Genomic DNA, 144,179 nt, shown 5'->3' with positions numbered 1-144,179 from the left:
GTATGAGTCAACATATGCTGTTTCAAATCACCTTTACGAGAAAATTTCTTTTCACATACTTCACACTGAAAGTCTTTTACTCCGGAATGAGCTAACATATGTGTTTTTACATGATTTTTTCTACCAAATCTTTTGTTGCGTATATCACATTTGAAAAGTTTATCTTTAGTATGAGTAACCATGTGTTGTTTTAAAACCTGCTTATGTGCGAATTCTTTCAAACAAACATAATATTGAAAATCTTTCTTACCACTATGTACCAGCATGTGCTTTGTTAAATTTCCTTGTCCAGCAAAATTTTTATCACAACTATCACACTTAAATAGTTTTTCTCCGGAATGAACTCTTTTGTGTCTGATTTAACTTGATTTATGTTTAAAACTTTTCTCACAAACATCACAAGTAATACTTTTATCATTCAGAATATCTCTTGTAGGTCCATATTTATCCATAGTTAAACTTCTTAGACAAAACCTGTTTAATTTGAAAAATCAATAATAAAAAATAGTATAATGTTCATCAAGTTTGTTATCAATTTTGAAGTAGCTTTTCATAATAAAGTATGCCACACAAATGATAACTAACTATGAAAGGCTCGTAAATCCATATTTTTTTATTCTTCCTAAATACTTAATGATTATAATTAACTTATTAAATTCTATTAGTTTAAGAAACTCTTAATGATTAAATTTGTTAATATAATACAGTTGATTAATAATTACTCTTAGTTTGTTTACAAACGGTTCTTAACTTTTAAAAAAATGGCAAATAAAATTAATAGAAAAATTATCTCAACATACTAGAAAGTATACTTTATAATAGACACAATTTTAATGAAAATTAATTTTGTTTAATAAATGCAATATTAATTCTGTTTTTACTTTGCTAAAGTTTTTATAACAAAACATCACAAACAACTTTTGTGTAAAGTATGTACATAACACGTTTTATTTAATCTTATTAATTTAAAGCGTTTATCAAAATATTGAAAATAAAATTAGCTTTTTTTAACCCACTTATCATAAAAAAAAAAAACAAAGATTAAAACTTAATATAATAATAAGTTAGTCACAGAGTAGGTTAAAAGCTTTAGGATATTAAATAATTGGTTTGAAATAAAATACTTAATCGTAGCTAATTTAGTTCTCAAGATCTGAAGCATATATGAAGTAAAATAAAATGAAATAGTTTAAAATTATATTGGTAGAATCGTTGTAATACCACAGAAAAGTATAAAAGACAGAGGTTGGTATAGAAAAATATTATCTTTAATTTTTAATTACTGTGGAAATTTCAGTGTTCAATAAAACTACTTGAGAGTAAAACCTGTTAAGAACTTAAAAGATACCATTAGAATTTAAAATACATATTTATAGTTTTTGTTAGATATCAACTTTTAGTTATATTAGACTACTTAATCAAGTTAGAAAACTATGCATATTTATGACAACACATGTAATAGCCTAATTAAAAAAAAAATAAACAAGTTTTGAATTAATTTATAAACTAAAACATTTTTCAAACAACTTATAATTTATATTACCTTGTTACACTTCTTGAAAAGTTACCATTTAAAACAGCTTTAATAAAGTATAGAATTGTAACAATAATACCTGTTTAATTTGTATTGAGTAGTAGAATTAAAAAAATATGTTTTATATAAAAGAGCATCATTTACTTTTTTTTTACTTTTAAAATTAATCAACTACAAAAAGTTATCAAGTAAGTAACAAGATTAATTTTAGCACTAAACTAAATTTTATTTTAGTTAGTAAAACTCTAATTAAATCTAAAGTAATCTAAGTTTTTTAACTGTAGTGCAGTGGCGCAGTTATCAAAAGAATTTAAAAGTTATTAGTTAGTTAGTTATAAGTTAATTGTTAGTTAGTTATATTCAAGAGGCTAAAAAAAGTTTGCCAGCTTACAAAAATTGTGTACCACTATTTACTTTTAATTTTAAAAACCATTTATGCTATAATAAAAATAAATTTAAGTTTTTTGTAACCAACTCTATTTAAGTTTTCTCCTATATTGTTTTTATATTTAATTTTATATTACAACTTACTTTTACTATACGCTGAAAAATGTTTAAACAAAGGCTATTCACAAAATAATTTTACTTGTAATATGGTTTGTCAATTTAAATAGTTGTCCTGTTTTATGGTAAATTAGTTAAAACTGCAATAAAACATTTTTTTTTAAATCAATTAAAATCATTCAAATATCTACTTACATTTCTCAACTTATTTTATAAAGGCTATTATTTAGAACTTAAACAAATATAGTTAGGTACTTATAAACTTGTAAACTCCTATTACTTATTTTTTATATCCGGATAACATATAGTAATTTTTTAATTAACAAACGCAAGAAAAATTTTATAGAACACTTCGACGACTTCTGTTTTTATATAAACTATAGATAAACTTCAAATAAGTTAAAACTACAATAAAATATCTTTTCTCCAAAATTATTTAGAAACACTCAAATATCTACTCACATTTCTAAAATAACTATGTAAAAGTTGGTATCTATAGCTATAACATTTATTCCAATGATGTATTAGGTGCTTTATCATTTCTACTTTCTAGTTGTCACATTAACATCACGTTTTTAATAAACTCACTTAATTATAGGAATTATATATGTTAAGTTTGTTACATATTTATAAATTTCTAAATTAAACCTAATGAGTAACGAAAATTCAGTAAAAGCCTTTAGAGCTAAACGTTGAAAGCGTTTAGCACAAAAAAGGGAAATTCCCCCAATTAAAGGTAGTTCCTACCACAGGCCGAGGACTACAAACGGTGACCCTGTGTTAAACATGAGTATGCAACCTTCTAATGCTACTGAAGTAGAAATAACACATAAATTAAATTATATAACTTAATGTTGCTGATTTTATAAAAAGTTTATTTATTAAGAAAACTTAGTTGTTAAAGGCAAAATATTCTTTAGTAAACTTGTTTGTTTTCTTTATTCTTGAAACTAAAAAATTTATATAATTTTTTCGTTGGTTAAGAAAAAAAAATCATCTTAGATATTATATTCAAAATTACCTTACAAAAAATTCATTATGGGATGTATAATGATGTTTTTAAAAAAGCAATACAGTGCGCTTAAAAGGTAACAAGATAACTACTCAAAAAGTTAGTTTTAAAAACGTTTTTTAATTTATTTGAAATGGTCATATCAAAATTTCAACATTTTTAATTTAAATATCATTTAAAAACAAAGCAACAGCAAACATTAAATAGATAGGTATTAAAATTTGAAAAAATATATAATTTTCACATAAAATCTTTGTTAATACTGTTTGGGTAGATAATAATAATCTAACCGTTAAACCAATAATTACTTATTTGTTAATTTTAAATAGATAAACAAGCTTTAAAAAAAAAACTTTATATTAAATAACTAATTAAAAGTTATTTTCGTTTATAATAGTTAACATTAAACCAACAGTCTAAAGACTGAAAAACTTTGAAGAAGATTAGTTTTTAGGATGAACATTAGTATTTATATTAATTTAGAAACTAATTTTATCATAATTTTTTATAGATTATTTACTGTCCGTCAAATCAATGTTAAATTTTTAAGTTATAAGAACAACATTTAATTTGTAAATTCAAAATAAATAACAATTTATATTTTTTCAGATAAATAAATTTAATATATGTTTAATTTTTAATTCAAAAACAATTAACTTCCGTAGTTTACGTATCTTTATTTATAACAAAAAATCGATAAACGAAATTGAAAGTATAAAAATAATTATATAGCTTTTCAATCAGATTTGTTAAAATACAAATAACTCAATCAATAAGGCTTTTCTTTTAGGTTATTTCGAAAACATCAAACTAAAATTTCTTCCAAGCCCGAACTGATAACATTGAGAACATTCTGTAACAATGGTACTCAAGATACGACGTTTACTTGTTACTTTAAGAAGATTTAAAAAAAAATTAGCAGTCTTTTGCGGGGTAGACTTGTTTTAAAAGTTTTGGCAGGCCAGGTAATTTGAAGAGTGTATGCTCTAAATTTGTTCACTTCATTACTTAACTATTTATAAAATAAAACTTTAATATGCAATCATTTTATATTTACGACAATATACAGTGCATAGTAAAAAATTAATCTATGAGTACATTTTGATATGTTTATTAAATAAAAATATTTATTAATGTGTAAAATAAGTTTCAAGGTCAAAATGTTTGTGCAATTGCCTATCTCCATTCTAAACATTTTTTTTTAATTATGGCTTACAAAATATACTTTTAAAAAAGATAGTTTTATGAAAAACAAACATATGTTTTTTAAAATTAAATTTATATGTATAACTCTTATAACAACTATCACAATTAATATTCTTGAATTCGTTTAAACAAATAATTATATTTAAAGTACCGGGTTTGTTTGTTTACCAAATCTGGATGGAACCTAGTTTAAGAAACCTTAACTTGGTTTTGATGCATTCGATTATTGTACAATTAATAAAAATAATATTTTTTCATAAACAAAACTTATTTCAATATAACGATCATACTAAACATGTAATTAGTAGTATGACTCAATTAAAACATAAAAGATAAACAAATTAAGAGAATTACTACAAACTGAAGTTGTCGCACGTTTTAATTTTTAAAATATTTGTAATATATTTTTGTTTGTATAGAAATTACAAAGATTTATATAAAAATCCTAAGTAAATTTTACTTTTATTTTATTTTAATTTTTTATTAATTTATTCTTTTTTAGCATTTGATGTCTTCTATTGGGTTTTTATTTATTATCTTTTTTTTGTTTAATTGAATTTAATGTTCTTAATCGGATATAAAGTTTGTTTATAAACTTTTTAGTCAGACAGTTTTAATTTTGTTATAATTACATTGTGCTTATAACGATTATATGATCGACAATATTGCAATAAAATAAAAAAATTGATTTATTTCTGCTTAAAATATCTAAATCTTAATAAGCTTATTTTACATTAAAATTTAACTGACTAAAATTTAACTATTATTTTATTAAAAATATAATTGAAACTAATGAGAATGTTTATGCGTCCAAACTACAAACAGTTTTTTTAAATAAGCGAAAAAAAATATCGACTTTGTATAGTCTCGTAAACTTTGTTGTACACGTAAATTAAAAATTATAACAAATAAGTTACGGTACAACAGTATATTATGTTTTTATAAAATTTAATACAAGTCACAGCCAATTTGGTAGCATACAATAAAATAAAATATTTTTCTTTAACGTTTTAAACTAATAAACTTTATTTACTTTGAAAAAATATCAAAATCGTATAAAATCGTAATAAAATAGCAAAATCGTTTTGCTTGGATTCATTTCTATAATATTAGTCAAATTTAAACAAACTGTAATATTAGTAAATAAAAACCTTATTAAAATAAAAACACTTACCGAAAAACCTAACTTAAATAATATCAAGCTAAACACTTATTACAACTAATATTAATAAAATTAAAGCTAGTGTAAAAGTGACACTTGTGTATTTGTTACATTTACACCCTTTAAACAACATGTACTCAAATAAAGTCAAGAGAAAATTTCAAATAATTTGTTACAGAAAACATTATTTTTATTTTGTTTTTAACTATTTTATAAATGTTTACAATGTCTTTTAGTACTTTGATAAACATATGGGTTTTTTATCAATCTACACTTTTATGTAAGGACATTAAAATTGTTATTAATTATTTAGTGTGAACTATTAAGCGTTTTTTAATGTCCTAAGTAAAGCTTACTAACAACTATGTTTTTAGAAACATATTGTTTTTAAAGATAGCTTTCATAACTAAAAAGATATGTTACATAATAGATATTTTACATTATAATAATTGTACAAGACATTAAACTTTTGCACTAAGTTTTTTTGCATGGATTCATTTTTGTAGTACAAATCAAAACTAAATAAAGTTGTTATATGATTAAGTAAAATGAAGAAGAAAACAGTTACTGAAAAACTTAACTCAAATAAAATCAAACTTAATACTTAATACAACTAATATAAACTTTATTAAAACTATTTTCAAAATGACCTGGTGTTTTACCCGCTTTGTACAGTATATAGTCAAAAAGAAAATATAGAATTTACTGATAATTACAAACAATGCGTAGCAAGTCAAACTATTTTTGCATTCGAGCGGAATTTAGTCATTGGACCGTACGTTGCACACCCTTATTAAAAACTAGTTATAAAAGTTATTTTTTAATGTTTGCAATGACTTTTAGTACTTTGGTAAACGTATGTGTTTTTATCACACTACACTTTTATGCATAAGTCTTAAAACAAACTTTAAAATTGTTATTCATTATATAGTCAAAACAATTAAGTTTCTTTTAATGTCCCAAGTAAAGTTTACTCAAGCTTGTGTTTTTAGAAACGTAATGTTTCTAAAATAAATTTTGTAGTTGAAAAATAGAAATAAACCATCTAACATAAACTAATAAGTAAAATAACATGGATTTACAAACTGTAACTTATACAAGTTTCTTGGATACAAATGTTTATAATATTTTCTGGTTGCTATAAAATAAATAATTTCCTATTTTATGATACCTAAATTATGCGTAAATGATATATTGAGCTATATATTCATTTATTGCCTTAAAAAAAAAATCTAAATAAGCAAATTTTAAAGTAGACTTATTATGAGTGCTATTGAGTAAACATTTGCGTAACATTTAATTAAACTTATTTTTAAACTAATGTAGACAAAGTCGTGAAGATTTACATATTTAGTAATTAAATTTTATTTAGAAAACCATAAATAAAACATTAAACTGTAAAATTAGTAGACAATTTATAAAAATTACAAGTAAATGCAAAATAAACCTTGTTAAAACTATAACATTTGACAAAAAAAATTATACGTAAGACAATAAAAGCTTTTAGTTCACTATTTTGATTTACAGAAAAAAAACTGAATAATGAATTTCTATCCTTCGTCACTAAGTCTGTCCAATCTTTTATTACTTTCGGTAAAATACTCAAAGTACAAATTTGTTTTTCAAAAAATTAAATTTAATTTATTTTCAAGTATATTCATTTATGACTTGGTTTTTAAAAAAATTTTTATTAAGTTAGTATACACAGGCTAAAATCATATCTGATATAGTAGGCTTGAGTAGAGTTTAAAACTTATGTTATAAATTTATAGTGGTAAGACTAATTTCATTTAAAAGCTTACTAATTTGTATTTAGTATAACTAAAAGTTTTTAAAACCTTATTTTATGTTAAAGAAATTATACTATTAGTTATTTTATTAATAGTATTTTAAATGTTGTACCTTTTTTGTACAAAACTTTTAAAACAAATAAATACAAATACAGTTATTAATTTTAGTTTCATACAACTTAGTTTGTCTAATTCTATAAAGATTGTTAATTTAAGCCAAACGTACATTGACTAGTTTAAGTTGTCAAGTAACAAATATATGCAAGAGTTTAACAAATTGTTAATGTTAAACAAAATATTAAACTTGAAACGTGTACTTTTTTAATACGTTTTAAAACTTTTAATTATATTTTTTTCGTCAAACTAATTCCTGTAAATATTACTTAAAAATTATTAAAAATTAAAGGAAAATTTAAATATTTTTTAACTATGTTTGTATGCTTTTTCGATATATCAAGTTAACGTATTGCTATATTTTGCTAAAAAATTTATTAAAATTTAGAGGTTATCTAAAAACAATATTCAAAGTTTTAAGGATTAAGTTATAAAATTTACGTAACAACAGTAAACTAAAAACTAATTGGTGTTACAGATCAGTTATGTGAGAGAACTAATTAGTAAAATATTTCTCAGTTTAATTAGATATAACTACAAGCTTACATAGTTTTAAATTTATTAGTTGTCAACCATACCGTTACTAACAATATAAATAAACTAATTTTATAAAATAAAAACATTCATGTTTATATTAATAAATATTTATACAAGTTTAAGTTCAACTTTAAGTTAGAAATAATGTAACTTTGAAAACTACTCCTTGTTCACTTTGAAAATATTTTAAAATATAAAACTAAGGAAGCTAGTTTTTAATTGTTTGGGTAAACAAAGTTCATTTAGTTCTGCGAAGTTTTAAACAACTTCGTTTTAATTTGAACTGCAAATTTAAGTATACGACATTCGAACTAACTGTTCTTAATTGTTCTAAATAACAAATTAAGTTGACATTTTGTTGTTTATTTTCTTAAACTTAACTAGTTGTTATGTCAACAGTTTAAAAATTTAAAATAGTTTTAAATGATTAAAGAAATATTGTCTTCAAGACAACTCTACCATTAACCTTTTATAAAGTTTTTATGTACCATGTATCACTATAATTGACGATGTAAATTTTAGTGTCTACAAGTACTTCCCGTAAAACAATTATTTCTATAAAATTTAGTTTACTACTTAAATAAACTATCAAACATAAAAAAATAATCATTTTATACAATAAAACAAAACAAACTAAAGCAAATTGCACCTCAACTATTTACAGCTTAAATAAAAATTAAACATAATTTACTATAACTATCGTTTCAATAGTTTCAATCGTATCTGAATCTAAATCAGTAAAGATAAACTCATACAGCATACTTAAACATTAAAACCTTTATGTTTTCATATTATTTATAACTATACTTGAAAATATATGTTAAACATCAAGCATATAAAGTGATATATTAACTGAATCACCGTAAACAAATTGAAGACTAGAAATTAATTTATACAGATTTAAACGCCATTAAAAGTTATTCTAAATTTCAAGCCACGTTTAAATTGATAAAAAAAGTTTATCAAGCTACTTAGAATTGTATTCAGATATTGTGTTAAGGTAGTCATAAACAATACTTCTTTGTATTTTACACTTCAGTTCTGACTGCTGTTCTTTACTTAGTTCCTTATGAATATAACGTAAATGCTGATTTCGACCAGAAGCTTGAGTAAACCATGTTCCACATTCTGCACATCCATAAGGTTTTTCTCCTAAATGAATTCTGAAGTGTCTAACCAAACTACCTTTCTCAGTAAACTTTTTTTTACAAATATCACATTCATGAGCTATCACTTCAGTGTGAGTCAATCTATGACGTTTTAAATTTTGTTTTAGAGAAAAATTTTTATCACAAATTTCACACTGAAATTCTTTTCTACCCGTATGAACTAACATATGTGTTTTTACATTGCCTTTTCTAGTAAAGCTTTTGTCACAAACTTCACATTTGAAATTCTTATCTTTGGTATGAGTAACGAAATGTTGTTGTAAATTATCTTTTCGAGCAAAGTTCCTATGACAAACATGACATTGAAAATCTTTCTTACCATTATGCACCAGCATGTGTTTCCTTAAGTAACCTTTGATTGTAAATTTTCTGTCACAAATATCACATTTGTATGGTTTTTTTCCTGTATGTATCCTTATGTGAATTTTCAGGCAGAATTTAGTTTTGAAAGTTTTTTTGCAAACATCACAAATAATACTTTTAGCAACTATATTACTTTTGTTTTGACCAGAATCACCCATAGTTTAAACTAAGCCCTAAATCATACTTTCAATAGTGTGTAAAAAACAGAAAATGATGTACTTATTTTTATTCAATAACTAGTTAGTTATTTAATGATAACTTTTAACCAATAGAAATTATTTGTTTTAAAACAAAATTCACTAAAAGTGAAAACATTTTTTTAAGTACATATTTAAACTTCACAAGTTTAAGATGAAAACCGAGTGTTTGACTATAATATATTATAAAATATATGTTTTTATTAAATAATAAAATAATAACTTATTTACAATTTAAGACTGGTTTTTTGGAATATTTCAAGTTTTTTAATACATTACCTGTTGACTACAAGTTACATGACTTAGTCAAAATTATTTACAGAATTTAAAATAAACAAAGTTATTTATTAACAATTGAGTAGAATAGTTTTTATTTCAGTTGCAACAACTACTAAAAAAGCTTACATTTCTAAGATTATTTTACTTTCAAATTCTAAAATAAATATTTAGTTGCTGAAAAAAAATATACTTATTATATTTATATCAATTTTTTTTATTTCACTAGAGTAAAACTGATTTCAACATTTTTACCTTTGTTCTGAAAAAGGCCAGCACTTAGTTACTTTTTATTTAAAAGTTGAACTAAGATTCATGTATTCGAAAATTTACATTTAAAAAGTAAAAGAAAACCAAATATAGAAAAATTTTCTATAATCTAAATAAGAATGTTGGTTGTGAAATACTAGTTTAATCTAAGTTTGGAAATGTTGTGTATCCCACAGTAACTTATTTAGTTTTTTTAAATATGAAATAGTAAACTAGGCATAAAGTACTTTTTAATTGCTGACAATTTTTTTCAGTTATTAAAACTTTAGTTTAAGTAATACTACCAAGTAGCATAGAAAGCAAAGAGATTTTATTTTTCTCTATTAAAGAATAATCAAAAGTCAATTTTATTTACTTCAGGAATTGTTATCGTTTAGTTAAGACATTGTGAAATTTTATGTTCAGATAGAGGTGAATAAAGCACGAGATAATTATAACTATTTAATCTGAACAGGTTAGTCCGTAACCTTGCAAATTTAACTAAAGTTAAATTAAATAAAATTATGAATTGTTTAAAATAAAGCTGAAGAACTCATGTATATTATCATAAAATTAAAGAGAACCGAATTATTCAAAAATAGTAAAAACTAGTTAATAGTAACTCTCATGTGTCTTAGTTATTAACTTGTACAAAAGATGTTTAAAAAAATTATTAAATTTATTAATTTTGAGTTAGAATTTAGGATTAGGATATAGACACTTGTTTTTATTATTATTTATCTAGTTAGGGAATCTTTAAAGATGTTATGCTTATAGCAGAGGAAAAAATTATTTAAATTTAATGTTCGAAATCGAATGTTAGTTTTGCGGAAAATTGATCATTTAGAAAATAAAATTGTATTAAACACAGGGCGTGTGTAAGCTGGTTTCTTGTGCGACCCCTGTAAATTATTAATAAGAAAAGTTTCAAGTAAAACTACTTTCAGTCAAATATTTTCATTTATGTTAATAAATTCACTTGTGCAAACTTTACAAAATTTTTAACTTGATTTTGTTAGCATAAAACGTTTTTAACAAAGGTAAGAAAAATGTATACGTTGTTTTTATTAAAAACAGACTGTTGGCCTGGTTTCTAGTGCGACCCCTGTAAAGTAATAAGAAAAAATTTAACGAAAACAATGTTTAATCAGACATTTTCACTTACTTGTGCTTTACTACGTTTTAAACTTGATTATGATGGCATAAAAAGCTTAAAAGTATAAAGAGCATGTTTGTAAAAGCAAACTTTTAAGTAATCTATGCTTTATTCCAGATTATAAAATGCAGCTTTGTCTTAAATACTTATCGAAGTTACTCATTTTTTATTTAATAAAATTAGTTTTATGTACAATAAACACTTGTTTTACTTTTTAATAATAAAATGAGATTTGTATTAAAAAAGATTTAAGCATACCTTTTAGTATATTACTTTTTAAAAATATTTATTCTTTTTAAATTTTGCATTTTTAATCCTTACACTTCACACAAACTGACCATATAATTTCAATTACTTTAATACGACATTAAAATTTATAATTAGTTTTAAAAATTTTCTTTTAATTGGCACCAAAATCAAACCATTTCATGTTATCTTAAGTTTCGGAGTTAGTTTGTTAATATTAATACTAATCAGTTTTTCATCGAAATATTTCAAATTTATTAATCAAACTAAATTCTGCATGATAATAACTTGAAAAGTCTAATGTATACAGACCTGAGAAGTTCACGATAATTTAAAAACTACTGTATATTGGAGACATATCACGTGTGTTTTTTAAAACAAAATAAAAATATTTTCGAAATCAACGTAAAATAAAGAAAATCTGTATGTTTCATTCATTTTAAAACCAGTATTAAAAATAAATTTGAAAAATCTTATACCCAACTTAAACAAAAGTTGTAAAGTATATAAATCTAACTGCTTCTATAAAAGAAGCTATATCGGACATACTTCTAAGTATTTTAAAACTAGAACCAAATTTTTAAACCTAAATGTGTTATTAAATATTTAAAAGTAAAACCTAAAATTAAGACAAACGCTACTAAAAGTTCTAGAATAGCTGAAAAATTAGTAAACATTAAGCAAATAATTGCAAATTTCTTATTTTAAGATATTAACTTCTTTCAATAATTTTTTTTTTACTTTAAATTATAAGCTATACTAATTTAAATAAAAAATATTTGTATAAAAAGTTTCTCTATTTAGTTTGACAAACGATCTAATTTTCTTTAATTGTATTTTAATTTTATTTGATTATTGCTTTTTATTTATTATATATTACTCTCGTTGATTTATTAAATAATTTTAATTTTGTTTTGAAAGATAAAATGTTTATAACTATAAGTTGAGCTTCTACTGTAAATTACTGACTGTCAATAAGTAGTGAAAAATTTTAATAAGTCTTAAAAAGTTTAAACATTGTTACTTATTTGTACCTTATAAAAAATTGATACTTTTATACTTTTCTATTCTTATTTTAGTACCTATTTACCAACAATATCTTATTTATTTTAGATATATGAAACTTTATTAACATAAGTGTACTAAAACGACACATGTTAGTACATAGCGGTATAAACGATTTTCAATGTAAAGTATGTTTGAAATCACTAGAAAAATGTTCCATCATATCTTAAATTGAAAAAAATATTTTCTCCACTTATTATTTTACAGTACTTGTTAATAAACGATGTTTTATATAATAAGTTAATTAATTTTAATTTAATAGTTGTTTTTTAAACTTTCATTTTTGTTGAAATTTAATTTCCTAGTAATAGTTTAGGTATAATGCTGTCTATAATTATAACTTAGTGCATCACTTCATAAAATGCTCATTATTTAGATATTTCCAGCTGTAAGAGTTAAAACTAGGTAAAACAACTTGTTTGTACTATAATGAATCCTAACCTGACTTAGAAAACATTGACATATTTTTAAATACTAATACTATGTTTTATTGAATTTACAAGGAGTCATAAAGTTTAACTAGTTAATTACAATCAATTTATATACTGAAACTTTTTTTTTGATAACAATACGAATTAATTTTATAAAAATAATCATTATGTAAAAGTTATGTTTTTTGTTAAATAATAAAGATCATTAAGATAAAATAACGTCTACATTAAGACGTTTAAGTGTTTAGACTGGTGTCTAGTGCGATCCCTGTAAGTTTGAAAGACCAAATTAAACGAAAGCGATATTTAATCAGATATTCTCACTTATTTTAAAAAAATTGCTCGAGCAGTCTTTACAAAATTTTAAACTTGATTTCATTTGCATACAAAGTACATAACTAATGTTTTAAAATATTACTCATGCATACATAAGATTATGCAGTATTTGTACTTTAACTAGTAGAGTTAGTGGAAAACGCAACAATAATAGATAAAATAGTATGGTGCTCCTGGGAGAAATAAACTGTGGATTTTGTAGTCACTATTGGCGGTATTGGATTTAAAAAATGTGCTTAAGACTCTTATAAGCTTACCTTTTAATCTATTTTTTATATGTTATAGTCATGATTACCACAATCTCAGGTCATATAGGCTTAACAGGATAATTCAGGCATGCTTTAAACTTTTAAAAAACAAGTTTATTCTAATTTGATATCTAAACACAGCATTTTTCGGCTAAAAAAAACTGGTTAGCCGAAAGTAATACTGGAAGTTCGTACCTAGTTAACAGGTTACTGTACGTAATAAAAATATTACGTAAACTATTACGTAAATAAAAATAAACGTGAACTTAGTTTTACAAACGACGTTAAAAACTAAGATAACGTTACTAGATAAATGTAATAAAAATAAAATATACATGCAGCTAAACACTTAAAATTTATTTATAAATTGTGTTTTAAGTTAAGTCTTGTACATTATAATTGATATTTTATTCCTACTGTCGATATATAACAAAAAAAAAGTGTTTATAAGCATGAAAATATAAAAAAAAATTTAATTCAAGTTAACGAGAGTAATTTATAAAATTTAAATAAATAAATTTAACAATGTCAATAGTTTGTCAATATTATGTAAAGAAGTTTTTAAGAAAATTTTTAATTAATCATAAACTTTTTATGTAATCGAAAATACTATGATTGCTTTTGTTGAAGATATATTCTTTTATATAAATGTGTTACTCTTAGTTCGATAGTTATACACTCAGTTAACGGTATTACTTTGTAAAAGAAGAATAATTTATTTTTTTATATTTTCAAATTTTTATTTGGCTAATTAAGTTTGTTCAAAGAGCTCATCAGTCAGGAAGACTTTTTGATCTCAATCTTAAAATACTGTTTTTTTATTCAATTACAAGTTTTTATGAGTTCGATTACATATATTTTTATGTTTTTGATATAACAATGAAATTACACAACTTTTTTTTATTTATCACAGCCACTTCAGGTAGGATAATAAAATGACAAACATCAAGCTTTTTATAAGCAATTAAAAGCTTTATTTAAACCTGAAAACTTATGCGATATATAAATAATTCAATATTTTTTAAAACAGAACATTTCACTATAGCGGTAAACTATCTTTAATTACGTAGTATGTGATAATAAGTAAACTTTTGAAGAACAACTATCAGTTTTTGCAGTATTAATTACAAGTTATTACGTATAAGTTTTAAATTTGTTCTAAAGTTTACTTTTATGTTATTTAATATAATTTTTAACAGTTCAAGTCAAAAGAAAGCTATTTTTGTAGTTTTAATTTTGCATGTTGCAAGTTTAATTTGAAAAACATCGTAAATTACCTTGTAAAAAATGTAAACCTTGTAAAAAAGCTGACTAAGTTTTTGTATTTAGCAATTGTTTGGAAACTTAAAATAATTAATTTAAATTTTTTTTATTTATGTATAAACGATATTTCGCATGTATAACTTAAATTTAATATTTCAAACATCTATTTTAATAATTATAACAATTCACTTACAAAGAATAAATAAAGGCTTTTACTTGAACTATTTCTAAGTGTGTTCTTTCATCAAAAGTCTCTAAGCTAATTTTTAATTTATAATACTTTTTTTAAATGACTAGTTTGTGTTATTTTAGTTATGCAAAATTTGTTTTTTAATTTAAAATTACAACTTATTAATTTATACCTTCTGCTGAGAGGTATTATAACAAAATCAGGTGGTAAAAATAAATTTACTTGTAAATATTGCCATAGAGAAATGTTTTTTATTTTATTTTTTATTAATAGTTCTAGAGTTTAGTACAAACATTTACTGTTATTAATCAATTAATTTTCTCAAAACTATTAATTAAAATTCAAAAAAAAAAGTTATATACATAAGTATTTATAATCTAGGTTATAATCTAGGTGTAATGTTAATATTCTTAATTCATAATTTAAAATTGTTCCCTTTCATTTGTTATTAGACACAAATTAAAGAAGTGAGAAGGTATTAATTAGTGTGCAACTTGATAACCAAGAAGTTCTTCGTGCACCAAACCCTATACCATTTAATTTTGAGCGTCTCTTTAGTCGTTTAACAAACTGTAAGAATAAAATAATAAATTTTATTACTTAAATTTGATAATTTAAATTTTTCGATTTTTAACTGCTGATTTTGATAAAGGGTTTCAAAATTATAACAACTATTAATTTAGTTTAGTTTTTCCGAAAGATAACGATCAGAAGTTTAGAACTTGTTTAATTTAATTAGATAAACTTAAGTTGAATACAAAATAAAATTAATTAAAAACAATATATAACCTTAGTTAAATACTAATTAGTCTTAATTATTTTTTTCCTGATTTAACTATACTACCTTCAATCTACAAACGATTTTAATATTTACATGAAACATAAGGCGTATAAAATTGTCATTGAATGATTCAAGTTTTATTTTGCAAATATATTAAGTTAGATAACCAAAATGCTAACAATCATACTAGTTTTACCAAAAATATATAAAAACTAAACCTAATAGTTAAAAAAAGCTAATAAAAATAAATGCATTACACTAAAACCTATATACAAAACTTTTATATATAATGTGTTACAACTAATTTAGTTATAGTTCGCATACTACTTTAACATAGTTTTGAAAAAATGATTCTATTTAAGATTCTTTTATTTTTAAGTATATAATTATCAGTTTAAACAATAAAAATCACACTAAATATATAAAGCAATGAACAAAACATCATTGCTTAGTGTAAAACTGTTGGTTATAATTTTAAAATCGTCATTAGGTTTCTAACCCCATTTAATGTAATACAAATAAAACTTATAACAGTTTTACTTCAATAGAAAAGAATTTTAATAAATATTGTTAAATCTAACGAGTTATTGGTTATTCAACAATCTTTCAGTTAAATAACGAACCATTATCAATAAAAACCTATTTAGAATTGTAATCAGATATTCTCTTGAGGTAATCATACACAATTGATCTTTGTATTTTGCACTTTAATTCTGATTGTTGTTCTTTACTTAGTTCTTTATGATGAGTTTGTATATGCTTATTTCGATTAGAACAATCAGTAAACCATTTTCCACATTCTGCACATCCATAGGGTTTTTCTCCTAAGTGAATTCTGAAGTGTGTGACTAAGTGACCTTTCTCAGAAAACTTCTTCTTGCAAACATCACATTCATGGTCTTTTACTTTAGCATGAGTCAACATATGCGTTTTCAAAATATTTTTTCGAGAAAATTTCTTCTCGCAAACTTCACAATGATGTTCTCTTATTTCAGTATGAACTAACATGTGTGTTTTAACACTAAAATTTTGAGTAAAATTTTTGTCACATAAATCACATTTGAATAATCTGTCTTTAGTATGAGTAACCATATGCCTCTTTAATACTTGTTTATATGCAAATTCTTTTAAACAAACTATACATTGGAATTCTTTCTTATCACTATGTACCAGCATGTGCTTTGTAAAATTTCCTTTTCCAGCAAAATTCTTGTTACAACTATCACATTTGTATGGTTTTTCTCCTGTATGAATTCTTTTGTGAACAACCACGTTATGTTTAGCTTTAAAACTTTTATAACAAACATCACACTTGTATAGTTTTTCTCCGGAATGAACTCTTTTGTGTCTGATTAAACTTGATTTATATTTAAAGATTTTTTCACAGACATCACAATCAAATCTTTTAGCAATTAGACTATCTTTGGTATGTCCATAGTTATCCATAGTTAGACTTATTACAAAAAACTATTTAATGTTAAACATAAATTATTTAAACACAATACAATGTTTATAAAATAAGCCATACAATTTCAAATAGCATATATAAAATATCACACTAATTATAACTATAGAATGATTTTCTAATAAACCTTTTTATTCTTTTTCTTTTATAATACGATAAATTTAGTTTCAAAACAAACTAGCTGCTAACAATAGGTCTCCTTAGCATTGTATTCAGCTATGGTCGTAAGGTAGTCATGAACAATTGTTTTTTGTATTTTACGTTTTAACATTGATGTTGCTCTTTATTTAGATCCTTATGATGAATTTGTATATGTCTAGTTCTAGCAGAACTTTTTGTAAAACATTTTCCACATTCTGCACATCCATAAGGTTTTTCTCTTAAATTAATTCTAAAGTGTTTAACTAAATGTCTTTGATGTAAAAACCTTTTCTTGCAAATATCACATTCTTGAGCTTGTACTTTAGTATGAGTCAAAACATGAAATTTTCAATGACTTTTTTTGAGAAAACTTCTTCTCACAAACTTCACACTGATATTCTTTTACACCAATATGAATATACAAATGTGTTTTAACATGAACTTTTTGAACAAAATTTTTAACAAAAAATTTTGAACAAACATCACATTTGTTTTTCTTTATTTTGTGTAACTAAGAGACGTTTCATAACTATTTTTTGAGCAAAATTCTTATGACAAACATGACATTAAAACTCTTCTATTCTACTATGCACCAACATGTGTATTGTTAAGCCACCTTTAATTGTGAATCTTTTGTCACAAGTACCACATTTGTATGGTTTTTCTCCTGTATGAACTCTTTTATGAAATTTTAGGTAGGATTTACTTTTGAAAGTTTTCTTGCAAAAATAACAAGAAAAACTTTCAACATCCATGCTATTTTTGTTTTAATTAAAATCACCCATATTTTAAACATACATGCTAAATAATACGTTTAATAGTTTGTAAAACACAGAGATTAAAGTACTCAACTTAAACTAAAAAATAACAAATTGTTTACTGATTATTTTCTATTAATAAAAACAATTTAATAACAATTAAATTTGTTTAATTTTAAAGTTTTAATTTTTTTTTTTTTAATTTCATAGTTTGAAGGCAAAAATAGTTTTCGTATCATAAGTAATAAGTAAATAAAATTTTAACTATTTTTAAAATAACAACTTATTTTACACTATATTAAGACTTTTTTAATATATTTTATTATTACTTATTAGATTACCTGTTGACTAAAATGTAAGTGAGTAAGTTAAAATCAATTATAATTCTTTAAATTTAAAAAAAAACAATAGTATAATAAAAAAAGTAGTGAACATTAAGTTTTATTTCAGATGCAAATATCATTAAAAAAGTTTACAATTATGAGCGTTATTTTAATTTTGAATACTAAAATGAATTCCTAAGATATTACTACAGAGAAACAGTTATAATTCTCCAACTTACTTATTTTTATAGTACTATTATTAGCAATGTTTTTTTTTTTTAATTTTCAGTATATTTAATAGTCAAATTAACTCTATTTAAAAGTTTTACTTATTGAATCTTAAAGCAAGCACCAAATAAAAATGTTAATTTAGTCTGAATGAAAATTTTTGATTTTAAACTTTATTTGTTTATTTATTTAATTTAAATTTTTTGTAGATTTGACGTTGGCAGACTAATATTTGTACAAATTTTTCAAAGATGTGAGATAAAAAAGTAGACTTACAATTATTGCTTACAACTTTTTTATTACTGTTGCATACAAGTATTGCTTACAACTTTTAACATACAACTTAAGTGTGATTAACAGTGCCAAGCAGCTAATTTACTAAAAATGTTTCTATTTATCCTTCAACATTTTTTTTGAAATGTTAATATATTTAATTTCAGAGATTTTTGTCGTTAACAATATCTAAGTAAAATTTTAGGTAAAATGTTTGCTTTGTGATGAACAAATCGACTTCTGTATTAGAACTATTTAAGTGTGATGGCCGGAATTTGAGCATTATTTTAATTTAGCTGTTATATATGGTTTAGTAAATATACTTTAGTTTCAAAAATAGGAAGTTTTTAAGTTTAACGAGTTAATTAAAAAAATAATAATTTACTAACAACTAGATTTTATAGAACTTTTTAAGTAAATTTTATTAGCATCAAAAAATAATTAAGAAAAAAGTTTTCTTACGAATTAAATTGTTTTAATTAGTTGTTGTTTAGTCAGCTAACACCATTTATTTCAAAATAAAAAAGCTGCAGTTAAGAGTTTAGTTAAATATAGTGATTACTCATCACTAATAATCTAGTTAAATTAGATTTTTACTTATTCTAATCTCAGAATAGTATGTTGTAATACAGGGGTCGGCAAACTGCGGCCCGCGGGCCAATTGCGGCCCGCGAAGGGTAAATCTGCGGCCCGCGAGCATGTTATTTTTTTGAATGGAATGCGGCCCGCGAAAGAAAATTTTGTGGCCCGTGAGCATGTAAATGTGGCCCGCTGGCGAAATTATATTTTTACTTAAATTTTTTCGGTAATTCGACTTAATTTGATTAGTTTGATTTTAAGTCTCTCTATAACATTTTAATATAATTTCAAGTAATTACTGCTTTAGAAAATGTGAAAAAGACAGATTAGCGTTCTAAAGGATATGTTTCTCAGTTTCATAATTACTTCTTTTTTACAACAGTAAGTAATTATCTGGAAAAAAAGTGTCAAGAGTGCTTGGACTTAATAATTTGGTTATATAATATCTATTTATTAAATAAACTAAATGCAAATATTTTCCATTTTGTACAAAAGTAATGCACAGTAATTAACTAAAGTGTCATTTCTTTATAGCTTAAATATTCTTTTTCAATTTTTTTATTATATTTTATTTACTTCAGTTTCTTTTATAATTTTTTTGTTTGTAAATGTTATATTTTAGTGTGAATACATTTAAAATAATATAGTAATAAGAAATAAGGTTCATTTGATTTTTGTTTTGACACATTTTAATTTTTTATAAGTTTTCATAGAAACACCAACTTAAAAAAAAGGCTCATATTTTAAACCACTTTTTATTTAATACTTTAGTTAGTTTAAGTTAAGTTTATGCATACTTTTCTAACATTGTTATTTATACATGTCATATCTAAATTTGTACAGACACATTTAAAACAATATATATGACATAAGTTAATATAGTTTTTGTTTTGTATACATTCCATTTTTCAAACATTGTTTATTTCAAGCTAAGTTAATTTTTATGCCTTTCATATCAATACACAAAATTGCTGTTTTTTCGAGCTACCTATTTAATACAAACTAGATATAGGGATGGTAAATTTATAAAGTTTGTACATTGTTAATCAAAATAGTTATATTCAAGCTAATAAACAACTAAACATTGCCACACACTCAGACTATCACTATTTGAAGACTTTAAATCTCAGGCCAACTAAGCCATTTTTTAAGTTTTTGGCTAGAATTGCTTTTTGTATACAAAAATATCAGGAATGTTTTTGTTGACTCAGACTGGCTTTTTTGCTTGAAAGAGTGGCAAATTAAACTTATGATGTATGTTTTGCTCAATCAACAGTGTTAGTTTGAGTTTTGTTATATGATAAATTTTAAGTCTTGCAGCTGATATAATTTAAAACATTATTTATATTAATGTGTACATAAAATAATGAACAATCAGCGTTGCTAAAAAAGTTGAATCCCGGAAAAGCTTTGAATTTGTGAATTTACGGTTAAAAACTCTAGAAAAAAACTTGAATTTGAGAATTTTTGAAAAAACCTGGAATTTCAAACAACTTTTACATTTAAAGTAATGAAATTTCGATTTGACTCAAAAAAAATTACCAAATAAATGTTTTTTTATTAAAAAATATATTATAGTAGCTTAACAGTATTTTTTAATATTGATAAATGTTTTAAGACATTTTTTTAAACTTTAATTAAACTTTATACTAAAAATAAAAGAAGGAATTTTACTTCCAAAAACTCCGTATTGGTACATTGCACCTTTACTTGAAAAATTTCACCGATTGTTGTGCTTCGCGTTGGAACTAAGCCAAGAAATTCTACTAATATGTCAAAGCTAGTAAAAACACCTATAATAAAAATTCTCAGATGACTAATAGTTTTTCTATTAGTGCTCTCATGTTAACAGTTTGATTAAGGTCCTAATTTGATTTATGTGACTTTATAACCTTAATGCATTTCCTAAACAGGACTTCATGTTGTCATTGAAGAATAAACAAAAGTTTTTCATTACCGCCAACATCAATTCTTTATAAAAATTTTCAATTATAAACGATAACTCATTTTAGGTAAAAAATTTTGCTACTTTATTAATTGCCTTAACAATTTTTTCTGATTATTCTGTAGTTACTGAAGATAATAATGTGCTTTGTCGGAAATGACTTTTGTGATTTTTTTTATTGTTTCTCGCAAAAACTCCTAACTAACGCTTTTTTTATTCTTGTAGCTCGTCTTATATTTTACAGTTAACATTTTTAAATGCAATATTCTTATTGCAAACAAAGAATTGCTATCACGCTTAATAAAAAAAATTCTACTCTGCTAATGACTTAGTAAAACTTTATAATTTTGTTAAACTTGTTTAAGAAACTCAATTGTCCATTCCAGCTGACTTATATATTTTTGGCATGTAATATACTTACTGTTAATAACCTTTGTTATTTCTTTATGTAGTGAACTTTATATTAACTGGATTGCTACACAAACAGGCTAATTTAAAAGCTTAAAATCTCAGGTGTGTGTGAAGCTTTTCTTGTTTTCTTACACTTTTTGATAATGATGATATTTTAACTACGTATTTAAGCTTTATTAACAACTATTTATAAGCTTTTTCAAATTTTAATAAATTTAAGCTGCTTTGATACATCTCAGAATTTTTGCTTTTTAGTGGCAACCATTTAAAAGTCTAATTACTAATAAAATATTTTATTAAAGTATTTGAGAATTAGTTATGTTAAATCATTTGTTTTAGCTTTTTGGAATACAAACAGGTATTAATTTTATTATGTTAACTAATTACTAAATTTCTTAATGAGTGTAAATTATTTAACTCGCAAAAACTTTTTTCAAAATAAATATTCTTAGAAACATGAAAAAGTGTTGATTATATAACAAATGTATAAAAGTAACCCATAAATTGTCTTTCAAGTTAGGTTCTTATAGAGAGTTAGGTTGTAAGTAAAATTAAAAAAGTATTAAGTTTAACTTATTAAGTGCTTATGAAAGTATATATTTTATTAACAATATTAGTACATAATTACTAAAGTATATTAGTCAATGTAGGTCATAATCTAATGAATAATAATCTGAATAGGCATTATATGTATAGCTAAAAGTCATTTTAAACAATAAAATGAATAAAAGTAAAACTTTTCTCTAGTGTGACTAAAACTAAAACCATAAGATTATTCAAATGTCACTAAAACTAAAACTGCGGCCCGCAAAGACTTTGGAAACTAGAAATTTGGCCCGCGACCACCAACTGCCTGCCGACCCCTGTTGTAATAGAATACAGTAACCTCTCGCTTATTTACGCACATTGTGTCCACAGAAAAAGTGCGTAAAGATATGAGAGATCGTAAAGAAACGAGAGGTACCAAATATACTCACTAAAATGGCTGTTTTTTATTGCTTCTAGTTAAAAGCAGACTGGACACTTTCCCACTTATAACAATTTGTTTACTTTATTTATAAATATGAAAACAACAGACAAAATTATACATATATTATAAAAAAGGATTTGAATTTCTATAAAATAAAAATACAAGTAAAAAGAATTTTACTATTTTGATAATAAGTAGAAATTAATTTTATCTTTATTTGTATGTGACATTTATATTCTATTCTACTTAGCAAATTCAATTTATAATTAAGCATTTCTTTACAATTATAAAATGGTGTTTATTAATTTATAATGCAAGACTGCTGTATTATTTCTTTGTGTTTTAAACTCTCATTATTTCATTATACTTTCATTATTAAAAACAGTCATGTTTATTTCAGAATTTTGATTTAATCTCTTATTGTTTACAAAATTTCTGATACACTGAGGTATAACTAAATGTTTATCAATTAGTCAAGGAACATAAATTTACAAAGTTGTAAGATATAGAGAGGTGTGTTAGCATTCAAAAACATATGTATTTTAATTTAAAAATATACATTAAACCTAATTTGTGCAATATTAAAAAAAAATTAAAATTTTTATTTTCTGAATTTTATAGAATTCTGAAATGCGTAACTAAACGAGAGTGCATAACGTCACGAGTGCGTAAAGATCCGAGAGGTTACTGTACTGTAATAATTAGCAAAAATTAAGTCCGCTTGAGATATTTTTCTAGACAATGCGCCTCGCAATTATTTGTTTATGAAAATATATGTCCTTTACTTTTTACGTTATTACAAAGCATGCAATATGTAAATATATTTTATTTATATAAACAATAATTATTTATTTTAATTATTTCTTGTTATTTGCAACAATTTTGTTTTGTAAACTGTAAACCAAAGTAAAGATTTTATAAAACTGTAAATTAATTTCGACAAAATTTTACATCAATAAGATTTATTTTAAAATATGTACTAATAGATACAATAAATTAAGCATATACAGACAGTAAAATAGTTTTTATTTTTTTTATCAAAATTTGAGTTTGAATATTTGAAGCAGTAGAATAATGCTTTTAAAACAATGATCAATTTTAAAACTAACACAACTCAACATATAAGCATTGATAGTCTTTTACTCTAGTGTGAGTCAACATATGACGTTTCAAACTAATTTTCCAAGAAAATTTCTTCTTACAAACTTTACGTTGAAAATCTTCCTTTTAAGTATAAATTATCATATGATACTTTAAAACTTTTTTTTGCAAATATCACAATTTATACTTGTAGCATTTAAGTTACTCAAGATGGTCCATTGCTAAATATAGTTAGCAATCAAAACCTTATAAGAATTTTTGAAAAATACTTAATGTGTATCAATTAATATTGAATTTTTAGCTAATAACGTTATATAATGTTAACATAAAGATTTATCTAACTAGTTTTTAATCTTGAAGCCTTTTAGACAAAAGAATGAAAACATTTACATGTTTTGTCTGTTTAATTACAGTCTCTGTTTTGGTTTTTCCTTGTTCTATGATTTATGATTATCTTTTGATGATTTACTTTATTTAAGTTAGAAATTATCAATTTTTTGAATAGGTAAGTATTAACCATTTTAGAAAAACATTTTGTAATTTCTAAATAAAATTTACAATGATACTTCAAAATATATAACTTGTTAAAAAACAAATTTATTTGGGCATCTCAGAATAAATAATATTAATTATTGTTATAATTTTGTATTTTAAATGTGAGTAATTATTATAAACATTGTTAAACAAATATTCTACGTAATTGTACTGCGTAATTGTGTGCACAGTAAAATAATTTCTATGCACACTTGTGCTCAAAATAGTGTTCCATACAAATGTACAATGTTAATACATGTAAAAATTATATTTAATGTGATTTGGTTTACAAGTACCTACTTTATATATAACACATGGAATCTATAAAAAAAAGTAATAACATTTATTAATATTTTTATTAATTCTTAAGGTCTCATTATGATTTTTTTTTTCTACTTCAATTAAAAAATTAGTAAAGCTGCTACATATCTTAGGTTAAGCCTAAAAATATAGTAAATGATATAAAAGTCACAAGCAATTGACTTGGTTAGTTTAAGTAATCATTAAAATAATAGACATGTCTACACTTAAAGTATTACCAAAATACTACTTTATAACTGAGTTAGAGTTTATAATACTTATTTTTAAGTTTTGTAAGAAATCTAACACAACTACACGTTAAAGTATAATATAAGAATTATATTGTACCGAATGTGAAAAATGAGCACCTACATTAGTTTATATAAATAGTAACTATTTATTTAATTAGTTTATTTTAATTTGTTATCTTATTGTGTATTTTAGTTTACATATTTAATTTAGAATTAATAACTATGTCTACGAGTATTATATATTTTTATAACTAAGTATTTATCCTAGTACTAGTATTAAGTATTTTACCTATTTTTAACTTTTAACCTCTAAAAATCTTAGAAGTTATTTATTAAAATGAACACATGTATACACCTACTTTAGCTTCTATTCTTTTTCTTTTACAATATTTATCTTTTAAAGAACCCGTTAACAAACAGAAACATATGTCGGTACAATCAAAGAAGATAAAGTATAACTTGTTTTTTTATATATTCCAGTGAATTTGTTTCACTTGGATATTTTGTTGAAACAAACACTTGAACTTATATTTTGAAAAGTTATAAATATTTTAACAACAAATTTTTTTTAAGTTTTATTCATGAAAAATATTTTAATGGTATATTAGGCTATCCATATTCCATATTTAATATAAGTTAGTTTAGTAAAAAAACATTTACATCGACGGTCATTAAATTAACAAAATTTTATTTTTATATAGTTTTAGTTACTGAGCTAAATGTATAATTAATTCATTTTACAATAAATAATTGTTTTTGAAAACTTAGAAAAAAAACTACTTTTAGTTGCTGTTAACAAACAAAAATAGTAAAAGTATTATCTTTTTTATATTTCAATTGTTTTCCATAGATATTTTGATAAAAAAAGTTTATAAAGTCTTTCTACCACGCTAAAAATACACTGCTATTTTTAACTTTTATAATAGTAACTGCATCTACAGTAACCTCAATATTGTTTATGTTAATTTTGTAGCATGACAGTTTATTCTAATTATTCTACTGCCTTGATTTACTAAGTTATTTATTGAAAAATAGAGCTTTTTTCTTGTTAAGTAACCGTCATTCTAATTTTAGGTTTTAATTTTCTTCAAAAACACTAATGGACACAAATGAATATTTTAGTTTATTATGGCTTTTATAAAAAACTAATCATCTCCGGATTACAAATAAAATACTTAATTAAATGTAAGATACAGTAAAGTTATATTTGAGAAATATGTTCGCAACAAGAAGTCAGTTTTAGTTTTATAATCATAATTAATACTTCAATAACAAATGAAAGCGTGTCTTTGACAAATAAACAAATTCAATTAATACATATAGTTTTTTAATGTTATGTCAATTATCTTATTTATTTTAAATTAGTTCTGATAATAAGTTGTTTTTCGTTTGTATTTGGTCATCGATAAACTTGGTCGGGAAAGAGATTTTTATCAAAAGTTCTTTACCTGTTTGTCACTCGTTTTTGTGTAAATCTTTTAAAACGAGATTTTTGTTTCTGTAATACAGATTTTGAACTAATTTTCTTTTCATGGCAGCAGTACATAAGTTAAAGTTCATAAGCACGCCCAGGCTTGTTGATTTTCTGTAGATTGATGTTATGATTTTGTTTTTTTGTTCTCACCTGTGTATCAAGATATGATAGTTTACCTTCTAGGCAAGTTTAAATTACAAACTTCATATATGTGTACATTTGTTAAGCTTTTTTACAAACTAATGTATTTGTTCTTTATTTATGAAAATAAAGAAAATGTCGTCAACATATCTGCAACACATTTTAAGCCTTGTAGTTTTGTTAAGTAACTCTGTCTCTAATTGACTGACAAACCATTTGGCCAGTGAAGGCGCAAGAGGTTAGCACATTGATAAAACGCTTGTTTGTTAATATTCTGCGCCATTAGAAAGAATGATGCTTTGTAAGCATGCTCGTAGAAGATTTTTATTAATATTATGTTTAGTTAACTAGTGGGTGTTTAAAGTTTTTGACAAGGGAGTTTGTAAATTTAAAATGAGCTTAAATTATTTATGGAAAATAAAATGGAAAAAGTATGGTGTTTTGCAATAAACTGGTATTTGAGTACATTTAAATGTCTGTTTTTATTGTTCATGTTTCATTTATGCAGAAAAAATCATCACTTGAACAACTTAAGTGTGATAAATACAATTTGAGCATTATCTAAATCTAGCTTGATACAGTTACGTAGATATATTGTCAGTTTCTAATACTTCAAGTTTTTAGACTAAACGAATTCAAGTAAAAAAGTAATAGTTTAAAACAACTAGATCTTATTGAACTTTATTAGTAAATGCTTTGAATGAAAAGAAAGTTCCACTACAAGTTAAATGAAACTAAAATATTAAGTTTTAAATCTTTTAAGATAAACGTTTTCTTAATTTTAAGCTGTTTAAAATAGTAAATCAACCAAATAACTGTAGTTTATACATTAACAGACAGGGGAGCCGATCATTTCTAACCCGCTATCATTTCTAACCCGATCACTTCTAACCCGATCACTTCTAACCCGATCACTTCTAACCCGATCATTTCTAACCCGATCACTTCTAACCCGATCATTTCTAACCCGATCACTTCTAACCCGATCATTTCTAACCCGATTACTTCTAACCCAATCACTTCTAACCCGATCACTTCTAACCCGATCATTTCTAACCCGATTACTTCTAACCCGATCACTTCTAACCCGATCAGTTCTAACCCGATCATTTCTAACAAGATCACTTCTAACCCGATCACTTCTAACCCGATCACTTCTAACCCGATCATTTCTATCCCGATCATTTCTAACCCGATCACTTCTAACCCGATCACTTCTAACCCGATCATTTCTACCCCGATTACTTCTAACCCGATCATTTCTAACAAGATCACTTCTAACCCGATAATTTTTAACCCAGTTCAGCCCGATCATTTCTAACCCAAACATTTCTAACCCGATCACTTCTAACCCGATCACTTCTAACCTGATCGTTTCTAGCCTGATCGATTCTAGCCCGAACGTTTCTAACCTATTTAAATTGTTAATTTACGTTTATTTTCTTTTCAGGTTTTTATGCAAAAACAAACAATTCTTAATAAAGTAATTCAAGTAATTAAAAAACGTTTAATTTTCAATTTTTTATAAACATAATGATTTAATGTGTTACGTAAAAAAATGTTTTTGTTTATTTTTTTATTTTAGTATTAACTTAACGTAATACTAATTTACATTTTTTACCTCATTTTTTGAGCTGTATAAACATCTAATAACTTATATTTACAATTAATTTATAATGATTGCAAAATAACCTTAAGTTTTTGTGTTTTTGGAAATCTAAGAAATAACAACTTTTAAAAGATATCATAAAAAATATTAAAGTAGTTTTTACTATTATTGTGTAAAATTATTTCTCAATTTTAAATTTACTAAACTTTTACATTTTTATTAAAAATGTAAATTTATGTTCTTTATATACAACATATTTTAAGGAAATATGAAAAAATATAAATAATAAGTTTCAAGCACTTAACTTTTATTTTAAAGTTTATTAGATGATATTTCTTATTTAATCTTTAGATATAAATTACCATGGGCTAAAAGAAAGAAAATCTAGTTTAAGTTCTCGTCAATGACAGGGTCTTTTTATAAAAAAAAATTAACGTTTACCTCTACTTTTTACTTTGTATTAAACAATATACACTTTCGTTTTAAGAACTTAAAATTTAATGATGATAATTCTAAATTAAATTACCGTACTAATTACGATTACTAAATTTTATTAACTGTATTATTATAAGTTTCATATATACTCATACTAATACTCTTAACGAATAGTATTTCGTATAAACTTTCCCTAAAATTGAATGCAACTTGCCAATCTGGTTTCCATACTTAAAATTTATACTAACCATATAGAATCTCTTCAAGAAAAAGTTAAGAATAGTCTTTAACCGTTGCAATGCTTATTATATTTCTTACATTGACGACTATCAAAACTTAATATTTAATCTTTAGAATACAGAAGACTTATACTTTTCCAAATGCTTTTAAAAGTAAAAACTACAGTTAATTTATAATAATTTTTTGAATCATAATAAAATAATTAATTACCACGAATATAAATCGAAAAATTCATGCAGTCATAAGTATTTTTCAGTTTAAAAGTGGAGTTAGCATTTAAACCATACTAATCTTTGTATAAAGTTGAACAAATTTGATTAAATCTTATTTGATTAAAATAAGATACTTTATGTTAGAAACTGTCAGTAATTTAACAAATTTTAAACTTATGAACCATTGATTTAATATGTAGGATTTTGTTCATTCTATAGTTTGACTTTATTAGAACTGGTTTTTCTATGTAAATAATAAACCATTTTTCAATGTTTCCGATAAATGTTTGTTTGACCTGTATTATAAATGTCATTAAGACTTTAGGTTTTAAACTTAGTGGTTAGTCAATGCATTTAAATTTTTGATTTTTTTTTTTAGTTGTCTGTACTTAAATTCTAATAATGTTTATTTTAATTATTCGATTATGCTTTGGCAAAGCTACAAAAAAAAAATAAAAAAACAATGAAATACCAAACGGTTGCACAAATGTGCAAAACCTAACTCTAAAAGTTAGGATGTGTATATCCGGTAGATATATAAACAAGAAGAAGTTTTATTCATGAATTTTTCTAGGCTGTTTTAATTCTGACATTAGAGTATATTCTAAATTAATTTTATAAAAGTAATCCTGAACCTTACTTTATGTAAAAGTGCGTAACTCAGACTATTTTGCTGATTGCTGGACTAAAATCATAGAAAAATTTACTAAATTGTGTCAGTATGTTTTGCTGAATTTTGCAGAGAAGGTTGTTTGTTGAAAAGAAGTTGGAAGTAAATTCTAAAATGAAAGATTGTGCAGCTGTGTTTTGTTTTATTTGAACTCACTGATCGTTGAAAGAGTTGATATTTAAGTTGCTTATTATAAAATTAAAACCAAGTTTGTTAAAATATTTCTCCTTCAAATCATAAATAAGTCTAATGCCAAGTGTTATTTTTTTATCCTGTTAATCTGTAAAAATTAGATAAAACTGTAGTTTTTAATTTTAAGATATATAAATATTTGTCTCTTCGTTATGTGCTATTTAGTTTAAGCGGTTCAGATTTTTATGTGAAGGTCTAGCGTAAAAAAAAACTTCGAATAGAAATAAACATTAAAAACTAAATTTTATAAACCTATTTACTTTTACTTTAAACAAAATAAACTAAATTTCCATGAAAAAACAACTTTGTTGAGATTATTTTCTTTTTAAAACAGATCCTTACTTTAATACAGTAATAAATAAAAATATTAATACAGATCGAATTAATAATTTTCAGGTTAGAAGTGATCGGGTTAGAAGTGATCGGGTTAGAAATGATCGGGTTAGAAGTGATCGGGTTTGAAATGATCGGGCTAGAAATGATCAGGTTAGAAGTGATCGGGTTAGAAGTGATCGGGTTAGAAATGAATGGGTTAAAACTGATCGGGTTAGAAATGATCGGGTTAGAAGTGATCGGGTTAGAAGTGATCGGGTTAGAAATGATCGGGTTAGATATGATCGGGTTTGAAATGATAGCGAGTTAGAAATGATAGTAAATCAACAGACAGTATATACTTGCAAACTTTGCGCTAAAAGCGGAAAGCTGTAAATACATAATTACAAAATATAGCTCTTAAAAATAACTTCGTTAATTACAATAAACATATAAAGCCTTATTAAAGTAATTTAATACTTTATTTTAAATACAGTTTTGTTTTGATATTTTACAGCTTAATTCTAAACTTTTAGATAAACCTAAAGCTTGAGTAAACCAGTTTCTACAATCTACACAACAAAAAGGATTTTCTCTCAGGTTAGTTCGGAATCATCAATCTAATATTTATTCCAAGTTTGTAACTGATAACATTGATAACAATTTTTATAACAGTGGTAGTCAATTTATGACGTTCAAATTTAGTTTTTCGGAGATTATAAAAATTTAACAGAATAAGTCTTTTGCAGGAAAGAATTGTTAAAAAAAGGTTTGCCAGGCAACGTAATTTTGTGCACGCTTTAAAACCTTTCAAACATTAGTAAAAAAAAATGAATAGACAAATATTTAGTTTTTACAACAATATACATTACATAGTTAAAAATCAATCTAAAAGTACATTTTGTCATGTTTATTACAGAATTTTATTTTTGATGTAGTTTTTATCTAAACAAGTGTCACGGTCGAAATATTTTTGTAAGCAGGTCATATATTGCCTACCCCTGTTCTAAAACGTTTTAAAAGTATGTTTCACAAACTTAACCTTTTAAAAGGCTTTTTTCTATATGAACGAATATTTGTTTTTTAAGATCAAGCCTATATGTTTAAGTCTTTTAACAAACATCACTGTTGTTATTCTTAATTTAGTTTAAACAACTAAATACCTTTAATGATCTACCTTATGTCTTTTTTACCGGATCTAGCCATAACCTGATTAAAAAAAAACTAATAGTCTTGATGAATTGGATTAATGTACAAATATTTAAGCAGAGTATTTTTTACAAACGAGGCTCATTTTAAAATAGTGATTAAACTAAATATATAATAAAAAGTATGACTCAAGTAAATCATCAAACATTAACAAATTAAGAGAATTAGATACCTTACAACCTAGATACCTTTAAAAGATGTTGCATATTTTGATTTTTTAATATTTACAATATATTTACAATATATGTTTTACTTTAATCAGTTACTTCAATCTAGTTTAAAAAAGCTGTCAACTGTAAGTTAAAATGATTTTATTTAACCTAAAAGCATACATGAAGTTAAGTTTCTTTCGTGTGAGTAATGGATTTTTTTGAAAAGTATCCACTAACGAAAAAGCAAATTAATTTGTAGATGATAATTAGTATTAGATAAAAGTGAAAGTAAAATTAAGAAGCTAAATGAAGTGAATTTAATTAACAAGCATTAAGCTAGTTAGTTTTAAAAACTCTTAGTTTTGTATATTAGCTGGTAAATGTAATTTTGCTACTTTCCTAAAAAAGTTTTTAATTAAGGAAAAACCTATTTGTTAACAGGAAATATTCTTTAGAGAATTTATTCGTTATGTTTATTCTCTAAACTTTATAGCTTTAAAAACTACCTTGTTGATTAAGAAAAAAAATCATCTTAGAAATTATAATCTAAACTACTTGACCACAAAACTCATTTAAGATATATATGAACTATTTTAAAAAAATCAAATTATTCAGTATGCTTAAAACATAACAATATATATAGTCAAGAAATCAGTTTAAAAAACTTAATATTTTTTTAAGTAGCCATATAAAAAATCTAACATTTATATTAAAATGTTATTTAAAACCAATGCAACAGCAAATATGTGTAGGATTTAAACTAGTAGGCATTAAAATTTAAGTAAAAATTAAAATCTTTCATAGTATTTATGTTCATACTGTCTAATTTTTTGATTTTAGTGACAAAAAACTACATATATCAACATTGTATAAGATTACAATTTTTTTTTAGACTATAAACGTTTTAGAAGTCAACATTAAATCATCAACATAAGCACTTATAAAGCTTTAAAATAAATTAGTTTTTAAGATAAAATTTAGTACTTAAATCAATTCAGATAATTATTTCGCAATTATTACATAATACTTATTTTCCTTTACAAATCTTTTTTGTTACAAAAATCATATTAAATAACATAATCTAAACTTATAAAAATTAGTTTAAGCTTAATTACGATATATTACAATTAAAATTATTATAACAATTGCCTTTATTTATATAAAAATTGAACAGAAATTGAAGTAAGAAATTCTAATGTTTACATAGCATTTTAAGCAGAATTGTTCAATTCAACCAACTCTATCACACATATAAAAAACAAGCTAGAGTGTCATAGTTCAGTGTAAAATTATAAATTGTATTATTCAATATGTTTAAATTAACTTAATTTCAAACAATTTAAATGCTAACAAGAGGTATCCTTAGAATTATATTCAGCTATGGTCTTAAGGTAATCATGAACAATACTTCTTTGTATTTTACACTTCAGTTCTGATTGCTTTTCTTTACTAAATTCCTCATGACAATTATGTATATGCATATTTCGAGCAGAACCATCAGTAAACCATTTTCCACATTCTGCACAACCATAAGGTTTTTCACCTAAGTGAATTCTAAAATGTGTAACTAGATGACTTTTCTGAGAAAACTTCTTCTTGCATATATCACATTCATAAGTTTTTACTTTTGTATGAGTCAGCATGTGTCGTTTCAAATTACCTTTTCGAGAAAATTTCCTCTCACAAACTTCACAATGATGTTCTTTTGTTTCAGTATGAACTAACATGTGTGTCTTTACACTACTTTTCTTAGTAAAACGTTTGTTACATGTTTCACATTTGAAAAGTTTATCTTTGGTGTGAGTAACTAAGTGACGTTTCATATCACCTTTTCGAGCAAAATTCTTATGACAAACATAACATTGAAACTCTTTTTCACCACTATGTACCAGCATGTGTTTTGTTAAGCTGCCTTTAGTTGTAAATTTTTTGTCACAAATATCACATTTGTATGGTTTTTCTCCTGCATGTATTCTTTTGTGAACTTTCAAGTAGGATTTACTTTTAAAAGTCTTCTTGCAAACCTCACAAGAAACACTTTTAACATCTATATTACTTTTATTTTGACCAGAACCACTCATATTATAAACTTGAATGCTAAAAGTTATGTATAATAATGTGTAAAAACACGGAGATTGGTGTACTTAATTCAAATTGAAAAAATAATTGTTAAATGATAACTTTATTAAATAAAAACTATTTAATAAACAAAAAAATTTAAAACATACAAAAAAAACATTTGTTTAATTTGAAAAATTTAATCGGAATATTTTAGTTTAATAAGTTGAAGCCAAAAACTAAGTATTTCTAGTAATATAGTACTAAATAAAGATTCTACATCTATTTGAAATAACAACTAATTTACAACGTATTAAGATCGGTTTTAAATAAAAAATAATTTATAAATGTTAATAATTTTATTACCTGTTGACTAAAATTTGTATGATTTAGTCAAATTAGTAGTAAAAATTAGATTTAAAACAACCACTATTATATAATAAATGTTGTGTAAATTAAGTTTTATTTTAGATGCAATTACTATTTCAAAAGTTCTTTACTCTTTAATACTAGAATTGTTTTCTAACGGCAATGAAGCAATTATGATGCTCTAACTTACTTTAAGACTTTTTAATGTACAAAAGTGAAGCTGTTTTTACAATTTACATTTGTTCTTAAAAATTTTTAGCACTTATTTGTCTTCCTTTTTCATAGTTGTACTAAGATAAATATATTTAAAAGCTTATCTTTTTAAAACCCTTAAAGTAAGCAATATATAGAAATTTTACTAAGTCTAGATAAATTTAATAATTATGTTATTTATTTTGTTTATATATTAACTTGTTTTATATCTTACGTAGTCAAACTAATACTTGCACAAATTTGCTAAAGTATGAGATAATAAACTAGACAAAAAGCACTTCTTAAATACTGAAGATGTTTTTTATAGCCGCTTAAATCTGAATAAAGTTGCCAAGTTGCTTAAAAATCTCTATTTTACCTTCTGTAAAAATAATTACCAAAAAATGAATATAACTAGTCTGAGAGATTTTTTGTTAAGTCACGATAAAAAGTAAAACTTTAAAAAGGTTCAAATAGGGTAGAAGCAAACACAACCTTAAAAATATAAATAGTTTAGTAAGTAACTTAAAAGTTTTATTAGAAAAACAAATAAAAAATAGCTGAGTTATAAAATAAAAATAATTACTATATTAAGTTTAATATTAACAATTTAAATAAATCTGGTGTTCCTAAGCAGTTTTTTAACTTTTGTAATAAGCTTTGTTGTTTTCAATTTATTAACTGATGGTTAAACATTTATTTTGTTTTAATAAAATAGAAAGAAATAAATCTACTCTTTTTTTTTACATAATATTTAAAGTACCTGTATATAAAACTTAAAAACAGCATACAATGTACACATTTAACCATTTAAAAAACTAAAACGTAAGGATATCCAAACTTTATCTTAATAAAATAACACGACTAATAAAATACTATATGTATTTCTGATCGGTTGTTATCTTTAGTAATAATTTTTGCTGTTTTTTAAAATAAATTGTGAGTTACTAAGTTTTCTTATGTTTACTTCAAAACAACACAAATAAGACTTTTGTTTTGTACTTCTTTTTTACTTTAATTTTGACCATACATAGCTATAACTTAACTAATTAAAGTTTTGTTAACTTAATCAACTTAAACAATGAAAAATGTGAAAAAATAAAGTTTGTTATAAAATAACGTCTTGTTTTAATGATAGTACTAAGGGCTATAAGATGTTTACAAGCTATTTGCTTTATTTATTTTTCTTTAAGCTGCTACATATCTAGTTTAGTATAAACAATTGTTTTAAATAGTAAATATGTAATACTAGTTTATACTTGAAGTGTTACTAAACTACTACCTTAAACTGACTATGTTTTTTATATACTTGTGTTTATCAAGAATTGAATAAATCATTAGTAATTAATACAAAATAAATAACATGCATATTTTTTTTGATGATATATCTTCAATAAAACTTACAATGAAAGAAATAATACTTTGTTTAATATAATAAAGAAAATTCAATTAGAGATTAATATTCATAAAGCTAATATTAAGATTAGTAATTAAGTTTTTAATGTTACAAATATACTACTTTCTAATAAACTAAGACGTATTTTATAATGAAGCTTTAAACATGTAAATATTAAAAACGTAAAATTATGCTTATATACAAGTTATTATATTTTAATTTATTCGACTAAAAACGTATACTTATACTCTAAACAAGCTAAAACTTTACTTTTTATTTCTCTAAAGAATTTGTAAAACTCAACAACGTAAGAAAAAAAACTGTAAGCAATATATTGAATAATCGTTTTAATTTTTTACTTAAATTTAGTTGCTATACCATAGAAGCTTACAATTTTTTATTTTACATTTTTCTTCACAATTAGAGCACTTATAAATGACTTTTCTTGAATTAAATATTTTTTGAACAACGAAGTTTGGTTTTTTTCACCTTTTTTGCAGATTTTAAAAATATTAGTTTAAATAAGATTTTTGTCCGCTATAAATAAGATTTTATTTTTAGAAATTAACATCTATCACATAAAACACTTGGACATTACTGAAAAACTTTTATAATATCAATGAAAGTATTGTTCTACAAGTTCGGCATGTTTAAGGAATTACTTTACATTTAAAGGTGGAAATATTTTTTTAAGGAGTTATTTTTGATCTTAAATCTCATAACTCAAACACTTTTCAAGAATTAAGATACATTTATCAATCTTAAAATTAGTTTTTACCTTTTTATACAATAAAACTTTATACCTAATCCAAATATATGCATTTGTTAACAATATTATTAATTGTTAAAGTTAAATCTAGAGATAAAACACCACAGTTCTAAGCAGTATGTATTAATTTTCACATTTTAAAAAAACACATAAAAACATTACTAAAATATATCCAAAAAACAAGCTTTTCTTTTTTTAGTTTTTACAACTTTGTTTTACTTTAATTAATTACTTTATTTCGAGTAAAAAAGCTGTCAACCCCAAATTTATAATAGACTATTTTACCTAAATGACTTTTGGAGTTAAATTACTTTTAGGTGATGGATATTTCTAAAAAGTACCCAATAACAAAAGAAAAAAACAACTTATTTAATAAATCAGTGGTCGTCAAGTTAGTCAAATTCTGTGTATAACAAGCTGCAAAAAAAAAAAACCGATAGGGCCAAAGATATAATTTTAACAAGCGCCGATAATGTTGAGACTACGTTAAGACTTTTATTAGTGCATTTCTTATTAAAAGTCATAACTTAAGTTTTATTTTCAAGCAAACCATTTAATAAATGAAGCTCAAATTCTTTATTTCAGTGGTCGGCACGGTATTTCGAATCCGTGAACCCTAAATCTAAAAATTAAAATTCTGTGCACCCCACTTTGCACTCTTTAGCGCCGCTGGTGTTCAAGAATGTGTAAAATATTTTAATCGATTTTGTACTAACATTTCGGTAACACCCACTTAATTTTAACCCGCTGACTTTGAAATTACCAGTTACCCTATGTTTTTGCCATTTTAAAAATCTTTTAATATCAGTTGTCTTATATTATTTTTACAATATTTTACTTGTATCACCCAGGTCTAAAATACTAACTAGATTAATTTATTTCATTACCACAACCCCAATTAACAATCAGTAGTCTTGGTACTTTTTTTAAATGATAAATTTAAATATATAGTTAAACTAATTTAATGACCTTTTATTAAGCGATTACTATCTGTGTTTTAAAAAGGTATTGCCACAAACAAATAACGAAAAAAAATGACAAAAAAAAAGACATGAAAAATTATCACTGCAAAATCCGGTAGTTGATCTGGAACTGGGTGGGTCTTGTTGCTAGAACGGTATTGATCAAGCCTAAAAATATTAGGTTTTAAAGTTAATGCTTAATAATACTTCAGTCTTAATGAGATTTATTGAACAAAGTTGCTGAAAAATTTTTTGGTTGAAGGACCTGGATACACAAAAAGACCTCTCGGTCATCGAGTTGCATACCAAACTTTTATCAAAATTATAATGAGCTAAAAAATGAAAAAGAATAAAACTTTACAGTTAAAATTTAAACTCTAAAAAAACTTGATGAAAATCAGACTATTAAAATTTATAACTATAAATATTTTTTATTGACAATAAACATAAAACAAAAACTGTATAATGGTATCTAACATGTAAACAAATAAAATATATATTGAATTTTATGTCAAAAGGTAAGTTTTAACCTGAAATGTTTTAAAACTTGAATTTTATCAATAATTTAACCTTTTATATGTCTTTTTAACAGAAAAAAAAAATTAAATATATTTTCAGTTTTAAAAAGTATGTTTTGGAATTTAGATTCTACTATCAAATTATTTTAACTTATTAAAAGAAGTAATAATAAAATGAGCTATAACATTAAAAAAAGAAAACTACAATGTTCAATAGCAAAATAAAGCTTTATCAAATAAAAACAAATGTTTTTTTTTAACTAAATAAAATTTTAATGATTATAAATTATAACAATTGAGTTAATGTAATTTGATATAAATTAAAATATTAATAATTAGATTTATCTCAAGACTTATTTTACACTTATAAAAATAGGTAAATAATTTATGTATAATTTTAAGATTACATTCAACATTAATAGAAGAGACATTGACTTGTAATTTTTTAGTGTAATATAAGAGATTATAATACCAAAAGACCTATTATTCTAAAACTATCTTACCAAAATGAGCTGCTTGTTGGAACTGCTACAGGGTTTTGGTTCAACTTGTCTGGCAATTTCTTCAAATCGAGGTGTGATGTCTCTTTCCAAAGCTCCACGCATCAACGCATCAACTCTAATTATTCTATTCTTTTTTTTGTTTTTGATATCAACAAGAGCTGAGAATCCCTTTTCAGCAAGATACGTGGTTGGCATCATAACCAATTTATCAAGTGCTATTGTTGCAAGACAGTTGTATCTAGAATTTTGAAGCACTTCAACCCAATAGTTTGAGTAAGTGTCACTACCTTTGAAGTTTGCTTCTTGAACTTTATCATTACTTATTTCAATTAATAAGTTTTCACTTGGTACAGCTAGATTGTAATATTCATAGTCTTTATAAACAAATGGATTCATAATCCATTCGAATTTTTTACAATCATTTGAAAGACTTTTTGGAAAATAAAAGGAAAAATTTTCTAAAAGAAGGTTTAGATGTTTTGTTACCAATTTTTTTAATTTACTTTCCAGAGTAGGATGTAAAGTTTCCCATTCACATGTTTGCAAAAACTTCTTCAGATCAGGTAACATAGAAAAATCTCCAGATTCAACTTTTTTAACCCAGCGTGTAAGCTTTTCTTTCATAGTAGTAGTTTTACCAACGAAAGAAAAAATGTCTCCACCTGAACCTTGGAGAGATGTGTTCAGTATGTTCAATTCTAAAAAAATTGAAGATAAATAGTGAACTCCACCAAGTTACTCTAAATCTTTGAAGTAATTTGCTTTTTCACTTTTGTTTTTGATAAGAAAGTCTTCTATTGTTTTTCTTAGTACAACAAATCTTTGAAGGACCTTTCCTCGTGACAAAAAACGAACTTCTGAATGGAGGATAAGTGTCTCTTGATCAGCTAAAGACTTCTGGCAGAATTCAGTAAACTCACGACTTACTGTGGGTTTTGTTCTGATTTCATTTATTATCTTAACAACATCAGAAAAAACTTTTACTAAAGTATGTTCTTCAGAATCTTTAGATGTCATTTTTTTAGCTACTAGAGCTTCGCGATGTAACATGCAGTGAAGAAACTGACAGTCTGGGTTCTTTTGTTTTATGAATGAAATTAATCCTTTGTGTTTCCCAACCATTGCAGCTGCTCCATCTGTAGTTACAGCAACACAGTGTTTCCATTCAAGTTTTTCCAAATTAAAAAAATTTTCCAACTTTGTAAAAATGCATTTACCAGTTGTTCTTACACCTACAGGTTCACAAAAAAGCATGTGTTCAGACATTTTATTGATACTGGTATCTGGAAATCTGCAGTAGACTAGTAACTGCGCTTCTCCAGACACATCAACACTCTCATCCAGCTGTATAGAAAATTGGTTACACAAACGTAACTTTTCCAAAAGCTGTTCCTTTATATCTTTAGCTACAAGCGTGCATCTTCTAGCAATTGTTCTAGCAGATAAAGGAATGGTATCAATTTTTTTAGCAGCATCTATGCCAAAAAAACGTTCTACCCATTTAAAGAAAAGTGGTTTAAAACCTTCAGCATCAGTAAAAGGTTTTTTATTTTGCAATATGTAATAGGCTGCATCTATTGACGATAATACTGCAGGACTACTTTTAGAATAGCTTTTTAAAGTTTTTTGAAAAACAATGCCAGGTTGTATGAAGTTTTTATTATAGTAGTCTTTGAAAAACTGCTCAGACTTATTCTTATGCTCAGCATGTTTATTTTCCAAGTGATTTCTAAGTTTACTTGGTACCCAGCCTTGGTTGCTGTATGTTGTTGAACAAAACATACACTGGGCAACTTGGTTAGATGGCAAAATTGATTTATTTTTAGGAAGGAAAAATCCATGGACAATGTATTTTTGGTCCCATTTTCTTTTCTTGGGTGTCAATTTTTTAGAAGGAAATTTTGTTGGTGTACCACGACTAGACATTATTACTTAACAAAATTAAACTAATCTGTCAAGATATAACACTAAAATATAACTATTTCTGAATTTAATTGAACTAATGACTAATTATCTTTTGAGAATAAGCTACTATAAGATAAGTCTTATCTGTAAGTTATATTTCAAATGTAAATCTCATTTATTGTTGAAAACTTTCTTTTATACAAGTTACATATACCACCACCAAAAATTATGTGGTCAACAAAAATAAAAAATATTTGTAAAAACAAATTTGAAAACTCAATTATGTCATTAAAATGAGTCTTAAAAACTAGCATTAAATTTGAGAAAAGTTACCATACTAGAAAAAAATTTTAATGAGACTTCAACTGAACTATGGTCAACCAGAGTTTAAGTATTTTAAATTTTATAATTAAGTTTGACACTTTTACATTTCAACGACTTTTAGAGTCAGAAAATAAGTCTGAGTGACTAAAGACTAGACTTAGTACACTAGCTAGCCTTAAAGAGTGGTATATAAGCAAAAAATAATTTAAATTACAATGAAAGTTCGACATTTATAGATATTGAATTTTGTAATATTAACAATTAATTACAAACTTTAAAAATTTTAAATAAAGCAACAGTTGAACATTTTCAAAAGATATCAAAAAAACCAAAGATTTCAAGAAATTTATAACTAGTCTCAGTCATGTTGAGTTTTGGTAAATATTTTATACTAGCCTCAATTGGTTTAGGTTTTTCATAATTTAAAACTAGACATAAAAATTCTTAAAGAGCTAAGTATGTGTCAGCCCTGATTTTATTGACCTTTCCTATACTTTAATTTTATTATAAGTAAATCATAATTGAATTTTTTTGGCCTAACAGTTTTTTTTTCAAACATTAGTTGTTTAAGCTGAATAATATAGTGATTTTTATTGTAGCAAAACGCTTTTAAACATTATTAGTTAATAAAATTAAACATTAATAGAATACTAACCGCTATCTTGTTTTTAGATTCTATGAGATTTGCTTACTCCAGTTATTCTTGGGGTGGCTGAAGGTGGAAGAGATTTTACATAATGTAACAGAATAGAACTAGGATAGTACGAAAATGGTCGTTTTATTAACATGATGTATTAACAAAATGGTCAATTAGATATCAAGGTTTAAAATATCTTAAATGAAGAAAGTTAAAAAAAAAAACTTTAATTTAGTTTCTGCGCGAAAAAAAAATTCATGTACCCTAAAACAAGTTTCATGCACCCCAAAAATCTCATGCACCCTAAAATAAATTTCATGTACACTAGTGTGCACCAGTGTACACCGTGCCGACCACTGCTTTATTTGATCCTCTTTTTAATTGAACTTTTTATTTGTTTTACCTTATTTTTACAATAATATTTTAGTTATATGGCTTTGTCTTACATACTTATTAATTGAACACTTCTCCGCAATTACTACAAAATCCCCACTTTAGCATTTTTTAACTACTTTATTAAATATAAATTACATACTTAAATAACTCTATGTATTTTTTTTAATAATCTCAAAGTTTTGTGCACCCTTAAATGGGTTTCGTGTCTCTATTAAATATCGTGCACCCTAGAAAAAGCTTCGTGTACACTAGTGTGCACCAGTGTACATTTTTACGACCACTGTAATAAATTATAATCTGTTTTTAGATAAATACAGAAAGCTTATTAAAAAAGCTTGATAAAATTGTGGAGTTGTTTGTTTGTATTAACTAGTCACAAAACTGTTCTAACTTTGTATATTAATTTGTTACTGCTCTTCTGAACAAGTTTATTTAATAAAAAAATATATATCCTTAAAAGTATAACACTCTTTAAATAATTTATTTGTTTTTTTTTTCTTAAAACTCAAAACTTTATAAAGTCAGTTCTTAGATTAAAAAATATTTTATCATCTTATAAACAATAAAATAAGTGATAAAGAAATCTGTTTTAAAAAGGTATTTAAATTCGTTATTTAAATTTCTAAAGGACCATATAAACAAGTGCAACATTTTTTATTAAAAAACTATTAAAAACATAGTCTAGTTTTTTTTTAACCAATTCAACAGCAAATATGTAAATGACAGTACTTTTTATAATAATTTGTTAGATAAGTTAGATATAACATCTAAACATTAAACCAAAAAATACTTACTTGTTAATTTTAATAAGACCAAAAAACTTAATTAAGATAAAATTTTAAAAAAATTGCTAATTCAAAGTTCTTTACTTTTATTTAACTATTATCATTTATTAAGTAAACATTAAGTGATCAACCAAAACATTTATAAAACTTTGAAGATAAACATTAGTGTTAAGATCAATTTAAGAACTTATTTTATTTAAAACTACGGCATATTATTTACTAACCCTAAGATTAAAAAGTTCAAAATTTATAGGTGTTTTTTAAAGTTTAGAATACAAAATATTGCAATCAAATTCAATAGCTTAAACACTTTTTCTTATAAAAAAAATGACAGACAGAGTAATTATATTAAAAGGCTATATTTGTACAATTTAAAAAAAAAAATAAATTTCAATAAACTTCATCACATATAATAAAATTAAGCTAGAGTTTCATAGGTCAGTGTAAAATTATAAATTAAGTAGTGCAAAATGGTTTGATAAACCTAATTCCAAAAAAAAAAATTAAGTGCTAACGATAAGTATTATTTATATATTAGTATTCGTAGAATTGTATTCAGCGATTGACTTAAGATATTCATGAACAATACTTCTTTGAATTGTACACTTCAGTTCTGATTTTTGTTCCTTACTTAAAGTTTTATGACAGTTATGTATATGGTTATCTCGATTAGAACAAGCAGTAAACCATTTTCCACATTCTGCACAACCAAATGGTTTTTCACCTAAGTGAATTCTGAAGTGATCAACTAAAAGGGTTCTTCGAGAAAATTTCGTTTTGCAAATATCACATTCATGAACTTTCACTTTAGTGTGAGTCAACATGTGTTGTTTTAAATTACCTTTTTGTGTAAATTTTTTCTCACAAACTTCACACTGATGTTTTTTTAAACGAGTATGAACTAACATATGTGTCTTCACACTACTTTTCTGAGTAAAACTTTTGTCACAAAAATCACATTTGAAAAGTTTATCTTTAGTGTGAGTAACTAAATGTGGTGTTAAATTAGATTTTTGAGCAAAATTCTTATGACAAACATAACATTGAAACTCTTTTTCACCACTATGCACCAGTATGTGTCTTGTTAAGCTACTTTTAATAATAAATTGTTTGTCGCAAATATCACATTTGTATGGCTTTTCTCCTGTATGTAATCTCTTTTGAAATTTCAGGTAGGATTTAGTTTTGAAAGTCTTCTTGCAAACATCACAAGAAACACTTTTAACAACTATATTACACTTGTTTTGACCAGAATCACTCATAGTTTAAACTTAAGTGCTAAAAGTTATGTTCATTAGTGTTTAAAATTAGAGATGGATCTAATTAATTTAAATTTGAAAAAAAAGTCTTATGTTTTTGTAATAACATTTAATCAACGGTAACTTTTTATAATAAAGAAAAGTTGCTTAATTTGAATATTTTTATCAGAATTTGTTAAATATTACTAATTGAAGTCGAAAACAGTGTATTTTTTTATAAGATGGTACATGGTACTCGATGAACACTTTATATATTTTTAAATTTTAACTTAATTTACAATATATAAAGACTGGTTTTTGTTATATATTTTTTATATATTATTCATTAGACTAGCTGTTAATTAAGAGGTACATGAATAACTTAAATTTTAAATCAAGCAATAATATATAACAAAAGTTCTTTTTATTAAATTTTATTTCAGATGCAATTATTATTGATAAAATTTACATTTCTGAGCTTTATTTTTAAAACCAAAAATGAATATCTAATTCCAGAGAAACAATTATAGTTCTCAAACTATCTTGAAAACGTTTTATTTTACAAGTGTAGAATTGATTAAACAACTTAACCTCTCTTCTTAAAAAATCTGATTATTTATTCATCTTATATTAAATAGTTTTATTAAAATACATATGTTTGAAAACTTTACGCTTTAAAAATCTTGAAGTAAGCAAAAAATTAAATTTTATTTTAATATGAATACAAATTTTGGTTCTTAAAAAACTATTTCTCTATTTTTAATCTTTTTATTTTTAAACTTTTTGTAGATGTAACGTAGTCAAACTGTCATTTGTACAAATTTGTTAAGGTATGAGATATAAAAATAAAAATAAAAATTCTAGTTGCTGAAAACTTTTATTATTATTGTTATCGAAACTTAAGCTTGATTAAAAGTGCAAAGTAGCTCAGAATGCAAACAAATTTATATTTTTCAATCAGCGAAAAAATGTTCAAAATTTAAATTTATTTAATTTTAGAAATTTTTTTCGTTTATTCAATATATAAGTAAAACTTTCAATAAGAGATTCAAGTAGGGCAGAAGAAAAAATTACTTGATAACAATTTAGTCAGTAACTTTATAAGTTTTGCTAAAAAAAGTAGTCAAGCAATAGCTGAATTCATTTCAAAATCATATTAAGTTGCAAAACTTTTCTTAATATTTGTTGTTTTGTTTTTAATTTAAATTTATGGTTGTCATAAGCTATAATGTATTTACAAAAAGTTATCCTTTTTTAATCCTAGATAACCTAATTTGCTTTTAGCAACTATAAAAGTATGAATAATTTTTTTATAAAATTTTTTTTTGTACTTTTATGTAAAAAAAAGCTTTAGTGAGGACTAATGAGTTTGTATCATACTTAAAAATAAAAAATCGGTTTTGTTATAATTATAAATTTTATGTATAGTTTAGGTTAAATATTGTTAAGCTATATTCATACGATTATTATTTACTATGATAAACAGTTATTTTAATAAACTTCAGAAGTTTAAGTTCTTGATATGATCAAGTTGATTTTTTGTACTCCACATACTTGAAAAAAGAATAGTAGTGTGTCTGTTTTGGGGTTATTAAACTTATTGTTATATGCTTCTTTAAAAATTATATTTATGTTTTGTGTATGTGAAGATTTTTTTGTATAAAAATATAAGCTTTTGTTCCATTAGTTGTTGAAAGTAATAGAATTAGTTAAAAATACTTAAAGTTAAGACAAATCTCAGGAAAACTAATCTCAATCAAAGATAATCTCAAATCCTCAGGAAAACTAATATTATATATTTTCTTTAAAGTTTAAATTATCAAGTGCAACGATAAACTTTAAAATTCCACTAAAACAATATATAAAACTTTCAGAAATAATAAAAGTAAACATAAACTTACTACTTTATATAACCTTATTACTTTATAAACTCAAATAAGTAAACGAACAATAAATACTAAAGCAGAATATTTTTTTTTTATAAGCTTCATATTTACTGTCTCTAGAGAGCTTACAGACCGTTTGAAATTATTTATAAAGTAAACAGCAAAATATAAATAAATAAGTTTTATAGATTTGAATGATATTTTTAGAAAACGCAAATAAGACATCAAATAAATAACATTTACACAAAAGTAAATCATTGAAGATAATTCAAAAAATTTCTTTAATGCTTATTAATACATCATTTAAGAAACCTTCAAACTTTTATAATATTTATTGATTTAATAAAACACAAACTGCTTACATTAAAGATATTTAGAGTTTTAACCAGAAACTTTTTTAAGATATTCATAAACAATTGTTCTTTAGATTTTGCACTTCAGATCTGATTGTTGTTCTTTACTTAGTTCCTTATGATGATTTTTTATGTGATTATTTCGACTAGAACCTTAAGTAAACCACTTTCTACATTCTACACAACCAAATTTTTTTTCTCCTAAATGAATTTTAAAGTGTCGAACTAAATCGTGTTTATGTGAACTTCTTTTTTGCAAATTTAGCATTCATGTGCTTTAACTTTAGTATGAGTCAACATATGAGTTTTCAAATTACTTTTTTTAGAAAAATTCTTTTTACGAACATCAAAGTTAATTTTTTACGAGCATAAAGTTATTGTTATAGGAAAATATATTAATTTTTCAAAAAACATAAAACTTTAATGTCAATTATTTTCCTTATCTTAAAAACTATCTAAAAAAATTTTTTTTTATTATAGAGAACGCACCTTTGCCTTTAATTTTAAAAAAAAATTATTTAATTTGGTGTTGGAATTATTTCATGGGGTCCCTCCAAAAATAAAGGTTTTTTTTCGTTTTTTTTCATCAAATGGTATTAGAACCAAAAATAAATATTTTTTTTTAATTTTTTTTTTGATTTCCCTTAGTTTGCATGTTATTAAAACTAGTAAATAGTTATTTTATAAATAATGTTAATATCTTTTACGATTTGGTCCAAAATCAAAATGTAGTATATTACACTATCATTTGCCTTGGCCATTTCCTAGATAAAAAATTGATAAAAGGAAAAAAAAAGTTAATAAGAATGTGATTTACATCAAACTAAATTAAAATAAAATAATTAAATTAAATTTGTTGTATATTCACATTCTTATTAACTTTTTTTTTCCTTTTATCCATTTTTTATCTAGGAAATGGCCAAGGCAAATGATAGTGTAATATACTACATTTTGATTTTCGGCCAAATCGTAAAAGATATTAACATTATTTATAAAATAACTATTTACTAGTTTTAATAACATGCAAACTAAGGGAAATCAAAAAAAAAATTAAAGAAAAAATATTTATTTTTGGTTCTTATACCATTTGATGAAAAAAAACGAAAAAAAACCTTTATTTTTGGAGGGACCCCATGAAATAATTCCAACCCCAAATTAAATAATTTTTTTTTAAATTAAAGGCAAAGGTGCGTTCTCTATAATAAAAAAAAAATTTTTTAGATAGCTTTTAAGATAAGGAAAATAATTGACATTAAAGTTTTATGTTTTTTGAAAAATTAATAAATTTTCCTATAACAATAACTTTATGCTCGTTAATTTTTTTTATTAGTATGAAGTAACATGTGCGTCTTTAGATAACTTCTTTGGGTAAAATGTTTGTCACAAAAATCACATTCGAATTATTTTTCTTTGGTTTGAGTAATCATGTGTTGTATTAAAACATGCTTGTATGTGAATTCATTCAAACAAACTATACATTGAATTTTTTTCTTACCACTATGTACTAACATGTGAGTTATTAAATTGCCTTTTTATGTAAAACTTTTATCACAATCAACACATTTGTATGGTTTTTCTCCCGTATGAACTCTTCGGTGCATTGTAAGCTGTGAGCTATATTTAAAACTTTTTTGCCAAAGTTACGTTTAATACACAAAGAATTTAAGTTACTCCCAGTATGTCCATTATTATCCATAGTTAGTAAACAAAACCTTATAACAATTAAAAAGTTTTCATTATAAGTTTTTTTTACAGCCAAACGCTTAAAGCGTTTGGTGCTTGGTGCCTGACCTACATTTCCCTGATCCATACTCAATAGTTTAAATACTATATACCAGGGTGTACAATATAAACAATTAGTCTGTTTTTTTTTTTTAATTTTCAATCCAGTGTCAAACTTTATAAATTCAAAGCAACTAGTCTTTAAAAACAAACGATTGGATTACCTTGATTCTATTTCAGTTTTATTTCGATTGCAATTTATTTTGAAGTTTATATAGTTGCTTTACATTTGTTATTACTCTTATTGATCACTTAACTAGTTTTTTTTTGTTTTGTAAGAAAAACATTTATATTTTTCTATCTAGTTTCTAATGGAAATTACCGACGACAGATAGTAAAATAAATTAAACTGTCACAAATAGTTTATAAATATTTGGTTGCTTGTACCTTATTATAAACAATTTTTCATTTTTATATACTAATAGTAACTTTAATTGGTTTATAATCCCCAGTATTTTTTACCTTTTTAAATACAAATCAGTATTTACAGCCACATATACATATATATTTCTAGTATTACTTACTAAATTGATACTTCATAAAAGCAAATGCAACATACACTAACTAAACTCGTAACAATTCTTAACACAGAACTGTAATACAAAAATTCTTTGGCGTTAAAATTACAAATTAGTGTGAAAATCAAAATCAAAAGTATCAAAGGACATTATTTTGTTACATTTTAGATTATGTTTTAAACTTTTGTTCAGTCTTGTATTCTATTTTTAGTTTAAAATTAATAAAATATAACAATATTTTCTAAACAAAATTAGCTAAACAGTATATTTTAAATATATTTATACTTGTCATCATTTTAAGTTTAGAACTATATATGGCATAAAATAGATAATCGATTAAAAGTTTATTTAAATGTTTTCAACACTATAATTAATTATATTAAATATATATATATAACATACTTACATATTTTAATAAATATTTTTTAATAGAATTTAAAAATACTGCTATATCATTTATTTTAAAAAGCCTTATTGAAGATTTGAAAATTGTTAAGTAGAGTCTATAAAAATTTTTATAGTTTGAGTGTTTGTTGTAATCAAAAAAAGCATATACTAAAGCAAAATTGTTCCAATATTTAGTATAATAAACTTTTGTTGAAGAAAAGTATAAATTACTAAAATTTTTTAATTAATCAAAAATTATATATTGCTTAATTTAGTTATAATATTTCGACTAATTTTTATTGATTCTTTTTTATTTCTTCAAGTAATTAAATAGTTTCTAAGAATTAGTCTCCTATGATACAGTTGTAACTAGTGTTTTATATATTTAATTTTGAGTTTATTTTGTTATTAATGATAAACTAAACTTCTCGTCAGTTATTTTTTAAAATTTTAAACAATAATGTAAAAACTAAAGCAAAATAAAATAAATTAACTCTATTTAGTATAAGTTTCATTATAAGGTAAAAAAGAAACAACTAATTTTTTATTTTTCATATATATATATTATTTTTACAAATACATCTAGGACATCAAACGTATAAACTATAAAAAAGAGTAAATTATTTTAGATTGGTATCAAGATACTTTTTATTACATATCTACAATTAGTATAACAAATACTTAAAGTTTTATAACAACAACTTATCTAATAAAAAAAACTATTATGAGTGATTCGAATTGTATTCAGATATCGTCTTAAGGTAGTCATGAATTATACTTCTTTGAATTTTGCACTTCAGTTCTGATTGTTGATCTTTACTTAACTCCTTATGGTGAGTTTTTATATGCTTATTTCGATTAGAACCTTGAGTAAACCACTTTCCACATTTTGCACAACCAAACGGTTTTTCACCTAAGTGAATTCTAAAGTGATCGACTAAACCACTTTTGTACGAAAACTTCTTCTTGCAAATATCGCATTCATGAGCTTTTAATTTAGTGTGGGTCAACATATGACGTTTTAAACTACTTTTAAGAGCAAACTTCTTCTCACAAACTTCACATTGAAATTCTTTGATTCCAGTATGAACTAATATGTGTAATTTTACATAACTTTTTTGAAAAAAAAACTTTTGTCACATATAACACACTTAAAACGTTTATTTCTAGTGTGAGTAACTAAGTGACGTTTCATATCACTATTTTGAGCAAAATTTCTATGACAAACATAACATTGAAATTCTTTTTTACCACTATGCACCAGCATATGACTTGTTAAGCTGCCTTTAATTATAAATTTTTTGTCACAAATATCACATTTGCATGGTCTATCTCTTGTATGTATTCTTTTGTGAAATTTCAGGTAGGATTTAGTTTTGAAAGTCTTCTTGCAAACATCACAAAAAACACTTTTAACATCCATATTACGTTTGTTTTGACCAGAATCAACAATAGTTTTAAACCTAATAGCTATAAATTATTTTTAAAGGGTATGGAAAACAAAGATACTTATTTTAAATTAAAACTGATTAATTGTTCAATGATAACTTTCAAGTAATAAAAATGCTTATTTTAAAAATTCTCATCTGAGTTTTTAAACTTCACAAACTAAAGGTAAAAACAGTGTATTTTATTATAAGATAGTACTAAATCGACATTTTATAAATAAAAAAACAACTTATTTTAAGTGTATTAAGACTAGTTTTTAGAAATTTTTTTTATAATCTATATTAGATTTTTTGTTGACTAAAAGTTACCTGACACAGTCAAAACCAATGAAAAAGTTGAAAATTAAACTAAAAAATAATATATCATAAACGTTTTGTACACTAAAGTTTATTTCAGATGCTATTATTATTGATTAAGTTCATATTTTATCAGCCTTTTTGCTTTTAAGTACAAAAATAGTTTATAGTTGCAGAGAACTATTAATGATTCTCAAACTTATTCGAAACACTTTTATTTTATAAGAGTAAAACTGTTTTTAATTTTTATAAAACATTCGATGTGAATTAATCTTTTTTTAAAAAGTTGATGATCGCTTATATGCCAATATAGGAGTGAAACATTGTTTTTTTGATAATAAAATGTAAAAGTTTAAACTAAATTACACTTGTTTTCTACTATAGCACTCAGTTATCTTCTATTTTATAGTTGTACTAGGATACATATATTTTTTATTTTTACGTTTTAAAAGGTTGAAGTAAACCAAGTAAACAAAAAATTTACTTTAATCCGGATAAAAATGTTGGCTGTCAAATACTAGTTTAATCAAAATTTAAAGATTTTGTGTATTTGATATAAGTGATGAGATAATAAACTAGATAGAAAGCATTTCTTAATTGCTGACAAAACATTTTTAAAATATTATAATTTAGTTGTGAATAAAACTGCCACATATGTAAACAAAGAAAGTTTACTTTTTCCAAATCAAAAAATCACCAAATGTCAAGTTTATTTACTTTAAGAAACATCTGCCGCTTAGTCAAGAAATTGGGGAATCATAGGTTTAGATAGGGCATAATTATACACAGAATTATAATAGTTAAATAAACTATTTAACTTATTCAAAACATAAATACATTATTTTTTAAATTAAAAATAACAACTACATTATTTTAAAAACATTGAACAACATTTAAGTTGCATCTTTTTTCAGAAATTTTCGACTGTTTTGTTATTTCTTTATCAAATTTATGGTAGTCACAAGTTGTATCGTATTTTTAATAACAGTCCTTTAATGTAAAATAAGAGCTTTATTAAGGAAAGTAAATCAGTTTGTGTCGTGTTTAAAAAAAAATCGATTTTTTTAATGATAAGTAATATGTATAGTTCAGGTAAAAGTAGTAGCGTTTAAAAGGTTAGTTAGCGTTAAACGGTAATAATGAGACGATTAATACTATTGTTAATATTATTTATATTATATTAATTGACGATATTGAAACTTTACAATGTTTCTTTATAATCTTCCAGAAATCCGAGCTATCGATAATTATCGATTAATTCACTAAGAAATACTAATTTTTTTAAATCTAATTATAAAGATTTTCTAAAACGATGACTTAAAATTAAACAGTTTCTTTTTTAAAATAATTTTAAAAAGTTTTACAACTATAATCATTAATTAAAAAAAAAAATAAATATTTTTTTACATCTGTTATATTATACTTAAGATAATATAGTTTTACATCAATATTTTAAGCTTCTACGGTTTTTTTTTTTGTATTATTGTTTTTAAAGTAGGCTAATATTGTTTTAAGCTAATATTGTCAGTTTACTTACAAGTATTAATTTGCAGAGCACTTTTACATAGTATTTGCTTTCCAATTAATTGATTTCCCTTTTATTTACTTAAGTACATAATTACAATGACTAACTAATTACTGATTACCTACTTTCTCATTACTTTATATTACTATATATTTGTGTGCTTTGTTTGTTTTATTGTTGTTTAAAATTTAAAGATTTTTTAGGAGAAACAGTTTTAGCTAAAGTAACAATCATTAAATAAATTTTCACAATTATTCTATTAAACTATTTAAAAACAAATCAACCAGGAAACAACTAAAAACTTTCTGAGCTTACTCAATGTAATCACATATAATATAAAACAGTAACTCACTACCTCTGAAAATTTTTATATTATGAATAAACGGGTTGACTCATAATTACTACTGCAGAAATCCTAACCAAAATTTTTTTATTTATTTTACTTATTAAGCAGTTCTCAGATTTGATCGGGTGGGATTTTTCCGCGGGTTATAATTGAATAATTTCCGAATAAAGGTATAGTTTTGTATTAAAAATGAGCTTATTTTAACAAGTTGACTAAATTGTTAACGACAAAATAATCTATAAATTTTTCACCTTAAATCTATTTTCAAAGTCGTTATCCCATAAAAATTCATCTTCAGTCTGTTTACTATTATAAAAAGAAGCAATTATTTAGTACACTCACTTAACACCTCACGCGATGAGTTTTAAAAACTTTTAAATATAGTCTTCAATGAAAGGCTAGCGCTATGTAAATAAATAAACAAATTTTTCCATTAAAATGACAAATAGTTATAGTTTTATAGCCCATAGTAATACTAAAATGTAAATTTAAAAGTAGTAAGTCCAAATAAAACAAGTGATTAGTTGATTGAAAACTTTTTAACCATTGAACCAGTAAATAGTTATTTTTAATTTCGAAACGAATCAAAATATGTTTAATTACGGAACTTTTTTTTTTCTTTACTTTAATGAGACAGCAATTTAAGAACCAGTTTTTAAATTTACTGTTTGTTGGTCATTAAATTATGCACAATAATTGACATTTTATTTAAATTCAAATAATAGATAAATATCACATAAAAATGATAAACTTCCATTTTTTACTTTATTTCGGTATTGCAAATTTTTTTTCTAGTTTTTCAATTTTAAATTGATAAATAAAGTAACAAATGTATAATATAAATACAAAATTACAGTCTATACAGTTATCGTTTATTTAAAAATAACTTAATTAATATTAATTTTTGAGCAGAGATTCAACAAAAACAATTTATATACACATACTATTTAAGGTTAACTTCTATATTTAAGTAGAACAAAAGAAAATAAAGCCTCAAAACCTATTGTGTATATAAATAGTGTTAATACACATTATACATTAAAAAGAGTAATTAAATTATTATCGCCAAACTTAACTTTATAACAAACCGCTAACAATAAATAGAGTTATATTCAGAAATTGTCTTAATATAGTCATGAACAATGGTTCGTTGAATTTTACATTTCAGTTCTGATTGCTTTTCTTTACTAAGGTCCTTATGACAAGTACGTATATGATTATTACGAGTAGAACTTTGTGTAAACCATTTTCCACATTTTGCACATCCATAAGGTTTTTATCTAAGTGAATTCTAAAATGATCAATTAGACCACTTTTTGTGAAAATTTTTTCTTGCAAATATCGCATTCATGAGCTTTAAATTTGGTATGCTTAACAAATGCTTTTTCAAATTACTTTTCTGAGAAAAATTCTTCTCACAAACTTCACATTAATGTTTTTTTTATACCAGTATGAACTAACAAATTTTTCTTAACATTTCTCTTCGAAGGAAACATTTTTTCACAAACTTCACATTTAAAGTTCTTATCTTTAGTATGAGTAACCACGTGCTACTTTAAGTGATGTTTTAATGCAAAATTTTAATGACAAACATGACATTGAAACTCTTTTTTACCATTATGCACCAGAATTTGACTTTTTAAGTTACTTTTAATTGTAAATCTTTTGTCACAAATATTACATTTGTATGGTCTTTATCCTGTATATAGTCTCTTGTGAAATTTCAGGTAGTAATTAGTTTTGAAAGTCTTCTTGCAAACATCACAAAAAATACTTTTAACAACCATATTACTTTTGTTTTGACCAGAATCACTCATGGTTTAAACTTAAATACTAAAAATTATGCTTATTAGTGTTTTAAAAGGGATAATGATGTATTTTATTTAAATTTAAATAAACTTCTTGTTTTTTGATAACTCTCAATCAATAAAAACTATTTAACAAACTATTTAACAAACAAAATTTTATATTACATAAGATTAATCGAAATCAGTGTATTTTTATTTTAAGTTAGTACTAAATCAGGGGTCGGCAGGCAGTTGGCCAAATTTCAAGTTTCTAAAATCTTCGCGGGCCGCAGTTTTAGTTTTACTATAGTATGAATAATATTTTGATTTTAGTTTTAGTCACTCTAGAAAAAGTTTTACTTTTATTCACTTTATTACTTTAAATGACTTTTGGCTACACATAGAATGCCAATTTAAATTATAAATTTTTATTGGAATAAAATTTATAATGAATAAGATAAATAAGTCTTAATAAAACATGTACATTCTTAAAAACTTAATTAGTTAATCTTAATGTTTTTATTATTTTAATTACAACCTAACTCTCTCAAAACCGAGCTTGGAAAACATTTATTGTTCACTTTTATAAATTTTCTACATCTACAAGCGTCTACCTATATCTTGCGTCTTAAACAGTTTGCACTCTCTAGAAAACTCAATAATCACTGAACTAAACAAAATAATTTTCTTTTGTATTGTAGATAAGCTAAATCAAACTACTGAACTTAATTAATGCTCAAATACTTTAGTAACACTTTATCACTTATTAACTAGTATTTTACATGGCTTCTATTTTAAAAGCAAAAATGTCTGACTTATATCAAACCAGCCTAAGTCTATTAAAAGTCTAAAAAAATAATTTTTTTAATCGAGCTTAAATACTTAACTAAAATATCAATAGTATAAAAAAGTAAAATATGTAAGTAAAAAAAAATTACAATTAGTAACTTTAGTCATAAAAACTATTCTGAGGATTCGAATATTTATTCAAAGTGTTAAAAATAAAAGTTTAACACACATTTGAGTTTTTTTCAAATGTCTTAAACAGATTTGACCTAGTCTGATTTTTTCAAATCTTAAACTAGTCTGTTTGTTTGGCAACCTTGTTTAAAATAAAGTTCACAAAAGAAATAAATATCGAAGTTTATTAACAGTGAATTAAATATATATATCTATAAAAATTATTATTAGTCAGCTTGAATGGTTAATAAAGTTTTTTAGATACTATTAACAACTGTATATAAATTTATTAAGCTTTTAATGAAGAAGAAAAGCTTTTTTTATTGAGAATTATATTAATTCTATATCTGCAGTATAAACATTGCATTTAAGAAGAAAAAATATAAACTATAAGACGAGCTATAAGTATTAAAAAACGTTGATTTGGAGTTGTTGCGAGAAATGAAAAAAAAAACAAATCGCTTACGTCAGTTTTAACAAAGCAAATGATTATTTCAGTAATTACAGACTGATTAGAAAAAATTGTTAAGGCAAGTTATAAATTAGCAAAGTTAGTTATTAAAAAAAGATACCGTTTAGAATTGTTTAAAGAATTTGTGTTGGCGGTAGTAAAATGTATTTTTTGTTTCTTTAATGACAAGGAGAAGTTGTGTCTAGGAAATGTCTGAACATTATAAAGCCGCATTAATCAAAATAGGAAATTGATCATTCTGTTAAGTTGAGATCACTGATACAAAAAATATTGCTAATTGAAACTGTGCTAAGTGGCCCTAAATTGAAACTTACACTGGATGTTCCGAAGTTGACGATGAAGAGCAAAAAAAGGTCTTAAGCGTTCTTAAATATAGTTTGAAACTTATAGTAGGTATTTAAAAAAAATTTTAAAATAATTATGGGCTACACACCGTCAAAAGTCATAATTTGAAATGTACACTAAATATTCTGGTATTGTTAATGAAGAGCAAAAAAAAATCTTAGGTTTTTTTTATTGTAGTTCACAAAAAAATTTGTTAGACGATGCCATAGCCTGTTAAATTTCTTTGAATTGGATCTTTTAAAAAAACGTTTGGAAAACTAGCTCTAAGTGCTTATACATACTTATAAATTTTAGTCTTTAGCTACCATCATTAAGCCTAATACAAACATGTTTAAAGCCAATAAGTTTACAAACTTATCTTGCAAAACTTATACTATCTTGCAAAACAAAAACACTCACTAAAAAAACAAACATTATGTTTTCATATTAGAAGTCTAAGTTATCAATGTAAGTATATATAAACTTATATTCAACACCGATAGTTTGTTTTGTCTTTTTTTCTATTTCATTGTAATTTCAAAACTTGCATAGTACACATAATTAGTTACTAATTTCTAATAAATAATGATTTATTAAAGTATTGATCACGCTTAAAAATTGTGTTTATTCAAAAAAGCTAGTTTAGGGTTATAAAATATTACTTATGCTTACTTATTATTTAACAACTTTCGCATTTCAACTAGTTTCCCTGGTAGAAAATAAACGGTAAAGGATAAAATAGTGTATTATTCTTTGGAGAAAAAACTGTGCTCTACATATTCAGTATTGACAATACTGGATTTTAAAAAGAGTTCTTAAAACTTTACAAGTTTACTTACATTGTTTGTATGTATTTATCATGTTTACCATAATCTCAGGTCACTTAAGCTAACCAGGACAACTCATACTAGCTTTAAAATGTTTAAAAAATCTAGTTTATTTTGATTTGATTTTTGAACAATGCAGTTTTTCAGCAAAAAAGTTCGTACAATACCGGCAGTTCGTACCTAGTTGACAGGTTGTTATATATTAAACATAAAACTCCCTGGCGCCAAATTTACGAAGTAGTGTGATAAAAATCAGAAAATAAAATAAAAAAGTACATTTTGTTACATTTTAGTTATTGTTTCAAGCTTATTATCAGGTAAGTCTTCTATTATAGCTTTAGCTACAAATAAATAAATTAAATTAACATTTTCCGAACAAAATGAACGAGCGTGAACTTAACTTAATTGATTTTTTTGTAGTTTTATTTCTTTATAAAACTTTAAAACCAATTACTTTCAATATCTTTAATGCTAATTTGGAATTTTTTTTTAATTCTAAAGAACGTTCTTTTGCTTAGCTTTTTACAATAACTTTCATCGAATTGGGGTTTTAGCTTTGTAGTGGGGCCCCTTTAAAATTTATTGTTTTTTAGCACTTTTTACTTTGCAACGTTTTTCTTTTTGCAACGGCAATTTAAAATATATTTTGGAGCAAAATGTTTTTAACAAACATAAAATTGAAAATATATCTAAACCTGTTGAAACCAACATTTTACATTATAAAAGTTATTAATTTGAACAATCAATGTTTGAATAGATTAATTTTGGTAAGAAAAACAATAGCATATGAGCATATTGACTACAAAAGTTTAAAAATTGTTTTGATATATTATCAAAAGTAAACTGCATCAACATAAAAAAAAATTCGTAGTCAAAAATATACTTAAGTTTAAGAAATAAGAAACAAATAAGATATACTAACCAAATGTTTAAAATACAATACCATACAACCAATGTCGTTTATTTTAGTTTTTATAGATAATAGTGTATTTGTTTTATAAATTGAAAACTAACTAAAATTTAAAGTAATAAATACTTTTAGCGCATTGTAGTAACATATAAATAACTTACAAAAATTGAAAACTACAAACAAACCCAAATTAATTAAAACAATAATAATTTAGTGTTCGAATATTATCATAAGGTATTCATAAACAATACTTTTTGGTATTTTAATCTTCAGTTAATATTTTTTGCTCTTTACTTAATTCCTTATTTTAAGTTACTATATGCATACAGTGTTTAGAACTTATGTGAACTTTTTTCGCATTCTGCACAACCATAAAGTTTTTCTCCTAAAAGTATTCTAAGCTTTTTATTAAACAACTTTTACATGAAATTTCTTCTTAAAAACTTTACTTTTCATATGAACAAACATAAGTAAATCAACATTACCTTTTTCTACTAAAATTTTTGTCACAAAAATTACATTTTAAATTATTCTCTTGAATGTGTTTAACTAAATAGTTTTGAAAACCTTTTGGAGCATAACATTTTTAAGAGTCATGAATTTTAAATCTTTTGTTTTCAGTATAAACTAACATATGTGTCTTAACATGACTTCTTAAAGTTAAATGTTTGTCAAATAAATCACATCTAAATTTTTCTTCGTCACACAAATTATATTTGAATTCTCTTTTCATATATGTGCGTAGCTAAGTGTCGTTTAAAAATCGCAACCAACAACACATATCAAATTTATAATTCAGATATTGTCTAAAGTTAGTTATAAACAATACTTCTCCTTATTTTATATAATAATTTATTAACAGTAAAAAATAATTATTTTTTATGAAAAGAACTTGTTGTTAAAGTTATACATAATAATAAAGTAAAAGTCCCTTTTATTATCGCATTTTAAATTTAAAATTAAGTAATTAAGTCACTCTTCAGAAGTTTAATGGCATTTATCTCAATCCTTTTAAAAATTTAAACTTTTATGCTATCTTTTAAATGTTTAAAATATAACTAAAACATTTTGTTTTGATTACGACATGAGTCAAATATTTGCCGCTAAGAAAATAAATGTCAAGTAAAGTTCTGCAACCTGCTTTTCAGTATAAATCACACAAAAGTTTGTGGCTTTAAAATTTTATTAAATTAAATGAATTACGCTATATTAAGTTTTATTGTAGAATTTAAAAATGTGTCGTTTATTTTGTTAGTTCTAACTTATACTTGTTTTTTTTTTAGAATTTTTACCGCCTAGGACTTGTTCATTAAGCATAACCCGTTACTCAAAGATGCAGTTTATTTAGAAAAAAAAATCTTAAAGCTTAAGTAAAGTTAACCAAACAATAGCGTTAAGTTTAGGATAAAAATCATTTACAAAAAGTACTATGATCATTCTAATAAAAGATAAAACGTTAATACGCTCAATAAAAGCTTATTGATAACCAACTATCACATAAAAAACTTGGTCATTATTTTAAAAAAGTTTTGTAATATTAATAAATTTGTTAATTCAAGTTCAGCATATTTTAAGAATAACATTTATTCTTAATGATAAAATATTGCATAAGAAATTATTGATGATCTTAGATATCAAAACTTGAAAACCTTTCAACAATTAAGATACATTTATAAAAATATTTTTTTTTCTAAAAAACTTATATAAAGATTTGCTTACGATGTTTTGAATGAAGCAATTCATTTGTTGTGCCAAATATCTAGTTAAAGAGATTAGTTTATTAACATGTTAAATTTTAAGTATTAAAATATTAATATTAACAGGTGTAAAATATATATATTCCATTATAAAATGTAATATAAAAACACATTAATTTTATTTAATATAACAGCAGAGAATTAATTAAGTTAACACTTAAAAATAGAAACAATAAAGTTTGAGCAAAAGTTAAAAATATCACAAAGTTTATTTTAAACTAATTGATTAGTTAAATATGGTCTTGCTATTTAACGAGCAAAAACGAATATTAATATCAATAAATTTTCAATAAAACATATATTATAATTTAATAAAATTTATTACATTTGTTAAACAAAAGACTTCAAAATAACATGATTTATTACAAATAGCCTTCAACTAATGTATTTAATAAAGTAATTATATAATTTTTAAATTAGCTTTTATATTTTTAATGAAATTAGCGTTCCTTAAAATCAAGTCAAAATTTTAATGGCAGAAAATTAAGTACAATAAGCAAATTCAATACAAAACATTTTTAAATTTTTTATAAAGCTTATTATACTATAATCATTTACAGATTCTAAATGGTTCGTACCTTTATAAAAAATCTATCTATTCAACATTAATTTTTACATAGATTTAAAAGTTTCTATTTTATCCTTTTTAAATTGATTTTTCTACATACTTAATTAGCTTTATCATATAAAAATAAATGAGAGTATCATAAAACATTATAAACTATAATATTTAATTTATACATCAATAGAGTTTTTCAATTTTTTTGATTTAAACTTAATACTTAGAATTGTATTCATATATTGTTTTAAGGTAGTCATGAACAATGCTTCTTTGTATTTTGCATTTTAGTAATGATTGCTTTTCTTTACTAAGTTCTTTATGAAAAAAACGTATATGATTATTTCGAGTAGAACTTTGAGTAAACCATTTTCCACATTCTGCACAACCGTAAGGTTTTTCTCCTAAGTGAATTCTAAAGTGATTAACTAAATGACTTTTATGTAAAAGTTTCTTCATGCAAATATCACATTCATGAGGTTTTACTTTAGTATGAATCAAAATATGGCATTTCAAATTAGTTTTACGTGCAAATTTCTTCTTACAAACTTCACATTGAAAATCTTTTATTTTAGTATGAACTAACATATGTGTCTTTACATGTGTTTTTTGAGTAAAACTTTTGTCACATATATCACATTTGAAAAGTTTATCTTTAGTGTGAGTAACCATGTGTTTCTTTAAGTTAGATTTCTCTGAAAAATACTTTCCACAAACATGACATTGAAATTCTTTTTTACCACTATGTACCAGCATATGACTTGTTAAACTACCTTTAATGATAAATCTTTTGTCACAAACATCACATTTGTATGGTTTTTCTCCTGTATGTATTCTTTTGTGATACTTCAGGTAGGATTTAGTTTTGAAACTTTTCTTGCAGACATCACAAGAAAAATTTTTAACAACCATATTACTTTTGTTTTGACCAGAAACACCCATAGTTCAAAGTTAAATAGCTAAAAGTTGTGTATGTATTAAAAAATGAGAATTAGTTAGTTTGAGAAAAAAATTATTAACTTTTTAATAATAACTTTTAAGCAATAAAAACTATATAAAAAAGAAAAAATGCTTGATTTGAAAATTTTCATATATAACTGTTAAACTTAACACATTGAATTTAAAAACAGTATATTTTACATTAGATAGTGATAAAATAATTTTATCTGTTTTCAAATAACAACTTATTTTACAATGGATTATTACTGATTTAAATATTGCTAGTTAAATTACCTGTTGACTAAAAGTTACAAGACTTAATGAAAAACAACTGAAAAAGTATATATAGTAAAATTGTGTTCACGAAATTTTATTTCAAATGCAATTATTATTAATGAAATTAACATTTCTGTGCGTTATTTTAATTAAAGTTCTAAAATGAATAATTAATTGCAGAACAATTATAACTCTCAAACTTACGTAATAATTTTTTATTTCAAAATTAAAACTGTTTTTAACAATTATACTTTTGTTCTAAAACAACTTTGATTATCTTCTATTAATATACTTTAATACTTATTATACTTTTGTTCTTAAAAATGTTTATCATTTTGTTATTTTACCTTTAATGGTTTTACTACAGTGCATATATTCATAAACTTTAAGTTTTTAAAGTGTTACAGTAAACAAAATCAACAAAGTTTTACTTTAATCTGGATGAAAATGTTGGGTGTCAAGTACTAGATTTATCTAAGATTAAAGATTTTGTGTATCTGACATAGGTTAATTGTAGTTTATACAGTTTTTATAAGATATGAGATAATAAACTTGACAGAAAGCACTTCTTATTGCTAATAACTTTTGTTTAGTATTAGTACAATTTTAGTATGATTTAAAGTGCTAAATAGCTAATAAAGCAAACATGTCTCTTTTTTTCTTCGTTAAAAAAAAACAAAAGTTAAACTTAATTACTTTGAGAGATTGTTGACAATTAGTCCATATATAAGTAACACTTTATATAAAATGTTCAGGTACTGCAGAAGAAAAAACTAGGTAAATATAAACTAAATATCTTACTCAAGACATAAAATAATTACTAGGAAAACAATTCAAAAAATCTGAACTAATTCAAGAACATTTAATATCAAATTGAGTTGCAATACTTTTCAGAAAGTTTTAAAGTTTTAATATTTTTGAAAATAGATTTATGGTTATCGTAAGTTTAAATGTAGCTTTCAATAGTTATCCTGTTTTTAAAGATAGCCTTATCTGCTTGTATGATATAAATTCTTTTATAAGTCAACTAGGGTGGCCATTGGTTTATAAGAAATTTCTTCCAGGTTTTCGGAATTCTCTCCAGGATTTTAAGAGTAAATGTTTTTAGGTCTTTTTTTTGTTTAAATTTAAGTTTAAAAACTGTGTTAGGTAGTATAACAACATTGAATGATACTGTAAAACTACTTAAAATGTGTTTTTTATAGAAAAATAGTTTGATGATGACAAAAAAGTTATTAATATGAAATATTTTTTGTATTAAATCAAAGTTTTCAACTTAGCATGTAAAAATTGTTTAAAATTTCAGGTATTTTTTTCAATTTACAAGTTTCTTTTTAGCCACATTCAAAGATCCTAGGTTTAGTGACCACCATGTAAAAACCAAAGTAATTTCTCATTTAGTATTAAACCGTTATGTTAAGTTAGAGACTAGATATGTTAGTAAACAGTAATCAGCTTAAGTATAAATCTCTGACAAGTAATATCACTACGATCTTTCGGTGGAAGAGACATTTAAGAAAACTTAAAAGTTACGTATTTTATACAAAATTTAAATTGACTTTTGATTATAGAGCTTGTATACAGCTAGTTAATGTGAAATACTTTATTTGAATGACCAAAATCTGTAAGAATTGCACAGATAGTTTATTATCTCGGGATTTACGTGAGATATATTTTTTAAATAAAACACTTATTTAATTACTTAAAGAAGTAAACAAAATTTCTGTAATTTTTTTCACGGTTAACGTCGTTTTTTTTTATATTTTTCTTGCTATAACCTAAAAGAATAATTAATATAAGAATTAGTCTCAAAATTCTTTATATATGTCAGACTGCAGAGGTAGATTAAAATATTTTGCTAAACAGATTACCATGACTTATCTGTTTAAATCTTGCTATTAAGATTTAAGAAAAAAAAAACTAGGATTCTTTGTGTATTTTAATGTACAAAAAAACCTTTTGCTTAATTTTTCAACTTATTTACGCAATTGAGAAATTAACAAAACACTACTAAAAAATCAAATATTTTATTACTAGTTGTAAATCCAATTAGTAATTTACTTAAGTAACTATTTTAATTTAATTATATTCTGATTAAAAATGCACTTGTTACATTTTAGTAATTCATTTAAATAAATTTTATATTAACGATCGATAATACTTTACACTTATTTACTTTTTTTTATAAATAAAACAGAAAAATGTATACTTTTAAATAAACTTAATTATAATATTTTTTACAGACACAAAAAAAAAAACTTAAATAAATAAATTACTAACAAAATTAAAGAAATAACTAAAAGTTTTAAGCGATTTCAAAATCTTATCAGTTTATAGACATCTTGTTAAGGGTCTTCAATTATCTTAGATTAATTTTTAACTATATATCTAAATATTAAACTTTTTAAATCAGTTTAAAAAAGAACACATATAGATCGTTTATTATAACAAAATAAATATACTTCGTATAACTTTATACTTAGTGTGACTTAGTTAGACTATTTATAAATATACAAGTCAAAAGATACGAGAAACAAAATATCGTTACACAATTCTGGGTCACTAAAAATAAAAGAACAAAGCTACTAAATATAAAAAATCTTAATTTTTATAATTCAACTCTTAAAATTCACAAAAAAACTACACTGTCTGCTCAACTAAAAATTTACTATTCTATTTTAAATATTAGAAGAATATCAACAAATGAAAACCTAAAAATTAAAATGAAACAAAAAAAATCACTATAGTAATACAAGAAACAACAAAAGAATATTTATAACCTTTATCTTCGGCTTAAACACTTTCTACAACATCTAAAACAAAAATTACAATATAATAAACTTAAATACATAAAGCAAAAACATACTTTATACAAAAGTTATAAACCTAAAAACATTAGCAAAAAAACATATATAACTCAGTGAACTTTTCAATTGAAGATGTAATAAACTTGAATTTGATTTCATAAGTAAAGATTTATATAATACTGCTGTGAAAAATAAATATAAATTAATTTTTTAATAAAAAACAAAAAGAGGTGAATTTAAACGTATACTTTATCAAAAAATTAAACCAATAAAATAAAATTGGTTAAATGTGTAACATTCTTAATTCATTTTATTTCTTATATTTTGATTTACAGCTAAAAAAGAATAATATAACTAAAATAACCTTGAAAAGTTAGATTTAGTCTAATTATATCAGTTTACTAAATTTTTTGATGAAACAATGACAAAATTCAAAAAGAATAATATATATAACTTAATGAAATTTCAGTAAAATAAACTTTAGATATTATTTTATAAAACTAGATAACAAAGCTAAAAGTATATATGTGTAATTAGGTTGTTATTCAAACTTATAGGTTATTATTACATAACGTAATGTATGCTTAAAAGAATCAACATCCGTTATGTATGAGATAAAAAAGGAAGGTTGTTTAAATAAGAGGAGCGAATTTATATCGTCTTGTCGACATATAAAAAAGCTTCTCTTAAAATACAACAAATTTTGAGTATTTTATAATCAATTAACTGTTGTTTTCGTTAATTTTAGTTGCATGACTGTTTTTGTTATGCACAATATTAAGTCATACTGTTTTTTGTTGTTTTTGCATAACTTTTGCATCTTTGTTTAGTACAATGCTTTTTATTTTGAATTCTACTGGTTGATGATTAAAGATTTATGAAATATTAGACTTAATAAAGCATATATTACAGTATTTTTTAAATGGTACTTTTCCGATAAATCATTTAAAAGCTCTACAAGTGGGATCTATAGAAAGTGTTCAAGTTTTAACAATAACCTTAATTTCTTTATAAATATATATCTGTATATATATATTAGTCTTTTAGTAACAACAAATTACACAGTATTCTTTGGTTATTACACTAATTCATGTTTCTGAGTGATAGAGGATTAACACATTACATCGCAGCTCTGTAAAAAATAAATACAGTAAGGAAAAAATAGGAGCTAAAATAGGTATATGTTTTCATTGAAAATAAAAATAATTGCTATAGATAATTTGAGATTAATGGTCATTTATAGATACAAAAAATAATGTTAAATCCTACTGTTATAAAATATTAAGATGACTAAATTATATTTTCAATGTTACAAATTAATTACATTTTAATACACTAAGACGTATTTTATAATAAACTTTTAGACGTATTGATATTTAAATTGTAAAATACTACAAGTTGTAAATTATAATTTAGTAGACTTTAAATTGAAACTCTTATTCTAAGCTGGATAAAAAAATGATTAAGCTATTTTTTTGATTACTTTTTTCAACTCTATATAGAAAAAAAATTGTAAGCAAATTGCTGAAAAATTGTTTACCTTTTTTTAACATTTAGTTGCTACAATAAAAAAGCTTAAAAATTGTATGCAACAATAATTTTCACAATTAGTACACTTATATGGACCCAAATATACTACATTCTAATATACTAAGACATATTTTTAAGGAAGTTTTAGACGTGTTGATTTTTAATTTGTGAAATTATCTTATATACAAGTTATTAAATTATAATTTAGTTGACTACATGTTTATGCTCTTATACTAAACTAGATAGACTTCACTAATGTTTTTTTTTTTATAATTTTTAAACTCTACAGTGCAGTAAAAATTGTAAGCAATATATTGAAAGATCAAATTAATTATTTTTTTACATTTAGTTGATATAATATAGGAGCTTGTAATTTAAATACAACATTATTTATGACAATAAATGCATTTATATGGGTTTTATCGGAATTAAAAGACTTTTTGAACATTTAAATATCGTTTATTTCACTTTTTTTTTAAGATTTCAGAAGTTAGTTTTAATAAGACTTTTGACCACTACTTTATTAGTATTTTTTTATTTGAATTATATATACATCGTAAAAAACAACAAATTACGTTAATTAATGACTAGTTTTTAGTTGTATTTATACTATTTTTAACTTAAGAAATATACTCAAATATAAAATAAATAACCTAAAATAACAGCAAAGGTGTAAATAAAACTTTAAAAGTTATAAGTAATAAAACTTTTAACTCCTTGATTAGTAAGGCATAGTCAGCAATAAATTTAGCAAGAACTTTTTTGTTGATTTCAATAAGTCCAAAACATATTTTCAAAAAAAACAATATTCAGTATGTTATAATTTAAAATAATTTACTACCTTTTATTAGCATTTATCAAACAAACGATTATAAACACTCTAAAAGTCGTTAAGCTAATATTTCAATAAGTTATTTTTTTTTAGTTAAACAATAACTTAAAGTGGTTGTTTTTATATTTTTTATAAAACTAACTTTCCTTAAGCTCATATCTATTTTTTTAGTTGTCGAATATTACATTTGATCAGCATATTCAAAATAAAAACAATTTACACTGTTTTTAAATTTTATTATAGTAAAAACAACAACGGATCTAAAACTTATGTACCTTTATATGAAATATATCTCATCAACATTAATTTATACACAGATTTATAAATGTTTAAAGTTTTGTTTTTATAGTTTTAAAAGAGAGTTTTTACATAGTTAAACACCTCCATCAAATCAAATAGTAAAACAAGCCAGAACATTATAAGTTATATTATTTAAAATTATACATCAAAATAGTTATACAATTGTTTCGACTTGATTACAATACTTAGAATTGAATTCAGATATTGTTTTAAGATAGTCATAAACAATGCTTCTTTGTATTTTACACTTCAATTCTTGTTGCTTTTCTTTACTAAGTTCCTTATGATGAGCATGTATATGCCTATTTCGAGTAGAATTATCAGTAAACCATTTGCAACAATCTGCACAACCATAAGGTTTTTCTCCTAAGTAAATTCTGAAGTGTCTGACTAAACTATTTTTATGTGAAAACTTCTTCATACAAATATCACATTCATGAGTCTTTAATTCGGTATGAGTCAACATGTGTTGATTCAAAATACTACTTCGAGAAAACTTCTTCTCACAAACTTCACACTGATGTTCTTTTATTCCAGTATGAATTAACATATGTAGTTTAACACTACTTTTTCGAGTGAACTTTTTGTCACAAACATCACATTTGAAAAGTTTATCTTTGGTGTGAGTAACCATGTGTCTTTTTACGTGAGCTTTTCCTGCGAAATTCTTATGACAAACAAAACATTGAAACTCTTTTTTACCACTATGCACCAGCATGTGTTTTGTTAAGCTACCTTTAAATGTGAATCTTTCATCACAAACATCACATGTGTATAATTTTTCTCCTGTATGAACTCTTTTGTGAATTTTCAGGTAGGATTTACTTTTGTAAGTCTTCTTGCAGACATTACAAGAAACACTTTTAACAATGATATTATTTTTGTTTTGATCAGAATTATCCATAATTTAAACTTAAGTGCTAAAAATTTCGTCAATAGTGTAACATAAAAGATGATTGATGTACTTAACTTAAACTAAAATATAATTAATTTTTTAATGATAACTATCAATCGATAAAAGCTATTTTATAATAAAAAATGTTTTTTTGTGAAAATTTTCATCTGATTTTTTAAACTTTACAATTAAAGATAGAAACAGTGTATTTTATTATAAGATGATACTAAGTCAATATTTTTTTTTTTGAAAAACAGCATATTTCAAAATGTATTAAGACTGGTTTTTAGGAATATTTTTGTTAGAAATTATAAGATTACTAGTTGGCTAAAAGTTATATGATTGGTCAAAATTAGTTACAGTAATTAAAATAAAAAAAGATGTGTATTCAAAATTGTGCACAATAGTTTTATTTCAGATGCAAAAGTTAAAAACAAAAGTTTTTATTTCTGAGCTTACTTAATTTTAAAATTCTCAAATTGATATTGAATTGCAGAGTAACAGTTATAATTCTCAAACTCTCTTGAAATAATTTCATTTTACAGCAGTAAAGCTGTTTTAATAGTTATACTTTTGTTCTCAAAAAAGTTTAGCACATTTACTTTTATCTAATAATTGTACTAGGGTACATTCATCTAAAAATGTTAAATTTCAAAAAGTTAAAGTAAGCAATATATAATAATTTCATTTTAGTCTGGATTGATTTAATACTTATATAATTTTTTAGGGTAAATGTTTCTTATATCCTACTTAGAAAAATTAATATTTATACAACTTTGCTAAAGTATGAGATAATAAACTTTAAGTTTTAATACAATTTAAGTGTGATTAAAACGACCAAATACTTAAAAAGAAAACAATCTCTGTTTTACTTCACTTTACATGTTCTTGATAAATTGTTGTCGTTTATTCAATGTGGCAGTAAAATCTTAGATTAAATATTCAGATAGAGCAGAAAAAAACACCACCTAAACAAACTAAATAATTTAGTCGATTAATTTTAAAATTTTACTGGTAAAACAAGTCAAACATAACTCATCTCTTTTAAATACATTTAACATGATATTAACTTGGAATACTTTTTTGAAACTTTTGTAGTATTTTATACATTTATGGTTGTCGAAAGCTGTAATGTATGTTTCAATAGTTATCCAGTTTTTAAAGGTAGTCTAATCTGCTAAAGTATGAGATAATAAACTAGTTTTTACTAAAATTCAATTTAATTACAACAAAATTTTAATAATTAAGCTCTTATGTACTGAGCACTCTTAATCATACAGTTTAACTGAAGTAACGTTAAAAGTATTACTAATTTGTTTTTTAAAGTTTGTGTCGTACTTAAAAATGAAAAACATATTTTTTAATATTAAACTTTATTTATAGTTTAGGTTAAAAATAGTAGCGTTATATTAATGCGATGATTACTTAAAATAAACATGAAATAAACTTAAAAAACAAATAATTAACTTCACCGCACGATCAACAACAACAGCTTCCGAGACAACAGTGAAGCGGTCGTTTAAATTATATGAACTATACAGTTATTTTAATCCAAACTTCAGAAGTTTCAAACAAAAAAAAGTAGTTATAGATAGTTAATATTAGTATGATTTGATGATCGAAAGTTATCTTTTTAAAGAGGATACTTTTTAAAATTAAAAACTGTAAAAATTAAAAATAAAAACTTATTAACCTTATTATCAATGAATGCAGTAGATAATATAATAATCAGAAATATGCTGTTAAATTAACTATAACTAAAATAAACTCACTTATACCAAAATCAACTGTAGTAAATGCTTAGATTACACTAAAGTGTTAGAAAAATATAAAAAAAAACTTTATTAAATAGTTATAAAATATAAGCTTTTCTTTTTTTTTTTTCTTGAACTTTGTTGTACTTTAATCAGTTTTTTTTGTCGAGTTAAAAAAGCTGTCTACTCAAAATTTAAAAAAATATTATTTATCTAAAATATTTTTGAAGTTAAGTCAATTTTGAGTGATAGATCTTTAAAAAAAAAATTATCAACTAACAAAAAAAATATTTATTTTATATATAACAATTAGTTCTAGATAACAAGAGAAAGCTTTTCATGAAGCTTCATATTCTTAAGTAAAATTAATAAACTACTATTGCATCAAATAGTTTTGAAAACATAATTTTGTTTATAAATGTAGTGTTGCTGCTCTTTTAAGTAAGTTTGTTTTATAATAAAACCTAATTACTTAAAGGCATAATCCTCTTTAGATAATTTATTTATTACTTTTGTTCTCATAACTCAAAAAGTTATAAAATTGGTTCTCGGATTAAAAAACAAAGAGAAATCAGTTTTAAACAGGTGTTTTAATCTCTTTTATTTTTTGAAAAGAATACATAAGCGATTGGAAAACTTTTAATTAAATTAACATTTAAAACATAGATATAGTTTTTTATTAACCAATTTATAGCAAACATGTCAGTGATAGTATTAAAATATAAAAAGAAATTCAAATTTTCATATAAAATCTTTTTTATACAGATTGAGTAGATTAAAAAAAACCTAAACATTAAACCAAAAATTACTAAATGTTGAATTTTGTAAGACCAACAAACTTATTTAAATGAATCATTTTATTAAAACACTAATTTAAAGTTTTTTACCGTAAACTGTTACTTTTTTTGAATGAACAATGAGTCATCAACTTAAGCACTAATTAAACTTTAAAATAAACTATTTTTTAAGATAAACATTAGTATTTACATCGATTTGAAAGGTAATTTCAATTATTACTTCAAAATATTTATTATCCCTCAGATCGGACTTAATTTTTTTCAGTTGTATAAAAACATACCAGATTAAGAAATTCAAAATTTTCAAATGTTTTTTTAAAATTGGTATACTAAATGTTATAATTGAATTCCCTACCTTACGTACCATTATAAAAAAAATCAATATATTTGAAGGTATAAAAAGGCTTAATGTATATAGGTTAAAAGAGTTTTATAAAGTTAAAATAACTCAATAACATCTACTTAAACAGAACTGGATTGTAATAGTTTTAGTGGTAAATTTTGAATTGTATTGTTTATAATCTTTGGATTAGCTTAATTTTAAAACAAACTATCTGTTAACAATAGGTCTCCTTAGCATTGTATTCGGCTATTGTCGTAAGGTAGTCATGAACAATACTTTTTTGTATTTTACACTTTAGTTCTGATTGTTGCTCTTTACTTAACTCCTTATGACAAATACGTATATGCTTACATCGGATAGAACTTGTAGTAAACCATTTTCCACATTCTGCACAACCATATGGTTTTTCTCCTAAATGAGTTCTAAAGTGTTCAACTAAATTGCCTTTCTGAGTAAACTTCTTATTGCAAATATCACTCTCATGAGCTTTTAATTTGGTGTGAGTCAACATATGCTGTTTCAAATCACCTCTACGACAAAATTTCTTTTCACAAACTTCACACTGAAAGTCTTTTACTCTGGAATGAACTAACATATGTGTTTTTACATGATTTTTTTTAGCAAATCTTTTGTCGCATATATCAAATTTGAAAAGTTTATCTTTAGTGTGAGTAACTGAATGTTGCTTTAAATTAGATTTTTGAGCAAAATTTTTATGACAAACATGACATTGAAACTCTTTTTTACCACTATGTACCAGCATATGACTTGTTAAGCTTCCTTTAATGATAAATCGCTTTTCACAAACATCACATTTGTATGGTTTTTTTCCTGTGTTTATTATGTTGTGAAATTTTAAGTAGGACTTAGTTTTGAAAGTTTTCTTGCAAAAATCACAAGAAACACTTTTAACAGCCATATTACTTTTGTTTTGACCAGAATCACACATAATTTAAACTTAAGTGCTAAATGTTATGTTTAGAAATGTGTGTAAAAACTGAGGTATTTAATTTAAATTAAAAAAATAATTTGTTGTTTAATAATAACTTTCTTCAATAAAAACTATTTAAATCAAAAATTGCGTGATTTGAAAATTTTCAACTAAGTTTGTTAAACTTCACAAATTGAAGCTAAAACCAAACCAAAAAAATATATTTTATTGTAAGATGGTACTAAATAAATACTTTATTTAAAAAAAAACAACTTGTTTTAATATTTACTAAAACTGGTTTTAGTAAAAACTTTTTTTGTAATATTATTTATTAGATTACCTGTTGATTAAAAGTATACGACTTTGTCAAAATCATTTGAAAAACTAGAAAATTAAAAAATCTTTAATATACAATAAACAACAATATAAAGCAAAAGTTGTGTACATTAAATTTTATTACAGATGAATTTACTATTAACAAAACTTACATTTCCGAGCGTTATTTTATTTTTAAACCATAAACTTATATCAAGTTGAAGAGAAATAATTATAATTCTCAAACTTACTTAAAAACATTATATTTTGCAAGACCAAAGCTGTTTTAGCAATTATCTTTTGTTCTTAAAAAAATTAGCGATCATTTACCTTCTATTTAATAGTTGTACTAATAGAAAAATATTTTAAATTTTAAGTTTTAAAAACCCTAGATAAGCAAAGTATAAAATTGAATTTTAATGTGGAGTGAATTTTGGTTTTTGTATATTTATTTAATTAATTTTGTTTAGATTATTTGTTTTTACTCTGACGCTGGCAAACTGATATTTGTACAATTTGTTAAGTTGTGAGATAATAAACTAGACATAAAACATTTTTTAATTATTTAACAACTTTATTATTATTACAACTTAAGTGTGAATAAAACTGCCAAATAGGTTAGAGAGCAAACAAAATTTATTTTTACTTCATTAGAAAATTGATTTAAAAATAAATTTATTTAAATTTTAGAGATTGTTGTCGTTTAGTTAAGACATTGAAGAGTTTCAGGATTAAATAGGGCATAATAAAACATCACCTAAATATAGCTAAATAAACTAAACACCATAAATCAATACATAAAAAATTTAACTATGAAAATATATCAAAAAACAATTGAATTATTTAAAAACAGTTTTTTCAGAAAATTTAGCAGTTTTCTTATTTATAAAATTAAATTCATGATTGTCGTCAGTTATAATGTATGTCTCAATATTTAATCTGTTTCCCTAATCTGCTTTTAGCAACGTTAAAAAATTAAGTTATTAATCAATAATTGTTATTTTATTTATTACTGTTTCTCCTAAAAAGTACTTCAGAGCTTTTAAAGTAACAAGCTAAAGTAAAAATCCTTGAACAAAACTTAAATATTTGAGGTCTTATGTACTGAGCATTTTAATTTACACAGCTTTCAACCTTATGCAACGTTTTAAGTATGACTAAAGTTTTTTTTAAAATAAACTGTTTTACTTTAATGTATTTTTGAGGAAAGAAAATCAGTTTTTGACGTACATAAATACAAAAACCGTTTTTTAATAATATTAAAATTTATCTACAGTTTATGTTACATAAGTAGCGTTATAATATACAATGATTACTTACTATAAACTATACAATTATTTCTATAAGCTTGAGAAATTTAAGTTCTAACTGTTGAAAAATATTTTTGTAGCTTTAGATAGTTGATATAAACATTTGTTGTATGATGAGAAGATCAAGAGGTCTTTTTGTACACCAGATACTCATAAAAAATTGTTAGCGTGTTTGTTTAGTGGTCATTAAACTTACTTTTATAACATTATTTTAACTTGTACTTTTGTTTAGTGTACAATAATTATATGAAGTTATGCTAACGTAGTTCAAATAAAAAGGTAAAATATAAACGGATATAAACAGGTATGCAACTAGTTTTTAATAATTTTTTTCGAGATATTATAAATTTCTTCCCAGTTTTTGAAAATATACGTTTTTAAGTCTAGTTTTAGTTTAAAATCAAGTTTAAATAAAAACCGTGTTAATTGGTATAACATTTAAAAGATAGTGTACTGCTACCGTAAAACCATTTTTTTAATATCAATTTTATTTAAGAACACATTACAATTTGGGCTATATGTTAAATTATTTTTTAGTGTAAAATTTAATTTTTCTACCTAGCATGTAAAATAGTTGTTAATTATCTAAATTGTAGCTACCATGTGTTATTTCTTTATAAATAAGTTTTACCGAATAAAGTTATATTGTTTGGGTAACTATCAAAAAAAATTACACTAATTCTTTTTTCAATATTACGTAAAATAAATCATTATTAGAAAAATTCTAACTTAATCAAAATTCAAGTTTATAGTTATAAAACTCAATAGTTATCGCTAAGTAAAGCAGCAAAACTTCTTAACTACAATTATTTCTAGTTATGTGTATTTGTAAGTAGTTGTTATATTTATTACACTTACGATAGCTTGATTAACTGAGAAATTATTTAAAAATTAATCTCTTTAGTTTTAATTAGTGTTTTTTAATTCAGTTATTTTTATCTTTATTTGATTAAAAAAACTAAACTTGTTATCAAATTTATTTTATTGTCAAACAAATATAAACTCAAATAAGTAAACGAACAATAAAATAATTAAGAAAATATAAAGTTTTATAAAAGTAATAATTACTGCCTCTAAAGCGTACATACCTTTCAATATTATTTATAAAGTAAACAACGAATAAAGGAAATAATAACTTCAATAAATTCTAGTAATATTTTTAGAGTACGCAAATATGACATTAAACATATTAAAATATACACAAAAATAGGTCATTACAGATTAGTATAAAGATTTTTCTGATACTCATTTATACATCATTTAATATGTAGTCATATTATTCTAATATTTATTTATTTAATAAAAAACAAACCGCTAACATCAAAGATATTTAGAATTGTATTCAGATGTTGACTTAAGATAGTCATAAACAATTGTTCTATGAATTTTACATTTCAGTTCAGATTGTTGTACTTTACTTAACTCCTTATGGTGAGTTTTTATATGCGTATTTCGATTAGAAGCTTGAGTAAACCATTCTCCACATTCTGCACATCCATAAGGTTTTTCTCCTAAGTGAATTCTAAAGTGTTGAACTAAATGAATTTTCTGTGAAAACTTCTTCTTACAAATATCACACTCATGATCTTTTACTTTGGTGTGAGTCAACATATGACGTTTCAAACTACGTTTTAGGGAAAACCTCTTCTCACAAATTTCACATTGAAAATCTTTTGTTCCAGTATGAACTAACATATGTGTCTTTACACTACCTATACTTGTAAAACGTTTGTCACATACATCACAATTGAATGCTCTTTCTTTAGTATGAGTAACCATGTGCTGTTTTAATGCATCTTTACGTGCAAATTCTTTCAAGCAAACTATACATTGAAATTCTTTTTTTCCACTATGTACTAACATATGACAAGTCAAAGTAGACTTTTGAGTAAATCTTTTGCTACAAAGATCACACTGAAAGTCTTTTTTACCACTATGCACCAACATGTGCTTTGTTAAACTGCTTTTCCAAGCAAAATGTTTACTACAAATTGAACATTGGAAGTCTTTTTTACCACTATGTATCAATATGTGATTTTTAAAGTTGCTTTTCCAAGCAAAACTTTTACCACAATTTTCACAATTGTATGGCTTTTCTTCCGTATGAACTCTTTGGTGAATTTTAAGCTGTGACTTATATTTAAAACGTTTTTTGCAAACATCACAATTTATACATAAAGCACTTAAATTACTTATTGTCCATAGTAAGTAAACAAAACCTTTAAGTATTAAAGGTAAGTATTTGATGTTTATCAAGTTTATTTACTTTTAGCTTATAACTAATGATATTGTCAACATAAAATTAATCCAATTATTTTTTAATTTTGTTACCTTTTTGACAAAAGCATGGGAAATCAAAAAGTTTTATTTAATATATCTTTTTTAGTTTTCCCTTGTCTACGATTCCAAAAAATATTTTGATATTTTACAAATATGTTTACTTTACTTATTAAACAATTTCTTACATATGAACATGTAATTTTGAAACAATTTTTTGGAAAACATTTTGTAATTCTGTGATATATGGTACAATTAGACTTTTAAATGTATACATTGTTTAAATACGCATAAGTTAGAAAACTGTATGAATTAGAGTGCTCAACACATATGAGCTTAAATATTATAAATATAATATTTTCAACAATTGTACTTTAGCTGACATTGTTTATCCTCAAAAGATCTTCAAAGGTTTTTATGTAACAATAAAATAACATAAAGCACACAAATATATATATTGTAAAATTAAGTAACGAGAAAGTGTATAATTAGTAAATTTAGTTATACACTTAAGTAAATATAAGAAAAAATTTTTAATTTGAAAATAAAAACTAAACAAATACACCGGACAAAATAAGTTCCAACAGTTAAATAAGTGGTTTTAATATTGTTAGAAAACACTTTTTATTGGCATCTTAACAATAATATTATTAATTAATTTTATGATTAAATATTTTCTCTGTGAGTAGTAACTCTAAATATAAAGGAAGAAACATTAACTGAATTTAACTTAATGTGCACAGTAGAATATTTTTTATAATTGCGTATTTTAAAAAATAAAAGAAAATGTATTCTAATTTATACATTTAATACAAAAGTTATATTGAGTTTATTACTTAACATTTGTTTTACGCTATAGCGATGGTCACAAGTAAACAAACTAACAAGTTGCAATGGACAAACACTTTATATGGTTTTAAATGAGTAATTAGTTGAATAGGTAATTAGTAAATTAATTCTATACAGATTATTAGTAACAAGTAATAAACTCAATATAACTTTTATCTTAACTGTATGAAGGCTATTTAAGTGTGAAGCTCTCTAGAAGTTTATGGTTTTAACCTCAATGTATTTTAATTTATCCTGGTTTCTCTAGAACACTGGAATCTGTAAATAAATTTAAATAGTATTTGTTAATTTATATCATATAAAATTATAAACTTCTCAATATAAGGTATTCTTTAATTTGATCAAAATACTGGTAAATGTCGTTGTAAACAAATATATTAATAATTATAAAGGAATTTTTATTTTAATTTATACAAGTGCTAAAGTATATTGGTGAAGAAAATATTTTCTTTTCTATGAAACTAAACCTATTTTAGTAACCAATTTAAACTATAACTTCACAACGAAATATATTATCTTTACAGCCTTCTGTACTAAATATTTTTACTTTAATTGCATATTAACACACCTTTTTGGTGTTATCTTAACTATTTCGTCACCAAATATATAGGTTCTAATAATAACTAGCCAAAGTTTTCTAAAATAATCGAATTAACTTCATACAGCAGTCAATTTTCATTAGTTATTTATCTAACTATCAAGTTGAAATTGGTTTGAAATTGAAACTGAAACTTTAAATATGTAAACAATATACACATTTAACCTCTTTTCAAAAACTTAATTAAACCAGAAATGTTTAACTTCAACTTAAATAATTTAAATAAATATGACGTTCTAATCCATGGTTAAACTTTTGTATTAAGCTTTGTTGTTTTCATATTATTAACTAATGGTTATAAGTTCACTTAATTTTTATAAAATATCAAAGAAAAAATATGCACATATTTATTTTACAAAACTTATTTTGAATCATTAAAATATACTTTATATTCAGACATAATTATATAATACATTTATTTTACAAAATTTCTTAAGTACTCGTATCTAAAACTTTAAATGAGCAAGCAATGTACAAGTTTAACTTTTTAAAAAAAAACTAAAACGTAACCAGACTCAAAATTTTATATTAAATAAGTTAAATACAATTAAATATTAATTATATAATTTAAATATAACTAGTATTTTTGATCGGTTGTTAATCTCTTGTAATATATTTTGTTGTTTTTTATTTAAATTGTGATTGATTTGATTTCTAATTTAATGTTTACTTGAAAACATCACAAGTATTTTTTTTTTTTAAAACGTACTCTACAGCCTGGAATCAGTATTGATTGAGGAAGAAAGACCTGAGTTAAATACGAAAATTGCATTAAATGGAAAAGAAAAGTCATTAAAAATATAATAATTAACATCTTTACTTCAGTTTTACTTGCTAAACTCTAAAGTTTGTATTTATTCGAATTTATTCACCATCACAATTTAAAGTTATTTTTACAGTTGTTTAGTAACCAAAATGTTTTCAAAATATATCTAACATTTACCACTTGACAAAGAATTTTTTATAGTTTTGAAGAGATTTGTGTAATATAATATAAAATAAAATAAGCAATCTCTACGTAATAATTTACAAATGGAATATAAATAAGTTTAAAATTATTTCTATAGTATAACATAGTATATTGTTTTTAGTTCATTAGTTTGTCAACTTTGGGAAACAATGCTTTTTATTAGTATTTAAAAACAATTAGTTAACAACTAACATTTTTTAGGCTAACTTTAAACTTAAGTAAAATTTAATTTTTATCTGTTAAAATAAACTACAATTAAAAAAAGATACTCGAATTAAAAAAATTCGATGAAATTTTTATATAGCTAAATTGGTAGTTAAAAGAATTTAAAAGCTTGAAAGCCACACAATTTGTCAACTTGAAAAATTATTTCTTAAATTATTTCACTACAAAATTCATCATGTGGACTGTTTGCTATTGTTAAAATAAGCAAATTATTTAAAAACACTCACTGCCCAATACGATCAAATTTAAAAACTACTAAACTTTGCAATAACCGGACGGCTAACGCTATATATAAATGAAATACTTTTTGTATTAAACTAGCTAAAAACTATAGTTTCTATAGCTCTATGTGATACCAAAAATGTTAAATAAAACTTATTTGGAATTATGTCTCATGAAAATTAATTCGGTTATAAATCGTTTTTTATGCTGTTTACTTAGTTAAAGATAGTCTATCTATTTTAGCTGCAAATAATTAATTGTTAACTTCAAAAGGGATCAAAAATAATTAATGATAAGATTTTTTTTGAAGTTCATTTTTTTTTATGATTCAACAAGACAAACGGTTCAAAAAACAAACTGTTTACAATATAAAGGTTACCAAGTTATTCAAAACAATTTAATATTATAATAAAATTAAGATGTAGTTGTGTTTTAAAATATTACGAAAAAATGTTTGATTCACGTTTTTAACTTTAATTTTGATGTTGTAAAAAATTGTTTTTAACAAATTCTAAATCTGGAAATTTCAAATGTTTAAAAATAAATAATGTACAATAAAAACAAAATTGCAGTCATAATAGTTTACGTATATTAAGGATAAATTTTATTTGTATTAATTTATGAACAGAGATATAACAACAAAAAAATTTATACGGTTATAGCTATAAAAAATATATTTATAATATTTAAGTAGCTCCATCATTTAAAATAACGAAAAAAATGTAGCCTCAAAAATTAGTAAGTGAATTTTAGTATTAATTAAAATTATCCATAAAAAAGATTTAATTAAAGTTTACCGACAATCTTAATTTTATAACAAACTGCAAACAATAAATAGAATTATATGATGGTCATGAACAATGGTTCTTCGGATTTTACACTTTAGTTCTGATTGCTTTAATTTACATAGTTATTGATGACAAGTACGTGTATGATTACCTCGATTAGAACTTCTAATGGACCATTTTTCACATTCTGCACAACCATAAAGTTTTTTCTCTTAAGTGAAATTTAAAGTGTTCAACTAATTGGCTTCTCCGAGAAAACTTCTTCTTGCAAATATCGCATTCATGAGCTTTTTATTTGTTCAACGTGTGTCGTTTTAGATGAATTTCCCAAGAAAACTCTTTGAACAAACTTCCGATTATGTTCTTTTATTTTAAGATAAGCTATCATATGTGTCTTTACATTACTTTTTGTACTAAAATTTTGTCACTCATATCACAGTTCAGGTAAACAGTTCAAATTTGATCTGAACTGTTTGCAGGTTATAACTGAGCAATACCCGTATAAAGCTATAAGTGCAGTTTTAAAGACTAAATAAAATAAGTAATTGATTATTTTATTAATAATGAAGTATTTTTTATAGTTCATTAGCTTGTACGCGGGTTAAATCTGAGCACTATTTGAATAAAGGCGAATTGATTTATTAAATTTTTTACTAGAATTTTTTCTTAATTAAAAAGCTACCGCTGTATATGTAAACAATATACTTTTTGCATTAAATTAACAAATAATTATTTTTTGTAACCCAGTGTAAAACCAAAAATGTGAGTTAAAACTCATATACAACGAAATTTAACTAAAAGTTAAATCTGTTATGACTTATTTTTACCGCTGTTTAGTTAATTAAAAATGATCTATATAAGATTTTTATTTACTTTTATTAAACAATAATTTAATAACGCTTGTTAGATTTACACTATAATTGTCAATTAGTTATGCACAACAATTTTTTTTTAAGATTCATGTAAAAGTTTTTGTTTTAAAGTACTACAAATAGTACTTTATACCAATTTTTGCACAACAATTTTTTTTAAAGATTCATGTAAAAGTTTTTGTTTTAAAGTACTACAAATAGTACTTTATACCAATTTTAATGTCACAGAAAAATATTTTTTACAATTTTATAGTTAAAAAAAATTAGAATTAATTAAAAAAATAAATTAATAATATATAAAAATAACAGTCTTATAAATTTTATTAAAATAAATATACGAATAGAGATATCACAACAAAAGTTTATATATACATAGCTTTAAAAAATATCTTTTTTTAATATTTAAGTAGCTCAATCATATAATAAAAATTAATAATATTTAAAATTATGAAATAATATATAGAGTTTCTAAAAAGTATTTATCAAAGTTATACATAAAAAAAATGAGATATTTAAATTTTACAGACAAATTTAATTTTATAACAAACTGCTAACAATAAATAGAATTATATTCAGAAATTGTTTTAAGGTAGTCATAAACAATAGTTTTTTGAATTTTGCACTTCAGTTCCGACTGTTGCACTTTACTTAATTCTTTATGATGGGTTTTTACATGCCTTGTACGATTCGAACAATCAGTAAACCATTTCCCACATTCTGCACAACCATAAGGTTTTTCTCCTAAATGAATTCTAAAGTGTCTTACTAAACTATTTTTCTGCGAAAACTTTTTCTTGCAAATATCACATTCATGTGATTTAACTTTAGTATGAGTCATCATATGACAATTTAAATCACTATTTCGAGAAAACTTTTTCTCACAAACTTCACACTGATGTTCTTTTATTTTAGTATGAACTAGCATATGTGCCTTTACACTACTTTTTGTACTAAAACTGTTGTCACACATATCACATTTGAAAAATTTATCTTTAGTGTGAGTAACTGAATGTTGTTTTAAATTGGATTTTCGAGCAAAATTCTTATGACAAACATGACATTGAAAATCTTTTTTACCATTATGCAACAGCAAATGACGTGTTAAATTACCTTTAGTGGTAAATCTTTTATCACAACTATCACATTTGAATGGCTTTTCTCCTGTATAAATTCTTTTGTGAACAACCAATTTATATTTAGCTGTAAAATTTTTATCACAAACATCACACTTGTATGGTTTTTCTCCGGAATGAACGCTTTTATGTCTTATTAAACTTGATTTATATTTAAAGCTTTTCTCACAGACATCACAAGTAATACTTTTAGCATTTAGACTATCTCTCGTAGGTACATATTCATCCATAACTAAAGTTGCTAGACAAAAGCTATTTGACGTGAAAACTAAATAAAATAGAAAACAACATTTATCAAGTTTGTTATCCATTTTTAAAAACATATTACACAAAATATAACTACAAAAAGATTTTGAAGAAACCGTATATTCTTTTTTCTTTTTATTGTTCATAGACAATTTTATACGATTATTATCTAATCATATTATAATATTTTAAAGCAATTAGAAATGAAATATTTAAACTTTAAGTATAAAACAACAATACAATTTTTTTTCTTTATTTGTTTAACTAACGGTTATTAACTTTTAAAAACTTGGCACAGCAGATTACTGAATTAGAAATTTATAACCACTAAACTTATTTGATATAATTTTAGTCAAAATTTGTTATAAAAATTTTTGTAAAAAATAATATTTAATAACAATTGTGTATATTAAATTTTATTTCATATGCAATTGTTGTTAATAAAGTCTACCTTTTAACTTTTTTTATTTTTAAACCCTTATATAAATATCTAATTGTAGAGAAACAACTTTAACTTTCAAACTTACTTGAAAACATTTTTATTTTCCGGGAAAAAAACAGTTTTATAGGATAAAAGAGTTTTTAACAATTTAAACAAAACTTTTGTTTTAAATTTTTTTGGCATTTAGTTACTCTTTCCATTAGAGTTTTACTAAAATAAAAAAATTATAAATTTTACGCTTTAAAAATATAAAGCAAACCAAACAAACAAAATTTGATTTAATCCGGATAAAATATTGGCTGTCAAAAAGTATCTTAATTTAATTTAAAGTTTTTTGTATTTAACAATGGCAAACTGTAATTTATACTAGTTTTTTTTTTAGTTAATAAACTAGACTGAAAGCACTTTTTAATTGCTGAAATTTTTAAATTATACTTATTAAAACTTAACTGTGAATAAAACTCTCAAATAACTTAGAATAAAACAAAATTCCCCATAAAAAGGAACCAAAAGTCGAATTTATTATATGAATTTTTGGTCGTTTAGGTCAGACATTGAGAAATTTTTTGTTAGGATAGAGCAAAAAAAAACCTGAATAAACTAAAATAAACTTAATAACTTAGTCAGTATTTATAGAAATTTTACTAGAAAAACAAATATAAAAATAGCTGAATTGTTTTAAAACCATTTGATAACATATCAAATTGCAACACTTTCTCAAAACTTCGTAGTTGTGTAGTTTTTTAAATTCATAGTTGTCGTTTCGCAATGTATCTTTCCATAGTTGTTCTTTTTTTATACATCGCTTAACCTGCTTTTAGCAACGTTGTAAGTATGATTAAATTTATTCTGTAAGTGAAGTTTTTTTTTCTCTTTATTGTTAAAAAACGTTTTAATAAGAAAAGCGAAACAATTTTTGTCGTACTTAAAAATCAAAATTCGATTTATTTTAATAAAAGACTTTATGTATTATTTAGGTAAAAATGGTAACGTTATATTAATTTCATACGATAACTATCACTATGAACTATTAATTATAGATAATGAACTTTACCGCAAAATCAACAACAACTGCATCCGAGACAACCTTAGACCGGTTTCATCATAATCCTAATTTCAGACATAATAATCAGGTAAGCATAACCATATGATTTTCTGATTAAATGTGTGACTAAATCACTTTTTGTTTTAGAACTTTCTTTTTGCAAATATCATAGGTTGTACTGTAGTAAGAGTCAACATATGACGATTCAAATCACCTATTTGAGAAAATTTCTTCTCACAAACACTACATTGAAAGTTCTTAACACCAGTGTGAACTAGCATATGTTTCTTTAAATAATTTTTTCCGTGAAAATCTTTTGTCATAAACTTCACATTTGAGCGTTTTTCTTTGGTGTGAGTAACTAAATGTGGTTTAAAGTAACCTTTAATAATATTTGTTTTTCAGAAAAGTTACATTAGAATTTTTTTACTACTATGTAGCAACATGTGAATTATTAATTTATGTTTTTAAGCTAAACTTTTATCACAAGAATCACATTTGTAAGGCTTATTTTCTGTATTATCTGTCTTATGGTCGTTTAAACAAAATTAATTTTTAGATTTTTTCTTGCAAAAATTAGAAGTCATACTTTTTTGCAATTATATTAATTTTGCTTTGACCAGATTTATCTATAGCTATAAATAAACTAGCTAAAATTTACGTATTTGACATTTAAAACTTTGAAAACTTAAATATTTTAGACTTTACTTGTAAAGTAAGTGTTGTTTTATTGGATGTTACTGAAGTAGCGTGTGAATATTCGTTTCTAGTAAATCTCTCAATACATAAATCTGAATTAAAAAGCTTTTCTTTAGAGCGAGTAACTGAATGTTTTTTGATAACCTTTTAGAGCAGAAAACTTTCCAACATCATGTAACTTAAAGTGTTTTATTCCAGTACAAACTTACATATGTATCTTAACATGACTTCTTAAAGTGAAATGCTTGTCACACAAATCACATTTGAATTCTTTTTTTTTTAGTGATAGTAGCTAAGTGTTGTTTTAAATCGCAACGAACAAGACATATAAAATTTTATTTTCGAATTTTGTCTAAATTTAATATTAATCAATACTTACTATTATTTTACATTTCAGTTAATCTACTGTACAAAATAAGTTAGTTTGTTTTTTTTTAATAAAATATTTTTTAGTTAAAGTAGAACATAATAAATAAAAGTAAATATTTTTTGCACGGTATTTTACTTAAATTAAAGTAGTTTAGTCTTCTACAAGTTAAATGGCATTTATTTGGTCCTTTTAAATACTTAAACTTTTGTACATCTATTAATTGTTTAAAAAAAAAATTAAAACATCTCGTCTGATTTACAACTATAGAAACTTTTTGCAACCTGTGAAATGTGGCTTGTCAAGCAACAATCTGCTTTTTAGTTAAAATCAATAATATTACTTGACACTATTTTGAAGCAATTAAAAAGTGTATACTTTATATTATTAATAAACTATGCATGATTTTTTTTATTTTAACGTGTTATTGCGTAGTGTTTACTTTGGTTTTGTCCGTTACTTGAAGATCTATTCAAACTAAATTTAGATGAAAATACTTAAACAAATATCTCCGAGCTTAATTAAAGTTAGGCTACGTAATAAAGTTGAATAAGTATACTATACTAAAAACCTGAAAGTAACTTATCACATAAGTTAGAAAACTCTAGGAATAAAAGTGCTCAATACATAAAAACTAAATTATTAAAGTTTAAATTTTGTAAGGCCATTAAAAAGCGGATACAGGATTCTTTGAATATAAAAAATGAACTAACTTCCAAGTACCCCCATTTTAGATCTACTAATTTTTAATTTTTATTTATTTTTGTAAATATGATTTATGTTGAACACACCACGCTAAGTTTTCTTTATTATTGTTATTACTGTCAGTTCAAATATATGTATGATTTGACGAATGTTTAAACTTAGTTTTTGTTGTCCAGTCAATTGATTTTCCCAATTTTAACTTAAGTACATAATAAAAATGACCAACTCTTTACGAATTGATTACTTTCTCATAACTTAATCTTACCCTATATATTTTTTGGCTTCGTGTTATTTTATTGTTACTTATAAAGCTTTAAAAACACTAAAAAACAATGTAAGCTAAAGAAATAATAGCAAATAAATTTTATAAAAACTACTTACTAAACTATTAAAAAAAAAATCTGTTAAACAACTTAAAACTTTATTAAGACGCTCAATGCAAATTTTTACCAACCAATTATGATATACAACAGTAAGTAACTAGCTCTAAAAATTCTTATAATAAGGATAAACGGGTATACTCACAATTCCCACCTACGCACAATTACCACCTGCAGAACTCCTAACAAAAATGTTTATTTTTTTACTTTATCTGTTTAACTTATTTATAATTTACAATTTTTTTATTTATTCTCACTGATATTTCTAACCCTTACCCTTATCAGGTGGGATTAGGATACAGCACTACCAGAATAAAGGTAAAAATGCTACACTAAGGATTCAACTTATTCTAATTAACTGACTAAGTTGTTGAAAACAAAAAACTCTTAAAAATTTATCAACTTTAAATTTCAAAAATATTTTACCACAAATTTTATCATGTTAGTTCTATTTACTACTATAATGATAAAACGCTTAGTGTTTTGTTAAAGATTAAGCTTATATCAAAAAAAGATTTCGTTTTTTTTACCTTTAAAATTGTTTTCAAAATTAATTTACCACAAAATTTTATTTTGGGGATGTTTACGATTAAAAAAAAAAGCAAACTGTTAAGTGCACTCACTCAATACTCCATGCGATCAGATTTAAAACTGTCAAAGTATTTGTTAACTGGAAGGCTAGAGGTATAACAATAGTTTTTATAGCCATTGTAATACCCGAAAAGTAAATTAAAACTCATATGCAATCAAGTCTAAGTAAAAGTTATATCTGATTTAGTTTATTATAAGTAGTCTATCCATTAAACCAGAAAATACTTATCTGTAGAATTTAAAGGGACTGACAATTTTTTAGATGTTAAGTCCTATTTTTTTGAAGTTGATTACTTTTTAATAAACAACAATTCAGTAAACGGTTCTTAAATTTACATTATCTTGGTACACGTATATATATATATTATATGCACTTTAATTAAACGATGAACAGGAATTTAGCATTTTAAATAAAATCAAAAGGTAGTTTTGTGTTTTAAATTATAACAACAAATTATAAATTTCTATTTTAAACTTAAATTTTTCTATCACAAAAATATGCTTTCAACTAATTCATATTTTATTAAATTTGAATTATTTAAAAAAGTCTACATTATATACAAAATTAATCTTTATTGTTAACGTTTATATATAATAAACTTAATTAATATAAACTTATAAAAGATAAATCAAAAAAATTTTATATTTAATAGCTGTTAAGTAATTTGTTTTATTCTTGACTAGCTTCATTATATAAAATACCTATCAAAAATAGAGCCTAATAAATAAGTGTAAATTATAAATAATAATAATTAAAATTATACATACAAAAAAAGTTACTTAATAATTTACCGATAAACTAATTCTTATAACAAACTACTGACAATAATTAGAATTGTATTCAGAAATTGTTTTAAGATAGTCATGAACAATACTTCTTTGTATTTTACACTTCAGTTTTGATTTTCTTGACTAAGCTCCTTATGATGAGTACGTATATGGTTACCTCGAGTTGAACTTTGAGTAAACCACTTTCCACATTCTGCACAACCGTATGGTTTTTCTCCTAAGTGAATTCTCAAGTGTTCGACTAGATCACCTTTACGAGTAAATTTCTTTATGCAAATATCACATTCATGAGCTTTTACTTTGGTATATATCAACATATGATCTTTCAAACTACATTTTCGGGAGAACTTCTTCTCACAAACTTCACATTGATGTTCTTTTATTCCAGTATGAACTAACATATGTGTTTTAACATTACTTTGTCGAGTGAAACTTTTGTCACAAACATCACATTTGAAAAGTTTGTCTTCAATGTGAGTAACTAAGTGACGTTTCAGATCACCTTTTAGAGCAAACTTCATATGACAAATATGACATTGAAAATCTTTTTTACCACTATGTACCAGCATATGTTTTGTTAAGTGACTTTTTCCAGCAAAACTTTTGTCACAAATATCACATTTGAATGGCCTTTCTCCCGTATGAACTCTTTTGTGAACAAGTAAACAATGTTTAGCTGTAAAACCTTTATCACAAACATCACACTTGTATGGTTTTTCTTCTGAATGAACTCTTTTGTGTATGATTAAAGATGATTTATATTTAAAGCTTCTCTCACAAACATCACGATCAAAACTTTTAGTATTTAGACTATCTCTGGTAGGTCGATACTTATCCATACTTATTTTTATTAGACAAAAACTATTTAATGTGAAAAAAATAAAAAGAAGTATAATACAATGCTTATCAAATTTAATGTCCGTTTTCAAATAGAACATATAAATATATCACAGATATTATATTACTTTTAAACTAAATACTTTTAGTTATTCTTAGAAAATAACTTTTGATTACAGTAAACTAATTTTATATAGACTAACTAAAGTTTAAGTTATAAATTGTATTTTGTAAATTGATAAAAAAATATAACTAAAAAAGTGTAAATAGATTTTATTTTAAATGAGTAAACGGTTTCTATTATGGAAAATAAGTAGCTTGGTGAGTATGTTAAAAGTGTTAGAAGAGTAGAAAAAAAAATTAACTATTTTGACGTTAACCTTTTTTGGCAAACAAGTAATACTTTTAGCATCATTCATGTTAGGAAGGTTAAACTACTCAAAATGTGAATAAAATTTAATATTTCGGTGTATTTTTAAGCTTTTCAATATAAATTTTGTGTTTAAAAAAAAAAAAAATCAAATTTTTTATGTTTTTTTAGTAAATAAGTTGATTTACAAATTCTTTTAAATTTTTTTTTATTTAATTCATTAATATCGTTTTTTCAGAATGTGTGTACAAAAATATATCATAGTTTTGATTAATAATTAAACAAAATTAAACAATAAAAGCTATTAATTATAAAAACTAATAGCTTTTATTACTTAGCTTAAACAACTATTTTTCTTAATATTATTTTAATAATATTTTGTTCAACATTGAATTATTTTAGAAATTTATTTTAAATTTTAAAAAACAAAATCTAAATGTAACAGAATATTGACTGTTAAAGAATTTTAATTAAACAGTGATTAATAGTTACATTAAGACTAGTAACAGAATGATTTTAACAAACAATCATGACCATAAAAAAAACTTAAGCATAAACAAGATATAATCTCCTTTAAAAAAAAGTATATGATATTCATAAAAACACTGTTAAATGCTTAATGTTATTTGAAGACAGTCTAGTAAACTTTTTTTCTAAATAAATATAAAATTATCAAATGAAAATATAAACGTAACTATGCGATATTCATTATTTATATACCTCTATTTAGATTTTAAAAGTGAAAATAAAAAATCTTCAAAAGTTTTAAAATGTGACATGTTATTATGATTTGTGTAATCAATTATAATTAATTTTATTGAATTTGATTAGATAAATAGCTAAACAATTATATTAATATACATGATTTAAATAAAATCTTTTTGATTTGTTTCTATATAACGTATTGTTACTTTTCAATTTTTTTATGAAATTAATATAAATAGAGATGTGCAAACTAAAAATTTTATTTACAACTTAGTTAGAGTGACAAAAAATTTCGACCTCTTCAAGTGAAAAAAAAAGTAAACTGATAACTAAACAAAAAGTGATTTAGAAAATGATTTTTAAGTACTCTAAATAAACATATTTTGTATATAGTGACATTTTTGATAAAACATTTATTTAGAAATTTAATATTGAGAGTCTTTCTCTTTGGTATGCATTTACCTATTTATCTTTACAATGCTTTTTTCAGTGAAACTTTTGTCCCTTACATTTTAATTGGACCATTTTTCTTTTGTGTGAATAATCATGTGCCGTTTTAATAAACTTTTATATTGCAATCTTTAAAGTAAACAAAAAATTGTCTTTTTATTGATTTCAACAAAAATCATTTTCTTATTTGTTGTTATTATGTTGTTAAAACTACATTTTGTTTGTAGTAACTTTTCAAATATAATGAATATTTGTTTTTCAAATACCATGTGTTTTTATTTTTACATTAAAGTAATTTTTTAAACTTTAGTTCAAATTTATTATTTATAAAAATTCGATTATAATTATTTTAACTGGAACTTAAAGTAAGGTAGTTTTTGCAAATAAAAAGGCATTAGGTTTAAGTGAGTTACAAAACAAGTTAAAAATATACGTTTCTGTCGTCTTAAATACATTAAAAATAACACTTTTACCAGTATAAAGTAAATAATCAATTACAGCCTTTGTCAAATAGCTAAAATTAGAACTAAAATACAGTAGAACAGTTTATTAATTTGTAGTTTAATAAATTAAATAAAGTCAAGTTGTGCAAATTAAATATTTTCATTTACAACCAGGTTTCGGTGACAAAAATTGCGACCTTTTCAAGTATAATAAAATAGTAAACTTTACATAACAATGTTGCTTATCTAGAGTGTTGTTTATTTTAATTTTTTTTTAATCTAAATATCGTAAATTAAATTTTTATTAATAGATAATTAATACTTTTCGAAATAAACAATTTATAAAACAAAATATTGTTTGAACTTGTTCAGATATTATAAAATTTTTTTTTATATAAAACTAATAAGATATACGTTAAAGTAGTTTTTTCTTAGTAATTTTGTTTATTGAATGAAAAAAAAAAGTGCTTAAAATATTTCGTTCTAGGTGTACGAAAAAACTTTTCAGTTATCAAGTTGCAAACGACTTGGTTATATTCTAGTCTTGTCCTGTACTAGTAACTGTTTTAGTTATTAAAATCCTACTAAAATAGTTTGAAGCTTAAAAAATGATATGTATATAACTTTTTTTTAAAGCTTGTTTATCTATATTTTTAATTGTTTCATATACGTTATAGTTATGAAATTAATATTAATACTAGCAATTTATAAACAATATAGTAAATCGTTTTTTTTCATAATCTCATTTTAATAAAAGTAAATTTTAGATTTAAGTACTTTTACATTATATAGACTAAACAATTAGTTTTTTATTTTATTAATTTAATTATTTAGAGCACAATTAAGGATATAAGGTCTAAATTTTATTTCTAATAAACAAAATTAAAATAAAAACTAAGAAGCACATCTTTTATTTGCTTTTAGCATGTAAAATTAAATAGTTAAAAGTTGTGAAAATAGTTTAAAACTACTTATATAATGGTCTATTTGTATAGAACAAGCTTTGATATAAGTTAAACCAGTTTTTCGGAAAACCTTCTTAAGTTTACTTTAAAGTGTAGTACAAGATATTTTGTTATGTTATAAAAAATGTTTAAAAATGAGCTTGTACATTAATTTAAATAAATTTTTTAGTAACACCATTGTTTAAAAGATTCCGATTATATAAAATACTTTAATGGTTTATTAGACTATCTATGTTTAATATTAGTTAGTATAGTAAATAAACATTGTAAGAATTGAAAAAAAAATATTAACAAGGGTGATCATTAAATTAACAACCTTTTATCTTAATATATTTTAAGTAACTGGATTAAATGTATTAGTTGTACAGTAAATAATTGTTTTAGATAACTTCGTCAAAAGAAAGATTACTAGTTACGATAAATAAAAAGAAAAGTTTTAGTAAAAGTGTTATCTTAGTCTCACATTATTATTATGACAGAAAAATAATAAAGTACTACTACGCTAATGATGCAATGTTATTTAGAAAATTAATCATGGTAACTGCAACTATTGTAACACCAACATATATGACTTGGTGTACAACTTTATAACCAAAATGTTGCTTTGTACACCAGGTCCTAGTATCAAACATTTTAACGTATTTTTGTTGTTCAATATACAACATAACAACAAATAGGTCGACGAAATAGACATATTTATTTAAAATAAGTTACTGATTAGTGTAGTAATAGAATGGCAACAAGTTTATAAGCATTAGGTTGTATAATACAATAGTTAACTTTGAGAGGAAAATTAAATTTTTAATTTTCAAACACATTTATTAAACGTTCATAAATTTAAGTTCAACGTCAGTATAAACAAGACTTATTAACCTAGTATTTAAATAATAAAATTCAAAATTTTCTTTTTACAATTGATATGTTACCAGTATTTAGTTGATGCTGTTTAATTTACTCGTACAAAATAAAGAAACAGTTATGTAATATAAGAACAATAATTATATTAACATCATGTTTACGTTTGTTTAGTTTCGATCTTTTACTAATACTCATTGATTTTATCAAAATTATTATTTCCGACTAATTTAAAAACATTGATGCGTATTTCTTAAACTCAAAAATTTAAATAATATAATTTAAAATAAAACTCATATCTTTCAATGTTTTTAAATGTTAAGAAATAAAAAAAATTAAATATTATTCTGATGTTTTAAACGTAAAAATCATATTTTATTTTATTTATACTTAAATACGTTTTAAATTTTATATCAAAAATATATCAAAAAATACTTTTAAATTACACTTAAAAAACTAAGAAGATGTTAGATTGAAAATAATTATATATACATCGTAAATTATACGGAGTATCATTTACATACTTGTTATCATTCAATTTTAAAACTTAGAAGTTGTTTAGCTAAATATATTTACTGAAAAATATATAAGAAATACATAGCGTTTGTTAATTAAATTTATCTTCAATTTCATTAAATACTGAAAAATAGAAGAAGTTGTATTTACACATTACACCTAGTTGTTTATATATTACTATTTGATCGGAACAAAAAAGTAGTTTAAATGTTTAGTAAGTGAGGCTATCATGGAAATTTATAAACAAAATAATGTGCACAAAAACATGTTGTGCATATTTAAGACGCATTGGAGCAGTTTTTAAAAAAATACTTATTGAATTATTGTAACTTTTATCGATATTTGTAAGGTTTCTTAAATTTCCTGTTTTTTTGTAATTGAATGTTTACGATTTATAGATAAAAAATTTTAAAACTTCTTAGTTAAACATATTTTGCTCGATTGGTTTTATCCCTAGACGGTTAATAAAAGCAGAAATAAAATAAAGTTTTTTTTTTAATTTTAACCTAAAATATTTCTATGCTAGTTTGTAATAGGATACTTTGTAATGTATTTTTTTGCTGACCATTTAGAATTGTGTAATTATTGTAGTAAAACTACTTGCTGAGTTTAGAGGCTTTTTTAACAAGTTTTATTATCAAGTTTGTCTATAAATATAAACATATTTGTTAATTAAGTTAATTTAGCTTTAAAGAAGTTCAAACCCCATTACCAATGACATATTGAAGAAAGCTAAATGTTATATTGAGATTTTTTTTATATTTTCTTCAAATGAATTATTACTTTTTTCAAAACAATTGTTTTACAAGCAATTACTAATGGGGATTGTTAAGTTTTGACTAGCCGATCAACTTTAAAAAGTAAATAGTTTTTTCTTAATTTATTCAACTTAACTAGTTCATATTAAAGGAAGATCAAATTAACTGTTTTGAAGTTACTATTCTAAAATGTGTTTAGTTATTTTACTATATAAAAAGATAGTTTTTTTGTACACTACAGCCTACGACCAAATATTTTTAGGTTTTTATTATGTCGTTAGTAACACACTGTAAACAGAGAAAAATAATTTAGTTTTAAATTTAAATTCCTACTAAAAATATAACTTTTTTTTTTATTTCTTACAAACTGTAAGCTGTACCTATGATCCAAATTTTGTTGATAATTCTATAGAAATTCTCATTAAAAAACAAAAAGTATGCTAAAGTGATACATAAATCTAAAACAAGATTAACAATATTACTGATTGTATAGCTTCTGTACTGATAAAAATTATAAGTTCATGAAAAAACAAACGTAATAGTTCTTCCGTTTCTGAAGGAGAAAAAAAAATAATCGAATTTATAAATTAAAAAAAAACCCAGTAACATCGATTAATAAAAACTTGTAAAGAGTGTTGTACAGTATTTAACAAAACTGCTTATTTTGCAGCTACTTAGAATTGAATTCGTTTATTGTCTTAAGGTAGTCATGAAAAATACTATTTTGTATTTTACACTTCAGTTCTGATTGTTGTTCTTTACTTAATTCTTTATGATAAATACGTATATGCCTATCTCGACTAAAGCTTGTGTAAACCATTTACCACATTCTGCACAACCATAAGGTTTTTCTCCAGAATGAATTCTAAAGTAGTCAACTAAACTATTTTTCTTAGTAAACATCTTCTCAAAAATATCACATTCATGAGGTTTTACTTGGGTATGAGTCAACATATGAATTTTAAAATCACTATTTTTAGAAAATTTCTTCTCGTAAACTTCACATTGGTGTTTTTTTATTTCAGTATGAACTAACATATGTGTCTTTTCATGCGCTTTTTGAGCAAAACTTTTGTCACTTATATCAAAATTGAAAAGTTTATTTTTAGTATAAGTTATAAAATGTTTATTCAGATTAGATTTCTTAGAAAAGTTCTTCCCACAAACATAACATTGAAAGACTTTTTTCTACTATGAACCATCATATGTTTTCTTAAATTACTTTTTGTAGCAAATATTGTGTTTTGCCAATATCATATTTAAAAAGTTTATCTTTAGTATGAGTAACAGTATGCTGTTTTAGGTTGTGTTTAAGTATAAAGTTTTTATGACAAATATAACATTAAAAGTCTTTTTTAACGCTGTGTACCGACATATGTCTTTTTAAAAGGCCTTTAATGATAAATATTTTGTCACAAACATCACGTTTGTATAGTTTTTAATCTGCACGTACTCTTTTGTGAAATTTCAAGTAGGATTTAGTTTTGAAAGACTTATTGCAAACATCACAAGAAACACTTTAACAACCTTATTACTTTTGTTTTGACCAGAATAATCCATATTTTAAACTTAAGTGCTAAAAGTTATGTTCAATAGTGTGTAACAAAACAAGGTTGATGTACTTAATTTAATTTAAAAACAATTAGTTGTTTCGTGATAACTTTCAATCAATAAATACTTTTTAATAGAAAAAATACTTTTGTAAACATTTTTATCTAAGTTTTTTAAAATTCACATATTAAGTCTAAAAACGGTGTAATTTACTAAAAGATGGTATAAAATCAATATTTTATTTATTTTTGAAACTAAAACTTATTTTAAAATGTATTAAGACTGTTTGTTTTGTAAATTTTTTTTTATTACTTATTAGATAGCCGGTTGACTTATAGTTACATGACTTGGTCTGAATTAGTTATAAAAACTAAAATATACAAATACATGTATATGAAGACATGTAAATAGTATTTAAAGAATTTTGTTTTTGTTATCGAAAAATAAAATTAAAAACTAACAGAATAATGACTGTTAAAAAATATAAGTAAACGGTGATTATTACTTATATTAACATTAATAGTAGAAAAAAATTTGCAATAATTATAAAAAATAAAGATTATACACCAGGTTTCTATACTAAAACCATTAAAGAAGTACCAACTAAAACGTAAAAAACACCTTATTTGCTTCGATAACACTTATTATATTTGTAATGCATCTATGATAGTAAGTAACTTCCAGAATACCAAAATAAAACTGAACGGGAAATCATATCAACATACTTTCGAATTGCAAGTTACTTGTAATTAAGTATAAAATGCATGATTACTTATGTAACTTCAATTAAATTAGTTTGTTTTTTATAACTGGCTTGCAGTTAATTCACTGCTCATTAGAACGCATAAGAATATTTAACTATGATAAGGAGAGTTTGAACCGAGCAGTTTTTTTTCCAGTATGAACTAAGATGACATTTTTAACTGCTGTTATACAAATAGAGTGCTATAGTTTATTTTGTTTAACAACAGCTGTTTCGAAAGACAGATAGTCAATCTCTTCAGGCTTCAACAAAATAAGAATAAGCACGTTTTAGGCAACTATTAATAAATACAAAATAACTATTCATGCGTAAAAAGAAAGTAAATGAAAGTAAAAAGAGAGAGAAAAAAGAGAGAGAAAGGAGAAATGCTTTTTGTTAATTATTTTGATTAGATTAAGTTAGCAATTAGAAAAATATATTGTATTGTAATTATAATGATAATATCAGAATGTTTGATTATAGTTAAAGATTTTGGCAAAAAGATTGGCTTTAATTCTTAATATACTTCAAATAAAGCAAAACAAAACATTAAAAAGCAACATATTAACTAGTAATGGTTAAACACAATGCATGAATTTAAGTTGAAACGGAATATTTAACATTTAACAAAATAATAAAAAACAACAAATAAAACTCGAAATTCAAAACCCTAATTTGAACATTTGTTATACTAGCTAATTGTTTGCTTCCAATTCATCAACAGAAATTTGTTCCTATGTCTGCAACTGCCCATAAGTTCGGATTTTTTGTTGATACAGTTGTTACTTGCTTGTAATATCTTGAGGGCTTCTTTCAAGCAAAGCTTGCATGTTGTTTTTCCTGGTTGGTGTTTGTTTACTTTTTCTAGGATCTTCCAATTTAATTTGTAATCCTCTCCTTCGTTTTTTAATTTGTGAACTAGTTTTGATAGTTCTGTTGAATTGACGTGTTTATTGTAGTTTCTGTTATCAGGTTTGCAATTGATTGTTGTATTGTGCGTTGAAATTCTTTTCTTTAATTGGTTTGCTGTTATTCCAATATATGTTTTGGTTTCGTTTTTTGCGCTTACTGAAGCTTCATATATGACGTTTTCAGTTCTACAATTGCCACCTTTCAGGGGGCATTTATTTTTGTCCCTACAATTGCACGTCTCATCTGTGATTTTTTCTTTATTCAACAGTTTTTTGTTGTGGCTTTTGATTGTTATTTCGATATTTGGCATACAGCTGTAACTTAGCTTTATGCAGTTGCTGTTGACGTATTTATTTAGTTTGCTTTCTTTGCTAAAATGCTTCTTTATTATTTTTAAGAATTTGTTTCCCACATTTGTTTCACTGAACAGCAAAACGATGGGCCTAACCATATACATTTTCTTTTTCTTTTTCTCTTTTTCACAGTTGTTTCATTGGTTATTTTTGTATAGTTTATGTCATGACTGTATCCATTTAGTTTTAACGCTTCATTATATTCTTTTTTTATACTGTAAAATAGTTTTTTGCTGCTTGAATTTTTGGCTAATCTATTTTCTATCATCTTTGGGATTTGTTTGATAATTGCTTGTGGATGGTTAGAATTTGCATTTACATAATTGATTCTGTTGATTGGTTTTCTGTATGGGAAGAAGCTGTGTTTTTTTAGATTTAAGTTTAGGTCCAGGAAGTTTATTTGAAATGCTGGGTTTTCGATGATTATTTTTATTTTTATTGATTTAGCAAATTTATGTAGTTCTTTTTTATTTTTTTCTATTTCAACATTGCTTGTTGATTTGTCTAATTCCTATTATTTTATCAGGTAGTGTTTGCCTTAGGCCTTGAAGTATATAAAGTCCAACTAGTTCACTTATTTCAGCTCCATGTCTGCTCCCCATTGTTATGTCAAACAGCTCATTACCTTTCTCTCTTATGCTTTGTTTTGTCCATATTTCTTCTTTGTTTACTAAAACAGATTTTGCAGCATTGTCTATTATGGATTTATCTTGTTCAGTGATTGTTTCGTAGTTGCTTGCAAATTCAATTGCTTTATTTAGAAGTGCTTTGGTTATGCTGGGATAGAAATCTTTAATATCAAATTTCATTAATTTGTATTTGTTCTTTTCCAAATTTTTATACCACTTCAGTACTTCTTCTGTACTAGTCCATTGGTTAAATTCTTTTGTTTTTCTGATTGATTTGTTGACTTTTTCAACTATAATTTTGTTGATTTGTCCAATGTCTGAATTTGATGGATTTATTAGTCTTGTTTCTGGCTTTGAGAAGAAGTTGTCTTTGTGGTCCTTGAGTGTTACATAACAATCTTTTAATGGTAGTTGGTTGATTAGCTTCTTATCAAGCTTTAATTTTTTGACTATTTGTTTAGCTTCCTTATTTATACTGTCAATTACAGTATAATTGTTCTTTTTGTATGTTTTTCTGATGGAATTTTCCTTTAATTTTATGTATTCATTTTTGTTCAATTTATAATAATTTGTTGTTTTGTCTGCGGCCACATAGATTTGCTTGCTGTTTCTTATTGTTTTTACATATTTTTGAATTTTTTCTTGGAATTTATTGTTTATCCTTCTAAATTTTAATTGTCTAACAATGTCAAACATATCACTTTCAAAAAGTTTGAGTTCTTCTTCTTGTTTTGGAAGGAATTTTGATTTAAATCCAAAAGTTTCTATTTTTTCCTCATTTTCATACATACTTTCATTTTCTTCTTTGTTTGTACAGTAGAAAACTTTCAATCTAATTCGCCTGCAGAAGTTTCTTATCTTGTCAATTAGCTTAAGCTTGTATTCGTTTTGGCTGCAATCCAATTTTGTATCCGTTTCAACTTAAATTCATGCATTGTGTTTAACCATTACTAGTTAATATGTTGCTTTTTAATGTTTTGTTTTGCTTTATTTCGAAGTATATTAAGAATTAAAGCCAATCTTTTTGCCAAAATCTTTAACTATAATCAAACATTCTAATATTATCATTATAATTACAATACAATATACTTTTTTAATTGCTAACTTAATCTAATCAAAATAATTAACAAAAAGCATTTCTCCTTTCTCTCTCTTTTTTCTCTCTCTTTTTACTTTCATTTACTTTCTTTTTACGCATGAATAGTTATTTTGTATTTATTAATAGTTGCCTAAAACGTGCTTATTCTTGTTTTGTTGAAGCCTGAAGAGATTGACTATCTGTCTTTCGAAACAGCTGTTGTTAAACAAAATAAACTATAGCACTCTATTTGTATTATTAGCTCTTTACACTTGTAAATCGAGCACTCTTAAATAGTAATAGTCAAATTTACTAGTATAACTGCTGTTATATAAAATATAGTTAGGGCTCGAATTCATTTAAACTAATACACTGCTAAGTTTCATATTTGGTTAGTTAGCTGATTCTTTAGATTTGTATTTGTTTGTATTAACTTTAAGCTGAATAAATTTTTATGTAACAAAGCTATATCAACATAAAAAAGAAAATTTATTATAAAGTGTCTTTATTAATTTGCACTAACCATTTTGTTTCCTTTTATTGTATTTTAATTATTTTTTTTAATGTTTGCTTTGTTTTTATTAATACTCTCATTGATCACTTAACTAGTTTTTTTTACTTTTTATTTAAAAACTACTTATTATATTATGTTTTGCTTCTACTGTAAATTTCTGACGAAATGTAGTGAAACAACTTATTAAACTGTTAGAAATAATTTGTAGATACTTATTTGTACCTGACAAATATTTTCTAGATTATTATCTAACAATCAATAATTTAGCTTTTAATTGAAATGTACTATATGTTTAGTCTCTTAGTTTTAGATTTGAATAAATTGAAACTAACCATTTTTCCTTAACTAAAATAGCTAAGTATAATTTTATTTTCGCAGGAATTGGTATAAGTTAGCTTATTAGTCGACTCAATTTTTGTAACAAAAATTTTAGATAATTGATTTATGATATATTAATTAACATCATCGTTGACCGTTAAGTTAATATAAAATAAATAATTAAAAGTTATATAAAAACTCCCCCATTTTAAACCGCCTGATTAGATATATCTTCCACCTTAAATCAAGATTTAGCGAGTATAGTTAGTGTTTATACATAACTTTAATAAAATATATGAACTAAAATTTTTATTTCACTACTAGGAAAGAAAAACATTATAAGTTAAAGTATAAATATATCAAAATTTAATTATAAGTATAAAATATTTATTAAAATTAAGCTTTAAAAAACCAAACCATTCTTATTTTTCTCTAAAATTAAATAAATTATTCTAGTTATAATAAGTATTCAAACGAAGGAGCCAGTTACGTATTGTTCTATTAAATTGAAGTCGTAATAAGTGTTTTAACTAAAACTTAATTAATTTTTATATATTTGTAACTTAATAAAAACAAATTTGTTTTATCAATACTTTTAATTAAAATGTAATCATTCAGAAAACTCAACGAACATTAAATAACAAATGCAAAAAAAAAGTTTTATATAAATTATATAGCAAATACAAAAATATATGTTATATAGATTAAATAAAATTTTATTTAGAATATACAATAGAACATCGTGCTAAAAAATTATATACAGAAGTAAATCATTGCAGATAGGTAGATAAATTATTTGTTTTAATAAAAATTTATACATCACTTTAAAATATTTAAAAATTTTTTAATATTGTTGTATTTTTTGTATAAAATAAACCGCTAACGTTAATGATAATTAGAATTGTATTTGTATATTGTCATAAGATAGTCATAAACAATGCTTCTTTGTATTTTACACTTCAATTCTGATTGCTTTTCTTTACTAAGTTCCTTATGATAAGTTCGTATATGCAGACATCGATGAGAACTTTGAGTAAACCATTTACCACATTCAGCACATCCAAAAGGTTTTTCTCCTAAGTGAATTCTAAAGTGACTTACTAAACTTCCTTTACGAGTAAATTTCTTCTTGCAAATATCACATTCATGGTTTTTTACTTGGGTCAACATATGACGTTTTAAATCGCCCTTCTGTGAAAACTTCTTCTTACAAACTTCACATTGGAAATCTTTTATTTTAGTATGAACTAACATATATGCTTTTACAGCACTTTTTCTAGTAAAGCTTTTGTCACATATATTACATTTAAAAAGTTTATCTTTGGTGTGAGTAACTAAATGTTGTTTTAAATTGTGTTTAAATAAAAAGTTCTTATGACAAACATGACATTGAAACTCTTTCTTACCACTATGCACCAACATGTGTCGTTTTAAACTTCTTTTTTGTTTAAAACTTTTGCCACAATCTTCACATTTTTATGGTTCTTCTCTAATATGAATTCTTTTGTGATGTTTCAAGTACGATTTCGTATTGAAAATTTTCTTGCAAACATCACAAGTAATACTCTTAACAACCATATTTTTTTTGTTTTGACCAGAATCACTCATATTTTAAACTTAAATAGCTAAAAGTTATGTAAGTATTAAAAAATGTGAAAAAAAAAACAATGATTTGTGTACTTATTTAAAATTTAAAAATAATTAATTGTTTAATTATAGCTTTTAATCAATAAAAACTATTAAATAGAACAATTGCTTGATTTGAAAAATTTCATCCAAGTTTTTAAACTACACAAATTGAAGATAAAAACGATGTATTTTATTATAACATGGTACTAAATGAAAATTTTATCAGTTATTTAATAACAACTTATTTTACAATGTTTTAAGAATAATTTTTAGTAGTATATTCTTTCAGTTTCTTATTAGATTACCTGTTGATTAAAATTTACTCGACTTGGTCAAAATTATTTAACCACTTTATAAGAAGTAAAAAATAAAATGAAAACCATAATATACAATATACAATAATGTATGATAAAAATTGTATACACACATGAAGTTATATTTCAAATACAACTATTATCAATAAAACTTATATTTCTGAGCGTTATTTTACTTTTAAATTCTAAAAAGAATATTTAATTGCAGATAAACAATTAAAGTTCTCAAACTTATTTCAATTTTTTTTTACAAAATAAAAATTGTTTTTAACAATTATACTTTTGTTCTAGAAAAATTTTATCACTTGGTTATTATACATTTAATAGTTTTACTACAGTACATATATTTAAACACTTTACGTTTTTGAAGTTTTAAAGTAAACAAAATCAATAAAATTTTACTTTAATCTGGATAAAAATTTTGGGTGTCTATTACTAATTTAATTTAAGTTTAAATGTTTTGTGTATCTGATTATGGCAAACTGTAACTTATGCAGTTTTATTTAAGACATGAGATAATAAATAATTTCGACGGAAAGCACTTCTTAATTGCTAACTTTTTTTTTATGATTAGTACAAGTTTAGTATGATTAATGTGCCAAATAGTTTAGAGAGCAAACATATTCTTCGTTAAAAAAAAAAACAAAAGTTAGATTTATTTACTTAAAGAGATTGTTGACTTTAGTCAATATATAAGTAAAATTTTAGATAAAAAGTTCAGATACTGTAGAAGAAAACACAAGCTAAATATATATAAATAAACAAAATACCTTACTTAAGACCAAAGAAATATACTTGGAAAACAATTCAAAAAAAAAGCTGAACTATTTAAAAAACATTTAGTATTATATTGAGTTGCAATACTTTTTAAAAAGTTTTATTGTTTTGTTATTTTTAAATAAATTTATGTTTGTCGTGAGTTATAATGTAGCTTTCAATAGTTATCCTGTTTTTAAAGACAGCTTTATCTGTTTATGTAACTAAAACTATTTTTTAAGTCAGCTAGGGTGGCCATTGGTTTGTTAAAAATTTCTTCCATGTTTTCTTAATTCCCTCCTGGGTTTTAAGAGTAAATGTTTTTAGGTCTGTTTTTTGTTTAAAGTCAAGTTTAAAAACTATTTTAAGTAGTATGACAATATTTAATGATTCTTTAAAACTACTTTAAATGTGATTCTGAACAAAAATTTTTGATGATGACAAAGAATTTAACTATATGATAGATTTTTTATGGCAAAACGAAATTCTCAATTTAGCATGTAAAAATTGTTTAAAGTTTTAGGTTTTTATTTAATTTTTTTTTAGCCAAATTCAAAAATCTTAGGTTAAGTGACCACCCTGCATAAACTAGTTAAAGCAAGTTTTAAATAATTTTTAAATCGTTATATTCAGATAGAGATTAGAGTTGTTAGTGAACAGTAATCAGCTCAAATAATAATCTCTGGTAAGTTATATCACTACGATCTTTGGATAAAAGATACATTAAAAGAAAACTTATAAATTGAACATTTTATACAAAATTTAAACTGACTTAGTATAATAAAGCTTGTATTCAGCTAGTTAATGTGATATTTGAACACAAAGTTTACAAGAATTGCACAGATAATTTATTATCTCCTGATTTACTCCTGATTATTCTCCTGATTGATTTTTTTAATAAAACTTTTTATTTTATTACTTAAAGAAGGAAAAACTAATAATGTAATTTTTTAAAATTAACACTCTTGTTTTATATTCATAGGGCTATAACCTCTAAGAATTAATCTCAAAATTATTTCAGACTTCAGAGGTAGATTAAAATATTTTGCTAAAAAAACTATTATTACTTACCAGTTCAATCCTTGCTATTAAAAATTTAAAAAAAAAAAAAACTTCCTTAGTTTAGTTCCGTGTTCCAAAAAAATGTTTACTTAATTTCTTACTCTTTAACGAGAGACTTATTTAAGTAACTGAGAAATTAACAAAACAGTACTAATAAATCAAATATTTTACAGTATAAGTTTATTACTAATTGTAAATCCAACTAAATTTTTACTTCAGTAATTTTTTTAATTTAAATATTTCCTGACTATGTAGGCTCTTGTTACATTTTAATAATACATTTAAATAAATTTTATATAAGCGATCGATAATACTTTATATTTATTTATATTTAGCTTTTTATAATTAAAACGGGAAAACTCATACTTCTAATGCACTTAGATATAACATATGATAAAGACACGATAAAAAAGCTTATTTAAAATGAATAACTTATTTAAAGCTAAATTGCTTCAACTGAATTCTATTTTTTTTTTTTACTTTTATAGTTTATGTCGTAACTATTTTTAGCTAGACTTTTCAAATTCATTGTATATAACTAAAATTACACTGTAATATTATTAGTTTTTAGCAACATCATTCTGATAAAATGCACTTGTCGCTAACCGGGAAAGATTCTACTTATATACTATTTTTGGCCTGGTTTAATACGCAAAGTGCGCTCTAACTTATAAAGTAGATGCCCCCAAGATAACGCTTAAATTATAATTGACTTAAATAAACTAATATGAACTACTTACTATTTACTTAATGTTTAATAAATCAGTTACTTATACTAATTTAAACTGAGTTCGAATTTGTGATAATGATTATATTTACAATGAATATGCGAAACGAAAAGATGATAAAATACTGCACAACATTACACTAATAAACCAAATTACCAATTCTTTTAAAAGACAACAATACTCGAATAACAGAAAACTAAACACTAAATGTTTAAACCAAACTCAAAAAACATTCTAAAATCGAAATCACTTCATCAAGATTGAAACCATTAAAACTGAAGTGCCGCGAAAAGCTGCACTGAGTTCAGTCCGCTGAAATGAAGTAGAAACTGAAAGAACTGAACCGTCTATTAATCGAGACTATTGACTTTATATCGCTTGAGAAAAAAAGAAGAAAGTAAAAAAGAGACAATTACCGCTCACGCGGTACATTTTCTCCTCTTACCTTCGTACTTTAAAAATTTATTCTTGGTTTTCCGAAAAAGAAACATTAATTTATATTCCTTAACACTTGTAAGAATGCTTAAAACTCCCTATATAAAAAAATGAACGAAAAAACGACCGCCGACTTTTACCTCTTTAGTTTAAAAAGTATTACTTTACTTAATTCTATAATTTCTATAAATCGGTTTAAAATACACAAAAATGATAAAAGTATGGTACAGTTTTTCAAAATAACAGAAAAATGTAGAAAGTTCAAAAAATCTCCTCGCTGCTGGAACTCGCTCCGCCCCTGCACATCTCCACGTCGTTTGACCGGTTTATGCTGATACGTCTCCTCGCCTCACCCAGCGGTCTCTTGGCGCTACGGAACCGTCTCCTTGCCTCACCCAGCGGTCTCTTGGCGCTACGGAACCGTCTCCTTGCCTCACCCAGCGGTCTCTTGGCACTACGGAACCGTCTCCTTGCCTCACCCAGCGGTCTCTTGGCGCCACGGAATCCGTCTCCTTGCCTCACCCAGCGGTCTCTTGGCGCTACGGAATCCTCTGATCCGTCTCTCCATACATCTCCTCTTTCATCTCCTCGTTCCTCACCTCGTACATCAGTCTCCTCTACCGCTCCTCGCCGATTCGTTTCTCGAGCCGTTCGTGCGAAAGTGCAATTAGAATGTACGTCACTACTTGATATCAATTTTAAAAACAAGTTAAAACATTAAAAGATAAAAAAATTCAATTTACAAACTTATAAGCTACTAGTTAGCAACAACATTACATTAATCCATTAGTCTATTTATATTTTAACTTTAAAGTTTCTTAAGTTTCAAAGTAATTGAGAAACATTTTTGGCTCCAATCAATATACAGTAATTCTCTACAAGCTTTAAAATAAAAAACATTTCACATTTTACACGAATTAGTTGACAAAACAAGCATTCACATGCGTCTCAAAAGTTTAAACTTATTTTCGTAAAAATATAGCCAGTGAACTTGTACTGATTTTGAAAACTTTAATATTCTAAAAATTTTAAACAAAATTGTTTTTTATTTTCAGATTTTAAATACCGGGTAAGACATTAAATAGCTCGAATGACCTTGTTAAAAATTATTTTTTGTAAGTACGGCTAGCTTTAAAACAACAAAAAACATGCCAATAAAGTTTGTTACAAGCAATTAACAAGGTCATTGTAAAAAAAAACCTTAAATATTATAGTTTAAAGTTTGAACATAACATTGTTGCTAAATATAAAACTAAATTAAGCTTCATAAATTTAAGAAATTTCACTTTAATAACCGATTATGCACTCGAAAACAAGTTTTAATAACCTCATACAAATATTTTTACAAGGACAAACAAAAAACAACAATGTTTTTTACATGCAGTTTAAAAAGTTTATTACCCGTTATAGTTCAAATTAAACCGATTGTTTGAAAACAAAACAATTAAACTTTACAGTTGCTAACTTTTATAGACGTTTAAAACTCTTTTTGTTATAAGAAAGTTTTATTATTAGAAGCCTTTAGTTTCATTTTAATTTTTAATAAAATGTTTAAAACGATTGAACGATATTTAATTAATTTGACAAAACGCGGAACAACTTGAAAACAAGACTAACTTTTGTTTAAACTTGCTCGTACAAGTTTAAAACTCATTTTGAAAAACGCTTCAACAATGAATTGCAATAATATCTACACAACAAATACATTTTAGTTCTAAGACATGTCCATTAGCTTTTCCCAAACCACTTTAACATAAAATTCAACACAATAAAGCTAATTACTTTTTGCAAAAAACAACACAAATCTATCACAAACTCGAACTACTTAGTTGTTTTTCCAACTAGAAATTTTAAATTCATTTTTATAAATTTTACCAACCTATTGACTAGGTTAAATAAATGCCATAAAGTTTCTCAAATTTATACTATTATTAAATAAGGTTTATTTCACTCTGTCCCCATCTAAAAAAACGTAGAAATTTTAATGAAGGTATCTGTGTTCAATTCCAGCTATAAATAACTGGCCGTCCGGGTCACCATGTCGCTAACCGGGAAAGGTTCTACTTATATACTATTTTTGGCCTGGTTTAATACGCAAAGTGCGCTCTAACTTATAAAGTAGATGCCCCCAAGATAACGCTTAAATTATAATTGACTTAAATAAACTAATATGAACTACTTACTATTTACTTAATGTTTAATAAATCAGTTACTTATACTAATTTAAACTGAGTTCGAATTTGTGATAATGATTATATTTACAATGAATATGCGAAACGAAAAGATGATAAAATACTGCACAACATTACACTAATAAACCAAATTACCAATTCTTTTAAAAGACAACAATACTCGAATAACAGAAAACTAAACACTAAATGTTTAAACCAAACTCAAAAAACATTCTAAAATCGAAATCACTTCATCAAGATTGAAACCATTAAAACTGAAGTGCCGCGAAAAGCTGCACTGAGTTCAGTCCGCTGAAATGAAGTAGAAACTAAAAGAACTGAACCGTCTGTTAATCGAGACTATTGACTTTATATCGCTTGAGAAAAAAAGAAGAAAGTAAAAAAGAGACAATTACCGCTCACGCGGTACACACTAAACGAAATTAATTAATATACTTTCTTGAAAGTGAGTAACTTATGTTTAAATTTTTTAGTTAAAACCAGTACCAAAACCAAACTAAATTAAACTAACAACTAAAAGTTTTATAGATTTCAGAATATTACTATTTTTTAAACATTTTGTTAAGGGTCTTCAAATATCTAAGATTAATTTTTAATTACACATCTAAAGATTATTTAATTGGAAATTTCAAATGTTAAACTTTTTAAAAAGAACACATATAGATCGTTTATTATAACAAACAAAAATATACTTAGTATAAGTTTATACTTTGTGTGAAAATATCTAAACTATTTTAGAAATATACAAGTCTAAAGATACGATAAAAAAATATCATTAAACAATTCTGGGTCACTAAAAACTATAAACAAAAGAACAAAGCTATTAAAAACTAAAACTATTAATTTTTTAAATTAAACTCTTAATTTCACAAACAAACTTACATTATCTGCTCAATTGAAAAATTACTATTTAATTTAAATATTAAAAGAATATCAACAAATGAAAACCTAAAAACAAAAAATGAAACAAAAACAAATTAACTATAGTAATGAAAAGAAACAACTAAAGAATATTTCTGAGCTTTGTCTTCGGTTGAAACACTTTTTTTGGGCATCTAAAACAAAAATTACAAAACGATAAACTTAAATACATAAAGTAAAAAAACATACTTTAGGCAAAATAATAAACTAAGTACTTTTAGCAAACAACATATATAACTTAGTAAACTTTTCAATTGAAGATGTAATAAACTTGAATTTATTTTCATAAGTAAAGATTTATATAATGCTGCTGTGAAAAATAATTATAATTAAATATCTTAATAAAAAACATAAAGAGTTGAATTTTAACGTATACTTTCTCAAAAAATAAAACCAATAAAATAAAATTAGTAGAATGTGTAGCACTCTCAATTTAATTCATTTTTTATATTTTAAAGTACAACTAAAAAACTATAATATAACTAAAATAACTTTAAAAAGTTAGGCTTAGTCTAATTAACTCTATTTACCAAATTTTTTGATGAAAAAATGTTAAAAGAAAAAAAATATATATTTAACTTGTAGAAAGTTCAGTTAAATAAACTAAAAATATCATTTTATAAAACTCGATAACAAAACTAAAAGTATATGTATATATATATAAGTATAAGTATATGTATAAGGAAGCATTAATATATATATATATTTATATATATTTACGGTTTTATACAAAGTTCTGATCGATAGTGCTCGACAAATCAAATTGGAGCTTAATATTTATTTAATTATATAAAAACTATAATTTAAACAGCTGTTTCACACATTGGATTGTAAAATTTCAAGTGATCGTCAGTAAGTTACAGTTTATTATAATAGTGAACAGAAATTTCGATTTTAGAATTTTTTATAATAATTATGACGTAGTAATGGTACAGTTTAATGTACGATTAGTTGAATTTGAAATACGCTGTGAATGTTATTTTATGCTTTAAGGAAAGTTTAAAAAGGTTATTTTGGAAAAATGTTTTAAGCTATTAGAAAAAATTTTTAGGCTGTTGGGAAAAATGTTATAAAATGCTATAAAATACTCGTGTTTGCCGCTTCGATTTTAAATTTGTTTTAATATTTAGTTGGTTTTAATTTTGTTAAAAAAGTATTTTTGATAATGGATGCATATGTTTTGTCTTTCGCTTTTCTTGTTTAGTGTTACGTTCTTATCTGATTTTTCGATTTCTATTTTTTCTAAGTTACAAAGTTTGCAGCCGAATTTAGTATTAAATTTTAATTTTGTCCTGTTTAAACATTTAAATTATGTTTGGTTGGGAAATATTAAACAGGACAAAATTAAAATTTAATACTAAATTCGGCTGCAAACTTTGTAACTTAGAAAAAATTGAAATCGAAAAACCAGATAAGAACGTAACACTAAACAAGAAAAGCGAAAGACAAAACATATGCATCCATTATCAAAAATACTTTTTTAAAAAAATTAAAACCAACTAAATATTAAAACAAAATTAAAATCGAAGCGGCAAACACGAGTATTTTATAGCATTTTATAACATTTTTCCCAACAGCCTAAAAATTTTTTCTAATAGCTAAAAACATTTTTCCAAAATAACCTTTTTAAACTTTCCTAAAAAGCATAAAATAACATTCACAGCGTATTTCAAATTCAACTAATCGTACAATAAACTGTACCATTACTACGTCATAATTATTATAAAAAATTCTAAAATCGAAATTTCTGTTCACTATTTTAATAAACTGTAACTTACTGACGATCACATGAAATTTTACATTTCAATGTGTGAAACAGCTGTTTAAATTATAGTTTTTAGATAATTAAATAAATAAATAAATATATATATATATACATAATAAGGTTAATATTGAAACTTAAAGGTTATTATCATATAACGTAATATTTGCTTAAAAGAATCAACAGCTGTTATGTATGCATTAAAAAAGGAAGGTTGTTTAATAAGAGGAGCGAATTCATTACGTCTTGTCGACATTTAAAAACTCCTCTTAAAATACAATAAATTTTGAAGTATTTTATAGTCATTTAACTGTTGTTTTTGTGAATTTCAGTTGTTTGATTGTTTTTGTAGTGCACAATATTACGTTATACTGTTTTTTTGTTATTTTGCATAACTTTTGCATATTTGTTTAGTACAGTGCTTTTGTATATGTGTTCGTTAAAAATAGAAATAATTGCTATAGATAATTTTAGATTAGTGCTCATTTATAGACGCAATAAATAATGTTAAATCCTACTGTTATAAACTGTTAAGATGACTATATTAGATTTTTTAATGCTACAAATGAACTACACTCTAACACACTAAGACGTATTTATATAAAATTTTTGACGTATTGATATTTAAATTGTAAAATTACCTTATATACAACCTGTAAGTTATAAATTAGTAGACTATAAATTGATACTCTTGTTATAAACTGGATAAAAAAACGATTAAGCTTTTTTTTTTTATTTTTTTAAACTCTATATAGAAAAAAAAATTGTAAGCAAATTGTTGAAAATTCGTATACCCTTTTTTAACATTTAGTTGCTTCAATACAGAAGCTTAAAAAATGTATGCAACAATAATTTTAAAAATTAGTACACTTATATGGACACAAGTATACTACATTCTAATATACTGAGACATATTTTATTAGGAAGTTTTAGACGTGTTGATTTTTAATTTGTGAAATTATCTTATTTACAAGTTATTAAAATATTATTTAGTTGACTACATGTTTATGCTCTTATACTAAACTGGAAGACTTAACTAATGCTTTTTTTTTGATAATTTAAACTCTCCAGTGCTATAAAAGTTGTAAGCAATATATTGAAAGATCATATTAATTGTTTTTTACATTTAGTTGTTATAATAAAGGAGCTTAATATTTAACTACGACATTATTTTTGACAATAAATATATTTATATGGCTTTTATCTAAATTAAAAGATTTTTTGATCATTTAAATATGGTTTATTTCACTTCTTTTTTGAAGATTGTAGAAGTTAGTTTTTATAAGACTTTTGACCACTACTTTATAAATTTGTTATTATTTGAAATATAAATACATCGTAAAAAACACCAAATTACGTTAATAAATGACTAGTATTTTAGTTGTATTTACATTATTTTTTATTTAAGAAGTATACTCAAATATAAAATACATAACCTAAAATAACAGCAAAGATGTAAATAAAACTTTAAAAGTTAAAGCAATAAAACTTTAAACTCATTAATTAGTTAGGCATGGACAGCAATAAATTTAGCATGAACTTTTTTTTTGATTTAAGTTAAGTCCAACACATATTTTCACAAAAAACATTATTCATTATGTTATAATTTAAAATAATTTATTACCTTTAATTAGCATTAATCAAACAAACGATTATGAACATTCTAAAAGTCGTTAAGCTAATATTTTAAAAAGTTATTTTTTTAGTTAAACAATAACTTTTTTATATTTTATATAAAACTAATTTCCTTAAACTCATCTATTTATCTAGTTGTTAAATATTACATTCAATCAGCATATTCAAAATAAAAACAATTTTTAACTGTTTTTAAAGTTTACTACAATAAAAACAACTACGGATTCTAAAACTTACGTACCTTTATATAGAATATATCTATTCAACATTAATTTCTACACGGATTTATAAATGTTAAAAGTTTTTTTTTATAGTTTTAAAAGAGAGATTTTACATAGTTAAACACCTGAATCAAATCAAATAGTATAACAAGCCAGAATATTATAAATTATATCATTAAATTTATACATCAATAGAGTTATTTTGTTGTTTTGTCTTAATTTTAGTACTTAGAATTGTACTCAGCTATTACTTTAAGGTAGTCATGTACAATACTTCTTGGTACTTTACACTTCAATTCTGATTGTTGCTCTTTACTAAGTTTCTTATGACAGATACGTATATGCTTATTACGATTAGAGGCATTAGTAAACCACTTACCGCATTTTGCACAACCGTAAGGTTTTTCTCCTAAATGAATTCTAAAGTGTGTTACTAAATGGCTTTTCCGAGAAAACTTCTTCTTGCAAATATCACATTCATGAGCTTTTAATTTGGTATGAGTCAACATATGTTGTTTTAAATTATACTTTAGAGAAAATTTCTTCCTGCAAACTTCACACTGATGTTCTTTAATTCCAGTATGAACCAACATATGTGTTTTTACATGACTTTTTTGAGCAAAACTTTTGTCACATCTATCACATTTGAAAAGTTTGTCTTTGATATGAGTAACTAAGTGACGTTTCATATCACCTTTTCGAGCAAAATTCATATGACAAACATGACATTGAAACTCTTTTTTACCACTATGTACCAGCATATGACTTGTTAAATGGCTTTTTTTGATAAATATTTTCTTACAAATATCACATTTGTATGGTTTTTCTCCTGTATGTATTCTTTTGTGAATTTTCAGGTAGGATTTAGTTTTGAAAGTCTTCTTGCAAACATCACAAGAAACACTTTTAACAACTATATTACTTTTGTTTTGATCAGGATCAATCATAGTTTAAACTTAAGTGCTAAACAATATGTTCAGTAGTGTGTAATAAAAACATAGATTGATATACATGATTTCATTTATAAATATATAGTTGTTTAATGATAAATTTCAATCAATAAAAAAATACTTAATAATAAAATATTTTATGTTGTGATAATTTTTATGTAAGATTTTAAACTTAAGAAATTGAAGTTAAAACTAGTGTATTTTATTTTAAGGTAGTACTAAAAGAACATTTTTGAATTAAAACTAATTTTAAAATGTATTAAGTTTTTAAAAACATTTAACTTTTATACTATTAAAGATCTAAGAGCCGAGAGGTTACTGTAATACTAAATCAATATATTATTTATATTTGAAGTAACCACTTATTTTACAATGTATTAATACTGATTTTGGAATATTTTTAAACTTACTTATTAACTTACCTGTTGATTAAAAGTTACATGACCTTGTCAAAATCATTAAAAAAGTTGAAACTTTAAATAAACATTAATTTTTAATAAAAGTTGTGTAAACTAAATGTTATTTTAGATGCCGTTATTATTTATAAAATTTTCATTTCTATTATTTACTTTTAAACACTAAACTTATATCAAGTTGTAGAGAAACAATTATACTTCTCAAATTTATTTGAAAACGATTTTAATTACAAGAGAAGAACTGTTTTATTATAAATTTTATTTTAGATGCTATTAATAAAGTTTACATTTCTTAACGTTATTTTACGTGTTAATAAAAAAAATTATATCTAATTGCAAAGAAAAAAAAAGTCTTAAAATTACTTCAGTACTTTTTATTTTACAAGAGTAAAACTGTTTTAACAATTATAGTTCTGTTAATAAAAATTTTTAACACTTAGTTATCTACTATTTAGCAGTTGTACTATAATACAAATTCTTTAATATCTTACAGTAAGTAAATATAAAAAAATTACTTTCATCTAAATGAAAATTTTGGTTTTTAAACACTTTTTTAACTTTTTATTTTTAGAAATATCTTTTTTGTGTATCTGAAGTAGGTAAACTTATACTTGTACAAATTGGCTAATTTACGAGATAAAAAAACTATACAGAAAGTATTTCTTAATTGCTGACAACTTTTATTTTTTTAAAACTTAACTGTGATTAAAGTGCCAAGTAGCTAAGAAAAAAAATTTGTTTTAATTATTATATTGATCAAAATTTAAAATTTTATAAATTAAGAGATTGTTGTTGTTTAATCGAACTATTTAGTAAAACTTTGGATAAAACGGTTAAGATAGGGCAGAAAAAATCACCACCTAAATATAGCTAAATAAAGTGAACAATGAAGTCAATAGTTTAAAAACTTTTACAAGAAAAAGAAGTTAAAAATGTATTGAGTTATTTAGAAAAATTTGATATCATATTAAGTCGCAATATTTTTCAGAAAATTTTGTATTTTTTTAATTTTTAAAAATAAGTTTATGGTTGTCGAAGTTATAATGTATCTTACGTTAGTAATACTGTTTTCAAAACATAGCATAATCTGCTTGTACGAATAAAAAAAATTCGTTGATAAGTTAACTTATACTTTTTTTAGTCTGAAATAAAACCTTATGTGAGGAAAGCAAGTCAGTTGATGTCTTTTTAAAAATGAAAAATCGATTTTTTTGGTAATAAACTCTATATAAAATTTAGGTTAAAGTAGTACCGTTAGATTAATACGATGATTACTTACTAAAAACTTTAATTTTTGTTTCTATAAGTGTTAGCTATTAGAAATTTTATTTTAGCTTTAGCTAGTTGATACAAGCATGAGTTGTATGATTCAATAATCAAGATACTTTTTGTACTCCAGATACTTAAATCAAAATTTTCATAAAAAAATAGCCTGTTTTTAGTCATTAAATTAACTGCCATTACCCTTTCTTAATTTATACCTCTGTATTGCGTAAAATGATTATATAAATTTGGGCTAACGTCATTTAAACCGATACATTTTCAGAAATTTAATAATACTGATATAAACAGGGTGGCAACTGGTTTTTGAAAGTACTCGTTTTTAGGTAATTTTTTAGTTTAAAACTAAGTGAAATGAAAAAAAAAAACGTTTTAATTGGTATAACAACATTGAAAACATACTGTAAAACTAGTTTAAATGTGTTTTTTTAATATACACAGTTTTAGATGATGACAAAAAATGTTTATCTAAATATTAGACTTTTCATTTTGAATAAAAACTTTGTTACTTAACATGTAAAAATTGTAAACATTCTAAGTTTTTTTTAATGTTTCATACTCAAAAACTAAAAGACTATCACAGATAAAAACCTAAAATATAAAATAAAATAAAACAAAATTAAATACAGAAACAAAAACGAAAATAAATAACAGATACAATATATTTTTAAGCTTTTCTTCGGCTGAAACACTTTCTTTGGACATTTAAAACAAAACAAATTTTTACAAAAACATATCGCGCAGTAAACTATTTTATTAAAGATGTAATAAATTTTAGATTGTAAGTAAACCTATCTATAATAATGCTTTGAAAAAAAAAACTATAATTAAAATTCTTAATAAAAAACATAAAGAGTTGAATTTAAACATAAACTTTCTAAAAAACTTAAAACAGTAAAATAAAATTAATTAAATGTGTAACACTCTAAGTTATTTATATTTCTTATATTTTGAAGTACTATTAAAAAAACAATAATATAACTAAAATAACCTTGAAAAGCTAGATTTTATCTAGTTATCCTTATTTACCAAGTTTTTTGATAAAATAATGTCAAAAGTAAAAAAGGAGTATATATAACTTGTGGAAATTTTATAAATTTTTAATAAAAACAAATTGTAGAGTAATCTTCCTTTATTGTACCAACATATGTTTCTGTGTGTTAACGAATCAACTCACTTCAACTGGATTCCGTAAAAAATAATTACTGTAATGAAAGAATAGAAGCATAGAATAAAGTTGGTGTATACATGTTTTTTATTAAAATAGAATAATTTTTACATATATTACTTAATAATATGTAAAATACTTAATATTAAATCCGACTGTTATAAAACTATATAATATTTGTAATTATTCAGTCTAAAACAAGTAAAGTAAACTAAAATACACAACAAAACAACAAATCATTATTTAAACAAAGCACACACGTTAATGGGAAAAATAACTGATTCAAATTTACTGTTGTTAATCAATGAACAAAATACATTCATTACATCTAATAATTACGTCACAATATAAATGAGGTTATTTCAACTTTTTAAATTGTATTGCAAAATTTGTTAACTTAGTTTTTATGTTTGTAATCTATTTTGAACAAAATAAAACATCAACCATTAGTTAGTGAATCAATAAAATTTAACACCAACTTTATTCTATGCTTCTTATCTTTCATTACAGTAATTATTTTTTACGGAACCAAGTTGAAGTGATTTGATTCGTTAACACGCAGAAACATAGGCTGGTACAATAAAGGAATATAACTGTATAGTTTTGTTTTTATTTATATTCCAGTGAAGTTACTTTACTAGGATCTTTAGTTAGCAAACGATTAAACCTATATTTTGAACAGTTAAATTTTTAATAATATTTTATAAATCTAAATCAAAACTAAAAGTATGTATATATATTGGAAAAGTACGATTTTAAAAATACTGGTACTTATGTTTCATAAAGCTTTAATCATCAGCTAGTTAAATTCAAAATAAAAAGCACTGTACTCAACAAATATGGGAAAGTTATGCAAAAGAACAAAAAATCAGTATGACGTAATACTGTCCATTTCAAAACTTCTGTACAAAAATCGGTATTCCTTCAAACTAATCAAACAACTAAAATTCTCAAAGACAACAGTTGAAGGACTATAAAATACTTAAAATTGTTTGTATTTTAAGAGGTTCTTTTTCATATGTCGACAAGACGATATAAATTCGCTCCTTAATACAAACAACCATCTTTTTTTAACGCATACATTACGGCTGTTGATTCTTCAAAGCATTATATAACGTAATATATGATATGATTTGATAAGTAAAAAAAACTAAATATAATTTTTAAAAAGGATTTCGGAATCAGACTAATCTACTATATTTTCCTTATTTAGTATATTAACTATGACTTTATCTACTAATTGTTTTTGTATTCTCATATAGCATTAAGTTGGTATTAAGTAGGTAGGTTTTATTTAAAAAAATTAAATAAACAAAACTCTAAAAGTTCCTTTAGTTTATTACCAATAATAGATCGTAATTAAAACTATTAGTTAAAAAGAGTTCATTTGTATATCATTACATTAAAACTAAATTGGTATATGAAAAATTTTTACAGTTATATTCATTTTAGTTTCCATACTTTAAAAAATAAATTTAAAAAATCTTTGTACAAAAAATGCTTATACAATTAAAAAAAATGTTTTAATAATTACAAACAATTTAAAAAAACTAAAACATCAGAGTAAAACTGCAAAAATGGTTAAAATCTAAAAACCATCAATAATTTTAAACCGCATCAGATATAATACAAACAAGCTTATAAAGATATTGATTAAATAAACAAAGTTTTAATAACTAAAATTAGTTCTAACGAGTTATGAGTCCCCTTCCACCAAGCTTTAAGTTAAATAACGAACCACCATATATAATTATTATTTCGAGTTGTATTCCGATATTGACTTAAGATATTCATATACAATTGTTTTTTGTATTTTGCACTTCAGTTCTGATTGTTGTCCTTTGTTTAACTCTTTATGATGAGTTTGTATATGCTTATTTCGATTAGAAGCTTGAGTAAACCACTTTCAACATTCTGCACATCCATAGGGTTTTTCTCCTAAGTGAATTCTAAAATGTTTTACTAAACTTTCTTTAAGAGAAAACTTATTTCGACATATATCACATTCATGAGCTTTTACTTTGGTGTGAGTCAACAAATGACGTTTCAAATTAAATTTTAGGGAAAATCTCTTCTCACAAATTTCACATTGAAAATCTTTTGTTCCAGTATGAACTAACATGTGTGTCTTAACATGACCTTTTTGAGTAAAATTATTGTCACAAAAATCACATTTGAATGCTCTTTGTTTAGTATGAGTAACCATGTGCTGTTTCAAGTTATGTTTATTTGCAAATTCATTCAAACAAACTATACATTGAAAATCTTTCTTACCACTATGTAGCAACATATGACCAGTCAAAGTAGACTTTTGGGTAAATCTTTTGTTACAATTATCACATTGAAAGTCTTTCTTACCACTATGCACCAACATGTGCTTTGTTAAACTGCTATTCTGAGCAAAATGTTTACTACAAATTGAACATTGGAAGTCTTTTATACCACTATGTACTAGCATATGTCGTTTCAAGCCACTTTTCCGAGCAAAACCTTTACCACAATCTTCACATTTGTATAGCTTTTCTCCTGTATGAATTCTTTTATGAACAATCAAGTGTGATTTAAATTTGAAACTCTTATTGCAAACATCACAATTTATACATAAAGAACTTAAATTACTCTTAGCACGTCCATTATTGTCCATAGTTAATAAACAAAACATTTAAGTAAGATTTAAAGGTAAATATTTAATTTTTTTTAAGTGTATTTAATTAAAGCTTATAACGTATGATAATTTCAACATATAATTAATCTAATTATTTTGTAATTTTGTTACCTTTTTGATAAAAGCAAGGGAAATCAAAAAGTTATATTTAATATATCTTTTTTAGTTTTCCCTTGTCTATGATTCTAAAAAATATTTTTATATTTTACAAATATGTTTACTTTACTTAGTTAAACAATTTCTTACATATGAACATGTAATTTTGAAACCATTTTTGGAAAACATTTTTAATTCTCTAATATATGCTACAGTTAGAACTGTATGAATTAGAGTGCTCAACACATATGAGCTTAAATATTAAAAAAATTTCAACGATTGTTACTTTAGCTGACATTGTTTCTCCTCAAAAGATCTTCAAAGGTTTTTAAGTAACAATAAAATAACATGAAGCACAAAATATATATATTGTAAAATTAAGTAACGAGAAAGTGTATAATTAGTAATTTTAGTTATACACTTAATAAGTAAATATAAGAAAAATATTTTAATTTGAAAACAAAAACTAAACAAATACACCGGACAAAATAAGTTCCAACAGTTAAATAAGTGGTTTTAATATTGTTAGAAAACACTTTTTTTTTTGGCATCTTAACAATAAAATTATTAATTAATTTTATGATTGAATATTTTCCGTGTGAATAGTAACGCTAAATATAAAGGAAGAAATATTTACTTAATTTAACTTAGTGTGCACAGTAGAATATTTTTCATAATTGCGTAGTTTAAAAAATAAAAGAAAATGTATTTTAATTTATACATTTAAGACAAAAGTTATATTGAGCTTATTACTTAACAATTGTTTCACGCTAAAGCGATGATCACAAGTAAACATGTAAACGAACTAACAAGTTGCAATGGACAAGCACTTTATAAAGTTTTAAATGAGTTATTAGTTGAATAAGTAATTAGTAAATTAGTTCTATTTAGGTTATTAGTAACAAGTAAAAAACTCAATATAACTTTTGTCTTAATTGTATAAAGGCTATTTAAGTGTGAAGCTCTCTAGAAATTTACTGTTTTAACCTCAATGTATTTTAATTTATCCTGTTGTCTTTATAACACAGAAATCTGTAAATAAAGTTAAATAGTATTTGTTAATTCATAACTTATTGAATTATAAATTTCTCAATATAAGGTCTTCTTCTATTTGATCAAAATACTGGTAAATGTCGTTGTTAACAAATATATTAGACTAAAACGTAACCAAACTCCGAACTTTATCTTAAATAAGTTAAATACAAATAAATTAGTAATTCTGATCGGTTGTTAATCCCTTGTAATATATTTTATTTTTTTAATAAAATTTGTGAATAACAGGATTATATTATGAATGTTTACTTGCAAACATCACAAATATTTTTTTTGTACTTTTCTTTTTGCTTTTATATTGACCATTCATAGATATGAATATGCAAAACGAACTCTAAAGCCTGGAATCAGTATTGATTGAGGAAGAAAGACCTGAGTTAAATACACAAATTGCATTAAATGGAAAAGAAAGTTATAAACATTTCTATAAGTAACTTCTTTACTTCAGTTTTATTTGTTAAGCTCCAAAGTTTGTATTTATTCGAGTTTATTCATCATCAATATTCAAAGTTATTTTTTAAGTTGCTTAATAACCAAAATGTTTTCAAAATATATTTAACATTTACCACTTGACAATTAAATGTGTATAGTTTTAAAGAACTTAGTGTAATAAAATATAAAATAAAATAAGTAATCTCTACCTAATAATTTGCAAATGGAATATAAAAAAGTTTAAAATCCTTTCTATAATATAACAGATTATATTGTTTTTAGTTCATTATTTTGTCAACTCTGAAAAACAATGTTTTTTATTATTATTTGAAAACAATTAGGTAAAAAATAACATTTTTGAGGCTAACTTTAAACTTTAGTAAAATCTTATTTTTATCAGTTATAATATACTACGGTTAAAAAAACACTCGAATTTGTAGTTGCAAGATTTCAAAAACTTGAAAACCACAAAATTTGTCAACTTAAAATTTTTTACTTAAATTATTTCACTACAAAATTCATCATTAAGACTGTTTGCTATTGTTAAAATAAGCAAATTATTTAAAACACTCACTCACTGCCCAATGCGATCAGATTTTTAAACTTTCAATAACCGGAAGGCTAACGCTATATATATAAAAAAATACGTTTTCATTAAACTAATCAAAACTTATAGTTTCTATAGCTATATGAAATACCAAAAATAATAACTTAAACTTATTTGGAATTAAGTCTCATGAAAATTAATTCGGTTATAAATTGTTTTTTATGCTGTTACTTACTTAAAGATAGTCTATCTATTTTAGCTGCAAATAATTAATTGTTAACTTCAAAGGGGTTCAAAAAAATTAATGATAAGATTTTTTTTGAAGTTCATCACTTTTATTATTCAACAAGACAAACGGTTCAAAAAACAAACGGTTTACATTATAAAGGTTACCAAGTTATTCAAAATAGTTTAATATTATAATAAAATTAAAATGTAGTTGCGTTTTAAAATATTACGAAAATATGTTTGGTTCACGTTTTTAACTTTAATTTTTATGTTGTAAAAAATTGTTTTTAACAAATTCTAAATCTTTAAATTTTAAATGTTTAAAAAAATAATGTACAATACATACAAAATTGCAGTCTTAATAGTTTACGTATATTAAGGATAACTTTTATTTGTATAAATTTATAAACAGAGATATAACAACAAAAAATGTATACGCTTATAGCTATAAAACAAATATTTTGATTATTCAAGTAGCTCGATTATTTAAAATAACGAAAAAAAATAGAGCCTCAAAAATTAGTAAGTGAATTGTAGTATTAATTAATATTATCCATAAAAAAGATTTAATTAAAGTTTACCGACAATCTTAATTTTAAAACAAACTGCAAAAATATATTTAATTATATGATAGTCATGAACAATGGTTCTTTGAATTTTACACTTCACTTCTGATTGCTTTTCTTTACATAGTTATTTATGACAAGTACGTATATTTTATTACGTGCAGAACTATCAGTGAACCACTTTCCGCATTCTGCACAACCATAAGGTTTTTCTCCTAAGTGAATTCTAAATTGATCAACTAATTGGCTTCTCCGAGAAAACTTCTTCTTGCAAATATCGCATTCATGAGCTTTTTATTTGGTCAACATGTGTCGCTTTAAATGAATTTCCCAAGAAAACTGTTTGAACAAACTTCACACTGATGTTCTTTTATTTTAGTATGAACTATCATATGTGTCTTTTTACATTACTTTTTGTATTAAAAATTTTGTCACACATATCACAGTTCAGGTAAACAGTTCAGATTTAATCGGTTATAAATTGTGGTTATCACTAAGCAATACCCGTATTAAGCTATAAGTGCAGTTCTAAAGACAATTAATAGACAATTAATAGATTATTTTGTTAATAATAAAAATCCTTTTTTAATCCATTAATTTGTACGCGGTTCCTGAGCAATACTTGATTAAAGGTGATTATTGTATTTAAAATTAAGCCTTTTTCAAGAAATAGACTAAGTTGTTAAAAGCTATTTTCGAAATAATTTTACCACAAAATTCATCATGAGTCTGTCTACTATTATTGAAAGAAGCAAATTTTTTGGTGAACTCACTAAATAATCTAACCAATCATTTTAAAAACTGTTTAATTTTTTCTTAATTAAAAAGCTACCGCTGTTTTTATAAACAATATACTTTTTGCATTAAATTAACAAATAATTAGTTTTTGTAACCAAATGTAAAACTAAAAAATTTAAATTGAAAGTCATATACAACGATATTTAAGTAAAAATTAAATCTGTTATGACTCATTCTTACTGCTGATTAGTTAATAAAAAATGGTCTATATAAGATTTTTTTTTTACTTTTATTAAACAATAATTTAATAACGCTTGTTAGATTCACATTATAATTGTCAATTAGTTATGCACAACAATTTTTTTAAAAGACTCATGTAAAAGTTTTTGCTGTAAAGTGCTACAAAAAGTACTTTATACCAATTTTAATATCACAGAAAAATATTTTTTACAAATTTATAGTTAAAAAAAGTTAGAATTAATTGAAAAAAAAATAATAATGTATACAAATAACAGTCTTATAAATTTTATTAAAATAAATTTACCATTAGAGATATCACAACAAAAGTTTATATATTCATAGCATTAAAAAATATTTTTTTATTAATATTTAAATAGCTCAATCATATAAAAAAATAAATTATCTAATAAGTATTAATCAAAATTATACAAAAATAAAGGAGATATTTAAATTTTACAGAAAAGTTTAATTTTATAACAAGCTGCTAACTATAAATAGAATTGTATTCAGAAATTGTTTTAAGGTAGTCATAAACAATAGTTCTTTGAATTTTACACTTCAGTTCCGACTGTTGTACTTTACTCAACTCTTTATGATGGGTTTTTACATGCCTTGTACGATTCGAACAATCAGTAAACCATTTTCCACATTCTGCACAACCATAAGGTTTTTCTCCTAAGAGAATTCTAAAGTGTCTAACTAAACTACTTTTCTGAGAAAACTTCTTCTTGAAAATATCACACTCATGTGATTTGACTTTAGTATGAGTCATCATATGACGATTCAAATCACTATTTCGAGAAAACTTCTTCTCACAAACTTCACACTGATGTTCTTTTATTTTAGTATGAACTAGCATATGTGCCTTTACATTACTTTTTGTACTAAAACTGTTGTCACACATATCACATTTGAAAAGTTTATCTTTAGTGTGAGTAATTGAATATTGTTTTGAATAAAATTTGCGAGCAAAATTTTTATGACAAATATGACATTGAAAATCTTTTTTACCATTATGCACCAACATGTGTTTTGTTAAATTACCTTTAGTAGTAAAACTTTTATCACAACTATCACATTTGAATGGCTTTTCTCCTGTATGAATTCTTTTGTGAATAACCAATTTATATTTAGCTGTAAAATTTTTATCACAAACATCACACTTGTATGGTTTTTCTCCGGAATGAACTCTTTTGTGTCTGATTAGATAAGATTTATATTTAAAGCTTTTCTCACAGACATCACAAGTAATACTTATAGCATTTAGACTACCTCTCGTAGGTACATATTCATCCATAACTAAAGTTGCTAGACAAAAGCTATTTGACGTGAAAACTAAATAAAATAGAAAACAACATTTATCAAGTTTGTTATCCATTTTTAAAAAGCATATTACACAAAATATAACTATAATAAAAGTTTTAAGAAACTTTATATTCTTTTCTCTTTTTATTGTTCATAGATAATTTTAGACGATTATTATCTTATCATATTAAAATATTTAAAAGCAATTAGAAATGAAATATTTAAATAGTGAGTATAAAACAACTACAAATTTTTTTTTCTTTATTTGTTTAACTAAAGGTTATTAACTTTTAATAACTTGGCACATCAGATTACTGAATTAGAAATTTATAACCACTAAATTTATTTGTTCTAATTTTAGTCAAAATTTGTTTTAAAAATTTTTGTAAACAATAATATATAATAACAATTGTGTATGTTAAATTTTATTTCATATGCAATAGTTGTTAATAAAGTCTACTTTTTGACTTTCTTTATTTTTAAACTCTTACATAAATATCTTATTGTAGAGAAACAACCATAACTCTCAAACTAACTTGAAAACATTTTTATTTTCCGGTAAAAAAACAGTTTTACAGGATAAAACAGTTTTTAACAATTTAAACAACACATTTGTTTTAAATATTTTTGGCTCTTAGTTACTCTTTTCATTAGAGTTTTACTAAAATAACAAAATTATAAATTTTATGCTTTAAAAATGTTAAAGTAAACCAAAAAACAAAATTTATTTTAATCTGGATAAATATGTTGGCTGTCAAAAAGTATTTTAAATTAATTTTTTTTTGTACTTAACAATGGCAAACTGTAATTTATACAGTTTTTATTAATAATAAACAAGACTGAAAGCACTTTTTAATTGCTGAAACTTTTTTGTTATACTTATTAAAACTTAACTGTGAATAAAACTGCCAAATAACTTAGAGTAAAACAAAATTCCCCATTAAACGGAACCAAAAGTCGAATTTATTTATTTTATGAAATTTTGGTCGTTTAGTTGAGACATTGAGAAACTTTTTGTTAGGATAGAGCAAAAAAAAAACACTCCCTGAATAAACTTAGATAAACTTGTTAACTTAGTCAGTATTTATAGAAATTCTACTAGAAAAACAAGTATAAAAATAGCTGAATTGTTTTAAAACCATTTGATAACATATCAAATTGCAACACTTTCTCAAAACTCGTAGTTGTGTTGTTTTTTAAATTCATAGTTGTCGTTTTGAAATGTATCTTTCAATAGTTGTTCTGTTTTTATACATCGCCTAACCTGCTTTTATCAACGCTATAAGTATGATTAAATTTATTCTATAAGTGAAGTTTTTTTTCTCTTTATTGTTAAAAAACGTTATAATAAGAAAAGCGAAACAATTTTTGTCGTACTTAAAAATCAAAATTCGATTTTTTTTCAATAAAAGACTTTATGTATTATTTAGGTAAAAGTAGTAACGTTATATTAATTTAAAACGATAACTATCACTATAAACTATTAATAATAGATAATGAACTTTACCACAAGATCAGCAACAACAGCATCCGAGACAACCTAAGACCGGTTTTATCCTAATCATAATTTCAGACTTAATAATCAGGTAGGCATAACCATATGATTTTCTGATTAAATGTGTGACTAAATCACTTTTTGTTTTAGAACTTTCTTTTTGCAAATATCATATGTTGTACTTTAGTAAAAGTCAACATATGACGATTCAAATCACCTATTTGAGAAAAATTCTTCTCACAAATACTATATTGAAAATTCTTAAACCGGTGTGAACTAGCATATTTTTCTTTAAATAATTTTTCCATGAAAATATTTTGTCATAAACTTCACAATTGAGCGTTTTTCTTTGGTGTGAGTAACTAAATGTGGTTTAAAGTAACCTTTAATAGTTTTTATTTTTCAGAATACATTAGAATTTTATTTACTACTATGAACCAACATGTGAATTATTTATGTTTTTGAGCAAAATTTTTATCGCAAGAATCACATTTGTAAGGCTTATTTTCTGTATTATCTGTCTTATGGTCGTTTAGACAATATTTATTTTTAGAATTTTTCTTGCAAACATTAAAAGTCTTACTTTTTTGCAATCATATTAATTTTGCTTTGACCAGATTCATCCATAGCTAAAAATAAACTAGCTAAAAATTTACTTATTTGACATTTAAAACTTTGAAAATTTAAATATTTTATATTTACTTGTAAAGTAAGTGTTGTTTTATTGGATGTTACTGAAGTATCATGTGAAGATTCGTTTCTAGTAAATCTCTTAATACATAAATCACAATTAAAAAGCTTTTCTTTAGAGCGAGTAACTGAATGTTTTTTGATAACCTTTTTGAGCAGAAAACTTTCCAACATCATGTAACTTAAAGTGTTTTATTCCAGTACAAACTTACATATGTGTCTTAACATGACTTCTTAAAGTGAAATGCTTGTCACACAAATCACGTTTGAATCTTTTTTTTAGTGATAGTAGCTAAGTGTTGTTTTAAATCGCAACCAACGAGACATATAAAATTTTGTTTTCGAATATTGTCTAAATTTAGTATTAATCAATACTTACTATTATTTTATATTTCACTTAATCTACTGTACAGAATAAATTATTTTAGTTTTTTTTAACAAAATAATTTTCAGTTAAAGTAGAACATAATAAATAAAAGTAAAGATTTTTTGCACGGTGTTTTACTTAAATTAAAGTAGTTTAGTTACTCTTCTACAAGTTAAATGGCATTTATTTGGTCTTTATAAATACTTAAACTTTTGTACATCTATAAAGTATTTAAAAAAAATTAAAACATCTCGTTTTATTTACAACTGTGGAAAATGTTTGCAACCTGTAAAATTTGGTTGTCAAGCAACAATCTGCTTTTTAGTTAAAATCAATAAGATTACTAGACACTGTTTTGTAGCAATTAAAAGTGTATACTTTATATTATTAATAAACTATGCATATTTTTTTATTATTTTAACGTGTATTTGCGTAGTGTTTACTGTGGTTTTGTCTGTTACTTGAAGGTCTATTCAAACTAAATTAAGATGAAATAAGTTAGAAAAATATCTTCGAGCTTAATTAAAGTTAGGCTACGTAATAAAGTTGAATAAGTATACTATACTAAAAACCTGAAAGTGATTTATTACATAACTTAGAAAACTCTTGAAATAAAAGTGCTCAATATATAAAAGCTAAATTATTAAAGTTTGAATTTTGGAAGGCCATTAAGAAGCGGATACAGGATTCTTTAAATATAAAAAATGAACTAACTTCCAAGTACCCCAATTTTAGATCTATAAATTTTTAATTTTTATTTATTTTTGTAAATATGATTTATGTAGAATACACCACCCTAAGTTTTCTTTATTATTATTATTACTTTCAGTTCATTTATATGTATTATTTGACGAATGTTTAAACTTAGTTTTTATTGTCCAGTCAATTGATTTTCCCAATTTTAACTTAAGTACATAATAAAAATGACTAACTATTTACGAATTGATTACTTTCTCATAACTTAATCTTACCCTATATATTTTTTGGCTTCGTGTTGTTATATTGTTACTTATAAAGCTTTAAAAACACTAAGAACAATGTAAGCTAAAGAAATAATAGCAAAAAAAAAATTTTTTAATTTCTTACTTAACTATTAAAAAAAAAACAACCTGTAAAACAACTTAAAACTTTATTAAGACGCTCAATGCAAATTTTTCACCAACCAAATATGATATACAACAGTAAGTAACTAGCTCTAAAAATTCTTATAATATGAATAAACGGGTATACTCACAATTCCCACCTACGCACAATTACCACCTGCAGAACTCCTAACAAAAATGTTTTTTTTTTTACTTTATCTGTTTATCTTATTTATAATTTACTAACTTGTTTTTTATTCTCACTGACATTTCTAACCCTTACCCTTGGTTAGTTAGCAGTTCTGAAATTTTATCAGGTTGGATTGGGACGCAGCAATACCCGAATAAAGGTGAAAATGCTACACTAAATATTCAACTTATTCTAAGTAACAGACTAAGTTGTTTAAAACAAAAAACTCTTTAGAATTTATCAATTTAGAAATTTTAAAACTATTTTACCAGAAATTTTATCAAGTATGTTCTATTACTATTAAAAAGATAAAACGCTTCGTGTTTTGTTAAAGATTAAGCTTATATTAAGATATAGATTGTTGTTTTTTAGCTTTAAAATTGTTTTCAAAAATAATTTACCACAACATTTCATCTTGGGGATGTTTACTATTATAAAAAGAAGCAAAATGTTTATTGCACTCACTCAATACTCTATACGATCGGTTTTAAGAACTGCTAAAGTTTGCATTAACTGGAAGGCTAGAGCTATAACATTAATTTTTATAGCCATTGTAATAACCGAAAAGCAAATTAAAACTCATATGCAATAGATGTAAAAGTTATATCTGATTTAATTCATTATAAACAGTCTATCTATTAAACCAGAAAATACTTATATGTAGATTTTAGAGGGACCGACAATTTTTTAGATGTTAAGTCCTATTTTTAAAGTTCATTACTTTTAATAAACTTTAATTCAGCCAACGGTTCTTAAACTTACATTATCTTGGTACACGTAATATATATATATATATATTATATGCACTTTAATTAAACGATGAACAGGAATTTAACATTTTAAATAAAATTAAAAGGTAGTTTTGTGTTTTAAATTATAACAACAAATTATAACTTTCTATTATAAACTTAAATTTTTCTATCACAAAAATATGCTTTCAACTAATTCATAATTTATTAAATTTGAATTATTAAAAAAGTCTACATTATATACAAAATTAGTCTTTATTGTTAATGTTTATTTAAAATAAACTTAATTAATATAAACTTATAAAAGATATATCAACAAAAATTTTATATTTAATAGCTTTTAAGTAATTTGTTTTATTCTTGAATAGCTTCATCATATAAAATACCTATCAAAAATAGAGGCTAATAAATTAGTGTAAAGTATAAATAATAATAATTAAAATTATACATACAAAAAAAGTTACTTATAATTTACCGATAAACTAATTCTTATTACAAACTACTGACAATAATTAGAATTGAATTCAGAAATTGTTTTAAGATAGTCATGAACAATACTTCTTTGTATTTTACACTTCAGTTTTGATTGATTTTCTTGACTGAGCTCCTTATGATGAGTAAGTATATGGTTACCTCGAGTTGAACTTTGAGTAAACCACTTTCCACATTCTGCACAACCGTATGGTTTTTCTCCTAAGTGAATTCTAAAGTGTTCGACTAAATCACCTTTACGAGTAAATTTCTCAACAACTCAATGTATATATTAAAAAACTATTTACAGTAAACTTTATTTCAGATGCAATTGTTAATAATAAAATTCACACTTTTGAGGTTATTTTACTTTTATTAAAGTATTATAAATTATAAAACTTATATTAAAGTATATATATTATTTTTTAGTTCTAAATTAAATGACTAATTGCAGAGTAACAGTTATATTTCTTAAACTTACTTTAAAACTTTCCGATTGCATAAGACTAAAACAGTTTTTAATAATATAACCAAGATTTTTGTTTTAAATAATTTTAACACCTAGTTACCTTATATTTATTAGTTATACTACGATACGTATACTTATAATTGGTACGTTTAAATAATTTTAAATTAAACTTTCAAATAAACTTTTAATTTATACTGAATAAAAATGGTGGCTGTCAAATTATACTTTAGTCTAAGTTTAAAGATTCAGTGTATCTGACAGTTACAAACTGTAGTTATTCAATTTTTTAGATATGAGATAATAGACTAAACATAAAGCACTTCTTAATTGCTGACAATGTTTTTCATATATTACCAGAAGTTTGATTAAAATATTTTAGCAAAGTTAAAGTTATTTAAGTTCGTTTAGTCACGACATTAAGTTAATTTTTATTAAAAGGTTCAGATAGGGCAGAAGAAAGCACCACTTTAATATAGCTAAATAAATTGAACGATTTTGTCAAAAACTTTAAAAAATTTATTATGAAAACAAGTCAAAAACAGCTGAATCGTATTAAAAACATTAGATAACATATTAAGTTGCATTATTTTTTAGAAAGTTTAGTAGTTTTGTTAATTTTATTAATTAGTTTAAGATTGTCATGGGTAATAATGTGTCTTTCAATATTTATTCTGTTTTTAAATAGAATCTAGTTCACTTTTAACAACTTTAGAAGTATAAATATTATTCATTTCTAAGTGAAGATTTTTTATTTTCTTTAATGTGAAACAAAATCTTTTGTGAGAACAGCAACTTAGCTTGTGCCATATTTAAAAATGAAATATATATATTTTATTAATAAAACTCATGTACAGTTTAGGTAAAATTAGTAGCTTTATTTATATACGAAGATTACCTAATATAAACTACATAGTTTCATTCTAGAAGCTTCGGAAGCTGTGAAAAATTGCTTTGATATTTGATACAAGCATGTGTTGATACATCAAGATCAAGATACTTTTTGAACACCAGATACTTAAAAAACGACAGTAAGTGTGTCTGTTTTGAGGTTATTAAACATTGTTGTACAGATTTCTTAACTTGAACATTTGTTTTGTGTAAGATGGTTATATAGATTTGTGCAAACGTAGTTCAAACAAAACAGTAAATTATAAACAGATATAAACGAGGTGGCCATTTGTTTCACAAGTATTTTGAATTTCTTCAAAGGTTATTAGAATACAAGTTTTAAATGTTTTTAATTTAAAATCTAGATCAAAGTAAAAAAAAACCGTGTTAATTGGTAATGCTACATTAAAAAAATACTGTAAAGCTACTTCAAACGTGTTTAATTAGTATTTAGATTTTTGATAACGACGAAAAAAGTTTTAATGACAAATATTTTGAGTAAAATTGAAAAATTATTACTTAACATGTAAAAGTTGTATAAACCTCGAGGTGTTTTAGTAGTTTTTCTCAACGTTCAAGGTTTTCAAAGTTTTTTTTTTCTCAAGTTCTAGGATTCCAGGTTTAGTGGTGACCCTGTTAGCAGTGTGAAGCCTTGCTAAAATTTTCTTTTTTAAATAAAATTAAAGTATACTAAAAACAAAGTTAAAATATTTTATATACTAATCGATATTAATTTTTCTTAATTCAAAGAAAAAAAATCATCTTTAACAAACATTACTTTTTGATTATTACAAATTGAGTTCTGTTGAATGAGATTCTAGCACAACTTTTAGCAAATGACACTCTTTTAAATATTTGTTGTTTTCAATTTTTGCGGCTTTGATTTTTTTTTATTTTACAAAGACTCACCATGTCAGTTCAGCTACTTATAACGACTTTAGTAAAATCAGCTATATTTTAACACTTACTATAAATTTGGTTTTAAATTAAATCATTTCATGCAATTTAGGTTTTAAATCTAATTAGTTATTTTAAGACTAATAATTTTTTCAAAGTAATATTTCAAACTTAATAATCAAATTGAATTATACATGCCAATAATATAAACAAGACTAAGGTATACAGACCTGATAAGTTCACGGTAGTTTTGAAACTACCATATATTGCAGATATATCACGTGTGATTGAGAACTTTCTTAACGAAATCAACGTACGATGAAGAATTCTGAGAATTGTATTTCTTTCGAAATCAGTTACAAAAGTGCAGTTAAAAGGCCTAATAACAGAATTAAATATAAGTTGTATTAAAAAGTTTTACATAATTAACTTAGTATACAAATTAAACTACCTTGCCTAAATAAAAGAAGCTATATCGGACAAACTTTTAAATAATTTAAAACTAGGTTCGATTTTTTCTCACCTAAATGTGTGTTGAAATTTTAGGAAGTAAGGGCTAAAATTAAGACAAACGCTACTAAAAAATTCTGAATAGCTTATAGATAAATAGTAAACGTTATGCCAAATGTTTATAATACCTAGATTCAAAATGATTATTTCTTGCAATATTATTTTTGAACTTGTCAAGTTAGAATCTGTATCAAAATTAAAAAAATTGTATTTAAAATTCTCTATTTAAATCAGCTAACTTTTTTTTTTCTTTCACGTTTATTTCAGTTTTATTTATTGATTATTTTTTATTTTTTCATATTCTCATCTATCACTTAATTAGTTTATTTACTCGTTTGTTTTTGAAGAAAAATGTTTATATAGTTTTGTTTAGCTCCTGGTATTTATTACTGACTACAAGTAACAGAATATATTAATATTTCACAAAAAAAAAGTGTTTATATATATTCGTACATCACTTAAAATCATTATTGTTAAAGTTTCTATTTTCTTAACTTAGTATCTATTCACAAACGATAACTTAAAATGTTTTTTGTTTTTGTTTCAAACTTATATGATTTGTCTATAAGATGTGGCTAAAATTAATAAACACTAACAATATTTTCTAGCAAAACTAACTGAATGTTTTTTTATACATTTATACTAATTGGTTAGTTAAAAAAAAATATAACACTACTTTTACTTATATTAATCAAGCATTATCGTAAATATTTACATTATTTAATAAATATTTTAATAAATAAACTTTAGAAAGTAGTGCTTCACCGATTTAAAACGCTTGATTAAAGATATGAAGACATTTAGTAGAACTGTGTTGAAAGAAAATCTAGTTGAAAAATTTTGAGCGCAATAATCCAAAGCAAACGTAATTGTTCTACACTAATAACTTAGTTTTTTTTCTAAAACTAAGAAAAAAAATTGAAGAAGAAAAGAATAAAGTGTTTAAACACTTCAATTTGAGCAAAAAACTATCCTTGCTACATTTAATTATAACATGTCAATTTATTTTTTTTATTTTCCTTTATTAGTTTTATAAGTTCTTATAGTTATAAAAACCTAACAAACTAGTAAACTAGTTAAGAAATACTATCTTAATTTAAATTGTAACTAGAGTTTTAAAAACACCTAACGCTTAGTTTTATTTATTACTAAAAATAAAACATTTTTCTTGATAAATTTTTATTAATATTAAAAATATATAAGTTCAAAAAACTAAACAAAAAAAATATATAAGAATTTTATCGTTTTATAAGCGTTAAAATTACTGTCACTAGTGTTTACGTACCTTTTAAATTTAATTATAAAAAAACAACAAATATATAATTTATAATTTAATACGATTCCAAAAATTCATTTTAGAATATGAAACTACGACATGGAACATATAAAATTACACATAAAAGTATAGTATTGTAGATCAGCATGATATATATATATATAAATATATATATAATAGAAGGGTATTATTCAAACTTGAACACCTTCTACTGAGCCCACTTGAAGGGCTTTTAAATATTGTAAAGGTGGTATAGCATTGAAGATAAGTATGATATATATATTGATACTCATTTATTCATCACTTAACAAAAATTAAAAGTTTTCTAATATTATTTCATCAGACGATTAACAAACCGCTTGCATTAAGGATATTTAAATTTTTGTTCAAACATTGTTTTAAGATAGTCATAAACAATTGTTCATTTAATTTTGCACTTAAGTTTCAATTGCTGATTTTTATTTAACTACTTTTGATGAGTTTGTATATTACGCAAAAAAAAAAGCAAAATTCACAAAAAAGTACTATTTACTTAAAAGGAACAAACTTCAACACAAAAAAAAAACAATATATAAACATTTTCTATTTAAAAAACTTCATGGCTTGTGTAAACTTAAGTACTTCTATTTAACAAAAAATGTTATCAAAAAAGTATAATTAAAAGCTATTTTAATACAACCAGTTAATTCAACACTTAAAAAATAAACAAAGCTAGTGCAAAGTAGGCTGATGCGAATCTGTAAACAGTAATATACAAAACAGTACACTATAAACTGTATTTAAATATTTTATAAACCGCAAACTAGCTGCTAAGAAACAATTACGAATAATTAGAATTGTACTCAGATATGGTCTTCAGGTAATCATAAACAATACTTCTTTGTATTTTACATTTCAGTTCTAGTTGTTGTTCTTTACTTAACTTCTTATGGTGAGTTTTTATATGCCTATTACGATTAGAAGCTAGAGTAAACCATTTTCCACATTCTGCACATCCATAAGGTTTTTCTCCCAAATGAATTCTAAAGTGATCAATTAAGTTGGTATTTCGAGAAAACTTCTTCTTGCAAATATCACATTCATGTTCTTTTAATTTGGTGTGAGTCAACATATGCTGTTTCAAATTACCTTTACGAGAAAATTTCATTTCACATACTTCACAATGAAAGTCTTTGTTTCTATTATGAACTAACATATGTGTCATTACATGATTTTTTTGAGAAAAACTTTTGTCACAAACATCACATTTAAAAAGTTTATCTTTGGTGTGAGTAACTAAGTGACGTCTTATACCACTTTTTCGAGCAAACTTCTTATGACAAACATGACATTGAAACTCTTTTTTGCCACTATGTACCAACATGTGAGTTGTTAAATGGCCATTAAAAATAAATTTTTTCTCACAAACATCACATTTGTATAATTTTTCTCCTGTATGTATTCTTTTGTGCAATTTCAGGTAGGATTTTCTTTTGAAAGTCTTCTTGCAAACATCACAAGAAACATTTTTAACAACCATATTACTTTTGTTTTGATCAGAATTACCCATAGTTTGAAATTAAATGCTAAAACTTATGTTTAATAGTGTGTTTCAAATTAGAGACTGATGTACGTAATTTAAAATAGTTAAGTTTTTAATGATAACTTTCAACTAATATAAACTACTTGTAAAAAAATATTGCTAAATTTGAAAGTTTACGTCTAAGTTTGAAAACTTAACAGTTGTAATTCTCTAACTAGTTTAAAAAGTTATTTTATAAGAATAAAACTGTTTTGTTCTTAAAAAAGTTTACCACTTATTTACCTTCTATTTAATAGCTGTACTAAGATTTATATATTTAAAAATCTTAAAACAATCAATATTTATAATTTTATTTTTACATGTACAATAACTTTTGAAATATTTTTTTTTCATACCTTTTTATTTCTTTTTGTTTATTTATAAGGTATTTAGTACATCTTACGTAGGGTAACTAATATTTGTACACATTTGCTAGGGTAAAATATAATAAAATATACATAAAGCGCTTTTAATTGCTAGCAATTTTTTTTTGTTACACCTTAAGTGTGATAAAAAAAGACAAGTAGCTTAGAAAGCAAACAAATCTTTATTTTATCTTAATTAAAAAATTGTTTGAAATTCAAGTTTGTTTAACTTAAGAGATTGTTATCGTTTAAGTCAAGACATAAAATAATACTTTAAATTAAAGTTTTAAATAAAACATAAAAAACACTATCTAAATAAACTGATATTTTAGTCAGGTACTTTAAAAATTTTACTAGGAAAACAAGTTAAAAAAGTAGATAATCATTTAAAAAAAATTTAATATCATATTAAATTTCAAAAGTTTTATAAAATTTTATAGTTTGTTATTTTTTTAAATGATTTGAAGGTTGGTGTAAGTTGTAATGTATCTTTCAGTAGTTATCCTGAGTTTAAAGATAGCCTAGTCTGCTTTTAGCAATGTTAAAAGTATGACTAAATTTCTTATACATTTGATTTGTTTTTTCAATGATAAATAAAAGTTTCAGTAAGGACTAATCAGTTTGTATTGTACTTGAAATTAAAAATGAATTAGTTTTTAATAATAAACTTTATGCATAGTTTAGGTTAAAAGTATTTAAGTTATATTGATACAATGATTACTTACTATAAAAAAAATTATTTTAAATAAGCTTTAGAATTTTAAGCTGCTGTTACAAGCATGTGTTGCATCTTTAGATGATCAAGATACTTTTGTAAACCAGATATTAAAAAAAAACTGTTAGAATTTTTATTTAGTGGTCATTAAACTTACTTTTATAACGCTTTTTTTTAACTTATACTTCTGTTTTGTGTAAAATGATTATATGAGATTGTGCTAACGTAGTTCAAACAAAAAGGTAAAATATGAACGGATATAACCTTAATGTGTCTTAGTTGTTCAATAGTATAACAGATGATTGAAAAGTTTGACTTGTTTTATATTATATTTTTAGAATAAAATAAAGAAACTTGCTTTTTTTATTATCATTGATGTTCTAGTTAGGAACTTTACAAATATGTTTTGCTTACAGCAAAACAAAAAGTAATTAAACTGAATGTTCGGAACCGAATATTAGTTTTGCCGAAAATTGATCATTTAGGAAAAATATATGTTTATATTGAAGACATGACGTGTTTAGACTGATTTCTAGTGCGACCCCTGTAAAAATATGATAAAAAAGTTTTAACGAAAAGGATTTTTAATCAGATATTCTCACTTTTATTAGAAAATTCGATTCTGTAATCTTTACATAACTTTCAACTTGATTATGATGTCAGAAAAAGGTTATAAGTATTGAAATTATAAAAATAGGTTAAACTATTAACAATCTTTTAAATAGTTGTTGTCTTAATCTTTGCGGCCTTAATTTTATTTACAAAGACTGACTAGGTCAGTTCAGCTACTCATAACGACATTTATAAAAATAATTACATTTAAAAATTTTCTTTAAACTGGTACTTAACTTAAATCATTTCATGCTGTTTTAGGTTTAAAATCTAATTGTTAGTACTAATGATTTTTCCATAAAAGATATTTCAATTTAAATAATTAAATTGAATTATACATGGCAATAACCTAAACAATACTAAAGTATATAGACCTGAGAAGTTCACGATAATTTTGAAACTACCATATATTGCAGATATATCACGTTTGTTTGAGGAAAAATAAAATTCTTAACGAAATCAATAAAGAATTCTGAGAATTATTTTTGTTTCGAAATCAGTATTAAAAGTACAGTTAAAATGCCTAATACTAGAATTAAGTAAAAGTTGTACAGGATACAATCTAAACTGCTTCTATAAAAGAAACTATATTGGACAAACTTCCAAATAGTTCAAAACTAGGATCGAATTTGTGTGTTAAAGTTTTTAAAAGCAAAACCTCAAGTTAAAACAAACGCTAATTAAATATTCTGAACAGTTGAAAAATAAATAAGTAATAAACATTATGCAAAAATTAATAGTATTTCTATTTAAAATATTTTTTTCTTGCAACATTTTCTTAACCTTGTCAAGTTAGAAACTATATCAAAATTAAAAAAATTGTACTTTAGGTTCTCTAGTTAGTTATTCTAAATATTTTGTTTATTTTAATTTTAGTTCAGAATTATTTATTGATTACTTAAAATTTATTCAAATTCTCATTTATCACTTAATTAGTTTACTTACTCTTTTGTTTTTAAAGCACAATGTTTATTTAGTTTTGGTTATCTCCTAGTATAAATTACTGACGACAAGTAATATGGTATATTAAACTGTCACGAAAACTTATGAATTGTTACTTATTTGTACTTCACTTAAAGTCAACATTGTTAAAGTTTCTATTTTCTTAAATTAGTATCTTTTTACAAACGATAACTTAAATTGTTTTTTGTTCTTGTTTCAAACTTGTATGTTTTGTCTATATGGTTTGGCTAAAAATTGTGAACACTAACAATATTTCCTAGCTAAAAGAGCTTAATGATTTTTTTATACATTTATACAAGTCAGTTAATTATAACATTTTTATAAACACTACTTTTACTTATAACAATCAAGCATTATCGTAAATATTTACATCATTTAATAAATATTTTTTTAAAATAACAAACCAAAAAAATTAGTTAAGAATTACTCTCTTAAATTTAATTGTAACTAGTGTTTTAAAAATACTTAACTTTTTGTTTTATTTATTACTAAAAACTAACTTAGTTTATTAGTAATTTTTTATCAATATTAAAAATATAGAAATTTAAATAACTAAACGAAAATAGTAAAGAATTAAAATGTTTTATAAACGTTAAAATTACTGTCACTAGTGCTTAAGTACCATTTAAATTTGATTATAAAAAGAAAAAAAAACAAATATATAAATTTATGATTTTTATCTATTCTAAAGATTCCTTTTAGAATAAGAAACTTCGACATGGAACATATAAATCTACACATAATAGTATATCATTGTAGATCAGTATAATATATATGTATTTTGATACACATTTATACATCACTTAATAAAAATTCAGTTTTCTAATGTAATTTCATTAGACGAAAAACAAATCGCTTACATTAAGATCTTTAGATTTGTGTTCAGATATTGTTATAAGATAATCATAAACGATTGTTATTTGTATTTTGATCTTCAGTTTCGAATGTTGTTTTTTTATTTAACTCCTAATAATGAGTTCGTATACGTCACACAAAAAAAATTAACAAAATTTACAAAAAAGTATTATCAATTTAGAAGAAAAACATTCAACACAAACAATAAATAAAATATATAAAAATTTTCTATTTAGGACACTTCATAGCTTTGTAATTTTTTTTACTTCTATAAAATAAAATATTATCAAAAAAGTATATATACAAACTTTTAAAGTTTTAATTTTTTTTATATGGAATTGTTTGCATACAACTAGTTCATTAAACACTTAAAAAATATAAAAAGCTAGTGCAAAGTAGGCTGATGCAAATCTGTTAACAGTAATGTACAAAAGGGTTGATCATGCCAATTCGATCATCAGACCACAAGTTTCGGTAGACTGAGACCGGTTTCGTCCTTATTAGGACTCATCAGTCAGTCACAACCGAAAAACTTGAAGTCGTCAATCTACAAACGGTTTATAATGCTTTCTCATAAAGCAACCATTTGCTGGCAATGATTAGTGACGTCAGCATTGTCTTTGCCGTGCAACGTTTAAAACATTGTCCACTAGGCAAGACACCTGGCAAGACAACCAGACCAACTAATAAAAAAACTAAAACATAGCTTTTGCTGATTTGTTTCTACTTTAATATATGGTTAAAGTGCACATTAACTACTAGCATAACATAACTAAATACACTAACCGCTACTAAATGCAAATTTCTTATAAATTATAATAATAACTGAGCACAAAGAAAAAATAATAGTATTTAATTTTTTATTTAAATAAACTGTTCCCTATACCAAGGATGAAATTAGTAGTTTAATAAAATTATAAATAATTTAAAACTACATATTAAGTATATGAATTTATCAAATTTTTTTAACCAATATGACAAGATTATTATCTTTTAGTAATAATGATTCTAATTATAAATTAGTAAAACAAACTCACAGTTAAGAAATAAAATTTTCTTCATTCAAAAGATATTATCTCAATATACAATTAGCTATATGTAGTAATGACCAAACTAAGTCATCGTAGATAAGTGCAAAACAACAAATTATTTTATACAAAATATATATTATCGAATGTAGTTCAGAAAGTTTCAAACGATTTAGTTTTATAACATATTATAAACGCAAAGACAAGTTAGAATCGTTTTTAGACATAATCTAAAGGTAGTCATCAACAACAGCTTATAAAATTTTACATATCAGATTTTTTTGTTGTTCTTTACCTAGTTTATTATTAAAAGTGATAGAAATCATTTTATTATTTCTGATAAATTAAAAAAAATATATAATCTCTGAAGCTTACGTATTTTTGAAGTAAACCTAATTAAGAAAAATTTAAGACAGACTTATAATTAAAATAATTCTTTTCTCAAATATTCAAATAGCTCCTTCATATAAACTGATAAACCAAACTGGAGTATTATAAATATACTGTGTTATTTTGAATTTATACATATAAAACAGTTAATTAAAATATTTAAACAAACTTAATTTCAAAACAAGCAGCTAAAAATACTTAGAATTATATTCAGATATTGTCTTAAGGTAGTCATGAACAATACTTCTTTGTATTTTACACTTCAGTTCTGATTGTTCCTCTTTAGTTAGTTCCTTATGACAGTTACGTATATGCTTACATCGATCAGACGGATGAGTAAACCATTTTCCACATTCTGCACATCCATAAAGTTTCTCTCCCAGGTGAATTCTAAAGTGTTGGACTAAATAACTTTTTTGTGAAAACTTCTTCTTGCAGATATCACATTCATGAGCTCTTATTTTGGTGTGAGTCAACATATGACGATTTAAATGATATTTCCTAAAAAATTTCTTTTCACAAACTTCACACTGATGTTCTTTAATTCCAGTATGAACTAACATATGTGTCTTAATATATCCTTTTTGAGTAAAACTTTTGTCACAAATATCACATTTAAAATCTTTATCTTTAGTATGAGTAACCATGTGCAGTTTTAAGTGTTGTTTATATGCAAATTCTTTCAAACATACATAACATTGAAAACCTTTCTTACCACAATGTACCAACATGTGTCGTTTTAACTTACTTTTTTGTCTAAAACTTTTATCACAGTCTTTACAGTTATGTGGTTTTTCTCCAGTATGAATTCTTTTGTGAAACTTCAATTGTGACTTTTGTTTGAAAGTTTTCTTGCAAAATTCACACTCAAAACAATTAGGAATTTTTATATCTTTACTAACATGTGCTTTGTTCATTTCCAAAATATTTAAACCTAAACTGCTATAAGTCTTTAAGTTGTTTCATGTCAACTAATAAAACTTCATATTTTGTTGCAAATTATTGATAACATGTTGGTTAAATTTAAACCTTACAGTGACATATTTTTTAAATATGAACATCTAAATTAGCATTAAAAAACGTCCACGAAAACTACATTTTAGTTAGTTATAGCAAATCTTACTATGAAGAGATTTATTATTATATCTATAAATGAAAAACTTTCCACAAAATTCTAAAATTTCATTGCTAACTTAAAATAAAAAAATCTAACAAATTTTAATGTCATTGGTTTTAAATTTTACGTATAAGATTAATTTTGTTTAAATAGAGTATCTTCGTACTATGTTTTGTATTCAAATTCAATTCAGCTAAACTAAATCATAAATAAATATATCTTTCTTTGTTGAGTTTATTCATAAACTAATTACAAGAATGATAACGTCTGTAGTTCAACATAATTAAAACTAGATTAATACTTTTACACTGTATTAGTTTAATTATAACTAAAAATGATAGTTGCTAAAAAAATATATTCTTATCTGATAAATAGAAAAACATAATGTTAAAACAATCATTAATAAATCTGAGAGAAGGATATTTTTGAATTTATCTGATTTCGCTTAATATTTGATATCTTTAGTTCTAATAAAATACTTTATAATTGTTATAAAAGATAATTACTTGAAATCAAAACTTTGATATACAACTAGTAGAAAAATCTACTGAAAAGTACCAAATCCATGTTACTTGCGAGTTGAACATTTTAAAGTTGTTGCTAGGGTTTTGAACTAACTTCGTTTTTCAATCTTGTACTTTAGAAATTATAAAAATCACTGTTATTAGTATTAAAAAATCCCCGGTAGTAATATTTCAACTATTTTTTTAATTGAGTTAAATTATACTGCCGGTTTACTTGTAATTTTTTTTGGTTGCTCAAGCTTTTATTAATTTACGGCGCACAAATTATAATCTTAAAAGTAAACTTCTTTTCAATAACTTCCCACTGAATTTCCTTTATACCAGTACGACTAACATATGTGTTTTTACTTCTTTTTTAGTAAAGTTTTTATTACAAAAATTACATTTGAATTCAATTTTTTTATATGAAGTAGCCAAGTGTCATTTTAATTCGCAGATGTTCAGATATTATCTACACTTAGTCATAAACCACACATCGTTTTATTTAAAATTTCAGTTAACTTCTGTACAAAATAGTTAATTTTAGTTTTTTTTACAATAGAACTTGCAGTTGAAGTAAAACTTAATAAATAAAATCAAAGTTAATTTTTTTAACTGCTTTCTAATAAAACAAATCGATTAAGTCACTTTCTTACAATTTTAATTGTATTTATCTTAATTTTTTATAATTTTTTTAAATTTTGTACATCTATTAGCTGTTTCAAACAAAATCTAAGCATTTTGTCCGATCTACAACTGTGGAAAAGTTTTGCCGCTTTAAGATTGTCGCTTGTCAAGCAACAAGCATTTTAGTCAAAATCAATAACATTACTAGACACTATTTTATATCAATTAGGAAGTGTATTCTTTATTTTTTAATAAGTAAATAAACTATGCATTATATTTTAAAGTTAATTTTTTAACATTATTTTGAGAAGTGCTTTAATCTGGAATGTTGCATGAATTCAAACTAAATTTAGAAGAAATAAGAAAAATAAATTAGTTTTGAGTTTATGGATATCAAGCTACGCAATAAAGTTATAAGTTATATTTTAAAAAATCAAAAATTAACTTATCACATAAATGAGAAAACTGTACGAATTCAAGTGTTCTATACATAAAAGCTTGATTATTTAAATCTCAATTTCGGAATGGCCATTGCAGAAGCGGACATAGTTAAAGCACTAAACATAAGAAAAGAAATAACTTCCATGTGCCACCATTTTTGAATTGGTAATTTCTAATTTTTACTTATAGTTGTTAAAAAGTTTTATGTTGATTTTAACAACCTATGTTTTGTTTTAACTTATTTGTATTGAGTATACCTGTTATTATTGTCAGTTTATTAATAAGTGTTATTTTGACGAATGTTTTTTTCTACTTAATTAATTTCCCTTATATCTACTTTAATACAAAATTACAATGACCAAGTATTTATTAGTTAATTACTGTCTCATTAGTTGTTCTTACATTATATATTTGTGTGCTTTGTGTTAAATATTGTTGTTTAAAACATCCTTTAAGGACAAGCAGTGTCAGCTAAAGTAGTAATCTTAGAATAAAATTTTAACAAATATTTTATCAAATTATTTAAAAAAGTCAATCTGTAAAACTACTAAAAACTTCATAAGGACGCTCAACGCTGACCAAATATGATATAAAACATAAAGTAACTAACTCTCAAAATTCTTATACTAAAAATAGACGGAAATACTCTCGATTCCCACCTGCAGAACTCCTAACAAATTTTTATCTTTTTTATCTTACTTCTATTTTACTTGCTTATTTATTACACAGACTGTCATTCCTAACACTTAACCTTGGTCGGTTTGCTGTTCTCAGATTTGATAGGGTTAAAATTGTGCACGGGTTATAACTGAGCAATATCCGAATAAAGATATTATGTTGTGTTAAAGAATTAGCTTATTCTAAAATATAATCTAAGTTGTTAAAGATAAAATACTCTTTAGAATTTATCACTTTAAAAACTATTTTTAAAATCGTTATTACATAAAAATTCATCATGAGCCTGTTTACTATTATAAAAAAAAGCTAATTATTTGATACGCTCTCTCAACAATCCATGCGTTAAGATTTGAAAACTGCTAAACTTTGCAGTAACTGGAACACTAGCGCTATGTAAATCAATATAATAAACTGATAAACTAATAAATTACTAATAAATAATTATGAATTTCATAGCCAAAATTTAATATCAGAAATGTAATTAAAAACTCATACGCAGTAAAGTCCAAGTAAAATTTAAATCCCTTATTACTTTTTTATAATACTGATTAGATAATTAAAAACTGTTTATCGATTAAACCAGAAAATATTTATGTTTTATTTTCAAAAGGGATCAAAAAAATGTTTAATAATATAACTTTTTTTTTAGTCTATTATGATTTAAAAACTGGTTCTTAAGTTTTCAATATGTTGGTTATTAAATTATGCACAATAATAAATATTTTAAGAAAATTCAATAAGTAGTTTTGCGTTGTAAAACATTACAGAAAAATGACAATTTTCTATACTAATTTTAAATTTCGATATTACAAAACATGTTTCTAGTTTATTAAATTTAAATTGATAAAAAAACTATATACGTACAACATATACAAAACTACAGTCTATATAGTTAACGTTTATTTAAAAATAACTTCATTAATACTCTTAAATAGAGATATAAGAAAAATTTATATACTCATAGCTTTAATAAATATTTTTTCAATGTTCAATAAGCTCCATTACTTAAAATTACAGACTAAAACGGAGCCTTAATAATTGTGTGTAAATAATAATGTTTATTAAATGTGTATATATATATATATATATATATATATATATATATATATATATAAGAGTTATTTAAAACTTACCGACAGTCTTAATTATATAACAAACTGCTAACAATATTTAGAGTTGTATTCAGATATTGACTTAAGATAGTCATGAACAATGCTTCTTTGTATTTTACACTTCAATTCTGATTGCTTTTCTTTACTTAGTTTCTTATGATGAGTACGTATATGTTTATCTCGATTAGAACAAGCAGTGAACCATTTTCCACATTCTGCACAACCATAAGGTTTTTCTCCTAAATGAATTCTAAAGTGTCTGACTAAACTTCCTTTCTGTGAAAACTTCTTCATACAAATATCACATTCATGGGCTTTTAGTTTGGTATGAGTCATGATGTGTTTTTTTAAATTACTTTTTACAGAAAACTTCTTTTCACAAACTTCACACTTGTGTTCTTTTCCTCCAGTGTGAACAACCATATGTGTTTTAACACTACTTTTACTAGTAAAACTTTTGTCACAAATTTCACATTTGAAAAGTTTATCTTTGGTGTGAGTAACTAAGTGACGTTTCATATCACCTTTTAGAGCAAACTTCTTATGATAAACATGACACTGAAAATCTTTTATACCACTATGTACTAGCATGTGCTTTGTTAAGTAACTTTTTCCAGCAAAACTTTTGTCACAATTATCACATTTAAATGGCTTTTCTCCCGTATGAACACTTTTGTGAAAAAATAAGTTATGTTTAGCTGTAAAACTTTTATCACAACTTTCACACTTGTATGGTTTTTCTCCTGTATGAACTCTTTTGTGAACAAACAAATTATGTTTAGCTGTAAAACCTTTATCACAAACATCACACTTGTATGGTTTTACTCCCGAATGAACTCTTTTGTGGCTGATTAAAATTGATTTATATTTAAAGCTTTTATCACAAACATCACAAAAAATACTTTTAGTATTAAGACTATCTCTTTTAGGTCCATGTTTATCCATACTAAAACTTGTTAGACAAAAGCTATTTAATTAGAAAAATAAATAAAATGAAATATGATACAAATTTTATCAAATATATTTTACGTTTTCAAATAGCTCTTACAAGCACATCACACAAATTATAATTATAATAAATTTTTAATGAACCTTTTTATTTATTTGTTTATTTTTCAAAAGTACTTTATGATGATTATTCACCTATAAAAATCTATAAATTTAAAAAATTTTTTATAGTTAAATCTGTCAATATAAAATAATTGCACCAAATATCTGCGAATTTATTCACTAACAGTTATTAACAATTTAACTTGGCACTATAAACTACTAGAAAATTATCCTTTTACATCAGACCATGGAAGCATATTTTGTTATAAAAGGAACCTTTTTTATGTTATAGTTAGTTTATTTCTCTTTTTACCCTGCTTTTCATTTTAAAGAAAACATCAAAAAAAATTTCGGGTAAAATATATACATTTAACAGATTTAAATTATATTAACTTAAAGTTTGTATCAAAATATTAGCAAAACATTTTTTTTGCATTTCTTTAACTTACATATTAAAACGAAAACACAATAAAAATAAAATTAAATTGAATAAAATGATTATAAATTAGTTATAACGTAAGTTAAAATTTTTTAAATGTTTTAAATATTGGTTAGAAATGAAATACTTAATAAAAACTAATTTATTTCTGAAAGTTCTGAAGCATATATGAATTACAAATAAAGTTCATAGTTTAAAAATATATTGTCATAGTAATTCTAATGCCAAATATTATTATTTAAGAGGCATAGTATAAAAAACATATTGATGATCTACACAGTTTAAGTTAAAAAATATTTTACAAATTTTAAATATGAATTGTGTAATAAATTATGTAAAACTATTTTTAGAGTAAAACCAGTTCATAAATTTCATAAACTTATTTCATAACTTTAATGATAGCATAAGAATTTATAAGCTACATACTTTTACTTTTTTTTAGATATCATCTACTAATTACAATAGACTGTTTTGATAAAGTTATATAACTATATATATTTATAATAGTACATATGATAATCAAATTTACAATTTTTTTATATAAGATTAGAATCAACTTATAAACTGAAACATTCTACAAAAAAAATGTAATTTTTATTAGCTTTTTTTACTTCTTAAAAGTTATCATTTATAACAGCTTAATTTAAGTATTGAACTTTTCAATTAATAGCTGTTTAATTTGTAGTTAAATAGAAGTAATAAATGCAGAATTTTGACTCTTTTAAATATATAAGGATAGTTTGCTTTTTCTTTTGTATTTTAAAATTTAACCAATGACTAAAAGGTATCAATTAAGAAGCAAGTATAATTTTAGCATTAAAAACAAACTTTTGTAAATTAGTAAACCTCTAATTTAAAAAATATAAATCTAAGTTTATTTATTCTACTACAACAGCACAGTCATTAAAAAAAAACCTGTGAAAGATAGTGCAATAGTAATGAATAAGAAACTTAGGCTACTGTAGCTTTAGTTCTTTACAAATTTGATCAAAAAATAGTTTTTTTAACCTTTTTTCCTTTTCAAAGCCAGTAATACATATTTTATTTTAGAATCACTTCCGAATTTACAGTTAATAGTTTTGTGTTTATTTGGTAACAAAAGATTAAATACTAACAATCTCAGTGTATAAAA

The 144,179-nt window shown here is 23.7% G+C and overlaps 4 protein-coding genes across 4 annotated transcripts; all 4 read right to left on the bottom strand.

The window, feature by feature from the left end:
• Positions 1 to 66,782: 66,782 nt before the first annotated feature.
• On the bottom strand, positions 66,783 to 71,336 carry LOC145839330 (uncharacterized). Its single transcript, XM_082946918.1, has 2 exons — positions 70,711 to 71,336; positions 66,783 to 67,488 (listed from the first exon to the last, which is right to left on the bottom strand). Exons 1-2 carry the CDS (start codon positions 71,334 to 71,336, stop codon positions 66,783 to 66,785), a joined length of 1,332 nt encoding a protein of 443 aa, XP_082803044.1.
• A 2,957-nt stretch (positions 71,337 to 74,293) lies between these two features.
• LOC145839329 (uncharacterized) lies at positions 74,294 to 93,024 on the bottom strand. Its single transcript, XM_082946917.1, has 4 exons — positions 92,854 to 93,024; positions 86,329 to 87,001; positions 80,376 to 81,148; positions 74,294 to 75,106 (listed from the first exon to the last, which is right to left on the bottom strand). Exons 1-4 carry the CDS (start codon positions 93,022 to 93,024, stop codon positions 74,294 to 74,296), a joined length of 2,430 nt encoding a protein of 809 aa, XP_082803043.1.
• A 17,019-nt stretch (positions 93,025 to 110,043) lies between these two features.
• Positions 110,044 to 121,061, bottom strand: LOC145839327 (uncharacterized). Its single transcript, XM_082946916.1, has 4 exons — positions 120,758 to 121,061; positions 119,383 to 119,514; positions 115,606 to 115,776; positions 110,044 to 110,735 (listed from the first exon to the last, which is right to left on the bottom strand). The coding sequence occupies exons 1-4, from the start codon at positions 121,059 to 121,061 to the stop codon at positions 110,044 to 110,046; spliced, it is 1,299 nt and encodes a 432-aa protein (XP_082803042.1).
• A 10,350-nt stretch (positions 121,062 to 131,411) lies between these two features.
• On the bottom strand, positions 131,412 to 142,503 carry LOC145839326 (uncharacterized). The gene is made up of 4 exons (XM_082946915.1): positions 141,641 to 142,503; positions 140,324 to 140,342; positions 137,279 to 137,946; positions 131,412 to 132,114 (listed from the first exon to the last, which is right to left on the bottom strand). Exons 1-4 carry the CDS (start codon positions 142,501 to 142,503, stop codon positions 131,412 to 131,414), a joined length of 2,253 nt encoding a protein of 750 aa, XP_082803041.1.
• Between the last annotated feature and the right edge of the window lie 1,676 nt (positions 142,504 to 144,179).

Source organism: Thalia democratica, chromosome 6 (genome assembly GCF_965202585.1).
Source record: "Thalia democratica chromosome 6, ktThaDemo2.hap1.1, whole genome shotgun sequence".
Lineage (NCBI taxonomy): Eukaryota > Metazoa > Chordata > Thaliacea > Salpida > Salpidae > Thalia > Thalia democratica.
The sequence above is the reverse complement of the archived record's forward strand: the minus strand, read 5'-3'. Positions and strand labels throughout refer to the sequence as shown.

Coding starts and splice junctions, on each gene's coding strand:
- LOC145839329 (XM_082946917.1), bottom strand. CDS start 93,024: ATGTTGACTCATACCCAAGTAAAACCTCATGAATGTGATATTTTTGAG. Junction 81,149..86,328: donor TACTCAAAGTTCAACTCGAG/GTAACCATATAC, acceptor GCTTTTGTCTAG/CAACTTTAGTTATGGATGAA. Junction 75,107..80,375: donor GCAAAATTCAAAAAACTATT/GTTTATGACTAC, acceptor TTTAAATATAAG/TCACAGCTTAAAATTCACCA.
- LOC145839327 (XM_082946916.1), bottom strand. CDS start 121,061: ATGCTAGTTCATACTAAAATAAAAGAACATCAGTGTGAAGTTTGTGAG. Junction 115,777..119,382: donor GTTCACTGATAGTTCTGCAC/GTAATAAAATAT, acceptor TTACTCAAAAAG/GTCATGTTAAGACACACATG. Junction 110,736..115,605: donor TAAGTTTTCTCTTAAAGAAA/GTTTAGTAAAAC, acceptor AAAGTAATATAG/TTGTTAAAAGTGTTTCTTGT.
- LOC145839326 (XM_082946915.1), bottom strand. CDS start 142,503: ATGGATAAACATGGACCTAAAAGAGATAGTCTTAATACTAAAAGTATT. Junction 132,115..137,278: donor ATATCTGAATATAATTCTAA/GTATTTTTAGCT, acceptor TCAAAACAAAAG/TAATATGGTTGTTAAAAATG.
- LOC145839330 (XM_082946918.1), bottom strand. CDS start 71,336: ATGGCTGTTAAAAGTGTTTCTTGTGATTTTTGCAAGAAAACTTTCAAA. Junction 67,489..70,710: donor GAGCAACAATCAGAACTAAA/GTGTAAAATACA, acceptor CATTGTTAAAAG/TGTTTCTTGTAATGTCTGCA.